The sequence below is a fragment of the Bradysia coprophila genome, unplaced genomic scaffold (assembly GCF_014529535.1).
Source record: "Bradysia coprophila strain Holo2 unplaced genomic scaffold, BU_Bcop_v1 contig_297, whole genome shotgun sequence".
Taxonomy (NCBI): Eukaryota; Metazoa; Arthropoda; class Insecta; order Diptera; family Sciaridae; genus Bradysia; species Bradysia coprophila.
Window position 1 is genome coordinate 1,600,731 of NW_023503555.1, and position 127,734 is coordinate 1,728,464.

Sequence of the window (127,734 nt, forward strand, 5' to 3'; positions counted from 1 at the left end):
TTATTTCTCAGGAATCGCACACAGTAAGGTTTTTCCTCCACTTCTCGAAGTCAGGTCAAATTCAGTTGCAAAATTAATTCAATGGGAAGCTAGACAACAAATCGAAGGTGGATTTGTAACCGAAATTATTGGTTCTCCTTTGCGCTAAAACAGTCTGAAAGATTGGTTTTTGATCTATCTAATTGAAAGAAAAACATTCATATAGGTGAAAGTGGCCACCACGAAGCGGTGAATGTATTTCTTACTAAGTTTTTAAACACACGATGAATGATCAAATTTGATGAAATCAGCTGCCTCTTCCGCGATCATAATCGTTGCAGCATTGGTGTTTGCGTTAACAATTTTCGGTAAAATACTAGCATCTGCCACTCTCAAACCTTTTTAACGCCTTTCACATTCAATCGCGAATCAACCACGGTAAATCTGTTTGTATCCGGTCCCATTTTAGCTGTTCTAACGGAATGGTGTAGCGTCGTCGACATATGTACTCACATAGCAATCGTAGTACGATTCCGTTCCAAACACTCCACAATCTGGTAAATTCAGTTGCAGTTCTTGTCGGCTCCGCTATCCAAAGCTATCTGACGGATGTTTATTTCCAGTAGTTTTAACCAGTCGTCCCGTGGTATTTTTCATTAAATATAGCTTCGCTTGTGTTCCGTGACTTTTCGAAATATTCTGGCACATCTTTCCATCCCCATGTCGGATTTCCCATAGCCAACCAATCGTCATAGTCACAGCTTTTGCCTCGAATATAGGCTATTCCATTTATCGCACCAGAGTCTCCCAGCATTTTTCCTCATGGTAAAAATGTCCCATTCTTGATGCTCCTACTACTTGATCGGTTTGACTTCTCAAACCATCAGCAAATGCTGGAATCTAGTGTGATGTTAATTGAACATTTATGCTGAAAATACCCTTCATCATTCTACATTAACATTCTACGTTAACTTTGGCATATTTCAGTTTTTTAGTACTTCTAGAGACTCTACTAACAACCTAGAGCCAATTGCAAGTTTTGGCTGAGCTACCAGCCTAGCGTGACTTCTAAACTTACAGCTAAACAACTATAGACATCCTCATAGACATCTGTTATCTCGATATCAGTAATTATTTTTGGGAAAACATTATTCCATACTTTCCAAATTTTCTGAGGTTTTCCCACATTTACCCTAATTTTCTCAATTTTTTCCGTGGACATTGTGGAAAAATGTCAAAAAATTTAGGAAAATACGGAAAAGGCTTTTCCAAAAATACTAGAGCGTTGAACCTTATGTCTACATAAGTCCCATCAACTGATGAAAGTTATTTTGTGTAACATTCTTTCATTCCTTTCATGCTTGATTTGTTTGCTAAAACTACCTTTGATTCAATTGAGGGATCTCCACCAGTTTCTAATAGAAGGACTCTCCGATTTCGTTCTTCACTTAGCCCGACTAGCAACAACGGATCCAGAACTTACGGCTCCTACAACTATGAAGTCATATTGTTCTAGACCTGGAGTGTAAATTGAAACCATTTTATAAATATTAATCGAATTGGTCATGTCATTAATACAGATTGTCTCAAAGAAAACAATTGACCGACCGTAGTTTTATCTTTATTTATTCTGCAACGCTCCATTGCCCACAGCAAAGTTGAAATATATATATATATATATTGTGATAACATGTGAAAATTATAAACCCGAAGTTGACAACACATGCGTAGGTACAAGTTAGAAACCAGATTTTATAGGGAAGAAATAAAAGCGATAAATCTAAAATAAGAATTGATCACTTGAAAATAAAAATGATTGCAGGAAAATTAGAATGTGATCACAACCAGTTTTTCAAATATAACACTACGAAATAAGATTCTATCAACCTAAAATAAGAAGTGATCACAAGTAGTACCTACCACCCGCTAAATCAAATGTGATCACTAAAAGTAAAGAATTTGATCACTAAAAGTCCGAACGAATACACATAAAAAGCGTTTTAACACGCCGAGCGATCCGGCCCATTGCCCCGGAGCGAAGCGGAGGGCCGCAATGCGAGCCGGGCGCCGGAACGGTGTTGGTAACTTAGGAGTTAATTTTTTTTCTCTCGCATCGTCTAATAATTAGTCTGTGTAATTCATTGCACATAAAAAGCGTTTTAACACGCCGAGCGATCCGGCCCATTGCCCCGTAGCGAAGCGGAGGGCCGCAATGCGAGCCGGGCGCCGGAACGGTGTTGGTAACTTAGGTGTTAATTTTTTTTTCTCTTGCATCGTCTAATAATCAAACAGAATAATAGATAGCATATCCTTATTTCTTGCAATCAAATTTTTTATTTTGCACGATCATTTCTTTATTTTTTGTAATCAAATTCGTATAATTGTAGATCATTTCTTATTTCGAGACGATCATATGTTAGTGGTAAAATTGCATATATTTAGTGATCAAATTCTTATTTTTTGGTGATCAAATTCTATTTTTATTGCTATCATAAAAAAATTGTGATCATTTCTCTTTTTCTAGTGATCATTTCCTATTTTCTTGTGATCATTTCTTATTAAATAGCTATCACTTTAATTACATGCCGATTTTATATACAGAAGTGGAATCCTCATTTTTATACTTTTGCGCACTAGTGCGATAAAGTCCCTTGCAAATCCTTCATCGCACTAGTAAGATAGAATATGTCCATAAACATTGCACAGAAAGTTGCCATTTCGTGCGGGAAAATATTCATTTATGAATCGTGTCGTATCGTGTGAGAACGAATTTGAATGAATTTTTCCATGACTATGCGAGTGAAGAAATTTAATATGGTGAATGTGAAGTTTAAATTTTTTCATGTGAATTGATGTGCTTTGTCTATTTCAGTTGTACAGTGCACAAAACGTTGGTACGAAAAATACTATGTTTTTACCGTTTTCAATTTCGTTTGGACCATAATCTTTGGGCCACATTTTCAATGGTGAGATATTGCAGTGAGCCGCAAATATCGTTGGCAGGACCAAAACTTCGGGATGCACACTGTGATGCAACCACCATTTTTCTTAGAGCTGTATAGTAAGCGTCGAAAGTTACTGATCTTGTTGAATTCTTTGTAGATTATCACAAAAGGACTTGCAGCAAACCTAAACCTAATGTCATTATCATATTTCGTCATTGAAACCAGTTAATAAATAAAAGAGTGCTCTTAGAGAAATGGTCGCATCGGTCATTTTAGATTCAAATTTCATTCTGACCCATTTTATTGATACCTTCTTGATATTATGTTCAATAATTGAAACCACTTCTACTATTCTAATAAATCCACCTTTTTGAAACATCCAGTGATTAGAGCAATGAGATCCAAATAGCTCACATATTGAAAGGAACGCTGATGTAAAAGACCTCGTATCAAACCCAACAGAATATTTTAAACAAAAGAAGTAAAAGATTTAACTCGCATAACGCGATACATGTGCTGTTTCTACAAGTTTTATAGTATTTTACATGACAAGGGATAAAAAGTTGAAAAGTAGAGTTTTCGTGTGAATTGTGTTGATCCGAGGCGAAGTCGAGGTCAACAACTACACGAAAACGAGACTTTTCAACTTTTATCCCGAGTTTTGTAATGGATTTTACATGCTTTTGAAACCTAAACCAATTTTCTTGTTTTCCCTAGTGATGTAATTCGCCACTTTCGACTCTAGGGAAAACAAAAGTATGTAATAGTATTTTACTATGCTGGTGCATGTAATAAGGCTATTACATGTATAGGCAATAACCTTTACATCACTCGCATAGTAAAACGTCGTACTACACACGGAAAATAAAGTGATATCTCGTATCACGATGAGTAAAAGTACCTCGGGCTGCCGCCCTCGGATACTTTTTCTCATCTGGATACGAGATATCACTTTACTTCCCTTGCATAGTAATGTACTATTACATGACTAGGGATAAAAAGATGAAAGGTAGAGTTTTCGTGTGAATTTTGTTGATCCGAGGCGAAGCCGAGGTCAATAAACACACGAAAACGAGACTTTTCACTTTTATCCCGAGTTATGTAATGGATTTTACATGCTGAGGGCGTCGAAAGACGTGCTTCAAACATGAAAAGTACGGTTTTCGACGCATGTAGCATGTAAAAGGAATTTAAACTTTATTTGTAGTATACTCTCGTCGAGACATGTAAATGAAATGATGCAAGCTGCTTAGCTCAGCTGAAGATAATACCGACGAAAAATTATTGATCTGCCTATTTGATACATTATGATTGTCAAATTTTTCCTACAGTGAGATCAGGAAAGCTACACTTTTTCACTACAATTTCAACATTGTGCTTACTAATGTGGATTTATTGATTTAAACACTTCAATTTGTCGTACATTTCATTATAGATGCTTCCGAACCATCGACCAGTCCCATCGATTGGACCAGTGTCATCGATTGGACCAGTGTCATCGATTGGACCAGTGCCATCGATTGGAACAGTGACATCGATCGTACCAGTGCCAGTGATTGAACCAGTGCCAGTGATTGGACCAATTCAAAGAGACTTTTACAGTCAACACCGCCCTCTACTAAGATTCTACTTCGTACTTTTTGTGATAATTTTTACGCTGTTGGTTAAACACAATATCCGGTGTGTCGTTCATTTCCTTCTTTGTGCTTCCTTCTTTGTGGAAAAGTTAAATCAAAGGCTCATTTCTTATTTTTAAATTTTCTTTATTTAAGTCATTCCCTTAATACAATTTACCAACACAACATCAAGATAAGTTCTACCAAAGAAAAAAACAGTTTCGACATTTTACAAAAATACGCCCCGCAATTCATACATTATTGTTCCAAAGGTGGGCATGTCTTTTGAATTTTATTTTGATTTCTCAATAAAATTTGGTCTATTGGTGAGTCTAATGAGTAATAAAAGTCTCGATGTTCGAAAAGAAAAAATATAATTAGAAAATACAAGGACTAAATAAGTGAGTCCTCCATCAGGCTAACGTCTCAAACAATTTATTATTTTAGACTCATCTTTTCGATTAAAAACTTTTTAACTTGCAATTGATAATATTTGTCTTTATTTGTTTATTTAACAATTTTTCGTCTATTTGTTTGTAAATATTTTGTTGTACTGTTCTCAATGTGTGTCTTTTATTGTTCCGTGTTTTGGCTCATTTTAAATTAAATTTAATCCTTCAATTTTGGGCAAAAACATTTTTGGAATGATATGAATAAGGTACGCTCAAAGCAAATATTAAAAATAAATTCAAGGACGCGTCTCGTTTATCAATTTTCTCGTTGACGATAGAAAAGAAAAAAATTAACTCAGAGAATTGCAAGCAATAGAAAAGGCGAAAGAGCCTCCTTCTGATCGAACAAATAGAAAACTATCACGAAAGGAGCACGTAGATGTCACATTTGTAATGAAAATTTATTGCGCAAAACAGAGCTTTTTGATATGCAGATTGATCTAGAGATTAAGAGAAGTATCCGTCGGAAATCGATATTGGTTTCTAGTGTTCCGGTGGCGACCGGTTGCACATCAAGTTAAAGCACAATATTAGATGTGCTTAAATCAACGACTATAACATAACGGTTCTCGTTAACGGCTCGGATACAACAATAATTTGCACTTATGTTATTCTACGTTTATACGACCACTGCTGTAATCTTCTATTCGAGTTCTGAAAACCAAAACCGGAAATTTTAGAAACTTGAAAATTTGTAAGGACCTCTCCACAAAATTATGAAATCAAGTTCCTACTCTGTATGCATTGTACTGTTGATTTGCCTGCTGTCAACGCACGTTCCACGATTAAATTTATGCCAAATGTTACGGTCATCTACCGACCTTTTTCGTAGAAATTTATGAAAGGTTTTTGTACAACCGAGAAAAGAATGAAAAGTTGTCGCTGTTATATACTTTGCACATAGTTAATTGTCCAAATCTTGAAGTCATAGTACAGTACCTGAACCTGACTTGACCTAAATTAGCTTTCAGTAATTCGGTAGTTAAGTTGAACTAGGAAACCGGTTCTGGCAGGACGGACATTTTCGGGAGCAGAACCAGTTCCGGGACATGACATACTACCAGCAGATTTGGACTGGCCATACTACGAATGCAATTTTGATTTGCATTTTTGCATGAAAGTTTTTAATTTTTGGACTTTTTGCTACACGAGCCAGTTCGGCCCTGACTACCAGGAACAATTTTCAAGTCAACTTTTTCCAAAATTTTTTGCATTTTTCCACATTTTCTTGATTTTTTTCAATAAAAATATTTGGGAAAATTAAGAAAAATTAGGGGAAAATTTGGAAAACTTGAGAAAGTATGGGAGAACGTCTTTCCAAAAATAGTACCTGCTTACTACACAACAAAAACGACCAATCCCTTCCCTTAGATGTTGAGTTATTTCCCCTGAAAAATTGTTTGTTGATTCTTTTTAAGCAATTAGCGCAAAAACATTATAGATCTCTAAGTGATAAATTACAAAATATATTAAAAAAATTTATTTTCATTTTTCGTTCCATTTTCTTTAGAAAAAAAGCTTAACATTAAATCAGTGCAAAAAACATTGTTTAATCAAAACTATCCATCGAGTTATACATTGATTTGATGTGATGTGTTTACGTTAATTAATGAATCATTGTTTCGGTTTAACTAATTTGTGATTTTTATTTTATCAAATGAAACTCATTCGGAAATTGAACATCAATCTGGTTTTAATATCAAATTAATCGACTGATTTTTTTACCAGCGCGATCATGTTTCTCTTCTCTTTTTTTATCTGTATCCATATAACTCAAACATTTCGATTAAACGCTCGTTCGTTAAAAGTATTTCTTTTTTTATAAATCTAATTCGGCTTATGAATATAAATCATTGTTTTTTTTAGATATTTTCAATTGTTTACAAAAATACCTTTTTGGTTTTTCTTTTCTTTTTTCATTTTCCTTCTCAATTTTTCCTTTTATTGCTGTGTGATGGCGATGCTTAAACGGTTTCGTAGTTACGTCTGAACGCTCTATACAGACAGCATGCGTAACAAACGCCAATCAGCTGAAATGGAAAATTGCATTTTAAAATATAAAGACAAAATGTTCGTATCGCGTTTGATGGAAACATTCGAACAATATGCTTCAGAGACAAGAGCGAAAAGATGGGATTCTACGTTAATAGTTTTTGAGTATATCGTGGACATTGGCAGTTCCCAGTCTGCCCAGATTTTGATCGATTCTACCAATGTAGAGAAAAAAATCAAGTTTTCGAGTTGTAGATTTTCGGGTGTAAATTCAACTTATTCTGAGGGATTCTTTTGAAAAACAGCCTACCGAAATTGGACGCATTGGAATTTATTATATGTGCCTAGAAAGGACTTCGGCCCTAAAAGCCAAAACCACTTTCTAAAAAATTTGTCGAAGCTTGTGTGGCTGGTGAAAGGCGACAAAAACCGAAAACTTGCATTTTCTTTACCAAAATTTCTCCAGTTACACGAGCCGTACAGTGTGGGGTGTCATTAGGAAGGTAATTACATGTACTATTGAGCCGAATAGGGACTTATTGGTTTTAAAATTTATCCACATTGAAATATGTGCAGTTAAAGTTTTCAACCGAAAACACGGGCCTGACTTTACTCCTCATTTTTTAAATACTGCTATTCATTGAGTGTTCAGCCCGTGTGCACATACAGTTAACTCAAATATTTTCAAAAGAATCAGGCTGCACAAGCTTATAGGTGACAAAAAAAATCTTTGCGGATAAGTGAACTTTTGTACTCGACTCATCTACGAATTTATAGTTGAAAATCACTATAGGGTACCTATAGTAAGCAGCCTGCAATTCGCGTGTGGAAATTTTGTTTTCTTCCCGGTATTCGTTTCAAATTTCCCGGTATCTAAAATCGTAAATTTGATTTTTCGCCACATATTTTTCCCGATTTTTTCGATTTACCGGTAACTAAAGAATTTTTCTGAAAACTTCCCGGTATCCAGGATACCGAGGATAGCGAGAATTTCCACACGCGTGCAATTGTCTTTTTATTAAAATAAGAAACTCGGCAATTTAATGCCGGTATATTCAGCCAAGTGGCACCTAATACGAGTTGTACTTGGTCTACTTATGTCTACTAGGTTCACGGGCTGGACGCTCTGTGAATAGCAGCATTTAAAAAATGAGGAATAGCATGAATAGTGTCAGGCCCGTGACTAGGTTTCAGCTGACTCTCGATCAAATGTTTCGGTTTTTGAAAAAGTCAGTGTTGTCCGGGTTGAATTTTTAAGGACAAATGTTCTTAGTTGATCACATAGGTACTTGAATAAAGTTTCAGAAATAAGCGTAGTCCTCGATGCATATTTTTACTAATTTTTAACATAGTTTCGACTTCCTTGTTGGTGGCCCTTTAATCCGAGTATAAGTTCGTACTCTCAAATAGCGAGTAAAAATTTTCGTTTTATCTTTAAGAAGAAGTGGAAAACGATTTCAGTTAGTTCAGAGTTCGAATCTATTCAGACTTTCATCACTTTGCTTGATTCTTATGTTGTTACTTACCAGCACAAGCTTAAACTTATTGCCTCAGAGCTAACGTAAATAATAAACTGACACCCACAAGGGAAGCCCACTATATTTTCAGAATTTTTGAGCCCCCTTCGCCCCCAACCTCATTTTTCCAATACTTATAACATTTTCACATTTTCGCTGCTATGGACGAAACAGAACTTGCGTAAAAACCTTTATTTGCTATCAAACAAGGGGTCTCGATAATCCTTAGAATATATCAACATTTGTGAGAATCTCTTGAGCGAGTCTTTCAAATTCCCTATCAATCTAGAGAATCCTGAGTATAAAGTGTTGGGGGTACTGAGAAAATTATAAAAAATGGTTTTTAATCAATTACCTGAATCAATGCAATTCCAATACCAACTCCAGCAAGTATCAGCGATTTTGATTCCAAGAATTGCAACAATTTTGGCATACATCCATCCTGAAGGGCATTTTGTTGAGTGCAAACATTAGAATTTGGAGGGAACTTCGTACAGCAAGAGTTCGGCAACGAATTATTTTGGAAAATTGGCTGATAGTCCGCTGGACCTTTGATACCGCAGCAGTGCATCTAAAATGTAAATGTTAGCAGTAAAGTAGCCGCCAACTGCAACTCAAATATCGATCGACAATTATACCTCCTTCTGGACCAAATCCCATGCTTCCTCGTTTTTGCTGTACTCAGCCATTGTCTTGTTGAATCCGGTCTCCAGAATGCCCTCCAATTGGTCGTGTTTGACATAGCCAGCAATGCCAATACCCAATTCACACAAAAAGATGACCACCAAGAGAATGCAGAACTGAAACAAAATTGAAGATAATTGAATATTCCGTCTGTGCAACAGGTCAACAGTATCGCTGTTGATGATAAACCAACATGTTTACTGCAACGTTGACCTCGTTAATTGAAATTATTTTGTAATTAAATTTCATACTCACAGTCAACACCATGCATGAGTTTTCCTTCAATGCTCCGCAGCAACCAAGGAATGAAATTATGAATATGATAGCACCGACAACAATCAGCAGTATCGGTGCCGACCAGAAACTAGCCCCTGATGGTAAACGTGAAATTGTTAATATGTCAAACAGAGATTGAGGAATAAGAACCGTCGACTTACCAACAAACGTGGAGTAGTGATGATACGCCGATTGAATGATGGCGCCAACGCATAGAATCGCTAAGCCAGTCAACTGAAATTTGCAAGCGAAATTTAGACATTATTATTGAATAGGTAAAGGGAATCGGTTGTTCTGCAATCATAATTTGGATGGAATGAAATTCAGATTCAAACAATCCATTTATTAATCATTTGTTATCAAAAGCAACGACTAGAATAATCGATGATCTACGAATCATCTTCTCTTATATACAGAAAATTGAATGGTTTAACAAATGAAGTAATAGATTTAGTGTTATTTCATAATTTTACCGCTATACGCTTGCCGTTTCGAAAAGGTTAAACATTGGCAGATGGTTGTTGCACTGTCCATGGTAGAGGCTAAAGAATCGGGCATTCAATATTTAAATGGGAGACTGAAATTTACAGTTGTGAATTTGCTGAAATCGATTGTCGTTTCGGTGTATATTGAATCAAAATTAGACTTCCTGAATGATTGAGCACTTTCTAAAGTCATTAACTTCTAATGTGCTCATCAAAATATAATTAACTGAAATACAAACAGTCACTTTCGCAAAAATCGATAAATTAAATGAGCATACCAGGTATGCAGGGGTTTTTCGGAGGTATCAAATGTATTTATATTGTTCAAACAATGTTCAGGTAAGGGATTTCAAAAATACTTCGATCAAGAATACGCTTCCGATAGGTACAACTAAGGTCATTGCTCATCACATCTGATTCACTTACTAAGATCTGTTTTCAAACATCACAGTCAATTTAAAACGAAGTGTGGATAGAGCTTGGTAACCGTATTACCACTTTACACACCGAAGAAATTGTTGACGATCATTGGAAAGACTTTCATATCTGAGCCAATACAGGGAAATAAAACTGTAAAACAGTTACTGGGTTGATGTGTCGTCGCGCATAAAACAATATGACAAAACTTTCATTTTAAATGGAAAATGAAAGAGTACACGTACATATATCAATTTATCGGCGGTTTGACCTCTGACCTATATAGAGAGCAATCGATAGCGTTTGTTAATGGAACGAAACACGAACGGGATAAGTGGAATTATTTTTGTTTCATTAGTGGGGCCTTTTATTCGTGATAAAAACGGTAACGATTTATTTGTCAAGCTTAATATAAATCTAATTCGAATTGGGAAGGACCTGGCCATACACTAGGAGGGAAATGATTCGGAAACTCGTTACTAGAGTGTAACAAACCAGAAAAGTTTCTTGCGAGATGAGTCGAGAGCCTACATGTAAATCAGTCACTCATAAAAACGGTTGATATGACAATCGCATTGTCCAACCAGTTCTGGTTGTAAACGGATCAGTTGTTTCAACGCTCCGAAACTTAATAACTTCGCTAATTTTGGTGCCGCAATCTGTCTTGTACAGGGAGCGAAATTAGAAGGAGTCAAATATCGGTGTCTCCTAACAATGACTTTGCCGGTAAGCCATGCGAAAGATCTACACAAAACTTCACTTAACTCGATTTAATCAGCTCTGATTGTTTACAAATCTGCACTTCACAATCGCCTGAAATCTGTCTTCGGTTGGGATTTGAGCTCAATCGAGTAGCGGACGAGCTAACCACTATTCCACTGATTTGGAACCATTGCCATATATTGGACTCTCTAAGACAACGGACGTGGAAATAATGAGTCGAAATTTACCGGTAACCAAAAACTTAAAACTGACGCCCCTTTGCTCTGTTCGGCCAAAATTCGATTCCCTAAGTTACTAGGATCCCTCTATATTTCCATACCCGTAAGACGATTAATATTTGCTGTAACTTTTGGTCTGAAGCGTAAGCGTTGTTAATAAGTTAATAAGCCCTAGTGCAGATACCCGAGTGTACATTGTAGAGAAACCAAATGATGACGTTGATGTCACACGAATCTCGACACGAAAAAAGAAATTTAAAAATTTATTGAAAGGTCTGTGGTGCTTAACAATTATACGCCACCATTTCCCGACATATGCACTAGATATACTCATGACCTTCCGCATGCCCAGACATGAAAGTACCACAACAAAAACTTGTCATCTTAAGCATAGATTTGAAATCGTGGTATTATGAGGAATTTAAAGGCTAAAATCATCCTTTTACTTGAGCCAGAAATAGCAGAAATAGCTCAAGCGATTCATTCAACGTCGAAAGTTTTCCACTTATCAAATTTATATAACCAGTGCAACGCCCACTTTCTGTTTATTTTCGTACGATTTTCCCATCAATTTTTAATTTCAAATGAGGGAAATATTTAGATCAACCCTTTGCAATAGAATTTTTATTGATTTTTTGGTATTTTATCAAAGTTTCACACTGCAATCGGACATCAATTCGTATGTTCACAGGAAATACGGTACAAAAAGAGAAATAAAAGGGAAAAAAAACTTACCGCAAACAGTAGATTGAATACAAATACGAGATATTTGACACACGATACACCACAGGCCCCCATATTTGTTCAGTGTCTGGCTACCTTACAGTTGAAATGTATTTTAATATGGTTGCTCAATTTTCTGAGAATAGCACGTATTCAACAGTATAGACGAATGTACTTGTTGGTAATTCCTGTAAGTGGAAAAAAATAAAAACATTTTTTAGGAACGCGCAACAGCAATTCTAATTAGTGGGGAGACAGATGTGAAATACAATTGTCATTATTGTGTTGAGTATCTATAGATTGCGATGTATAGACAGACAGATTTACAACGATGAACCATTAATTATTAAGCTTGGCATGCGATGCACAAGCGACAATTATCCATTTCTTTTTTGGATTTATAGCACCTATTTCAGGTATAAAGCACACTTTATACCGGTAGTATTATGTACGTGGCCAGAACGATAAATCAAAATGTTTGTAATTATAAATTTAATGGTTTGCTATATGGATTGGCGTATAAGGTTATGGTTTGTTGTTCGAACATGATCGATAAAGTGGACAAATAACCAACTTTAGTGAGGAAGTTATGAAAGGAATATTTCGCCGATTCAATTTTTCATTCTTAACTTTCCCGTCATTCTGTTATCACATTTCGCTTCCGTTATTATAAGTGATATCGCGAATACTTCCGATGACATTACTGATTTTCGGGGTCGATTTCTACGTGAATTCGTAATTAAATTCTAGGAATTCGCATCATTCATTTATCCGTCATGAAAATAGTCACAGAATGGATTGGAACAAGGTTGAATGGATCAAAGGAGAATCAAATTTTCATATACAGTAAGCGTCAGTAAAATTTAGACATAAATTTGCTTCAGCTGTTTGTCAGATGATACACAAACAGATAACTGCTCTGCTCTGCTCGAGCTAGTGAAGCATTTTTGCTGGTATGAGCGAACCAGCTGAAGAAAATTAATGTCTAAATTTCAATGACGTTGCCTGTGGTTAGAATTTTGTGTGGAGCGAGCCGATCAGTAACTAATGCACTGTGACTGTGTTTAGTTATTAATGAAAAGATGGAGGAGCTGATCCCATGGATTCCGAACTTTTCTGTATTGAAATTGATTTTCCGAAAATTTCCGCAAATTAGAGTTGGAGGCATTGAAATATCAGCATGAATTTGTTTCAATTGTAAAAGAAAGTATAAACAGTTTTGATTATATCTGTGGATCAACTGGCAAACAGCTGGAAACAAATTCATGCTGAAATTTCACTGTCTCTCACCGTACAGAAAACCCACACTGAATTGAGCAAAATATTTTTCAGCACCACATTCCTCTCAGACATAATGATCGAAATGGTTCTTTTTGGGAATTTTAATTCAGAAAATTACGAAAACTTCTAAAAAAAGGTCAGATAATTCCTTACAAAAAATTCAGAACTTTTTCGGAAATTTTTCGGAGTTTTTCGAAGTTTTTCGAAATTCTCAGAAATGAAAATCTCAAAAATAGGACCCGATTCGACGCTCCCAAATATACCTCTCGTAGATATTTTTCTAAAATTATCGTAGTCTCGTAGTTCATTAAAGAGTTTGAAGTTATCTTTCGAGGAATCCATTTAGTGAATTTCAATAAATTTTCGGTAAAATTGAGTTAATTCGGGAAATTGATTTCTCAAATAATTGACTTTTCAGGAATTAATGAAGAATTCAAATGGTTCCCAAACTGAATTCACGATATCACTGTCAATTAGAGGTATGTCTCTACTATCAATATTGGAAGAGTAGTAACTACGCTCGATAAGCTCTATGATCTAATAACACTCTGATGACTTAGGATCCTCATTAATACATCAACCCTCCATTTTCACATTATTGAGACGTACTTTTAGTTGAAATCGAAGACAAACACGGCAAAAAAAACGGAATAAACCATACGAAGTTATGTAACGGTCTCTTTAACCATTTTCCTCAAACGAACTGACTTCTCACACGGTACAAAACAAGAATGTTAGCCATTTTTTCCCATCTGATTACTTGTTTTCACTCACAACAACACTTTAACCTCACAGTTAACACTATCATTGCGGCTACAAGAAATCTGGTTCGTTTCCATACATAAAACCTCTGATCGAATGTTGTTAACGCGTCAATCAGTTATGCAATTTTTTTGTGTTGTGCATCAATTAAATGCAATACAGCTACAGTGCCAATAAATCAAAAACGACTTATTATCGTTTTTTGATTAAAAGTTATAGCAAAAAGTCATATGATCCCATATACTATACCGGTTGTTCTCAGTTCAAAATCCCAATTTTTCATATAGAATGTATCAACGGACCATGAGTCTCACAATCACAGAGCAATTTAATTGTGAGTCAATTAAATTGTAATGCTAGGTGGATTCTATAGAGCGCAAACGTAATTCAAAAAAAATTGTAATCGTTATGTTTTTGTGTCCACATTGGATATAAAGTCATCATCGTATGCGTAAACAAGGTAAACAATTTTTTTCCCTTTATTTTTGAACTCAACGAAAATCAGTTCCATAACTAACGTTGTTAGTTTAACAACGTCGTATTCTTATGGAATTAACCTAAAAACACTGAGAGTGCCATTATAATGTCATTCATTGTATAACCAATTCTAGTTTTGGTCTAGGTATACTTTACTTAGTACCAGTTTTATCATTAACAACAAAGAAAATTTCATTTTAATGTTTTTCGTACTGGGTGTGGCGTACGTATGCACAATGACGGTTTTTTTTTATTATCTGCCTAGTTACACGATATACACACACACACGGTGTGTTTGTCAACATTTTGATATACATAAAATTCTGAACGATGAAAAAGAAATTTTTAATTTCCATAAATACCAGCTATCCTAATGTTCGGTTCATAGAAAACGACCGTTTCAAATCGAATCGATGTCGTTTTCAAATTTACCCATTTCGTTAATTGGAGCATATGGTTCGTCTGAATATATAAGTGTTTTAGAAGAGCCCACAAGTTTGCGCCGATTAACGTTGATGTGTAGACGAGAGGTTATTAAATTAAAAATTAAATGCTGAACAGCGTGTGGCTGTGTGTCTTTCCAGCAGAGAGATAAACAAGAAATTAATTTTTATTAAAGGCTAATGGTCTCATTAAATTAAAATTGTCACAATCACATTTTGATGCGAGATTTCGAGGGGATAGTGTGACCTAGAGGTGTGCACCGCCGATTTTACGCCGGCGCGCCGCCGATTTTTTGCTATATTTTCGGCGCGCCGCCGCCGAAAAATAATAGCTTACGCCGCCGCCGCCGCCGATTGTATTTTCGTCGCGCCGAAATTTTACACGTTTAGTGCTTTCAGCCATTTTAATGGGCGGCAATATAAACTTAAATTGAAAAATCTATACAAAAGTGTGTGCCTGATTAGCAAATGTTTATCACTCTTAATTTATAAGTCAGGTTTCTATATGCGTAGAAATGAGTTTTTGGTTAAAAAAATGTTGTTGTAACTTTGGGTTTTCTTCTTACCTGCACTGTACGACGGTGATTTTGTTTCTGATGCTACGATAGGGTTATCTTCGAAGTAGCTTTCTATAACATATCCTATTTCCATCAGTAGATGGCAAGTGTTTTATGCAAATTTTTAAATACTAGTCCAAAGAAAAAGTTTGCTGCTGTCTTGGGAAGGGTATCGATGGATACAACTGGGGATCACCATCGATACCCGAGGTCGAAACAGCATTTGTATTATCTGTATCCTCACTTAACGTGAACCCTTGGGTACGTTACTCGATTTTCTGTGCAATGGAATTAAGCGCGGCAGACGGCAGACGACGTTTCTCTTATTGTCTGTTGATGCAGATAAGAGGAAGAAGAAAGAGAACAAAATTCAGTGAATCAGTCAAAACTGTGTGATACTACTGTAATTGTAAAGTGGCAAACTTAAGACCTTATATGGAAAATGGCGCAAATCACATGTTTCAGGAATTTATAAAGTGGAAAATCTTTCCGGTTTCAAGTTTTTTCGTCAAAAGACGAGACACGGATATCTTTATTTTCAATTTTTAGCTGCTTTATGTAAAAAATTTGGGAAAAAATCATTTTGGCGTAGTCCATACACTTATTACGCTTATTACTTATAAATTTAAGTTTATCTGAATCTCTTATTTGCGAAAACCTTCTACTACGATCTCACTCCTACATCGAAGATGGACACATTTCTCGCTCCTCGTTCCCTAACTAAATTAAATTAACACCAACAACAAAACAAACACAAATAACAGCCTGATTACAACAGAAAAATGAGAGCAAATAAGAAAAAACGAGAGTAAACAATAAAAACAAACAGAGCTACTTCAGCTCTTCCCTCCAAATTTCACGTTAAGTGATTCAAGAGAAAAATCGCTGTTTCGACCTCAGGTGTTAATAGCGGTCCCAGGCCAGCGTGGTCTGGCCATCGTCAGTTGCTCTAAGAACACCCTTCACAAGACAACAGCAGCAAACGTTTGACTTGAACTGGTATTTTAAAGTTTGCATGAAAACGTTTTGCCATCTACTGATGGGAAAGGACATTTCAGTGAAAAGCTACTTCGAATAAACCCATCGTAGCATCAGATAACAGAAGTGCGTTGACTAAAGGCAACAGGAACGGGTATTGCATAAATCGAAAGATAATAGTAGTGAGTTTGCGTAAATGACATACATTATAGTTGGAAATAAGAAACCTGCAGAACATCTAGTATGAAGATGTGACTTAAAATTTCCAACTGATAAGTTAACTTATATGTCATTTACGCAAACTCACTAATCATTCTTGGATTCATTAAATTAGATGTTTTTAAAATAATAGGTCAGTTATTGTACATTCAAAATATAAAAGGTGAGATACGTCTCAGTTGATTCCCCTTGTATAAGTGGTTGATACTTCAGATCGCAAGACAGTAAGAATTCAGTGTTTTTGCATTATTTTCGAAAATTTAGATTTTTTTGTAAATTTATCGGCGCGCCGATCGGCGCACCGCCGCCGACTGTAAATTTCTCCCGGCGCGCCGCCGCCGATTCCTTACCAGTCGGCGCACCGCCGCCGACTATTTTAGGATCGGCGCACACCTCTAGTGTGACCTTTTGATTTATTGTAAAAAGAATGTTTTTCAATTTGGTTTGATGATATAAAATTTCTTTAACAGTTAATAGGTTGTGAGTACATTAATATTCAGATTGTAGTAACGACAGGGCCGCAGCCAGACAAGATTAACAGGGCGACCTTTGGAAATAATTTTTTCAATTACAGGGCGGACTTAGGCCGCTTGAATCCATTAGTAAGTGCAGCCTTGAGTATCTGTTCACAATAAATAAATCAAAATTGAAACCAAAAACTCAAACGAGTCAGAAAAACTCTTTGACCTGCTTCAGAAACATGTTCCATTCTCAAGGTTGTATAAAATCGAATGAGTAACTTAGATGAAATAATTGCTATTGAGATTACAGCAACGGTTCTTGCAGAACCTTCATATCATGTTTCAGAGGTGCGTCAGAAAATTCTTTTTCACAACACAGTAGAGAAAATAGTCAGCCTCAGCCTCGCCTCAGCTGAAACCTCTAAGGGATTTGCTTTTGTTGTGAAAACGTGGACCGACCTCGGGAAAAAGTAGGAAATTTCATTTTCTAGGATGACTTGTGACCCTCGCTGCGCTCTGTTCACAAACACCATTCTCGAAATGAAATTTAAAACTTTTTTATCTCCCTCTGTGAACAAATAACTATTTCAGAATGGAACGCAGACGACAAAATTTCAACATCAATATCTTTTGGTTACAACGTTTCAGGTGAAACAAAAACGGGTATGACAGTCGTGACAGCTATTGTAATTTTATGATAGAAGTGGTAAAGGACTGTCCAGCGAGTATGTAAAGGCGTCGTAGGGACTGTTCACAAATGACGTCACACTTTTAGGATGTAGACGGTGTTCGAGAAAACGTGACAGTTCTTACAAATTAGGGAAAATTTTGCCCTCTGTAACAGAGTGTTTCGTCATTTGTGAACAGCCCCTTAAAAAGCGGCTTATTTGGTTTAAAACAGAAACGAAATTAATTTTACAAATTTCACCCAACAAAACCAGACGCATAATAAGCGATCATCTTAGCCTGAAAATCATAATTCGTTATCGGAATTATCCGCTGGTATTGCTCATACATTAAATGCCAATAGGCGGCCTGATAAGATAAGAAGTTTTTACGAAAATAAATTCGTTCAGTGATTCACGTTCCGACTTTCAAATGCGTAGTACAATGGTGAAATTGATTTATTTATGAATTATGGGAACATAAAGAGGCGTTAGTGTTGTGGCAATTGGATTGTTGTAGCGACCCAAACTTTTTTGATATTCTTGTTAAGGATGCGTATGGGAACCTACGTTTATGGCGTCCTACTCCTATACTTTATATATCCAGTGCCATATAGTAGCAAAACTCACTCTAAACAAAACAAAACAAGGAAAGAAAACTACTCGTAATATTACACAATTGTTTCCTTTTCATATCGACTATTGCGTGACTAATGAACCCACTACGTAGCACACACAATTTTATGAATTTTTCTATTATAGTAAAATGGTGAACGCCAACCCTCCCGCAATGGAATGGACATAAAAAAAATCAATAGTTCGTTTGACGAAATAATTTCATTGTTTCCCCGTAATATGTAAACAACCTACCGGAATAAAACTTAACATGGAACGTAAGTTTGTGATGGATTCAAATAGGAAATGAACAGAGTTTAGTTTTCTCTATTCGGTGTGTAGAGAGAGAGAGAGAAGGCGAATAAAAAACGCAAACACCAAAAACCAACAGGAAAATATCGACAAGTTATCAAACTAAAATATTCAACAAGTCCCAATAATAATGTAGGGTAAATACACTCCTTATGCCCCGTTGTTTATAAATAAAATGGAACATTTTATGTACGCGAATAGCGAAAAAAAAACGTAAATGTAAATTAGAGGATTCGAATGAAAACTAGGATATGGGGTTGCACTGCACAGCCCTTGCGGCTATGTATTATGTATGGAAAAGAGGTTAGACAATAATTCATATTTTATTGGAACTTCAACCGATGGAGTCGATTTGTTTCACATCGTTTTGTGTTGTAATTATGGTTCACTTTTCGTAGAGCCAATTTAAAAGGCGCCAATTTTTCTATGTGAATGGAGACGATGGAAACTCTGACTGAATTTTTTTTTTGCTTCAAATGCAAAATTAATTTCCAATTCTGTTGAATTCGATACAAACAATTGTAAATGCTATTAGCATAAGCTGACTGACTAGACTATACTATCAAGAGGTGTAACACTCGGTGTAATATTTTCTGTATATGAATAGGTTATTGGATGTTTCTGTACGGAATAGCTTGTCAATTATTCATAGTTCGGTAGAATAAATTAAAATCGAAATATTGATTGTCGGTGGATGGACTAATAAATCATTTTCAGAGTAATTGCTATTTTAATATCATCCCTGTCATACACACAAGAAGGATAATACTATTGTCAGAACTAGGGTGCAATAATGCAACTATTTCAATCAAAAGTTTCGTATGTTCATGCCATCATTATAAATACAGGGCTAATTTTAGCAGTTTTTTGGAGGTACAGGGAGACTGGTTTTTTAACCTTATAAAAACTGCTAATCATCTGCTATCCACTACGGTGACAAGAATAGATCTCTGTGGTTTGCGAAACTAATAACAGTGACGGTAAAGCTCAGTATATTACTATGACGATTTTGTGTGCAATCATAGGTAACCTCCAAAAAAGCGGATTATTATTTAAAATCCTGCAAATGCAGCAACAAATTCTAGACATTTTTTTTTAGCGAAGTAATTCAATGCTTCCATCTTCCTTGACTTCAAATGTTCCTGGTTACTAAAACTGTTTAACTAAATTTTCCGTTAGCAGTTTCTATGTAACTGTTTTCTTAAACAAATATTTCAAAAACTACCACTCTTTGCGAAATTAGTCGTGTTTAGTTTGCACACAAGGTCTGGCATGCGATCACACTGTCAGTGGTCAAAATTGTGATCTACAACAATGAGCTCTAGTAATAGATCTATTCTAATAGTAAAAGTTGTGTTGAAAAAATGTTGAAGCAATAGATTTTGTCACTAAACGTTAGAGGGTACTGTACACAAATGTAGTAACAGATTCTGATGATTTTGTTGAATTGATATCGCCCAAAACCACTTACAGTGGAGGTGTGACGCAAGTCCTGTTATCCACATACAAAAGAACTGATATCGGTGTAGGTGACGCTTACAGATTCTACACGCAAAAACATATGCGTCACAAATGGCAGCTGATGAGGAAAGTACGCGAAAGTTTTATCAACTGGTATGGACGCCCAGATTACGAATAAAATAAGTGGGGGTAGTAGGAGCGAAGGAGGAAAAGTCAAAAAAGTTGTAAATATATGTTCGTCAGTCCTACGAGAAAAAAAAATTGTCAAATTTTTCAGTGTGAACAGACTTGCGTCACGGCATTTCACTAACGTAGGGCCATGATATTGAAATAATAGATTTTGTCACTAAACGTTAGAAGGTACTGTACACAAATGAAGTAACAGATTCCGATGATTTTGTTGAATTGAAATGTTGAAGTAATAGGTTGTGTTACCCACGCTATAAAGTACTTTATACAAATAAAGTAACAGATTCTAATGACTTTGTTATGATACCTTGTCTGTTTCTAAACGGTTAAGGAAGATGATTGCATAGCGAACCTCTGATCTCGACATTTAATTGCATTATCACTAGGCACTGATAATGTCCACTTGACCTCAATATTCAACTGAACACTTTGTGTTTCTGATAATGTCTATACATTGGTTGGTATTAACTAGAAATTTCCATCCACAATTAACCTACATCAATGCCAATGTTGCGAAAATGCTCGAACCGATCCGAATGTAATTTGAAATCAAATTGATTTTCAGGTAAATTTTTCTTCCTCTAAACGATGAAAACGTTTTGTAGAACATACGTTCGCAATTGGTGAGGTTTCAATTGATTAACAGAAACACTTCAGCAATATTTTGTATTGAAATTGATATTGTTGTATGCAGCCCAGTTATACTCGGTTGCGACTTGAGAAAACAACAACAACCCAAACGAATTTTCCGTATTGATCACAAAGAATTTATTGAATTCGATACGGTTTGGTGAACTGTTCCAGAGTTGTTTTTCGTTGTAACAGAATAGCGTCGTGTATACAATACACACGTATACACGGTCGACGTATTAATAAAATTGTTTTTCCTAGATCTACATATTACGGTTGGCTATACGTATAACGATGGTGTCTTGTTTTAATACTTTTGAAAAGATTTCTAAGCAAACAATTGTATAAAAAGCATGACGGGGTGTCGTTTTCATGTTGTTATTTTTTCCACCGTTGCTAACATTAAGCAGACTGACAATAACAACAAAATTTGTACGCTCGTTTGGGACAGATTTTCACTCCGTAATATAGAAGGAAATTGGTACATAAAAGAAAAGGAATAAAGTGACCATTCGGTTTTAACGGTGCGTTCGTTGATATAATTAGCTTAATAATTGACTCAATTACCATGGGGCTAGGATATACATTTCTGACAATGTCTTCACTTAAAACCACAAGCGGATGCTATCAATGAAACGCGATACATCTAATTGCTTCTCTAATTTTAAAACTAGTGATAGTAGAGTGGTATAGTTGATCGGTAAAACAAATAATGGAATCGAAACATCTCATGTGGATGTCGTTCACCTTCATTTCATTCTTGCAGCGTCATTACGTCAATAGTGCAGTTTTGCTCCACAACTAAATCTACTAGTTGGTCACAACCAACACACATCTCATATACCATTTCAATGTAGAACAAATACACTGTGCAGCAGTGCCTATTTTCGATAAAATATTTTCTTGAAATTTATAGATTTCGGGAAAGAAATTCAAGAAAATATTTTCTTAAAAAAGGCTCTGCGCTGCAGCCTTTGATTGTTTATTACTCGAAGTGAGCACACAGACTGAGCAGAAAACTGCGCAAATTTATGAATTCTACGCTGCAAAAAGCGCTTTACAGACAACGCTTAATAGATTAAAAATAAAAACAAAAAGTGGAACGGCAAACAAGTGTTAAAAGGCGACGAAGGTTGAAGTATTACCTCGCACAAAGGCAATGTGCAAGACTTGACACGTTTCTTTCGTGTGGCTGTTATTTCAGCGACAGGTCATTGCGTGACGAAAACTTTACCGAAAACCAGAACGTTTTTGTAATATCTTCGAAATTGAATGTAACTTTTGGTGAAGCGTGTGGACAAAATGGATGGACAACTTTTTTTTACTAGGTCAAGGCTTTGCATAACTTTAGGAGTATCCACACCTAAATAACCACTCGAAGTAATGAATCTTTGAGCGAGGTTGCTGAACGTAAAATGAAACAGTTTTGTGAAGTTTGTATGTTCATGTTCAAGTTTTATCTAAGACACGATGAAGTTTCAATGGTAGTAGCTCAATTGGAGTTTCTCAATTGGTGTGTGCTGAATTCTCTTTCCACATTTTCATTTTTTTTTTGTTTCCGGAATAATCTGGAGAACTCTATAGCTCGGAACATAGTCAAACCCGACCTGAACCTGAAATCATCTTACCTCAACAATTCAGGTCAGTTTTTTTTTCAAGTGACCTAAACTTGCCCTGACCAGAATAAATTTTGCAATTTTTTACAGTGCAAAATGTAAACCTTTTTCCTAAAAAAATCCAGAGAAATGATAAAAGATCACGCTGCGCCGGTGAGTCGGCAACAACGCCATCTGTTATCATTTCCCTGAAAAAATCAGAAACTGACAAACTGTCAGATCAGGTCACGTCAGGTAATTTTATTTCAAGTAGAATCAGGTTTCAGGTCGAATCTTAGAGATAGCATTTCAGGTTCAGATCAATCAGGTTTTAGGTTTTAAGTTTTTCAGGCCAAGTTGACCTGATCTGTTCCGAGTCTTATATGAGAAGTTTTCATTGAGAACAGTCAGTGTAATTTCAGAGAACTTTTTTAATTTTCGGTTTTGATAAGAATGCGTTTGACCTACTTATATGCCAAAACAATTATTATTTGAGTGTAAACAGGCCAGAGCAATTCGCACAGTATAATAAACGCTACTATTCACAATGGAAACTCTTACCAATTTAAACAACATCATAATACACTACACACAAACAGTCAATCGCGATAAAGTACAAAATCAAATTATTGACGATGATGTTGAGTTTTAAGCCTTTTCACGAAAGAACTTTCAGTAGTTCGATTGTATACGAAACGACTGAATGACAACATCATTTGAATGTTCACCTAAGTATCGTTTCCGAAAATTTTACCAGTCTCATCATCAACCACTTCCATTTAATATTTGCAAATTGATGAGTTGACATGGATAATCAAGGTAATGTTACTCATTCTTAAATTGCTCTTATGCTTCGGGAGCTATGGCGTATTATGACGTGGCACACGATGAAAATGGAAAACGGAAACTTTCAGATGTTTCACATTCATCAAAACTTATAATTTCACAGTCCTCCTCATTCTAAGGCTTCGCAAATATTTCAATCTTTGACAGAGATATTCCACATCAATAATTTGTACAAAATGAATTTTAACAGTCACGCCCGAAGAGAATTGATTTCAGACGACCAACTTCTTCTTCACAACATTTTTTGTGTTTTCTAATCAGCATTAATTAGACATACAGTGACTATGTACATATATATCTCTGCACACTTCTTACTCAAACACAGCATTTCATTTAGTTCTCCTGTTGACTCGGATAACTTTACATTGTTCAACCTTCACATCACAGTAACTAATCTCACTTTGCTTCTCATGCCATGATGATCCCATGATCATCATAATATAAATGATTGTAGTAGGCCGGCATATAAACACAAAATGCATTATGCAATTACCAGAGATGCAATTATTAACTTTTCCAGTCATGCTAACAGAAAAAAAAAGTCTTCAGAAGAGTGCATTTAAAGAGAACATTCGATCAACGAGTCACACATTTCTGTTGCAGTTTTGCATTTCGTTTTTATAAATACTGAAACTTGTTACACAAACCGCATTTATACTATTCAGATAAGTTGCTGTTTTGCGAGATGATTATGAGGATTTATAAGCCACTGAAAATCGAATATTATTCATTCGGTTGGTTGGGTTTTTATGTCTAACTACGATTTTATATTATACGCAAAAGACCTTGGGTAGTACAAAGCAATTTCGTATCGTCGTTACTTTTGTAATCCCATTTGTCAAGACGGTTGTTATGAGAAGAATAAAAAACATTTTCATGAATAAAACCGCACTTAGTGAGGTCATAAAAGTGGATTTTTATAAACAAAACCAAGATTACAGAAGCGTAGACAAAAACCTAATTAATATTCTCTGCCCGAGACAATTCGTTTCTTTGTGCGAGCAGGATTTTAGATCCACCAAAAAAATAGACAAATCGCTTGTGAGAAGAGACACAAAAAATTTTTATATCAAAAAAAAAATAATAGAAAAATTCTTTGATGCAACATTCTGTATACGTGACATTCGGATGCTATTGCACTTTTGGATGTCTGAGAATAAGGCAGACATATATATTAAATCTAACTGTAATTTCGGATTGAAACACTCACCTGACACAAATCGATCGTTACGCTACGAATATCCAATATTCACTTTGACCGGTCGATAAAAATTTGAATTGACTTTCCAAAAATTGGTTTTTATTACAATCGGTTTTTGATAGAAAAATAACTTCCAACAATCATAAACTCACAACTCAAACACGAACGAACGACTGAACGAAATGCACTCAAATGATCCAACAAACAAAAGAATAATAATTCATCGTAGAGAATATATGGTAGGAAAGTTGTCATCGGAGAGAGTAAATTTCACGCTCTTTAGGTTGTGTTGTTGTTTAGTTGGTGTACCGCCGGGTTAGAATTGGGTCATATTGCGTTTGTTTTCTTAAATGTAATAAGGGAGTGACACTCATATGCACTTTTAATGTACAGGGCGCCGATTCCCATGAATTTGAGAATTCGTAACTTGAAAGTTATCGCCTTAACAGGTACGAATCGTATCGACTACTCCTAACATTAAGGTCACAACTGTCAAGTTACGAATTCTTAGATTCACGAGAATCGACGCCCAGATTGTAATCTCGAGATGGTCGTTTGAGAGGTCTGTTCCAAGGTTATCTCAGCTGTCAAAACGCCATCCATAGAAACATAGTCAATAAATAATTGATGACGAAATGCTTACAAGAGCGTTGAGGTTAACGCAGTGGCTTTGTACCAAGCAGGCTCTTTACTTTAAATCTGTTCTGGTGCTTGGTTTGGAGTGCGTTGGCTCATTGGATGCTCTCGTTTGTTTTCGGCTTGCCAAGAATCGTTTTTACAGTACGATTGAACAGACTTATTGAATAGTCGCAGATTTCAAATAATTTGTTGCCAGACTTCACACCTTATGCAAAGCCATGTGCCAGACCATTAAATCAACAACTGGTGTCTGAGTCGTCCTTGGTTCAAGTTTTATACAAATAATTGGAAGGAAAAAGCGATCTAGATCCGAATCAAAACATTTGACTTATCATACGTACGGATCTCACCGATTTCTTGGATGTGGGCGCCCTTTTTTAAAATATTCAAATGCAAAGAGAGAAAAATTCAAAGTAGTGTGTAGCTCCATCTACGATAAAACACTGGTACTACACAGAAACTGTGTTGCCGATTGTTGTGAATATTATGTGAAGTGTCATGTTTTTGTTCGCTCTGTATATTTATGACGTCTTGAGATTTTGCAAAAATTTTGTTGTGTGTAAATGCACTTTCGTTCTATTTATAAATAACTATTAACCGCTTATTAATTGGCGTCTAAAATATATCAACAAGTGTTCCACAATTGCCCAGTGAAAAATCGCAAAAATAAGCAGACAATTTGTGTGCTGAAAATCCGTATCTTGGCCGCAATGGATGATTTGGGTGAGTTTCGAGTCTTCTTTTTATTATCTTGTCTTATTTTTCTTATAAACTGAAATTCGCAATAAAACCGATGATTTCATTTCAATAAAATGTCTCAATATGTCGCGTATATGTATTCTGTGCGATTGTGTCTCAATGGAGATAATCTGTGACTTTTGATGCTTTTTGATAGGTATGCTGGCTGTTTTGTGTCGCATCTTTTATGGATGATATTACTTAGGTCCATATTTTGTGATTTCTTCTGACGATTCAGCATTTATTTTACAGAAAAAAAAAATTGAGTAGAATGTCGGTTGAGTCACGAACAAATTAGTAATGAAATGAAAATCAAAAAGAAGGTTAAAAACAACCTAAATCCACGAAACGTGTTTTCGTGCTCGATGACTGTATGAATTTCAAGAGGCGAATGGTTCCATACGTTTGCTGGATTTGTAAAAAATGGTTCAATAAAAGTTGTTTTATTCAACGGTTACCGTTGGGTTTACCTTTTTCAGAAGGCAAGCAATAAGCATGTCATTAACATCAGTTAACAAATCTATTACTTGATTTGATCTAAATATTTTCGACGAACTGAAATAAAATCTTTTACTTCATTTGTTTCAGACAGTTCGTTTGCTATATAAGTCGATGTTTACTTGAGCTCATGGTTTAATTTCAGTCGTCGTTGTCGATAAAAAATATTTTCTCCCAGAAAATTATTGAAACTTATAGAACGTACTTAGTTCTGTATTACAAATTTTTTTGCCTAACCTTAATTCTGACCATTCTCACTGCGTCGAGTATGAGAAATCAAATCTCTGAAATTTTAAAACTGGAGTTAGATCATTCAGAACTTATTTTAAAATGATGTCAAACTCAGATCCCGACGAGAATAAAGATCAGTAATTAGGCCATATTGAGTTTGAAATTGGTTGAAATAATCAAGCCATCCGACCTAAGGTCACCTTATAATTAGAATTTCTTATAAATCACACTCGTAAAATTTTCGTCAGCCAATTTTCTAAGATTTCTTTTTAATTTCTGAATCTGCCTCTTATAGCGAGACTTTAAGCCTATTTTAGACATTAAATTCCATAAAATTCTTCCAAACTCCTTGAAAATTCCAAAATATTCTTGACAACACTAAAATAGGCTAGGCCTCTAAAGCTGTTCTTAGAGTCATAAACTTTGTAGTAGTGTGGTCGATAACGTAATGAACGCCAAAAAATTCCTCATAGTCCTTCCCCTCCCCACCCCTTCAAAGTTTAAATGCAGAGGTGTCTTTGTCGAATTATTGACAGGGCTGTGTGAAACGGAGAGATACGTGTGATAGCTCATTTTAAAAGTAATTTTTTGGTGCAGTTAGATTTTCCGAATTTTCCAAATTTTATTTATTTTAAATGCGACAAAAAAGACTGCTCACAATTATGGCGCAGCCGGTAAAACATCGATCTTTTCTCAAAAATTAAAAACTACAGTAAATTTTCCAAATCGTTTAAGACTTTTCCGACTACCGGTACCCAACAACCTCCAATCACTCGTTTGCCGGAACTCACTCGGTAAACGTTCCTTAACAGAATTTGCGTTATCGACTACACTATAGCAATGTATGCCAACAATGTGCATCTTAACAGACATTAGCGTGCGAAAGTGTAGACCGGCGCGTCTGTTTAACATCTAATTTATCAAATAATGCTACCGTGTGCGTCATAGAAATTCCTGAATCCGATTCTGCTGAAAAACCAATCAGGGCTCATGGCTTATTGCTGTTGTCGAAAATAATTTACTAACCGGTTGTAAATGGGTGCGAAGGTGCGGAGCACACACGAACTCGAACATAATTTCCGCTTTTGGCTTCAATTGTAAAACGTCGACCTCGACGTCGGCTATTTTTGGGAGGTCGGTTACTTCGAAGCAATTTAGTTCTCTTCGAAGGAGATTTATTTAGCTTTTGAATTACATTCCTATTCTACTTTAACATCAACGAAAATTTCTGTAACCTTTCACCTTTAACAGACAAGCGCTTTCACCTTTAACAGACAAGTACCTGTCACAGCCGCCTGAAATAGGTTACTCATAAAAAATCTTTAATTTAAACCAAAACTGCATAGAGCCTGTAGGCAAAGTTTATCACCTGAAATTTGTGATTTTAAAATTAAAAACCAAAACCCAGACACAACTGTTCAAGTATACCCACCGAAGTAAATACATCCAGATCTAAATCAAACCAATTGCCGACCAAAATGCCGTGCCTCTTCTTCACCAATTCCATGAAAATTATTACAATTTTCCGATACTCCATCGATTGTACATTCCAGCCGGATGAGTATGCACTGATGCTAAGTGCTTCATGTCTCAGAATAATTTCATTACCGAAATAGCATGGCAGAGACATTTGTGCAACCATACAAAAGCCAAACAGCACCATGTACGAGTACAGTGCAAATGATTCGCGTGGTGATGTCTAGAAACAAAGAGTATTTGATTGGGACTGGTTGTTACCGGAAAATATTGATTTGTATGCTACTGTTGTTAGCTGATAGGCAGTGAAACAAATGACTATGCCACTTAAGCCGATCTGAATCAGAAATCCATAGGTGAAGTACTGTTGTAGTTGGTTCATGTACCTAAATTGGTAAAGGATTTTAGTAATGCGTAATGTTGCAATGACGGTGGTATGGCTCAGCTCGTAAAAATCCGGTATAGCAATGTTAAACTTAAGTCTAGACAAGATAGGTGTACAGTTCCAACCTATCAGTTGATTTTTGACTTACTTCCACGTTCGCTGGTAACTCTCTATACACCGAACCAATGATGAAATGTGACGCTTATTGGCTTTACCGTCCATGGCCAAATTCAGCTGACCTTGCATAGTAAACTCTGAGAGTTTCTTCAGGCGTCGACCCACTATCTGAAGCTTAAGGCTGCCGATGTGCATCATATATGCAGAAAACAGGTCCATGGTAACATTTAAGTTACTCTGCAGGAACATGCCAATGCTTTGATAGAAATAAATGCCAGCGTACAAAGTGTTACTGGATTTATAATCGAATGGATACCACGCCAGATATGGTAACTTAAAATCACCGGCTAAAAATGCTCCCACATAATTAGAGGGACCGGCTATGTTAGCTGTGATTAGTAAAAATTGCACCAATCTGGTGTAAAACGTAAGATTTTGCTGAACCACTGCGACCTCTTCGTCATTTTCCAATTCAAATTCTTCGCCGAAATACAACAGACTTTGGATGTTTCCCAGAAAGTATTTGAAATTCAAAATTTTCCCGAATAATGTCATCAGAGTTAGCGTCATGCACAGATTATTTGTAGCCTCGACAACATTCTCGATGTGAAATATTTCAATCAGCATGGACATTTGATACAGGAACATGATAAATATGAGGATTATGTTACTGTAAATACCGTACAATACGGATAGCCATTTATATGGGACATTTCTCGGCCAGAAACCGGCACAAGTGAGAACGAATTTTAGGATTTTCACACCACCCGATGTTCCGACTGTCTTTTTAATCATATTTTTCAAAGGTATGATTTTCACCGTTTGTTTCAATTGGGAGCCTTGCTATGAACTAACATTTCCTATAGGGATGCATGTACTTATATAGGAACTGATTTCACTTGAATTTATCTTTAAAAAAAATAGTTTCATTGTGGGGAAGGGTAAACGATTAGGAATTTCAGGTTTTTAGCGTTCGTTGATTCATTCGGATCAAGCTACGACCTTTCTTATTGTGAACGTTAGGTCACTGCTTTTTCGAAAGGATTTTTTTTTAGGAATTTGCACTGTACAATTACTGTTCAATCAATGATCGTGAATCATGCACCATTGCTCTTTGTCAAAAAATATTCGTCTGAAACGAAACTAGTCGGTAAAGGTAACTTGTATTTTGGTTTGGATGGTGTCAAACTTTTGCGTTCGAACTTTTTTTTTGCTTCATCAACTTTTAAATGTCTCACATCCCATTGATTTATTATGTACGCCTAGCAGTCCCTAACACACCTTTTGTTGTAAACGAAAATAATTATAGATTGAGTTAAACTTTCGAAAACAGAAAAAAGTGTGAACAAGCGACTCTAAGCAATTATACATTTTCCTATATTCACATCCAGATTTATATATTGGTACGTATTATACAGTATGTTCGTAATTTTGAGAGTATACCCGCCTCATTGTTCCGTCATAAATTTTAGATTATTTTGTATAGACACGCGAGGACCGACAACCGATAAGTTTAATTTTGCTATGACATTAAATTGGGTCTAAGGTTGTACATCAAATATGTTCTTACTTCTTTGCTAGTTCTTCGTAGCAGTAGTTCATAACTTTAAAAGGCAACACCCTTAAATGACTATACAATAGTTCAGCTCCTGTTCATGTTATAAAATCGAAAAACGTAGAAAATCTTTCAATCCGAAGAATGGCCAGAAAACCTTCGAAAGTTAAAGTTTTTATTTGCAACTATTCTTTCATTCCAAAAAATCCTCTGAACATCGTTTGTTCAGTTGACGTTGACGACAGTGAAGTCTAGGCGTTAGCTGGTCCACTCATACAAACAAAACTGTTCGCACATCTTTATACGGGTTTCCAGCTGGTCCACGCATACAAACAAAATTTTCACACTTCTTTATACGGGTGAAACAGTTCTGTTTTGTATGCGTGGACCAGATGGAAAACAGCTGAAGTAAATTCATGTCTCAATTTCACTGAATTCAACTGTATTGTGCCATTAGAAAATCTATTGTCAGTCAAAATCAAGGACCATTTTTCTTACATTTTTACGGAAAAATTTCATAAAATCAAACTTCAGGTAAAACCTGAAACGCGACCTGGATCCACCTGAGTACTAAATTTTTTTTTTTTTTTTATTTGACTTTGTTATACAATTAAATTACATAAATAGAAGAATTTTTGAAATTATCACAAGAATACGTTAGCATCACTATTATCACAGAAGGTATTACGGATGCTCACTGCATTGCCCCTCTGGATGGCAATTGAAATCCGTTGGAGCAAAAAATCCAGACTTCGCGGATCGCCGGTTTTGCGTTTCATAAGTTTTCCCAAATTTGACAAAAACAATTCAGTTTCCGGTCCGATAGACCCAAACGATTCGAATGCCACGGGCGTGAAATGGTAACGACGCTTCAAGTCAATGTAATGGTTGTGTTTGTCGCGTTCTGCATGATCAGCTGCAGCCCCACTTTTGTTGGATGTAAGATTGATGTACGATGGAGCTACAGTGTCAACCACTGTGACGTCCCACATTAACGATCTTCCGTGGCTCCAGGGGTAGCTGGTCAAACCGTCTGGACGTTTACCGTCTCGGCGAGATAGACCTTGTGGTTCCCGAGTGTTCGGAAATCCGGCAGATGCAACAGCCATCGATATGATATTGTTTATTTCGGTGTGTCTGGCGTATTTACCAATCATTTTAATGCATGATAGCCCATGGTGACCATTTGAATTGACTATATACCCACAAACACAAACGTGTGGTTCACAAATCTTGCTGCCCAAACGAAGTGCCACTGCGATTCTCGCGGCGTCGTTGTCCAACAGAAGGCCCAATTGATGAGAAGGAACAGCTTGCAGCCACTTTGATGATGTTTTTGTTGATGACGCAAGAAGTCCAGCTCGATCAATTTGGTCACTGAATGACATCAACTCATTGAAAATGCGTTTCACTCGCAACAAATCCCAGGACGATTGACACCTTTTTTGATCTGATTTTGAAGGTACTGAATTACTTTCAGATTTCAGGTCAGTGAAAAATTAGTTAAATAAGATTCCGGTAACCTCATGCTAACATCGAGCTTACCAGATTCCGATTCTTACAAAATAATTGTTATACGTCCATCGACAAATTGTCTCATTCATTTTCTTAAGTCACCAACAATTTTTCCTGCCAATATATTTCTCATCGTTACTTTCATCAATATCACTTACGATGTTAACTTATTCTTGTTAATTTTCTCTTGAAAGAAATCACATTCAGCCAACAGTGTAGCTGTTTATGTTGGTTTAAATGTTGAAGTACTAGATTATGATTCAGTGATCATCTGAAACTGTTTTGTCCTAACTTATATTCTGCCCCACTAAATTATATTCAAAGTATTCGTAATCTCCGGACTCCTATCCGAAGGCCCAATTAGGATCAACGAACCATTTTTCAGTTAATATTTTTTCGGACCTGATTACAATCTTATCTCAAAATACAAATATTTATAAACTAATAACCAGTCACATCAACACATTATAATTACACGCTTAGCTTGGATAATAATAATCTCACCGTTTCTTGCCAACAAGACGACATTCAAAGCCATAAAAAATAGTCGCATCTATCAACCGATCGTATCACTGAACAAACATCATTCAAACATGTCGTCTGTGTATTTATAGAAACTCAAACAAATTTGTTTAAATTCACACAAACAATAGTCGCTGTGGAGTACACAACACCGAGGAATCGAGGACCGAGGTACGACATACATGCATAAAACATTTGAAAACACAGAAAAAAATACATCGAAAAATGATGATTCTGTTCAACGAAGTTACACATAAATTTGCATACGAGTTTTTCGTTCACAAATTGATAATCTACTGCGAAGTCATTCAAACAAAACGAAAAATTTAATCGAATAGATCACATAAATCATCGCCGTTCGTTTAAAATGCATGTAGGTGAAGCTGTTTATATGTTGCTAAAATACACTCGATGTAAATAACATTTGTGAAAGAAAACATTGATATCAAAAATGTGAAGAGTTGATCGTGCGTAATATATATATTTGTAAGTAGTAACAGTCAACCATATGTTGTGTTCAGCAATAAAACTTGGTGGTTTATACATACGATCAATAGTGCCTAGACCTTGAAGACTTTTTTCGGTATTGGGTCAAAGACAAATTACAGTTGTTGTCTGATCCATGTACTAATTATATTGAGAGAGAGGTTTGTTTTGGGTGTGCGAGATACATAATGAGAGATCGGTTATGCATAATACAGTGCAATTGACTTGCGTATATGTTTTGAACGATGCGAATTTTTTTCGCACGGGCTCAGCGATCAATGACTCGCTTGACCTCATCGAAAAATTATTTAACAAATTATGCGACCATATTTGGCGTAAAAGTTTTTGTTTTGTTTTATCGAAAGCATTGAATTTGATTTTATGTTTTGCAAGGCATCGCAATTCATTGACAAACGGTAATAATATAGCAATCGATGTAACCATAATAGCGAAAGCTCAATATAAAATTGAAAGGTAGAAAAACGACGAATTAAATTATATTTGAATGTTAAGTGGCGTGAATGACAAATTTTGCTATGTTACGAACGAAATTTCATTCATAAATTAGAACACTCCCTCCCATTGATACAACTACGCGCAAAATCAATAAAAACAATTTTCAATCGAACATATCTGTGCAAAGGCGTCAAATTGAGTGCAATCATAGTGCATTAATAATGCATTTTAATTAAACTTAGACACTCAAAGGAAATTAGTTAACTGGGACGTAAATGAAATGCCATTCTAACGGCAATGCACTGCGTCAACAATTTATCACTAGACTCTATTAATGTTCGTAAAGTGCAGGCGCTTGAAATGACTTCCATGTTTTTGTTTCAACTAATAGATGAGTCTTCATAGTTGGGGCTATAACATAACGATACTGTGTCATTGCATAACGACGTTTTAAGTCATAAAATTTAATTTTAAAACCTAAATTACCAGGCCTTTGATTTATGAAATCCATTTTAATGAAGCTAATGATTAACAGTCGGTAGTAATTTATGGTTTGAGTGTCACCGATTCTAACGTGGGTGGAGAATGTAGTATCAGACGACAGAGATTTCAGATGAATGATTGAGCTATGGTCTTTTAAAAAAAAAAAATGTTTGAAGTCCAATGAACAGGGCCTAGCGTTGTTTGGCGTCAAGGGCAATTTTAAAATAGGCGAAACAAATGTTCATATTGGATGCTGGGGGCAAGATGTTCGTTAAGAATTAAGGGAGCCAGATTTACAAGTCTAAGGTGACTCAAAAACATTAATAATATGGCACTTCCAGAGTCACTACCAGAGTTTGTTGTCTATTAAGAGTTCAGAGTTCATTTAAACTTCAGAGTTCACTTAGAGTGTAAACTCCACTTACAGTGGGAAGTCCTTCTAGAGTTTGAAGAAGTCCTTCATCGAGGAAGAGAATCCACCTTAAATGGTTCGATGTTGGAACCTCTGTCGTGGTTATCATTCCTTACTTTCAACAATGATTTGCTGTTTCTTGGATGTTGTTATCCCTTGCCAAATCAAAGGCGTAACAACATTCTATGTCTCTGAAGTCTAGTTTACCTATAATGTTGGAAATGTAATCTTGAAATTTTAATTATCGCCGGATGTAATAAAACAAATCATTTCCATTAAATCCACACCTTTTCCACCGATGCTAACAAGCTCATGCACAACTTAGTCAAAATGAACAATACGTTGCGTGTGGACTCTTTTTTTAACAGTTTTAAAGTACTCGAAGCCTTTTCGTGCCTTCAATTTAATGTAACCGCAATAACGGTATGTACGGGAAATACCACGTTGTTGTATAGTTTTAAATCAGCGCCGTTTCACTACCCCCAGAAATTTAAACTGAAAAGTCAGTGCATCCATTCACGTAAACAGTGTGTAGCAGCGCACAGTTTTAATCTATTTTCCGTTTTATGACATAAAACATTTGAACCAGTGGGTTTTGCTAGACGAGACGGTGGTGTTGATTTGCGTGGCATTACGTTATACCATATAAACGAAACACACAACTAAAACCGTTTTTTTTTCTATACAATAAACTCAGTTATCTATTTAGATATTCACATACACGAGTTCATTCTTTCGGTGTTCAGTAAAATATGAGGTGTCGATGTGCGATGTCGTGTTAAATGTTTGCTTTGAATAATTCGAAAAAATTACTGGTGTTTATATCGGTGAATGTCGTGCAGTGCTTTGTGTTATTTTGTGTTCGATGATTTTGTAAATAAATAATTTTTCATGAAAGTACATTCTCAGCGACGTGAAGTGTGCCCAAGTGCCCATGCATACTATCTTAAGAGTCTATCGAATAATTAAGTTTTAATCATTGAATGGGATAGTTGACGATCGTTTCTTATCGCATAATTAAGAGTATTTAGAAGTTTAAAATTGATTGGTGGTACTGGTGCGTGTATGTTTCGTTATCAAAATTTGATATTAAAATGTAAACAACATTTTTATGGTCAAAACAAACCGTATTCTCTCGAAGCTTTGAGATACTATTATCGAGAATGAACCGAATGAACGCCAATTTTTCGAGTACTTGAATTTTCTTCGTACAAATCGCTGTTCGTTATAGAAAACATGAATGTACCTACCACTTTTACGTTGTTCAATGTTCGTGAGGCATCTTCACTTACCTCTAACACACACTTGCATCGTTTGAACTTGAACTCGAAACACCTTGAAGAAGATGAAACGATTGCTGCAAATTGAAAGCTAGAAGAAAAATTCAACTTTCTTCCTACACATATGGTCTTTTGATATTTACAGATAAAATGGAATACCGAAACGCTAATCCAATGCCAATGCGTACAGCACTAATAATAGAAAATTCACTCATTTTTGTGATATTTTTTTCCTCTTCATTCTCGTCTATGACTTTCTGACTAAATCAATAAAATAATTGGATGATGAGATGATTGAATCGTGTAGGTTTTTTGCAGCCAATATCAGTTTTCAATTATGGATTGGATATTGGTTTAGTGTCTCAACGAAGATGCTCACGTTTTTATGGATAATCAAATCAGAACGTTTTGTTATTTTCAACGAAATTAAATTTATAGCCGCACGTCTTTACAGTTTGTCTGGGCGTTGAGATTCATAACAAGTGACGAAATTTAGAAACGTGAAACAACGAAACAAACTACCGAAACGAATCTTGAGGTGGGCTTTAGGGATTTTGTTATTTTGACAGGAACATGAATGAATGGGTTCACTAGGCAGCACAAGTTTTGTACACAAATGGTGGCATAGTGCGTTGGATAGGTTTGGGTGTTTCAAGTCGGAAACACACATCCATTGGTCCCAATAACTTCACAAAAAAAAGTAATAGAAACGGGACACCACAACACAGTAAATATCTAGGGTGTAATGAACTCAAATATGTACTCCAAAGGTCTTCAACGATAGGTAGGTTAGTACAATATCGAAGGACGACAAAATTACTCATAAATGACTATCTTCGATATTGTTCTACCAATGGTTAGTGTAGTGGTTATTTGAACTCACGGTAGCCTAGATATCTGCTGCACCAACAACTATCCCGTTCCAATTACTTACTTTTTTAAATTTATTTCGTAGGGGGGCTGCAGGGGGACCACAGACGTACGTCATTTACGTATTTCGTACACCGAAACCTATCCAACGCACTATGCCACCTTTTGTGTACATTGCAAAAGTTTCAAAATGTTCTATATGCACCTGAAGGTTGCGAATCCTTCATAGCTTTAAAGACTGAGTGTGTAACGTCACCCCAACAAAAATGTCTATTTTCTTTAGAAGGGTCGTTATATAACACCTTGAACGCCTAACGTAATTTTCTCTGACAACTTCCGACTTTAAAGCCTTGAAACGTCTAACGAAAGTTCATAGTGGAGTGATAAGCGAAAAATTATTTTTACAGTAAGCGGATGTGATATATTATCAATATGCTATTTACGTTGTATATAAGATGTGTAAACAGTTTAATGCATAGCTGAACATCTTTTCGCCATATTCGAACATTTTTCCATTAGCTGTTGTTTCCATGTCCTTTAACAAACATGGCACCATTTTTTGCCCGATGACGACATCACACATATTGACTTTTCCTTCTTTAAACAAATACCTCCGTTTTATCGTTTGGGCATCGTTATCACTTGGTGTATATTTGTTTCTATGATGTGTGACGTCATAAACTTAATGGAAAGCTTTCTTAATTGGGATGGCGAATGGATGACGCGAAAACATTTTCATTTTATCAAAGGGCGTCGAAATGATTTTGCTATTTTTGTTATGTATCCAATTATAGACGCAAAAGTTCAAATTTGCAATGATGAAATTTTATTTTGTTTGAATGCTAAAAATAGGAGAAAGAAAAAAGTCTTTGATGAATTTATGGCAGTTTATATTAGTGGGGTGAGAGGTTACGTGAATATGTTGTGGGTAATCCTTGAGCTTGTAAAAAGATGCTGTATAATGGAAAGAAAGCTGCACCCACTAGTTATGTATTTGGTTCATCCAAAAACGATATTTTATTTTTCTAACGATTTCAAGACTGCATTTTAAGAAAAATTGAATGCATCAGTATTGTAACCCTTTTTAATGGCAATTTTCCAGAGAATAGTTCCTGATATAAACTGTATGCGTATCGCGAAATGTTGAGGAAAATCTGTTACTTCTTTCGTTTAAGTTACATCGACTTCTTGTTAAAAAATCTTTTACTTCATTTGTTTCAATAACTAATATATAATAAAGACTAGACATACCTCATGGTTTCTTTCACCGTCGTTGTCGATAGCATATGATCACCCATTTACCTTTAAAAAGTGCTTGTTATGGCAGCTCCGGATACTCTTCTACATATATACATTCTTTGCTATCAGGCCTTAGCCATCACAAAATTATTATCGTATTTATGACAGAGTTTTGGGAAGATGTTTTAGTGTTATTGGATTTAAGACAGCAGAAAAGTACAATTTTTAACTTGGCTCATGGTAGCAACTTTCGACAAAAAATAGTTAAGCTCACTGTATTCTTGTATTATTCGAACACTAATCCAGAAGTGAATGGCCTCAATACAAGCAACAGACACTGTACGACCGATTCAAATTTTTGGTCAATTTTCGCGGGATGTTCCTATTAAATCCGGGTGGTTTCGTCAGTTTAAATGAAAAGTGAGGTACCGGTCTTTTTCGTTGATAAACAAATGAGCCATACATCTTCTTCTTCTTTTTCAGCTGGATCCGTTGCCACTTGTTGCCAATTTGCGCCTGCAATTCGCTATTATTCCATCCTTTTGGTGATCTACCTCTTCGTCTTGTTTTAGGTGGTCTCCAGTTCATGATTTTTTTGGTCCAACGTTCGTCCGTCCTTCTTGCAATATGTCCCGGCCAGCTCCACTTTATGATGCTATTCTTTCCATGACATCAACGACTTTTGTTTGTTGTCGAATCCATTGATTTGTCATTCTATCTCTGAGCGTAATTCCAAGCATACTCCGTTCCATGGCTCTTTGTGCCACTTTTAGTTTATTTTCGGAAGCTTTTGTTAACGCTAACGTTTCCGCTCCATATGACGTTTCAGACTATTGTTCATTTTGCTTTTGAAAATTAGCCTGAGTTTTCCGAACGCTGCCCATGCAAGACCAATTCTACGTTTTATTTCTGCAGTTTGGTTGTCCAGACCCAACTTCAATTTGTGACCTACGTACACCTAACTGTCGACTCGTTCAATGACATTATCACCAATTTTAATTTCTCTGTCATCGTCAATGTTTGTCATGATTTTCGTTTTCGACAAATTCATCTTGAGACCGACTTTGTTTGACTCCTGATTCAACTATTGTAACATAATTTGCGCCTGATCTAGATCAGCTGCCATCAGGGAGATGTCATCTGCGAAACGGAGACTACTCAGGTATTCTCCATTTATGTTGATAGTTGATACCCATTTCCAGTCTAATTTCTAAAAAATACTCTCCAGAATCGATGTGAAAAACTTAGGTGATATGGTGTCACCCTGTCGTACACCTCTACCAATTCTGAATTTGTCCGTGCCTTTATGGAGTTTTATACACGACGTAGCGTTGTTATAGACTAGACGTATCGAATTGTGTTGGAGTACCTTGTGTCTACTCTGCACTCGTTTAATGAGTCCAACATCGACCATATTTCCACTGAATCAAAAGCTTTTACGAAGTCTATGAATATCAAGCTCACAGCAATCTTGTATATATTGCATTTCTCAATTAGCGTTCTCGTAACATGTTAGTGGTCGTTTGTGCTGAATCCTGATCGAAATGCAGCTTGTTCAATAGATTGATACATGATAGGTCCGTGCCATACATCATTTTGACCTAATTTAAGACTTTTCATTTAATCACTATGATCTTGGTACATTTTGACTTGGTCGCTATGATTCGTTAGTAGGACCTTTTACTTAAATAGAAATACAACTTAAACACGAAATCTTTTTCTATTTCCATGACATTTTCTTTATTTATGAAGATTTCAAATTTTAATGACTTTATGCACTTAAATACAAAACGTTTCTTTTCCCTAAGCATCGTTAACTTCATCTCGCTCAATGTATTCGAATAAAAAACGATTTTCACGAGGCTTTCACTCATTTCGTAGAACAAAAAACGTTCTTTTTTCGAAATTTAAATCTGTCATCTCCGTGTGTTATTAATGTGAAAACTAATTTCTATATCATTAACCTTTGGAACAGGCCGTGTGTGTGTTTGAGTATTTATAAATTCAATAGGCTAAGGAATAGATCGAATGCGTTTAAAAATGCGAAGACTTTTCGTTTCCGCCATCCGAATTGAGTTTGACAATTGAATTTAGTAAATAAATTGGTTAATTAGTGTAAGACAGTGGGATGGCAAAGCATTTAATACACGATCGCATTGTCTTAACCGTCAATTCCAACAACAATTTTTTAAAAGATTAATAAAGAAAAATATTAATTGAAATCGGAGGCTTTTAGAACGTAATTCAAATATTTTAAGCCGCATAAGAGTCAGCCTTCTGAACAATAGGAGTTCATCATAAACAGGTCACTGTAAAGTCGTGAATACATTTTTTTTTCTGTACGTAAACCATTCATAGAATGTGGTTTTTCGTATGCTGTTGCGTGTTTCTGTTTTACTTACTTTTTCAGTATATCGTGAATCGTTTTAGTGGTTTAGTCATTCCAAAACAACACTGTTGTGTTGATGTTGTACACCGTGGTCCGCGGTTCTTTTAATAGTGAATTTAATTGTAGCGATTGCTTGTTTTGTTTATTGGTTTTATTGTTTCCAAGTGCATTAGAGAAATATGTTCTAATTGACACGCTTGCTGTTACAAAATGCAACTGCAATCCAAATAAATCAATTACAGAATATTGTGTTGCATATGTTGGATGTTGTCGAGGTTGAAGTTAATGGATGGTGATAAAAGTTTTATTGAAAATTAAATGGGTCAAATGGATTGTTTGTTTCGGATGGGACGTCGTTTATAATAATAATAACAACGAAGAAGAACTCAAGAGTGAAAAACAAATTAATTTTGCCAAAGTCAAAGTAATTATAAATTCACAGCACAGTTTTCCAAGATCATTTAAAATCCCATTTCATCAGAAAACCGAAATTTTTTGCATTCCATACACTGATCAGTGTCGCAAAGGAAAGACACAGATCTCGCATATTTTTCATCGTCTTTCTTTTAATGATGCGGAAACTGCTTTTCTCATAACGGTAGACATTTCTATATTTATTTATCTAATCGTTTTTTTTTTCACTTTTCACAATGATATTTTTATGCTTTTTAATTTCTATAAATAACCTACACACACATTAAGGCAGTTGTCATCGATCAATCTTAGTTTTTGATAATTTTCTTTTCACTATTTGCTTTCCACGACTTTTCGAACCAGTTTTTTTTTCTTCTTCTTGTGTCTGTTTCGCACATTTCACATATTAATTTGCATTCTCTCACCGTTCCTTTGATATGAAACGAAAATTGTTTTCCTGTGTCGTCATTTCATTGCATAACATTAAGCCGCGTCTAATTAGATGTGACCCATGGAAATAATTGCATTAATTTACAACTAAACTGCTGGTGCTCAGAAACTTCAGTCGTGTAAACATTGCTGTCCCAATAAGCATTCGGTGTTTAAATTACACAGCCAAAGAGAATTTGATGTTTTGAAAACGGCAAGACCGGTTCGGTATAATGACCGAATCTGTTACTTCTTTTGTTCAAATTAATGGTTGGTTAAAAAAACTTTTACTTCATTTGGTTTAACATTCATTTTACTATAAAAAAAACCACATGAACCCCAGATCATCGCTTATTGTTTTCGTTGCTCTCGCTAACAAATGACTTCGAATGGTTTAATAGTTTTTCTAATTTGTTGATAAGTTCGAAAAGACCTATATTTCATATTAAAAAAACAGGAAAAACTGTTCGGGGTATAGCTTGAATGCCCATAGGGTCAGTCCGCACCTGTTATTGACCAGAATGATATTTGAATATTTTGATTGTCTTACACAATCTGTTAGGCTAACTAAGTAGTAACCTGAGCTGACAAGAGAAATTTTGAAACTTTAACACTCTATTTGAGTAAGCGGTTCAAAAGCGCAAAGCAGTAGCTGTTAGTTAAGAAATTATCACAATCATTCACTGGTCTTACAACCCTATTATACAACATGTTCTTAAACCAAAATTGTCCACTGGGTTTGAGACGGGACATAAATAACGGTAAAATTTTGAATTTTCCAATTGAATTTTTAGTTCAACAAACTGTTTATGCAACGCTTTTGCAACTGAAATGATGCGTAATTTTCCTGAAATGTCTGCATTTTGAAAAACTTGTTAATTTAAAATAATTTATTTTCCTTCTTTCACATTTGCACAATTCATTTAGTTGAGTGACTGGATGTCGTTAATTATGACATACGGAAAAATTCCTTTCTTTTTAATTAACTCAACGGGAGATTGAGATTAGACAAACGTCATTAATCTGCTCCATCAGCTGAATATCACCGAAAATAACTCGTATTGTCACTCATAATGTTTATTTATATAACTTTATGTTAAATGTGTGTGTAAGTCTCAAACAAGAAGCTCATGAATGATAATATTTACGAAAGTCGAAATTAAATAATATTAGCAACGGCTTTTACTGTACACAACAAATGTGTGGGCGTTATATTAGGCCGGATCAGTACATTTACCGGCGTTGCACAAAAATATGAAGATTGTAAATTGCGGCTGTTCTTAAAAATCTGCTGTTTTGAATACACAAGTTTGTAAAATATGCAAGAGGATTTTCCGAAATGCAACATACATAATCATGGTTGTGTTTGTAACTGTTCACTTTCGACCCGATGTATCACGATCATGAAGGGAAAAGCTTCTGAAGCTCATCAAATCGAAAATAAGTCGAGTGGTAGTGGCATTACGAACAAGCTTAACAATCACCTACACAGAATAGATCGAACGTTTTTGAGGTCTAGAACCTGAGGAATTGTTTGGCACCTTGTTGATTTACCATCCCTGGATGGAAGATGTTTACATTGCGATCGTCCGATGTAAAGAGCCTTTACCTGGCCTTAACGACCTCTTTCTGAAAACTGGAATATTTTAGTGACAGAAGAAGGAGGAAAGGGTGATCCGGGTTTTTGCTTTCACATTGGAAATCCTCCCTTAATTCGAATCTAATCTAATCTAACTGTGAATCGATCGCTAATTTTATATTCTACAAAAACTGTGGCTGTATCTGAATCTGTAATAAGATTTATATTAGGTTTGATGGATTCAGAGCCTTAAATCTTGAATATATCCAAAGATCAGTAAGGTTTATCTTCGTTTTCTTCAATGTTTCACGAACAAACGACAAACTACTGATATTTTCAATCATATGAATGCCAACATTAAATCTATTACTTCTTTTGTTTAACTCAATTAGGTTGAAGTTTTTGGTTTGTCATATCGCTTAGTGTTTGATGTCTTCTACTTCATTAGTTTTATCATTCATTTTACTATAAAATAGACCAGGAGCTGGAGGTTTGCATTTATTTTCTCGTCGTTGTCGATAACAGATATTTTACTGTCTCTCTCTCTCTCACTGTTAAATCTGGAATTTTCTGAAACAGATATACGAAACGAAGCTCTACTAATATATATCAATCACCTCATTCCCAGTCCATATATCTCAAAGCGCTTACAGGTGTCACAAATAGTAGTAAATCTCAACATTGAACTAGTTAATTTAAAAATGTGTGTCTACCGCCAATCTAAAATTATCAATTTTATTGAATCAGAAAACATATAAACGAAGAAGTTATCACACCGAAATTTATGTGCGATCCAGAAAATATCTTTTTTGCAAATAAACAAACAACCACCGAAAAAACGAAAAAAACGACTATTTCCATCAGTGATTGAACAAGAAACCCATATGTGCTATAAATAGTGGATACAAGAGGAACAAGAGCAACAAAAAAAAAAAAACAAATCTGAAATAAAACATAATATGACTAACCGAAAAACATTTGAAAAATTATGATTTGTGTTCCACAGTTGAAATTTTTCGTATAATTTACACATACAATCGGACTGGACACAGTGTTTTCTTGTTATTTCGAGAATGACGAAATGATTAATTGAGTTCTAACTGAGAAAAACGTTCGCTAAAAATATTCTAATAATTAAAAAAAAAATGGATCGGTCAATGTACGGGAAAGTGGAGACTGGTGCAAGACAGCCCTATAGATGCACCATAAGGGAGAAGGGTATTTTGCCAGGATGTAAGTAAATTGAGTTATATTTTTAAGAGATTCATAGGTACCTTGTTTGATAATTATTTACAAAAGTGAAGATTCTTTGAATTTGTTGTTTGGTTCTGAACAAACTTTATTCAAAATTTCAATCTTCCAGCGATTTTGTCGAACTAAAAATAAAGTCCACGCAGTGCGAAGTGAAGTGATATTAAATTAAGATTCATTCGCCGGAAAGGACTCATAACACTGTTCTTATTATCGAATCTGTTGCTCACTTTGATCAAAATGTCTTTTAAAAATTAATGCATAATCTATTACTTCATTTGATTAAACAAACATGAATATTTAAAGCCAGAGATTACCGCTTATTTTTGTCGTCGCTTTCGTTAACATATGACATAGCTCAGATGACCAAGTTTTAATTAGCATAAACAACCATAAAAGTCAAGACTGAAAAAAATGTGAGAATATCTGAGACAAAACCAAATTTCAATCAATTTTGTCAATTTTCAATTCAGTCCAATAATTGACACTTAATCATATCAATACACAAGTTCATTCCGTTAAGATCTTTTTAAATTAACCAACCAAGCAATTCACATCGAAAAGAACTATAACGGGTTGGAGTCACTGCTAAAACTACTGTGAAATAACGAAAAAATAAGCAAAGACAATCAAAGACAATCGAAACTGAATTTTAAATATTTTCGGATTAATATAGTGAGCGCTGTATGCTAAGTACTCTCACCATATCATCACCATATCATCACCAAATTAATTTTAGTGCAATGAGTTCTTATAATTGACCTAATTAGTGTACACAATGACGCAGAATTGTATGTAGATTCTCATATAATACACGAAAGCCTGGAGACGTTTTCTTCGTTTGTTTTTTTGTTACTAGACGATCGTTACAAATTATTATGGCACAACTCGGCGCTATCAAGATCTTCGTTTTTCATTTTATGTGCCATGTGCAATGATATATGGTGATTTGTGTGTAGGTGTTAAAAAGTTGTTTATAATCATGCACTTTGGTTTTAGTTTCTTTCGTGATAAAATTAACTTCTTCTTATTTTTCCGTACATTATACCGAGTGTTGTTGTTATAGTCGAAACAGCATTTAGGTCGAACGTTAGTATTATACATTTGCGAAGTGTTTTGTTTTTCGTCGATTGTATAATTGGTGGAAAATTTCTAGTCGGAAGTAAGCCCACGCTGGTGTGATTCTTTAGATCGTAACTCACTGAATGTTGTCCTGAGGTAGCGTTCCTATACATAGACCCCGAATGGACATCGGAGTCGTCTAAGTTCCATTAGTTTCGTTAACTCTAAGTGCTTTATGGCTTTAAGAAGAACGTATGGGTAGAGTAGCGCGAGTAGCGGCACAAGTCTCCCGACATGTACCAGTAGTCGGACTTCTTTTTAATAATCGACTGGTGGGACATCTGGTGTTGTTTCATTTACAAAAAATTTTGTCAATAAAATAGCACTACTGTTACATGTCCAGAGACCGGGACGTCAGCCATACTGAGACAGGAAGACTCTCGTGACAAGAGTAATTCTAGTACCACAGTTGGACAAGAGGCGAAGACCGAATTTATGAAATTCTTTGTATTTGGTTGAAGAAAGGATGGAAAAACGGGCAGCAATGCAGCATTGAAATTCTTCAAGACATTGTGATCGATTGATAAATCACATCATTACCTGCAAATGAATAGTTAAATGCAGAAACGGAACGTGTCACACTAGTGAATTATAAGAAAATGGCATTTGATTGATTTAGCTCCCTTTTCAATTGGCTGACTACAGAAACAGGAAACTTGGAACAGAAAGCATCGTAGGCTTGAGCTGGATGGATGGAATTTCATTTTTTGTATAAATCGCTTATGACATGTCCCGTTTCTGCATTTAACACTTTCAATATAAATATTGGTTTGTGATCAAGAAATAGTGTCTCATCTGCCAGCTAGGGGTAAAAGATCATTCAATTAGGTAACCATAAATAACTTTCTGCATCCATATGTTCTTCACCGGGTCGAGTCGAGACACGATAGAAAAGAGAGGCTAAAACGTTTGAAAGCATTCAAGTCATTGTCCTCTCCATACTCTCAATGTTTAAAAAACTTTCGATCTTTACCAGCAAAACCATCATGTGCAGCAGTAAACTACGAAAGAAAAAAAAAACAAAATTCTTTGAGTCTATCATGCGAGTTCATACTAATAAATTGTGTACATTTTTTTCTCTCTCCGAAGTCAGCTTGTATGTACTGATTCAGCATTTTTATTGCGTTTCTCCACTTCGTACAACCTACCAGCTACACATATAGTATTGAGAGCTGAGATTTCTTTATATGAAACTCATTTAAAGAAAACGAAAAAAAGGCAACAAAATTTTCAATTTTTAATTCAAAGTACTTTTGATCATACACCACACGAGTTGTGTTGTGAATATATTTTAATTAAACGAATTACCTCAGCTTGATAGAAATCGGTGTGTTAAAGTTTAGTTGAATGTACATTGTACAATTCATATCCAGTTAAATAGCGAAGAAGAACATTGCGTGACAACACTCATTGTATATTGTTTGTGTCAGCGCGAAGAAGTGTTAAGTTAACCTTGTAAAGCTTTGGATTTGTTTATCATTGAGAGTGTACAAACATTCGCTGAATGACTATGTCAGGTAAATGGATGACTTTTTTCATTGTTAAATTGCATGCGTACTATCAACATTAACACTAAAGTGATGACTATCACTGCCTAAATCTACACAACAATCTCAACCAAAATGTAAATGAAATCAATTCTCACCGAATTTCGTTGGTTTTCTTTAATCTAATTCGGGAAACATGGTAACGTTAATCATTACGTCACTTGTTGTACGGATAATACTCGGTACAATAACCAGATGTTTTTCGAACATCAAGAATAACTGACCTGCATATGAATGTGAGAGAATTTGTTACACATTCAAGTTTCATTTTCATACATATATTCACTTGAATGAGTCCTTGAAATGTTTTAAGATTTTATTTTTTTCATTTCATAAAGCAAACGCGAACGTTTTCATTTTTGCGTGCAAACTCATGTTACTCAATACAATGTGTTGTCAATAGATCTTTGTTATGTTCCGTGTAATGGTAATTGATCCACCTAAGCTTCCTACAATTTTTTTTAAATTTACTCAATTGTTTTCCTTAGACAATTTTTTTTTTATTACAAAATTTATAATGAAACCGCATAACACAGACATGGAATGTTTTATCACACCTTCATATAGCTAAAATTATAATAATTTTTATTAATTTGAGCTGCCACACATTTGTTAGTTGTTAGGAGAGTCGTCGATTACTTGACCGATCAATGAATACCTTGTGTGCTATATTTGAATTCGATTCTGTAACTTAATAACGAATTGATCATTCTCATCAAATTATTTTATATTTCTTATCGATGCAATTTATCGATTTGATGATTCGTTTTTTATAAATAACATGGACTGCCCAGGTTTGAGATTCTCAAGGAGTCGTTTTAAATCAGGAGCACGCTTTTAAGTGATGCTAATTGTTTACTCAGAATGAACAATTTTATCGGTTAAAAATCCTAATAAACCAAAAAAATGATCTACGGACGGATAGATCATCTGCTATCGACAGCGCCGACAGAATAAGCAAATTTCTCATGTCCCATTCGTTTTTATGAAGAAAAGCGTATGGGAAAACCGAGACCAAAACTAATGAAGTAATAGATTTTTAATCAGTCGATCTTTTTAAAATGCTTCGATCGAAAGAAGTAATAGACTCACTATTCACACAAGTAATTATGCTTGCTGAATAGCAATATATCATTTATAACTAGCAGTAGCTCTATTCACTTCAGCCGATCACTGAAACGTTGATTGAAATCATTTAGTCGTTAGTACAATTTGCATTTATCGATTAGGAGAACCGCACGAATAACAGAAATGAAACAAACTCTACAATGTTAACAGTATATAAATGACGGTTCTTCTACTTCTACTTCTACTTCTTATCAATATTATAAAGTTTAGTAGGACTTTTGACCACTATTTCGATCCGAGTGAAAATTCAATACGTTTTCCGAGGTTCTGCGTTAATGTCATTTCAAAACTACCATTTATCATCAGACCATGGCGACAGTGGTACTTGAGACAGTGCTCGAATGAACACTATACAAATTCGCAAACAAAAAAGTCTAGCGAATCGTAACCGAAATGAAATTTCAATTCATCCAATACCTTCCAGACTCGGGGTGTGTTTGTGGTGAGTCATTGTTTGTGTTCTTTTGTTTCACTCGCTATAAGAGCTCAGACGGAAAGTCCTAGAGACTTGAAACTTGGCATACCAACTGCAAAGGAAAAGTTGGGGAAAAACGCGCAAAACTATTCATTTTCATGCGTTGTTTGACACGTGAGTTTGTTGCCTATTTGGGTTGTGAATGCATTCTTTTCATATTCATCACAGGCTAATCAATGGAAAACGCAGCATAATTGTCTATCCCTTTAACGCAAAATTGATCCTGAGTTTTCGACCTAAACGGTGAAACATTTTTGTAACCCAATAAGTTTCTAAAGATTGATTCCAAAATCTTTTACTTCGCTTCCTTTAACATGTGTATTGCCTGTACATTAGGCGAAGCTGGTCGTTTATTTAACATTAACACCTAAGTCTTAAAATCAGAAATTCACAATGTATCTCAACGTAAAACACTTAACTGAATGCCAAATGTCAACCATTCCCCCACGACAATAGTATCATCTAATTGCTTCATCAAACCATAAATACTTGTCACTGGCCAGGCCATACTTTACAAATGGTAAAACAAATGAGCAATCCAACAAAAACTGACCGTAAATTATAATGTTTCGGTGCAAATAAACATTTTATTTATAGTCAATCCATTCATGCTGTAGTGTGTATCGTTATCTCTGTCTCGAAATTAATCATTTCATTTCATTTGTTCACTGAAATCGCGATCACTGATGCTGTGCTGATATAGCTGCTGAACACAGTGCGAAGTGTAAAGTAGTAAGAGTTTAATTTAGGGTTTAGTCTGGCGGTTTCGTTGGAGGAGAAACCGAGATGGGAATTTGTATTCATGTATAGAGGTTCTTATTTTGTATGATGTTTGGATGATTCGGTTTCCGGGAAATGAGACTGATTTCCCGGGATGACTTGATAAGTGATTTATCAGCTAATACATATCAGTTGCCAACGGGCTGAGTCTTATTTATTTTTCATGTTATTGCTTTTCCATAAAAGTTCACACTTAAGTGAGGTTCGGTCGTCGTTGCAAACAGTTGGGAAGCTCTAATCAATTCTCTGCGAAAACTCATGACATTGTCACAAGAAAACATTTCTTCACAAAAACATTCGACGCCAAACGTCGCCGTACTACAGCGGAAAAATCATCGTATATATGACATTCTGGTAGAAAATCTCAATGTTGTGATGTTTTGAGTCGATTCTATGTTTAGTTTTTATTTCGACGACTTACTAGTGTAATCGCTCAAATTTGACTTGACTGTTTTCGTGTTGTTTGTTACACTGTTTCAAAGTGTTAAATTGAAAATTATTGGTGCCATAAAATTAATATCAATCATAAATTATATAGTCTGGGTGCGCGTATACACAACATGATCTTAAATGATATTTGTAGTGACAGATTTACATAATTATTTTCGACAATTTTCTTCGGTGTAGTTTAGCATTAGTGTGCGAAAGAGTGAGAACAAGGGCTGTGTTGTGACGATCGATTGATATATTTTGTTGATCCCGAAAATTACAACTTTTCTTACAGAACTGTATTTTCGATCCAAAAAATTTTCAATTTCGATTTTTGTGTGGTTCGTTTTTCTATTTCGAATTTAATAATTTTTGTTTATTTTTGGGTTCAATGAGTAAATTTGTGTACGAAAATAAATTTCACATACGCGAAACTAATAGACAAACGAGTTATATTTAACAGAAAACTTTGTTTAAAAAAAAAAACGATTTCAATGTCATCTCGACAGTAGCGCTTTTTTCGTCTTTGTTTCCTCTACCGAGGTTTCCTATTATTCCAATTTTTTTTTTCGCTACATAAGACATTCGTAATTATACGTTCTCGGTGTTTTAATTTGTCACAACGATTTCAGAATTTAAATTCGTTCTTCAAGCCAGCCCATTACGTTGTAATTAAACGTCTAGACGGAGAGTTAAAAATGTATTCAACTGATATGAAAGATTCACACAGTAATTGCTTGACTTGAGAGTTTGCAATCGTTATAATAACTACGTATCCCTTCAATTGTCGATTAAAGAATTTCTTTTTGTCAATTTTTTTACAAATTAATTTCGATTCAAACGAAACGTTCTTAATATTCCACATTGCCAACATATAGAATTAGCATTTTATCTTATACCACACCTAATTGTCTAGCCGTTTAATCGTCAACGTACTCATTAAAATTTACAAAACGAATGTCTTCTTAATGTGAGCCATCGACATTACTGAAACTGTTAAACTAAATCGAATTTGGTGATATTTTTGTCAAAACAACCATATCAAGCGCCACGAACACATATCACGATCGTCGCGAACGTCCTACGCACATTACGTCACTCGAACGTAATGTTGACGTGTGTGGGTTATAATCTCAATAATTAGTTTTGGAATAGGTTTAAGAAGAGAACGAAAACAAAATCTCATTTATTGATTTCCTTGTCGTGTTTAGTAAACTACATCGTTTGATGCTTCAATTATTGAATTAATTGAACTGAACGACGGACTTAAACGAGAAAAACATTTTAATTGCAAAAGGTGATTTAAGTGAACCCTTTCGCTGACTTTTCGGAACTTTTAATTGCTAAAAAAATAATCAAAAATGACTACTACTGCGGTGTCAACACCTGCACCAGATCCATCAAATGTATGGCAATATGAAGAGTATATAAGTAAGTCGTTATTAGGCATTTTGGAGTATTTTTGTACCATTTCATAACTTAATTAACTTCACAATAAATATGAAATATGTCTGCGCGCACCATGTAATTAAATATGAAATGGACTGAAATTCCGTTTGATTGTTTCAAATGTGAATATTCTATGAATGTTGTTACAGTAAAATCTCACATTTCGTATTGGCAGCGAGCCAATGTTTAACCATCATTATAATTCAAAATGTTTTTTAATCAAAAGATTGATGTATCGTTAGCGGGAAAAGTGTCGGCTGAAAAAAAATCAAGATTCTAAAATGTTGAAATGGGCCTTTATTGTAACGGCATCTAAATTTTATACGAACCTCACCTGTTGCTACACCTATTTTATGTTTATTTAGTCCTTGGAACCAATCATTACAAAATTTTATTTGAATGTTCGATCACGGTCGAAAACCGTACTTTTCATGTTTCAGCACTACGTTAGACGCTACCAGCATACAAAATCCATTACATGACTCGGGATCTTTCATCTTTTCCTAGACTTCCCTAGGCATGTACATTTCTATTAACAAGTGTCTGTGCTACAAGGACCTATCTCATGCGAAAGGTCACCATTACATAGCAATTTGCCCTTTGGATCCATTTCATGTGAACCATTTTCGATTTTTTTTTCTTCATTTTTCTATGTGGAAATCAACTGTTGCATGGGCATGAGGTAGTAAATCAGAATACATTTAATGCTGATACTCACTCGTATAGTTTTGAGCAACTTTCTTCGGCAACTGATTTTCGACAAATGTAGCTGTGTACCTCGATTTCAGGTCGGACATGCAGACCAAGATAGTTACCGAAGCTTTTTGCTCAAAAACACATGAAACAATTGATGAGTATGTCATATTGCCAATCTAGCACTCTATACAACATAAAGGCGTTCGAAGTAATTATCATTTTGTCTGAACCCGTGGCTTTGGCGCTAGAGCTCTCGACGCATAATCGAAAGGTCCCGTGTTCAAATCCGCGGATGGGCAAGATGATTTTTCCTTCATTCGCTTCTATGTAACACTTACTCGTAGATATTCAAATAGTCCGTTGCGAATTCGTAACGTTAAAAATATCAAATGTCCTATTTTGTGTCATATTTTATAGTATGACATTGAGTATACATAAAAACCTTGATACCTCATGTAACGAATTACTTTCGCAGCATCCAATGTAACGTACTATTAATTGATGCTATCAGATTTACTTAACATTACAACAAGCCTTCGCATTTTATTAAAGGCTGTCTATGTCTACTGACAATTCAGGCTCGGAACTTTAACTTTAGAAAACCGAACGATTTGAGTCGGTGCGATTGATTATTGTCTGCATTACCCCTGTCGACGCTTCAGTTACCTGACACCAACTACCGGGTAAATGAACTAATTTTACATGACCTGAATTCAGGGCCTTGTTTATGGAATCAATATACCGAACATTCCCTAAAACTCCATAAAATTCCGCATTCTGGTCCCGTTCAATCTCATAAAATACCATCCATCCGTAATCAGTTCATTTCAATGTTAAAAAGGCCACTAAAAAAGCCTTTTGAAGTAGTTGCTAAGGAAGTTGCAAGAACCATTTTCTTTTTACAAATTTCTCAACTACTTTTGCAGCTACTTCAGGCGTAGTAGTTGAAGTAGTTGCAAAAGTTGTTGCTGAAAACATTTTCCTTTTACGAATTTTGCAACTCATTTTGCAACTACTTCAGGCGGGTCACTAAAAAGCCCTTAAAAGCAACGAAGGGATTTCGAAGTATCGCCCTTATAGGGAAATGGACAAAGAGTCATAAAAAAAGTTACCAAAATTTTACCAAAAATCTAACTTCAAAAAAAATCGCTTACTTCACTTGATCAAACTCTTTTAGTGTGTGATACAAAATCTTTTGCTTCATTAGTTTTAACTTACGTTTCGTTATGTAAAAGAACACTAGCCGGGAGTTGCTCACTAAATTTTTGACGACAGTATCGACAACAGATGACTATAGCCAGACTATAGCCAGATGATGTTTTCTTCCATTGATTTCTTCTATTGATTGAAGTATTGTTATGGATTTGATACCAAATCTTCTACTTCAATAGTCTTAACATAGATTTTGTTAAATAAAACAACGTTTTAACTAGAGCTCATTATTTTTGTTATTGTCGATAACAGATGATAAGCCGTTTCTAATAGACTATGTGGTTGTACCACCGTTATTCATGAATCCGTGAATTTAATAGTCGATTTGTAACAAAATTAGCATTGAATTTCAGAATTCCTTGTTAACCGACTTTGTTGTGAATGATATGCCAATAAATCTGAACATACAATGACCACTCATTTTAACCACAAACAACATTGTATCGAGAGAAAAAAAAGTAATTGTCGGGTGTATAGTGTTCCCAAACGCAGACTATTGCATTAAATCATAACGTCACTTCGCGCACAATATACGATGTCAATGTATTATACCTTTTAAACTGATAACAAATTCTCAGAACTCTTTGGAAAAAAGAAACACGTCAGTACTGTACTTACACATGCAGAGAATCCGTGAAATTAATATCTCAGAAAAAAGAACTATGTGTACAATATGATTCACCGTGTCTTTGCGAATTTAAATCAAATTTCATTAGTAATTCCCTTCCAGTTCCAGTGTAACATTATCAGCGTTTACGGCTTAAGACATATAAATGTGTGTAATATGTGGAGAAATAAAGTTAAATTTATGAGTGCGGTTTCCATAACAATGTGTAGCATTTTGAACATTTATTATTTCATATAAGACTTCGATTGTAGTGGTTGTACTCTTAGCCGCTTCTCTGACAAAATAAATAATTAAAAAGAATTCCGATTCCACAGAAATTTACATAATTTTTAATCGATTTCAGTTGGAATTTTAACTTTGTTGGAATTGGTTTGTGATAGTTTTTTTTTGGTCGAGTCTGTTGATCAATTTTTAAGTGATGTTCGGTGATAATATTTGACTGAGTTAATTGCACTTAGAATCGGAAAAATTAATCGTTTTTAACGGAGAAAGTTAAAGTTGTTTCGTATTGTATAGATAACACACAATAAATAACCGGAAATAATGTCAACAAATCAAATTGATGAAGGAAATAGTTATGAGAATGTTGCCAATGAAATTCAAAACTATTTGGGTATGTTTTTCTCAGTTATAGAGCGTAGAGCGCGTGATAATCCATTTCCATGTATCTACACAAAATTCAAAGTGTGCGACTGTTTATCTATCATATTAAATTGACTTATCAGGCGCTCGCCTTGAGATAAGATATTGTTTGTTGTTTACGTTACGCATACACACCGTTTCCATGATGTTATACTGAGACTGGGTCTTCGAATTGTTTGTTTGCACATCTTTGTCTGTTCATCTAAGATTTAGTGGACAAATTCATTTTTTTGTAAAAATATTTTTGCTGTGTTGGATGTCCTGTCCACAATGGCACACAAAGAACAAAGTGCTAATTGAAGAAAAGAAATTTCCAGATAACTTTAGTAACTGGATCCAGTGCAACAAAGACTTGATTCATATCACAATCCACAAAGAATGAATTAAACTGGGTCTTTGTGAATATCAACATCGTTCAATGATTCAGATATTGATTTCAACCATCTGTGCACAGCACGGAAAATTCTATGAAATTTTCTATTACTTTAAGCGTAATAATTGTCGGGAACTGAAACTTTTCTGCGATTTTAAGTAAAGTATTTGTCAAAGCCCCAGTTATTATAATCGTTCGATCCAAGGCTCAGGAACAGGTTAAATTCAGGTCATGCAAAAATGAACTCAATCTGCTACCGTAGTGAACGTATTCAAGGGGAGTTCTCCAATGAGGAAGACTTCGGGTTGGCCTGACTGACAGATTCAATCTGAAGCTGACCTGCTTAGTGACTTAAGTTTGAATACGTACGTAGTCCTGCTGCATCACCAATATTTTAAACTGAAATCCTCCGACGACGACTACAAATAATATTAATTTCCTTCGTCTTATTTTAGACAAGTTATCAGACCAGTGAGGTAACTTTGCATAAACTTAGTTCGTTCGTCTTACTTATTTTATTTCAGCAGCATTTTGCAATAACCATGTTTAAAGACATTTTTTAAATGGTAGAAACTTGGTTATTACAAAAAATTTAACACTTTGAAGGTTACTGTGACTTGTCGACTTTAGGCACCCTGGAAATCAGAAAAGGAGTCGAGGAATACCTCCAAAAAAAATTTCTAAAAATCAAAAAAAACATTTTTTAAATTTTATTTGGAGGTAACCATCGACTCCTTTCCTACTTTCCAGGGTGTCTAAAGTTCCAGCGTTTCTGCAATGTGTTAACAGCCATCGGTAACCCACGCAATTTTTGGCTGACTCCAACAGCATTTCGTTATCTCTGACGATCCTCGCCAATCCAAGTACAGATCGCCAGTTCCCGTAGGTCCTTTCCTTGATCGTCCTCTGGGTCTTGTACCATCGAACTTGCTAATAAAAACTTTCTTTGTCACTCTGTCATGGTTTGTCCTAATCTCCACATATCGCCCACTGGTCCACAGATTTCATTTTTCTTTACAAAACACCACTTGATTTGCTATTAAAGTCCAGCTTTCGCAGAGAAAGTTCAATGCTCCTGACCAAAGTTTTGTATATCCGATACTTCGTGGTTGTGTTTAGTAGATTGCTCCTGAAGAGGTAGTTCAATACATAAAAGCACCTACACTCGCTTCCACCATTCGAGTCTTAAGTTTCTTATCCAGATCCGGTTCGTCCGTCGTATAGAGAGACTTAATTTAACCCAATATGGTCATTTTCTTTGCCAAATCAATCAAAACATCAAATTCAGTTGGTATTAAAAGGCACCGATTGGTAACGAGGTTGGTTGTACCAGTGTACCACCAAGCAATGCTATAAACTTCTTGGTAGTTTTCAACATTAATATCAACGTGTTACCATTCCTGATAGATAAGCAATTCAAAGAAGAAGTGGTACATTTCAGCGAAACATTCAGTCTGTTTAACATTTTGAATTTACCATTGCCTGGAAACTAAAACACATTATGAAATTTTCAAACTGGCATGAGTCATGCAATTTATTTATTGCTGTATACAGCAATCGATTTCCATTGAAATTATTGCACTTCCGACCGCAATACGGATGTTGATGGTGTTGTGTACGTTTTTAGGTTTATTTCCAAACCGATTATGCGATTCGATTCGTCCAATATTTTCACGTTGCACCGAATTTATTCAGAGTAAATAAATGGAGTTTAGCTCATAAATAAATTGTAACGACTGTCCTCTCAGTCAGTATTTCATTTTTGGATTTCGTTTATAAATCAAAGGTTTTTTTCGCTCATTTCACGAAAAGTTTATTTAATTTTCATTTGTGCCACAAAACAACAAAAACAACAGCAGAGAAAACCATCAATCATGCAATGTGTATATTAACGTGGAATTTATTTTTGTTTTAGATGCACTGTTGGCAGACCTCCAAAATGGTGTACCTGGTCACCAGAATAATTCAATTCATAACGGCACATCATCAGTTCCAGGTTATGGTTCACTAAGAACGAAACAACAATCTCCACAGTCGGTAAGTTGAATCGGCCGACGATCGTTGAAATACATGAGTTACGAAATGTAACGCATTTTTGTGGGAGACGAAATCTCTCATCGCAGACGGTTGAAACTGATTCCCAGTTGGGTGTGAAGTAATTCGTTTCGGTTGAACTTTCTTTTTCGAAAAATGATGAAGAGGATCCGCACTATCTTCGACTAATTTCTCATTCACCGTTCCTTTGAGAATATCGTTTGGTTTTATGTAAACTTTGTAAACACACACAAAAAAAACCTCTTCAATCTACACAAAATACACCGGTGTGCACTCGCCACCATCATATTGGCATGCGTCCAAGTCAAATATTGAATAAATCATTACAATGTTGAATGATACCATCGGCTATGTTTTGATATCAAACAGACACTGGAAATGGCAACAAAAACAAAAATTATTTTAAAATGTTGACATCATTATCCTTATCGTAAATCGAGATTGTTGGTGCTGATGTTGGTATTGTAAATATTTAATAAATGCCAGACTTCGATGACTGATGGAACGAGTGCAGTTTAGATTGACAGTTGCCTAAAGAATGTTGAGTGCAAGATGATCAGTTGTTTCAAAAGGTGAAAATACTGCAGTGGATGAAGCCTCGTCCATTGTAAGAAATTGTAATTCTGATTGTCAGCACATTAATGTGTGAGTCGATCTTAGCACAATTTAAAAAGTACAGCGAGCATACGCAAAGTAAACAAAACATTCATTGAATAAATTAGGCTCAGAACAGGTTTTAAAGTCGGTTCCAGGGACTTTCCATTACATATGTCGCTCATACAGCACAGGACGTGTTTGCCGATAAATCAGTCATCAGTTTGACCTCACGTTTGATCGAACCTGAAGTTGACATGTTTAGATATGTAATCTTTACCATGCTCCTTACTGAAGCACCGGCTGCACAGAAGGTCGCTAATTCCGAATGCAAACCATCATGTCCTAAATGTGACCTGTTCCCAGCAATAGTTTTCGGATTCATCAATTTTGATTTTGTCATTCAACCTTTTGTAAACGACGGACGTATGTCGGTCATTATCATTGAATCTGTCAGTTCTTTTCGTTGAAGTGTTGTCTAGGGTTTGATACGAAATCTTTTACTTCATATGTTTTAATATTCTGTCTGCTATTATAAGACAGTTCAAGCCATCATCGCTTATTAAGGTCGTCATTGTTGATGACAGATGATTAATGAAAATTCAAACTTTTGACATTTTAGTCTCATTCAACATTTTATTGTTCATTTTAGCCATCGTATCAAACGCAAAAAGTGGTCACGGAGACTCGTTCATCGCCTGTTTACAATAACGGCGGACCATACCATCAAGGATCACTATCACGTGGCAACACTCCGCATAATTCACTTCCCAGGTCTAGTACGCCGCAACAGAATCCGGGTAATCTATCGGAATTGGATACGCTACTGCAAGACTTGAGCAGTGCCCGCTACGGATCGAATCTTGAACGTAATGCAAATGGATCGGTCAGTCCATCACCAAATGTACTTAGTGATTCAATTAAACGGCCATCGGTGGATAGCTTACTGGATGAATTGAGTAATGCACACAATAGTGGACCAATTTATGCTGTTCCGAATGGGTGCGTATGACATTGATCGTTGATTGTTTACCATGCTAATTATTTTGTTGTGCTTTTTAGAGCTCCTTCTCAGAGTGTGAAAGGACCAGCTGGCGGTAAACATGTCACAATTACAGTTAGGGAAACGAAGACAGAACGACTTACTCCCGTGAACACTCCTAGTCCCCAAGGTAGGTCAAATTGGGAATCGTAAATGTAGATTTTCTTCACAGTCAAAATTTTGTTTCGCTCATTTCAGCCAATGTCGAAAGACAAATCGTTCAAACACAACAGTCGGGAGCACCGTTTGCTTCATCTGCCACAAAGGAATTGGACGATTTGATGGCATCGTTATCCGACTTTAAGGTATGTCGATTGTAGATTAAGTATGGTGTTGATTGACCGGTGTAGGTCGAATGCAAATTGAATTTGTGGGTGATTGGGCGATTAACAAAATGCTTTAAGTGATGATTGCTTTGAACAGGTATTTGATACCTGGTTTAAGGTGCTGTCAACGATGTCCGTAATGGGTTCATTGCGTTGAAGTTGCTGTACAGTAGACCTTGCCATGTTGTGATTATAAATTAAGCACACAATGTCTGATAAAGCTTGTTGGTTTGCCGAAAAAATATTTACCGTGTCATACCGTTTCGTCTCGGTATAATCATTCTACTACATCTTTTGTTTAAACTATTGTGCTCATAGCTTTTACTCGCTTAAGTATATACTCTGCGACATAAGAGAGGACTAGAATTAGGAGAAGACTAACTTGCTCAGCATATTTTTACGGCGTCGTTGTCTTTACCTTTTGCGGATTGAGTTGGAAAAGGTTTAAGACAATTCATCATTATAGAGTCTAGCGCTATATCTAATCGAGAAGACCAATTTTCCAAACTTGTCGAGAACTTTTCTAACCACAAGATCCAACAAAGTCAATAAAGTTAATTCTATTAAACGTTCGAAAACTTGGAGTGAGAACGATAATTAACTTGAAGAATTGTGAGAATTGTCCACGAAGTTTAACAATAATTTCTGAAGAAAAGATTGATATTCTGATGGTCTGTGGACATAGTTCCTCACTTTAACACGACCACGAATCGCAGTTTGCAGCAAAATCTCTGTCATTTCCTCTCGACCACATAATAGTTCTCAGTTTTAGAAGTGTCATTGGTCCCAGAAATTTAACGCTCGGAACAAGTCAAGTTGTCCTGAAACCTGATATTCAGATTATATGAATCTGGCTAGAACCTAGAACAAAAGTCAGGTTAGATTTCAGGCATACCAGTGATTTTTACGGTTATACCGGAAATCTGAATCCTCATGTCAATCAAGACTCAAAGATCAGAAACATGAGACCTGACATTCAGATTATCTTATTGGAATTATCTCTAAACAGTTGCAACTTCCTCCAGTATTTTGCGCCATTTCGTTTTGTTGTAGATGTTACATCTTAAATGTTTAAGAAACAAAGTGACGCAGCACCATCTTCAAATTTTCCTATTTTCCATTTTCACGCACAAAATTTGCATACAAAATCTGGAATCTATGAACTGGGATGGTGCTTGCCGATGTTATTAGTTTGTTTTAACATCTTAAAAACATCAAAGATAAGGAAAAAAAAACTCCGAGGATTGTAGAAGTGCTTAATGAGGTGCTCGAACTATATTTCAGAAAGACGAGAGGCAATATCTAAACTTTCATTTGATAACCATCCTCGTATTCAAGTCCTCGTAATAATATGTTTGGTAGTTAATTGAACTTCAGTATAACGTTTCTTTCTATCGTGTAACGCCTACTCCAGGAAATTTCTGAAATCTCTGAACTGAACCAAAATTTTGAAAATGAAAATGCAATTGTTTGTCATAACATGGCCTTATATGGTTTGACGAATGACAGAAAATTTTATGTGCTTTTGAGCCAAATAGGGTCTTATGCGGTTTGGATGCATCTACGATGAAATAGACCTTGAAATATTTAAGTGCCCCCCATATTTCATCGTAGATGCATCCAAACCTTATGGGGAAAAAGCACCCAAAAGCACGACCATGTACGTTTTGTGTACCTCGATAAATTTCTGTAAGAATAGTGTAACCTTTCGGTTGAAAACTTTAACTGCACATATTTCAATGTGGATGAATTCTAAAACCAATAAGTCCCTATTCGGCTCAATAGTACATGTGATTACCTTTCTAATGACACCCCACACGACCCTGTACAGCGCGTGTAACTGGAGAAATTTTTGTAAGAAAAAGGCAAATTTTCGGTTTTTGATCATATCGTACTAGCCACACAAGCTTCGAAGAATTTTTTTGAAAGTGGTTTTGGCTTCTAGGGCCGAAGTCCTTTCTAGTTACATATACAAAATTCCACTAGAAAATGTGTCCGATTTCGGTAGGCTGTTTTTCAAAAGAAAGCCCGTACAGAGCCCGTACTAGCGCTCAAAAACATAAAACAAAAATTGAACAAACATTTTTAGTTTAAGACAATATGGCCTGCCTCATACGCACTCAGACTAGCGTCCATAATCTATGAATTATCGTTAAAGGTTTTGAGTTAACGACTCGGACCTTTATGGAAAGTTTAATAGGTTTTAATGACTTAGATGTACCTAGTGGATTGCCATTTTGCGTGATTTCTTATAATATCGGAATTACTTCGCTATTTCTCGGATATGGATGATTTTTGCGATTTCGCTTGATTCTCGGTGCTTTTTGTGGTTGTTAGTGATGTTCATTACTCGAGATTTTCGAGAACCCATATTTTCATGCTATTACGTGATTTTTACGATTTTCTTTATTTTTGTCATTTCCGTGATTCTCAGAATTCTCTAAATGACTATAATGTGCATTTCTCTCTAGTTTTTTTGAGACCCAAGAAAGTGTTTTGAACTAAAGAAATTTTTGAAGTTGAATTTCTACTAGCGGTGCAACGCACGTCGGCACGTCTCAAAACTTGTATGTAGCATGTTTCTCTGTGGTGATCATGCTTTTACTTACGTTGAATTAGTTAACCAATGACTATCACATTCAATGTATAGAGTTCAACGTCACAGTGATTCTTCTTAAAATGTTATGAGCGTATGAAGGGGAATAAGGTGAAATATCCGGAAGTATACGGAGACAACTTACTTATAATAGCTCTGACAATAAAACTTTATGGTTTTCAATGCATTGTAACAGTGAACACTGTTTCTCCCTTTCAAATAAAGTTGTGATTGTGCTTCTAATCTAAGACTTATCTCGGTCTATGGATAAAAATGATGACATATAAGGTGGAACCAATGTACAGTCTAAGTATAACAGGGTATGCGTATGTGCGTTACTGTTCCTTTTCCTTTTTAACACACTGTGAAGTGTATTTACTATTAGACAAACTAAACTAAACTGACTGCAATGAGAGAATCTCAATAGTTGAGCTGCCTTTTATTTAAATTTTTGCTACTTACCTTTTCACCACAAACTTGCTCAAGTGACTCGACTCCATGACTAATTTGCAATTGACTCTCAATCTTGATTTTGAAAATAGTGACCAAATATCCCCCTTGATAAGAATCGTGTCTATTGTTGCAAATTCCACAGATTTCATTTTTATCTTTATAACCGCCACCAAATGTAAACAGCAGCCGTTCCACTCGTTTATTAAGTAAATTTTGATTCTTTGAAATCGAATAACTTTGTATATGTTCAAAATGGTTAAAGATGAATGGGTTCCACTGTATGCAGTTAAAATTCATGCTGGCTTTTCGCTGAACAAAACAAATCGTGAATTTTGCACACAACAAAATATCAATTCGTCTATTATTGGTTACATGGAAAATATGATTCTATTTTCAGATCAAGAAAACATTTTTCTTTTTCTAAATTTTAAACTGAAAACCCATTAATTTGCTGTTGGTGCTATGAAAAATGTATATTTTTGCTTCACTTTTACTTCACAGCGAAAAAGAGAAATGAGAAAAATATTACGCGCCCGATTTTTCCCATCACAGACACACCGAATATTATTGGATCGGATTGGATACATCATACAGATAAATCGTTTTTTTCTTCTTGTGTGCCTTTCCTACCGAAATAATAAATTATTTTCGTACAGTCGGAATTATATCTCTGACATTGAACCATTTTTAACGATCAATTAAACCATTTAATTACTTCATTTTCGATATTCTCTTCGGCGATAGTTTAATGGCGAAATTGTTTGGTTTCTTTCGACTGTCTCTGACGACAAGGAAACATGGTTTCATCCAACGTTTGTCGTCATTTCACTTATCTGTTCGAAAGTTGTGAATGAACGAATTGAGGTGATCGAATAGTTTGAGTAATTTTGAAGTTCGTAGCCCTCATCTCCTCACTTAACCCAGACCCGTACGAAGTACTACGGAATATTGGACTTCATGAGCCGTTTGTAACAACTGTTACATCAATTTGTAGCGGGAGTTTGCCCATGCCAAACGCCAAGACATTATTAAATCCACATAAGAAAATTGAAAATTGAAAGGGTTGATAACAATGCAAATCAAGGTCAATCAGACTCAATTTCACATTTTGGATAACAAACTGAATTTGATTTCAATGGGTACGAAAGTGAATGTTAGTTGCATGATTGTGGATCGGTGTCTATTCCTTTATATTATGAATATCGTATTTTGAGAGGCGAAAACTCAAAGACATGTTCACAGCTTTGGCATCAAACAATGTCTTTACTGTCTTTACTGTACGCATGCAACGAGAAAGCACTGATGACCACTTAAAAAAAATAGCATTAACAACCACTATCCCTTTCACTAGATAATTGACATCATGGTTTTAGATTGTCAATTTTGTGACAAGAAACCACTTTTTCAATTTTGTGGTAATTACAGTCTGTGACTTTGAAATAAGTGACGCATTTTGTTTCAGATGTTTTTTAGTTGATTCAATCATACAATAGAAATTGCTTAGACGTGGATGCAATAGTTATACGCATGGTAGTGGCTTAAAGACGTAAAACCACTTCTGTTTGTAAGAGTGGATCAGCCGAAACAGCTGAAACGAACTGTGTCACTTATTTCAAAGTCGGTGACTGTAGCTGTATCTCACAAAGTTTGATTGATTTACTTCGGACAGGCCTCTGTAAATGCGCTCTGCGCACTGTAACTTTGATACATTTTGTGGAATGAATGGGATTAAATTCGTCTACAAAACGACGGGAGTTGTAATTGTATCCAATTTATCGAAAGCAAAGGGTCACCAGGCTCATCGAAAACTAAATAATTTTCAATAGAAATCGAAAATACAAAATGTACAAACTAACATTGACTGCAATCTGTCTTAACATAAACATCCTAATTAATCGTTTGCGAGTTAATTCCGATTCAGATAAATAAATTGTTAGATCACGGTTGCACAGCCCCGACGATCATTTATTTCTCCTATTCATAATAAATGTTTTTCATTTCAATTATACATCAATCGATGTTTAAAGCAATAAAATTTTAACGCATAAACTTCCGCAGATTATCCTCTAAATTCGTTCGACAGAACCTTTAAAATTTTGTTTTTTGTGATTATTTTCGAAAAACTAAAATTGTAAAAATCAAAAATAGATTTTACTTAAATCGTTAAAATCTCCATCAAATTTCATAACATTAAGTATCTACACAACATCTATAGTGTCACGTCGGTCAGCTCAGTGGGTACAGATAAGAAAATAGACATAGATCCACATGCCAATTACATACTAATTGCTAATTGCGCGGGAGAATACGTTACGAAACCATAGTTTTGTGTTTTCTATGTTGCATGGATGAAGACAAAATAGACAAAATAAACAGTACACTTGTTGTGCTGTTGAGGCGGTATGCGTAATGCGTAATTTCTTTTGCTCAAATTGTCGTTATGTCGTTTGATGATGGTTTTATGAATCACGGAAAATTATGTCTAATTTACTCCTTTTCTCGATTGAAATGCTTCTGGTTTCACAAGCCCGAACCGAATCTGATGAAATCTGTTTACACAGGCATATGTGAAATTACACAATCAGTCACAAACGGAAAACGTATCACGGCATTCCCTAAATCTGCATCTCTTGTTCAAATGTTTCTTGTTTTACAATCTTCACTACACGCAGACTTGTCCGGCACGTTGTGTCAATTCGCTCGCTTTACGTTTTTAAAATTTTTTCTTTGTCTCATGTGGAGTATGATAAACTATAGAACTCATTTTCTTTCTGGAAAATTGCATTTCCGGCTGGGAAAGCCGGTTGATATAAGAAATTCGAAATTCGAATATCTACCAAACGAAAAAGCATTTTTCAAAATTCCGAGCGAGCCGACTTTTTCTGACACAGCGTGCGTGTCATGCTACATTAGCTAATTAGGATCAGAGCTCATTGTATATTTTCGATGTCATCATCGATAGTAGATAACCGGCCGTTTTTTGACCTACCATTAGGACAGCTGAATCTATTACTTCATTTGATCTAAGTATTTTCGATTCAGACTCAAATGAGATCTTTTACTTCATTTGTTTTAAGGTGATTCGCTCTATAAGACGACATTAACTAGACGTAATCGTTTATTTTTGTGGTGGTTGCCGATGACAAATTATGATGAGTCGTCTGTAGATCCTTCAGTGTGAGGATGGAACCGAAGTTCTTAACTAGTTTCTGTCAGCAATCACATATGACGATTAAATGAAACGGTGATCTTTCGCTTAATCTTTCGCTTCATGTGAACCTTTGAAAAAGATATATTACGTTAGTCCACGCTTTCTCATTGGATAAGACACGTGAAAGTCTCATGTGCTAAATAAACTTTTAACAACAAACATTAAGTACATTGATTGTATCCTTACTTTTAGGAATGTGATGAAGAATCGTCGAACATCGATTACATGTAACAAATCGATAAAATAATTCCTTTGACTGTAACAAAACGAACAAAATATAAGGCTCAACTCGATGATCAAAACAACATTTCAACTCACGATAAACTAGCTTGAATTCTTTTTAGATCACACCTTTTCTAATGCGATACTTCAAAATGTACCATTTGTCTCTAGTTTAAGCTCATTGCACGATAAATTTAACTGCGGATGACGATAATTGCGACCAAATTAAATCACAGACCGACACAAAGTGAATCATCCATCCATATTGATTCACGGAAACGCTGCAGCATGATCAGTGTTGTCGTTCTTTACATTCAGGGCAAATTGATGAAAGTTGTTTTAACCCTGATTCAAGTCAGGTTTTGGGAATAATGATGAAGAGACTGTTCGAATTAGCGCTTTAAATCGCTGGGTGATTTCGTTGAACCACTAACTATATTCCCTTTGTTATAAAACCAAGGGTACACACAAATGCTAATCAAACAGATGTAAAATTTCGGTACTCCACACCTTTCCCGATGTTGTTAAATCATTTCAAATTAGCGAAGGTTCATGTTGTCGTCGATGTTTGATGTTAAGTTTCATTGTCTCTTTGAACTGATCCAGGTCCAGAAAGATTCCATTGATATAATTGTTTAAAAACTGAAGGAGACATCTTATCAGTTTGAATTGTTCTACGAACAATCACACGACCCCAGCGAAAGCCTAAAATATTTTCCTTTCTATTTTCGGAGGACTATTACGACTTTCAACTCAGTGTCCGCCAATCTGGGATGCACTGGCACCGGTTCCAATTATGAATTTTATTTCACGGTTGAACAGGATGACGATTAAATCCATAAAACAAAGTTGATAAAATTCGAAAACATTACCGTGCGGCAATTATTAAAGAAATTTAATTTCATTAAATTGGCAATCGAAAATTTTGGCACCGAAATATTGTTTCTGTTACGCGAATTCGGTTATTAATACGATAATTTGTTAAATTTTGAATGTGATCTCTTTAATAAGCCGAACATCCACATCATATTGAGTTAAATTCTCATTTATCATTTGGGTAAACGGCGCATATTTTGCTTCAGATTTGTAACAAATGTTTCGATGCTAATGGACATTGTGTCTATTTTTCTTCTTCTTTTCGGTCAGGCGCTTCAATCATATCCGAATAATATTGTGCAATGGATGTAATTAGAAGCACGTTCGAATCTACGTAACAATTTGCACGTAAATTCAGAAATAAATTTTTACGAATCCCAACATTAAGTCAGGCAATGATATTGCTCGTCGTTTAAATTTATTAATTTTTTAGAGAAATATTTTTGTGTGCTCTTGAATCTTGGCCACATGTTCTAAAATTGACGATTTGTTTATATTTTCTATCCCCAATTTTCAAACTGGGTATAAACACAGCCGCTTTCATTTTTGCTTGTACGTTTGTCATTTTCAATGTCCGATTTAATAAGATGTAGGTTAGTAGTGTGTCGTGTGTATCATGCACCACTTTGTTCGTAAAATATTAATATTCAAAACAATCATTTGGCCATGGGTAAATGCTTGCATTGAAACGAATTGATAGAAATGGAAAATGAATTTGTCTTAACGACATTGCCACAACTCATAACCGCTATATCCTCTAAATTGATTCCACATGAGGGCTTTATAAAGATGTTTAGATCAAGAGAAATTTTATTTAATGCTGACCAGTTCTTCACATTACTGCAAATTCCCTCGGAAACTTTGATAACCCATATAACCGATCTGCGTTTCGTGGGAATAGGTAATCTAATTTATAGTGGCAACAGGGGTTACGAGGTGGAAAAGGATATAAAACTCAGGCGCAATCATAAATAGGATTCAGGGTAAAGTGTGTGAGAATTCGGAAATGTCTTCTTTGTTGTAACATTCAAAAATTAGTAAAAACCCCGGGTGGCTTGAGAAATAATCATCAAAAATGGACTTGTGTCAATTACCGCAAAGCATGTGTTCAGTTCAATTTATAACGATATCAAATCTATTACTTCTTTTGATTAAAGTGTTTTTCAGAAATTCTTACGAAATCTTTTACTTCAATAGTTGTAACATACATTTTGCTATAGAAGACCAAATTATCCAGAACCCATCTTTCATTTTTTCGTCGCTTTGATAGCAGATGTCCGATCTTTTTCGTGGATTATAAGAATAAAGAATTAGAATAAATGACCAGCAGTTTTATCACTATCTTTATATAAAGTGGTCACAAGCACTGAACTAAATCGCGATGTGAGTTGATTACTAGAACCAAGTCAACTGTGTCAAGTTCAGTCACTTTCGCTACTTTCTAATCAAAACATTTCGGTCGTTCATCATCAAAATTCAAAGTTTTTGTTTTGTTTCGTTTAAATTTGTCGCTTTCAAAATGAGTCGGATGAGTTTCAGATCGGATTCGCAAATATCAAAGACCTTAAGTAAGAAAATTTGAATTACTTTCCTTTTCTGGAATTGAATTCCCCTTTGTTTTGACAACAGTCGCAAAATCAGCTCTCCGGCGGTATGTGGTTAATCAATTTTCCGATTTTGATGGTACGGTTTCTGTGGCGTGCAGAGATTTTGAAAAACTTAGAACATTAAATCCAGATCGGTTCGAATCTCGGGAAGAAAATTTCGGCACAAAGTACGATTCGTATCAAATATTGAAGGATGAAAGTTTGACCTTACTCCATCGTTCGCTTAAAAAGTCTTCAAGCACGAAAATAAAAAAGCTTGAACATCGGTTCATGGACATTTTTGCAAAAGCTGGACGTTTAGTCTATGCTCTGGTTGTATTGGCGAGAAATCCTGAACTGTAAAAAGTGAAGATAAGGTGCGTCCGGCTGTAATACCAACAAAATTGCAGTAAATTTTCATTAAATTGTTTTAAATTCATGAAATAAGGAAAAATGTCCTCTACTTATACAAAGCCGTTGGAAAATTATTAGAATCTACTTCAGAAATCGATGTTAAATGCACGAAAAAAAATCTATTTAAAAGGACAGCTAATTCTTCCAGCGTCTGTCTCAATAACCATTTAATATTCATTTGTTTCACTCAGAGTCCATCTATTTCCGATACTTCTACGAAAATAAAATGGAAAGACATCTTCGCAGCGTGTTTTTTCTCTCTCGAAACAATAACAAAGTTATGGCTTCATTAAATGAATCAAAGAATCAAAACCGACAAAATTAAATTAAAAAAAAAAAATCACAAAATGAGTTAGTCTACAATTCCCAGAAAAAGAAAATAAAAAAAGAAAAAAGTTTGTTTTGACATAACCTCCGCAATGTCGGTCTCTTAATTTCAGCGGAATGGTTAATGAATTTTTTTCTGTATAGTTTTCGATGTTCATAACATTCTTTATGGACTGTTTAGTGTGCTTTGTTTGTAAAACAAACGAAGAAGATTTATTACCCCAAAATAGCAACATTCAAGTCATACTTAAAAATGATCACTGATCGTATCGGATCAGAATATGTCGCAAGAAATCGATAAAGCTTTTAAGTGCGTTTATTATTCTAGCAGAATGGTGATTTATGTAACTATGAATGAAAAGTTTAATCGTATAACTTGTGTGTCTTTGATTATCTATCATTGTCTACACATGAATCTGATTGTTTTGGAAAATAGTTTTGGATTCGAGGATTGAAAAATGACTCCACTGGAACGTGGATCCGATTTCGTAGGACGGTTTTCCACTTTTATCTCATGTTTTGCAAAGGATTTTATTGCCTACCCCATGCGAAAGTTGACCATTACATAGCAGTCGAATATTTTCAGTTAATTTTACGTAGATTCCTTTTTGACATTCCAATGGGACAGTCAATAAGCAGAATACATTGAATGCCGCTACGTAATTCATTCGGAAATTATTTTTTTTTTTTGTGAAACCAGCTCACTCGTGTGTTTTACGGGTAACTTGTGACTGTTTTACAGATGTTGCTGGGCTCCGATATACACTTGTCGATAAGGCAGTTACAGATGTTGATCGAAAAACGCAATTATTAGTTTGATTTTATTACAATGCCGCTACCTCCAGTAATGAACTACTTTTGCAGCACCCCATGGAAATGATTTTATTTTCACGGGACATCACAAATAATAGTCGAAACAAGGACGTAATCTATTATTACATGCTGAACTGGCTTTGACACATATAGTCTGCAAAAATGTTTCAAGTGATTTTCTTTGAGTGTATTCCATCTCCTTCCGTTTCCATCTGATCAAATTTATTTGACAAAATAATCTTAAATGTCTTCAACAGCTGAACCTTATACAATCATCGAAACGTAATGGTTAAATCTATTACTTTTTCCGTTGACAATTTTGTTAGATAAAATCTTCGGCTTCATTAGTTCAAACATGGGTTTTCTTGATATATAAGACAATAATGTAGTTGGAATTGATTGTTTTTTTTACAACGCCGATGTTGTTAACGGATGATTATCCGGGTTTGGTAGCGTGGTACAATCGTTGCCACACCACACCTCTAAATTTAATTGCTTTCATAATAAAACTTTCTTCGTCCCTGAGTCTGAATTTTCTTTATTTTCTGAAAATTGTGAATAATTTACTGCGACGCATCGTGAAAGCAATTATTTACAGTGATGAGATGTATGCTTTTTACTTCTTTTAAGAATACTAAATGCTCTCAAAACAAAACCTAAACAACAGAAAAAAGAAGCGAAAATTGATTTCGAAGCTTCAGCTTTTTTTTGCAAACCAATTTCTTTTGCGTAGGTGACTTCACACAAAGTGTAAATAGAAACAGACTAAAAAAACTCTGGTGTAAAATGAAAACAACACACAAAATGCTCTTGCACACGGCCAATATAATATTTTCGCTGAAAACAAAATAAATAAAAATTTCTTGTTCCACACAAACGTGTATATCATGGACGCATGTTGTTTTGGATGTTCTTCGTGCATTAGTGTGAATAGATGATCATGGTCGCGTGTCCTTTATTGGCTCTCAAAAGCACCACTATATACCATACCGGTGTCAAAGTGAAGATCATCACCGTTTTAATTTCTATCAATCAAGCACGATGATGATTTACATGTTTTTCCTTGTGGCTGTTTTCTAGAGCAAAACATTTTTTTTTTCGTTGATTCGTTTCCAAGCCAATTCCATCAAAATGAAAAAGATTTTGTTATTATACCCGATTGATGGACGTAGGTATTTTAGTTTGTAGCACACGGCAGTGATGATCGATCTATGAAATTTTTTAAAAGGATTTTCAAGCTTTTGAGGTCTTGTGAAAGTATTTGCAACTTTATTTGGTTATAAGTTTGGTGAAAACTCTTCACATACTTGATTGATTGACTACAAAAGACAATTGTTCATTAAAATTCATTAAGAGCTGCATGAAGCAGCATCGAAACATTAATCCATGTAGCCTCGACCATGAAAATCAATCATTGACAAGTAGCACCTTCATGGATTTCATGAAGAGCAAGCAGATCTATTTTTAATTCATTGAAAGTTGTTCGAAAAACAACGAAAGATGTGGTTGAATCTATTACTTCTTTTTTTTAATATTCTTAGTGTTGGATACAAAATCTTCTACTTCATTTGTCATATGTTACGTTTTTGTTATATAAAAGACATCAGTCGAGGCTCACCATTTTCTTCGTTCTCGTTGCGGTAACGGATGAATAGGTGCGTCTAAAAAGTTGTTCATGTACCCAGTTGCAGTCTGTTGATAAATTAGATTAAAACAAAGAGACAGCTATTCACCAATAAATGTTGTTATTTGTTTGCCGATGGGAGAAGACAGAGATTGATTCCAACAAGAGTAAAGCTTTGCCGCCAGAGAGAAGCTAGCGAGTCGCTCGAGTTGGAATTTCCGGCTTTTCGCCAAGGTGAACACAATGGTTTTCACAACGAAGGCGAGAAAATAGTCATTTCTATTTTCTTCACCGGACATCCTCGCGGACATCAACAAAATACTATTTTGTCCACGCATTCAGAATGGAGAAAATAAGGTTGATTGCACCGCACACACGAACAATAATTTCACTCTAGAAGTGAAAACTTATATTTTACTCATTTACAACCGTGCGGGTATCTCCAACTTTCAATTCACATTTTCTTCATCTTTTCTAATAAATTATTTTCGTGTATGATTCTAACGTTGATGCTTAATGAGTGTTTTGGTTAACCAACACACTATCATTGAAATGAATGAAAACTCTCTAATAAAAGCGCTGGCATTACGAGAGAGTGTTGGTAAAATTTTCTTTTAGACAAGACGAGACCAGATTTTTCGTAAATTTGTTCAGTTTGAAATTGGTGGTAACACGGTTAGCATCTATCCTAAATTTTACTTAAAAATAAATTGACGAGAAAAGAGAATTCAGTTCAACGATCAATTAATCGAAGCGATAAATTGAACGTTTATCCAAAGCTCCAGTAATTGTTGTCGATTTTCGTCTGCACAGACTGACCCACTTTCCGATTATTTTTGTATTTTCCATGCCGAAATTGTGATCGCTTCAATAAAATTTTATTTTTAAATTTTTTCACAATTTAGCACAAACTAATTCGTTAAGACTTACGTCCGACCGATGATCCATCTGTCGTCGTTTGTCTTAATATAAGAAATAATCAAAAAAGATTTTCTATCTCGCCGATACATTAAATTTTTCGGGAAAATCTAAATTTTACGTTCGGTGTGTCCACTTGATAGTTTATGTACGGTTCATTCGGACGTATTACACGTGTTGTGTATTATTATTCTTGGTCGATTTTTCAATATTTTTCACACCATTCAAACTACACACCGTTTGGAAATAACTCATAGAACGACGAGGCGACACACAGCTAGCAAGAACGTGTGCAAAAATATTTATTTTTTTGGCAAACCAAATTTTTTTCTAATTTCAATTTTTTTTTCCTTCATTCGATTCTCTTTCCGAAAATATTTGAAATACACCCGACCGACGACCAGCTACACAAACTTTTTTGTTTTGTTGCAGATTAACTCCAGCTCTCATCAGCACCAGACGGTTACGGAATACGCGAAGCCAACGAAAGGTATTTCGTTCAGTCATTCAGAGACGACAACAACTCAAACAGTACAACGTGATCAGTTGGATTCTATGCTAGGTTCGACAGTCAGAACCTGTGTTTTGTGCTCATTATTTTATCATCAAATCGATATTTCGTTTAGGAAACCTACAAGCCGATATGAGTCGCCAAGGAGTAACTACTAGCCAGAAGGGATGCTGTAACGCCTGCGATAAGCCAATTGTTGGTCAGTGGACTATAATCAAACAGCGATGGGGGATTTTGTTGATTAACCGGAAATTATTTTTCGAATTTTTCTATTGAAAACAGGTCAAGTGATCACAGCTCTTGGCAAGACCTGGCATCCGGAGCATTTCACTTGCAACCATTGCAACCAGGAATTGGGCACAAGAAATTTCTTCGAACGTGACGGTCATCCATACTGCGAACCGGATTACCACAATTTGTTCAGTCCACGATGTGCTTATTGCAATGGTGCCATCTTAGATGTAAAGTCAACCGTCCGCCTCAATGTTCACAGTCCGTCAAATTCAAAATTATTTTTCGTTTCGATCAACAGAAATGTGTAACTGCCTTGGAGAAAACCTGGCACACGGAACATTTCTTCTGCGCCCAGTGCGGTCAACCGTTCGGCGAAGACGGTTTTCATGAACGCGATGGCAAACCATATTGTCGGAACGACTATTTCGATATGTTTGCACCAAAGTGTAATGGCTGCAATCGGGCTATTATGGAAAATTATATTTCTGCATTGAATTCACAATGGCATCCGGATTGTTTTGTGTGCAGGGTGAGTTGATCTTTCGATTAAAACTTATTTTGTTTTCGTTTCAAATATTCAATTTTGGTGTGTGAACAATTTGATCAATTAAATTTGGTATGTAGGATTGCAAGCAACCGGTGCGGGGTAAGTCTTTCTACGCATTAGAAGGAAAACCCGTCTGTCCCACCTGTGTTGGCGTTGACGAAGAGGAGTAAAAAAAATTGTTCGATGCAGAGATGTGTGCAGAGTGTTCAAATCGTTTTCTTGAACACCGATGTGCACAAAAAAGCAATGCAACAAAATCTTATGTATGATGAATGCGCGTCTTCCCCCTACCCCCAATGTTCCATTTTCTTTTTTTTTCTTTTTCAGGAATATGTAACGACTACTCTTATGACACTTTTATTTTGACTAATTTTTGAAGAAAAGATATTTAAATGAAGAAAAGAACAAAACATTTTCTTGAAGCAGGGACAATCTATCGACTATTTAAGTTGTGAAAGGGATAAAAATCATGTTTTGATATTAAGGTTTTTAGGAAATTAACTATTTGTAAATAAAATGTAAAAATAAAAAAAAGGAAAAAAAAAAACAAAAAAAAAGAACAAAAACAAAAAACACAAAAAAAACCAACAAACAAAAAAAAACCAACAAACACAAGACAACTTCGAGAGTTAGATGATAGGCGCCTTAGCCGCATATCACCTATTTTCTTGTGTTGGTGACTCATACTCTCGTCACCTTGACCGTCACACAGTGATCTTATTCACGTCGTCACATAGTCTAACAAAACGCATCAGATGTTTTCGATGACGTCACTCAGATCCACGTGCAGCGCATTAACGGATCTTGTAGTACGTAGCGTACACCCAAAAAAATGACTCACAATTTTAATGAGAACATTGACACACTCTCATCTCTCATACGTACCATATGTGTGTATTGATAACCTCTGGATTTTGTAATTATGTGACCCCACACACACGGTGTATGAGAGATTTGTTTTGGTTTAAATTTGGTGAATCGAATTTTCGTTTCTTTTTTTTTTGTTGCTTTGAAATCGTTCAAGCCAGACTGGTGTGTGCGTTTTTTTAGTTAAATTCGCTTCCAGTTGTTTTTTTCGCGCTTTTCGAAACGAATTTTCTTTCGTTATTTTTAGAATTATTGGTAGGAAAACATGTTAAGTGATGTTATTCAAAGATAGAACATTAAAACGTATTTTTGGAATGGTAGTTCAAGGATGAGAATAAAAAAAAAACTTCTTCGGTAAATCGGAATAGTAGTTGCCGTTTTGGAGGAGTGAGTTATTGATTCATATGAATAGTTAAAGGAAGGAAGTGGACGTGCAACATTATTGAATTATAAGAAAAATGATATTTCATTTATTTAGATCCGTTTTCATCGTCAAAAACATAAAACATTCCAAACGGAACTGATTGAATGAAATTCGATTTTTCTTATAATTCGCTAGTGTGGTATGTTGCGTTACTGCATTTAACTATTCATATGTTGATCTTTCTTTGACATCTTTGACAGTAGCTCGCGGACTCGTTTCTAAAATTTTCATCGATTATTAGCAAGTTTATTCGTCGAGTCGAGAAGTTCAACTCACGTAAGGTGTAAAATCAGAAAACATTCCGCAGAATTTTCCAGAATTCGCTTGACTGAAAAAGTTCGGGAAATATCAGTAATTTCTGTCGGCTACTTTCAAATAAGTTATGCCTTTCGTTTCAGCTGTTTTTCAGGTGTTCCACTAATACAAGCAAAAGTGATAGTAATTACTACACGTGGAACACGTTTGTTTGTTTGAATGGATCAGCTGAAAAAACACGTGAAACAAAATGCGTCATTTTTTCAAAGTTGCCGACTGTAATCTATTTTCCGAAAATAGGCGCCGGTGTTTAGTTAATAATAGTTTCCAGACTACGTGAGACGACAATCTCCTTATTTTCTCTCATGTATAGGCCATGAGAAAATTGATTTTTGTTGACGATTGGTCAAATGACATTTCTGTAGTGTAGAAAATAGAACGTTTCTCACTTGAACTGTCACTTTTGTGTTGTGTAGAAAAACTGTTAATTACATCTCGCAGATATGAAAAATTCTGTGTTGGCTTTGTTCGTTCTGGCCACAAACAGTTGGAATTTTCATTTCGAGTAACACCCGAAAAACACATTTTTCACAGCGCAGGCAAGACAATAGTCACTTTCACAAAACAGGCGGGAAAATAGTCATTTTCTCACCTTATCTAAAACATCTGGGTCCTTCGCTACGCTTTGGCCACAAAGAAAACCATCGAAATGAAATTTCCAACTTTTCTTGGCTAGGTTAACAAATAACTAATCTACAATGAAGGCTTTCGAAGTTTCAGCAGAGGCGAGAAAATAAATATTTTCTAGTCGACATTGTATTTGTTGATTTCTAAAAAAAACTACTTCACAACAGAAATCTCTGCTAAGCAAGTTGCTGCTTATTAGGATATAACAGGACACTGGGACACCTTGTCACTACCGAAGCATAGTAGTAGTTCAATATTTTCAGAACTGGAACAGCAGCTGCATGTACTGTATCTTGGATATTTTTTCTCTTTAACTTAAATATTCCACTCATTCCTGACCTAAAACAGAAGACACAAAAGCACCACACATCTGTTCATGTTCTGCTGTTTATAATTTATGACTTTCGGTAGCGTATTAATTCTGGACATCGCAACGGTGATATCATTAACATTAAATAATAGATTCAGGGTCACCGATGATTATGGAACATTGATGGGATTTGCTTCGAATAAATTTTAAATAATTTATTTTCGGAATGGCGATTTGAATGGACGGGTCCATTTATTATTCGGTAAATATGCTGTTGATTAATTGACTCCATCGCGGCTTGAGTAAACTTTTCACGAAATGTGTCCGCTTCAACCAGCAAATAATATCGTCTTGTGAAAATGAAGTCAGTGAGGATTCCCTTATACACGAAAAAGTCCTTTTGTCTTTTAAAGCATATGACAGCCCTCAGTGTAGTGCGTAGTCTGGAGTATCGATTAAAAATGTTTTAGAAGTTTCCTTATAAAAACTACAAAATTTACATTCGAGTTGAACATCCACTAAAATTTGGTTTTCTATTTACTTTCAGGATTGCCGTCAACCCTTCCAAGGTGGATCATTCTTTGACCACGAAGGTATGTATATACAATGTACTATTAACAGCTAAACGTCTATGTCTTCTGTTACCGACTTCGAGTTTAAATTCAATTCGTAGAAAGCTGAGGGAAAAAGGACATGAAACTTGATCAGATCACTGTTCGTAACTTTCGGTTTCAATTTTCAATTTAAGTTCTGAGAAAATCATGAACGACTCGGATAGCTTACGTAACTTTCATAGTCTTTGTAAAATCTAAATTTGTAAAGATAAAAAGGACCGTTCACAAATTAAGTAACGCAAGAAGGGGCAGGGGCTTTCGTGACAGTCCATCCTTCTTATTTTTTCATATTGTTATACATTTTGTGTGACAGGGGAGCGGGTATTCAAAAGGACGATGTGAACGTTATGTAATTTATGAACGGCCCCAAAGTACTCGTCTTCGATCGATTGAATATCCTGACTTCCGATGATCCCAAAAATATATTTCAGCAACGTTCAGTAAACGGAACCCGCTTTAACAACAACATTTCTTCTCTTTCAGGCCTGCCATATTGCGAAACGCATTACCACGCGAAACGTGGCTCCCTGTGTGCTGGCTGCTCGAAACCCATAACTGGACGATGTATAACAGCCATGTTTAGGAAATTCCATCCGGAACATTTCGTGTGCGCCTTCTGTCTTAAAGCATTGAACAAAGGCACGTTCAAGGAACAAAACGACAAGCCATACTGCCATGGATGTTTCGACAAACTGTTCGGATAGATGTTGCAGCTTTATAATGAAACAGTGTGAGAGTGGAGGGAAATGGAATTAATTAAGTGAAGGAAGGAAAAAAAACCGGTCGAAATATTTTACGGATCTAACCATCGTTTCTAAACACAAAATAACATTTTCGCTTAAAGATGAGAGAAGGAAAAAAATAAAAACAAAAGAAAATCAAACCGGAATCGAAGTCAATTCTACAAGTACGTAACCTTTCACAAACGGCCTGATATCTGTTATCGACAACCATTGTCAACAATAAAGCAATGACCTTCGGTCTTACATAGTCAAATGAATGTTTAAACAAATGAAGTAAAAGATTTTGTATCCAAAACAGTATACGAAAGTTTCAATGATTTTGCCGTTTCTGAAAGGTTCGTACACAATGCACACATCTAAACTAGTGGATACAGTCGTAAGAAAGCAATGCGATCCAGTGGTTTTAGTCTTTGTTAATCAATCACGAAATCTTATTAAAAATTTAGTTAGTGCGCTGGAGTGCTATTTAAAGACGGAGGAGGTGGAGGAGGAGGTACTGAAATTGATTTTGAGAGGAAAACATTTTTCGGTAGACTTGGCGTTAGATTAATTACCCGTTGCCCGAAAATCAGATCATCCCAGTCCACCTACACTTCGTTATTTTAACTTCACTCGGAATGTAGCTGATAAGTGAGAAAAATATGGAATTCAGCTTTGGATGTTGCAAGCAAAAATGGAAATACTATAAGAAAATGACAATCGGTTTTTACAAGTATAACGCCAGTCAATTTGTTTATCTTAAATGTGGTGCATCGTAATATATTGGCCATGGATAAGATGCACACGGAAAACGCAATTATGTTTCTAGTTTATCCAATTCAGTTCATCCGGCTTGATAAAACAGTTTCGGTTTTCTGTCGGAAGAGATCTTTTATTTGTCAGTTTTGTGCCAATTCTATGTTAAATTTTTATTGTTTAAATGTTTAAATGTTGAAACTAAACGGGAAATTATTTTTCTTTTGTTTTTTTTTTTTTAAATAGCTAAAAGCAGCAATTAATGTAAACGTAATTGTTTGTGACAAATTTTTTTTTTAATAAAAATTTTTAATTACTTGGATAACAATCTAAGTTTTGGTCTTTTATTCTGACTCAAAAACATGATCCGTCCCCACTCGTTGGATATTTCATTTTCCTTGGGTGACATTCAAAATCAAAAGGACACGGTGCGGTTGAACGAACTTTGACTGAGTTGTGGATGAACTTTCGAAATGTTACATCAATTATGAACGATATAGTGTCGATCCATTTGATTAATCAACAAGGATAAAGACTCGCCAATGCATTTTATATGGCAACTGAACGTAATGCGCCAACCTCGGCGCCAACGGCACCGATGAAAACATCAACAAAATCGAAAATAGTCACTTGAATCCGGGCGCTACTACCAAAATCCTATTTCGTCGGAAGATTTGCTAAGCGATTTCAGACATCGCGGAGGAAGAATCACCTACACCAGTTTTATTCAAAGAACCGATAGAATCGTCAGACCAATCGAAATATACCGTTTTGGAGCCGTAGCTAAACTATCTTTTCGTAACCGGGAAAAGGGACCGGTTCGGGCTTCGAAAGCAGTGGAAATCAAATAAGAAGTTAGCCATTCGAAGGTAGGGGATATTCCAGATCCAGGACGATCCAGCCGAAAGTAAATCGACGAGTGAGGCGTGTTGGTTGGGTGTGTTGATTGGCTACGTTGACTGACTGTGTTGATTAACAATGTTGATTGACTATGGCATAGTCACTATGCTGACTGACTAGAATTATATTATAATTCTCATAATTATTGTTAGAATTATATAGCTAGTCCAACCAAGACTGATCGCCACGTGGCATATAAATGCAAGCTTATCGAGTAGCAGCCAGGGCTGTTTCGGTGGAAGAGACCACTGCGAGTCTTTCATGGAAAAGACAGTTCTACAAACTAGTGGAACTTTGAAGCTTCTAAAACACTTGTTCCGTCAAGTAATGTATGGAGTGTATAAGGAGAGCGAAAACCAGGCAAGATTAACTTGTCACTATTTCAAATATGCCAACAAAAGAAATTCGATACGTACGTCGCTGTGTTTTAAGCCAGTCAGCTATCACAGATTAATGAATGAAATAAAATCGAGAGTAAAGCTCAGTTAAAATGTGAATGTGATTTCTCCCAGAGACCAGTTAAATTCAGACAATTAAAAGTATTCTTCTTAAACACTCTATAAGGGAAATGCTTCTGGAAAACTAAGTTAAGTGTAATAGAGTTTTCTCCCAATCCCTGTAATATGTTTAGTAAATTTCGTCATATGAAATTGCTGTCATGAGGCTTTTATGTGAGCCCACTTCACTATTATTAGCTCTGTAGTAACGAAAGTGAAATTCTTTCACATGAAAATAATCTGTAGAGAATGAAGTACTGTGAAGAAAATGTGGCGCCTCACATGCCAACCCGCCCGGTAAATAGGAAATCATTCTTTTTTTTTTCAACCCTGAGTTTAAAATTGCGCTTTCAAACAAGGAACACAATGATTTAAATTCTCCGCGAAAAGTTTGATGCATTGAACACATTATTAAGCAGTCGAAATGTCTCTGCATGCATGCATGCAGTCAACACATCTTTCGAATGTCAAGACCGTCAAGTAGTGGAGAGAGTAAAACTTTCGCGGTAAAAGCGCATTGCAAGTTCACAACAGAACAACTAATCAAGCTCACAGTAAAATAAAAGAATTAAAATAAAATTAATTCAACCTCAGGTTCGAAAACACCCTAGAGAATGGGAGTTTATTATTACATTGTCAACAGGACGTTGAAACAACGTATCAAAAATCACTACGGTAAATGGGGCGAATTCGATTTCAACGACGTGGTGGAATATCTGTGCTCACATCAGGAAGGCTGGTCCGATGATCACTACATTTGGGCTGTTGGTGATGACCACAGTAATGCCGTCAAATATTTTCCGAGCGAAGGTCTAACAGATGATGAAATGAATGAGGCGATGAACGAGTATGCGGAAGTGTAAACATGAAATTAATGGTTGACATTCTATTCCTGAAGATCCTAACAACAACGCCAGAATAATTATATTTTTGTATCATTGAAAATTCATAATAAAATTGCTGGAATAGATGACGCAAGTTTTCTACTTTCTACTTACAAAAAATGTCTTCGCAAGCTTTAACAAAAAAAAGCGTCACATACCCTTCCGTATAATGCTGATGTATACTTTATCACTATCGATTGTGACATCGTTTACTCTATGAACCGCGACCAATGCTACTCTGGTTATATCCTTTTCATTCAACATTTTACAATCGACAAGGTTTACACCAAGTAAGTTAAGTGATTGTGCTACAACCTCGGCAGCAGTATTAAAAATAATGTCGCGATGATGGTCAATTTGTCAATAAGAAGATCACAGATGTTCCAACTGTTCTAATTTTATAATAATTTCCAATTTATTATGAATTTTCAATGATACAAAAATATAATTATTCTGGCGTTGTTGTTAGGATCTTCAGGAATAGACGGTCAACCATTTCAAGTTTACATCAGCATACTTCAGCATACTTGTCCATTGCCTCTTTCATTTCATCATCTGACAGACTCTCGCGTGGAAAATATTTGACGGCATTGCTGTAGTCATCACCAACAGCCCAAATGTCGTGATCATTGGACCAGCCTTCCTGATGAGAGCACAGATATTCCACCACATCGTCGAAATCGAATACGCCCCATTTACTGTAGTGTTTTTTGATTCGTTGTTTCAAAGTCCGATTGACAATGTAATAATAAACTCCCATTTTCGAAGGTGTTTTCGAACCAAATGTGAACTCAGGTTGGAATTTTATTTTAATTCTTTGATTTTACTTCGAGTTTGATTAGTTCTAGTTATGTTTACTTGTGAACTTGCACGAACTTGTGAACGAAAGTTTTACTCTCTCTACGTCTTGACCAAGGTAAATATAGTGAGGAGGTAATGTCATATATAACCGAATCAGATGTTCGGAAAGCAAAAAAGGGAATAGAAAGTCGGGCCATCTGTTGTGAGATAGCGAGAATATTTTCGTGGAATACAAGTAAATCGTCAGGGGCGGATTAAGGTTTTCAGCGCCACTGCCAAACGCAATTTAAGCGCTAATTTTTCTGTATGAATTTCATATAACAAGGTGGTACTAATGAAAATTGCTGCTTGTTCAAGACGTGCATTCCGGAGACTATTGAAATGAATGATAGTGTTACGATAGAAGTGAAAGAAATTTAATTGCGAGCGCAGCGAGCAAGAAAATTTTCAAAAATAAGGTATCACTACACAAACTCTGATACCATAAAAAAATGATTTTTTGATTATTGGCATAGCACTGACTGGTGTGAGTTAAAAGTTACAATTTTTAGTTTATGAAGATCACATCACAATTCGTAGTTTTTACGCTAATTCAATGGTCGAGCTTTTTCTTTTTCGAGGCATCAGATTTCCTTTTTTAACCTGATTTACGCTCTTGTGTGTAAAAGGCAAATGAACATCAGCTCAGCAATCCATTCTGAACTAGTTCGAGTGATCGAAGAGGCGCTGTTTCCTCGTTTTTTGACACTTTCCATGATGTGAAGAACTATAGTTCTAAATGTTTCATTTTAAACTTCCCCATTCATGTTTCCTCGCAAAATAATTCCTTTTTGTAAATGTTTGGACTGAATACTATGACATACGAATTGAATTTTTCACAATTAACCCGTGGACTCCTGTACTCGTCAAAATAAAAATTTTAAAAACTACGTGCGTACTGTGCTTTACGTGATTAGGCATCCGCAAACTCTCTATAGGTTTGTGACAGATTACGAGCGCCGCAGGCAATTTTTTTTTAAATTTCAGTTTGAAACTAAAAAACAATTTCTCTTCAGACAATAATTTTCCATTCTGTCTGTGGCTGAGCTCAGTGCCAAATGTTTCCAGCGCCATGGGCACGGTACCGAATTTCCCATAGGGTAATCCGCCACTGTAAATCGTAGTCAACCATTTTAAAAAAAGAAGCCAGTGGCATCGACCTTATGTGCTAGGCCGCGCGTCTGAATGGCATTACCTCCTCACTATATTTACCTTGGTCTTGACATTCATTTTCGAAAAATGTGTTGACTGCATGGTGCATACAGAGGGCAGGCACATTACTGCATAATAATGTTTCAATTTCATAAAACATTTAAATTGTGTTTTTTTTTTTTGACGCGACGAATCGCCTTCCTTCGAAATCGGGCACAAAAGTTTGGTTGTTAGTGAAATAACATCAAGTGTATGGAGAAAATATGAGAATAGCCCTTCGTCCGTACAAAAAGAAAAAGCCTTGTAAAAAGTCGACCTATTGCCTGTTTCTGGGTACAAGCTATTTTATCGTAAAACATTCTACAAAAGCTTTATCGGATCACTTAGCTGAGGAGCAAATTCATGTAATATTTTTGAAAGTTGTCATCCCACTTATCCACTTATCAAATACGCAACTTGAAACCTCGGAATTTTTGGAAAATTCAGTAAATTTTCGACAAATTTCTGTAGTCCTCCGTAAATTTCAGTAAATTCGGTAAATGAATTTACGAATAACTAGCTTTGAATTAAAGATGTTCAATTTTTTGGAGTCGTTCTCTTCTCTTCAAGGATGTATAAACACGACTATTGAAAACGAAGTTAAATCAATGATAATTTCATTTTTCTTATAACTCGCTATAATTGGAAATATCTCCTTTCTGCATTCAGATATACATATATACTGTTGTTGGGGAGGTAAATATTAAATTTCTACTTGTCATAGTATTCACAGGATCAACGTTATACAGATTTGATTCCTTTTCCTTTTCCCGCCACATGTACATAACCAGCCGTTGAAAAACCGAAAACAAGCACTTTTCTTATGAAAATTTCTCAATGTACATGAAGTGTCATTTAAAAGGTAATTGCATATACTTTTGGGGGGTAAAGAGGGTCTTATCGACTTTAAAATTCATTCACACTGAAGCAGTTGAAGAATGGGTAAAATTTGACTATTTCGGTGAACTTCTAGCGGTTCCTCAACATCTTTACATTTGAGTGTCTGTTCTTTTCCTTTTATTGTCAAAACGTCACCTTCCATACCAACCACGGCAGAGTAAAATAAACCAGGCAAAAGCGGTTCATTTTCGAAACGTCAAATAAGGGACCTAATACACAGGATGAAAATGAACACAAATGAACACTGACATAAATTGAAAAAATTTATTCGCAAAATATCAAGGGCTACAAGATTATTCAGGTCCCTAGTCAAACAAGCGCTCCTGCCTGGTTAACTTTACTCTGTCGTGATACCAACACAATAACCCCAAACGATGGCCAGGAAGCAAATTTTACACCTTTTTCTGTTTCTATGAAATTACTTTCCGCACCCAGGGGTTGATAGTCACAACAATATTTTATATGGAAAATAAGAACTTCATTTTTTGAATTACAATTTAGTTAATAAAAATGCCCAGCTGATTAACAACGAAGATGCAATCGTTGAGAGGATGCCAGCCGATCTGAGGGACGATATTTTAGAAAATTTGTTTTTCATTTTAATAAATGTAAATTTAACTCACACTCCTGGCGCAGGTGTCGTCCCCCCATGTGGTATTTCAGTTCGAGTGTACTGCTGAGTAATCCATTGAATGTGATGTCGTACCTAATGAACACACAGCGTATAGATAACCAGTCAGCGATTAAACAGATATCAAACTTACTTGAGTATAAATTCCTGGTGAATTGGGCGAACCACAATCTTCACCCGATGTTGCGATGCCAGTGAAAGCACCGTTGCAATAGATACCGCCACCTATTGTTGTGTTGCAAATTCCCGAAGTAGCCGCAACGGTACCTGCAAAACAAACCTCACTCAAATTTTCCTTTAAAAAAAATTGAAAATAGGGAAAATTACCTGCACAAAACATGCTTTCCGAAACACGACCACTATGGACCGTTTCAACATTGCATTGAGTGTCTCTGTTTAAAATTGGTTGCAATAGTTCTTGTAGCGGTGTAACACCTTGATATTTCAAGCATAGGAAAATCACGATCATCATTACACACCACGGCTAACTAGCAATTAATTGACAATTAATGAATTACCTGCTACAGGGTTATTAAAACCAACAACAACGCAATTGGTCTGGTCGGCAATAATTCGTTCATTAAACACTGCTGGAGCAACATTCGGCGACGGAAGCGCATCGAATTGGATAGGATTAGTGGTCTGAATGGTTGAGCAAAAATGGCTTAGCAATTGACGAGACATGGAAACAACCAAAAGAGAAACTTACTCTCAAAACAGCGACGTCATTTTCGAATGTCCATGGATTGAATTCGGGGTGCGGAAAAACTGCAATGATTGGAGTGACGAATCCTCCTTCTCCGATCGCTATTGAACCAACACGAACGGCAAAGACAGCAGGGAAAAGAAGGTGATTATCACTTGGATTCAGTACATTACGGCACGATGTGACGACATGATTGACGTGAACGACTGTACCTCCACGTGGTTGATTGTTAACAAGAACTAATGCCTGCAAAAGTAAGAGATTTTGTGAGAAACTATTAAAGTTTGCGTTGTCAAACTCGGTCGCGCCTTAAATGTTGGTTACAATTTCGTTGCTTATGTTGTACACCCGTCAAAGATAGTAGATTGTATTTTATGTATGATATCGTATCTGAAGTTGCAACCCGGTCGCTAGCAGTTACATCTGAAAACTCTGTGAACCACACACATGACAAGCGAAACATAAAAACGTTTCTAAGATTTTTTCTGCCGTTTGTGGTTATTTGTATAGCAAGGAACTAGGAACAAATAGTCAACATACGTCGGGTGAGTATAGCTTTACTTCTGACACATATGCGTCTAACGTCGTTACGTATCCGACGTATTATATAGACATACGAGGAACAAGAATAGTTGCGAGCAGCACTTAAGATGTATAAATTTGATACGTTAGCAGAAGCAGTTGTAAAGCTATACATACACGACGTATGTTGACGATTTTTTTATCAGCGTGGATTTTGTAGATTCGAGGCAAATCAGATGTCAATAATCACAAATGGCACACAGCTTTACACAAGATCTACAAAACAATAGATACTTTTTACAGCCCCAGGGTTGTAAAATATATGAAATTTCATTTTACCCTACAGTGCAGTATGTGTCAATATATTATTGGAAGCCTTCTGGGGTATACCTAGGTAACGTAATTAAAAAAAATCTTCCGAGACATTAACGACTAGGAATAACACCCTCTTCAGTTCTAAATCGTTTTAAAAATTTAATGTAAATGTGAAACTGGATTAAGACTGAACAAGCTCACATGTGACGGATGTGTTCCAACAGGTACGGCGGTTCCGCCCAGTAACGAGTGCACACTGTTTACCAGAAACACTGCAAATGTAATGTAAAAACACAGAATTTTTTTGTCACTAGAGCCACCACTTTTCAAATTTAAAATTTTTCTTACACGTGCAATACAGCAGTATACAAACGGTATACTTCATGGTTCGAATGTTCTGAAGACGTAAACGAGTTGAAACTGAAATATGCAACTTATAACGCGAAAGTGTGACAATGGAGTAATGACTACCGTTTCGGTACACAATTTGACTTTATCATTTTGGGCCGTCTTTCTTCTGGTACCTACGATAATTTCAATGATAATAGTTATTTATGACATCGAGTGCGAAGTACTTTATTAGGCTCTAGATGTGTAAATATGACGCGAGGCCGCAGGCGCAGGCGGTGTGTCATAATACACACCATGAGCCTAATAAAGTATTTTAATGTGTAGGCATCCTGTACGTTGTATTTACATTGTCTGCGATGAGAATGTAAATGAAACTTACATGTTAGACTTTTCGATGATTTACAAGCTATGCGCGATCATTTACATGCACTGGTAGGAAATTTTTCGATGATTTTGTTTATGTTTTCACTTCTCACAAACCACGATATAAATTGGAATTTACACTGGCAAAACTATTTTTTGGTACACGTGCCATCGATACAATTAAGAAAACACTAAAATCACCACTGAATTTACAATTTGAAACAACAAAATCAAAAAAAATCACTGAAACTGAGAATGACAACAATAAAGAAGTCAAATAAGTAAAATGAAAATGAAATTTTAGTGCAAAATGTTTAGAAGTGGAAAGGTTCCGAAATGCTGCTTTTATGCAAAATTGTTTCGTAGTTTTCATCTTAGACAATGTAAATACAACGCACAGGATGCCTACACATTAAAGAACAGTACAGAAGAGCCTATGTGAATGAGTAATACATGTGTGCGAAATTAGGCGGTTCGCCTTCGGCTCACACGCCACAAACATCGCACACATGTATTACTCATTTACATAGGCTCTGCTGTAATCTACTATTGCATCGAGTTGCATACAACGTTTTATGCCACAGAGGCATCTATAGTTTGCAAATTTCGTATATTATGATGCTGAGTGGCATAAATATTTATTTGATGTCACCATCGCTTAACGCCGTACAATCTGCTGGAAGGATTATGGGTTTGGATTTGGAATGACACTGATAACGATATCAAGAATACAATTGTTGTTGTTATGCGTCAGTTAGGTCAGGATTCATAAGAAATTGGTGGAAAATGCGATGGTAATTACGAAATAGAACAACAATGCGAATAGAAGGGGGGTCACTCAAAAATGATTTTAGTGAAATGATCTAGAAACTTTTAGGCCGTTGCTAATTGCCCATGCGCCCGCAAATGACTGTTTTTACGAGATAAACATTTATATATTGTTAGTGAATTTGCTAAAAAAATGTGAAAATAGCGTAGAAAAATATAAATGAAAGAGTAAAGGAATCAAGGAAAAGTGAACAACTTTTATTTCTAAACTTCAGGCCTACGGTAGCCTATCAAATTATTATCAAATTTTGTTGTTATTATAATACCCTCTCTAGCAAACAAACTTCGTTTTGATGCTGTCAAAATACCACCTCATTCCTTTGTTTGTAGATAATCATAAACTGCTGACTAATTTTAAATTTTACTATTTTAGTGTACTGTTTTGGCCAATGTTTCCTCCTGTTACATTTTGTAAAGTGAATCATTTCACACTTTCAGTTTATTGTATTACAATTTCTAAAAGATATCGTTCTCTTCGTAAGTTACATAGTGCAAAAAGGAGTACGAGCTTCCTCGTCGAATTTTGTAAAAGACAGCATGATCTCCATGTGTCATATTACGTAATAGGGAGCATAAGCTCAATGTGTAACATTTTGTAAAAGGAAGCATTAGCTCCTTGCGTCACATTTTGTAAAAAGGAACATAAGCTCATCTAGTACCAAATTCTCTAAAAGGTGGAATGCGTTATATTTTGTAAAAGGAGTATAGACTAAACAGCCTCGATGAAGCGGGTAACAGTGGCAGAGACGGAAATTTGCGACATGAGAAAATGCGACAAAGTGGTTCTGTCGTAAAATTTGGAATTTTTTTAGCGCAACATTTTTGAATGTGAAGTTTTTAGAATTGGATTTAATTGATTGAATGCCAAAAATAATCAAAATATTCCTAAGTAAAGCTCACTACAGCTCAAACCTTGTCTGAAAGGATAGAATCTAATTTAAATCAGGTTGGTTAGACTCCTGCTCCATGTGTCACATTTTGTATTATACTTTGTAAGTGAAAGAAAATCAAATAAATTGTTTTTTTTTTGTTACGAAAACAATTATCACCGATAATTTTCTTAAGGCCTTTTTTAGCGAATTCGAATCCACGTCTAAATCGTTTAAAGAGCCTTTAAACATGAATAGGGAAAAATAACTATTTAAAAATGAAAATAGGGATTTGCGCGGGCGAATAGTCTATAACATGGTATTCGCCCGCGCGGGCAAATAGTCACTACTTTTACTTCTAAATATTGTTTCGTTGCTTTGTTGAGTAAAATACCTTGCTGTGGTATAATTTGTTTATCCACTCGTAGACCTTCCTCCTTGGACACACAATTAAAGAAGATTTACCGATGAGTGAAAACATTCTCATTGTTGATCTTTCTGGGCTCGTGTATGATTTGTAACTCTTCGATTCGTATTTTCTATTGGTCCAAATGCAATTAGGTTTATTGGCGAAATTTTCTGAAAAAATTTACCGAAAAATTTGCGGCAAATTTTTCACTAAAACGTATTTTATTTGGGCCAGGTTGATATAATGGCTCACGAAAATAACTCCACCCAAAAGATATTACTAAGCTGATGACAATTATATTAGCAATAGTGCGCTAATTTATATGCTCTGACCGAAGTCGGTAAATGCAAAATATCTAACTCCGTGCGCTGGGAGGATTTGAGGAATTTGATTTTAAAAACATTCTAGAATGTGTGTCCGATGTCGGCAAGGCCATTTTCCAAAGTATCCATCTCACTCATTTTTGTCTATATGTTGATGTTTCCATTTTCAGCTATTTTTAAGTAGCGTGAACTATGTCCATGAACAGGCATGGACTGGCTATATGGTTAATCGGGTAATGGCCGAAGAGTTTTTAGATTTTTTTTTTTGTATGAGCCAAGGGATTTTCAAAGACTTTCGCCCCGAATGGCCTTTAGAGAGCCAGTCTGAATAAAACAAATTTTTGATTTTTTTTACTTCACCGTCACATGAATGATGAATTTATTTCAAATAAAAATTCTTAAAACGGACATTCAATATGAGATTATCATCAATGTGTTGCTCTAAACAACACCGTTATTATAGAGAAAAACAAACAAAAAATTCATTCGGAAAATTCGTAACATTAAATAGAATATTTTCCAGTAAAACATTTAGTAAAAATACACAACTGAATTGGTACCGACTATGTGTGTCCAGACTACCAATTGCGCCAAATATATACGCTACAAAAACGACGACAACGATATTACAATCGGGAAATTTGGACATTTTCTCTTAAGATTAAAGTTTTTTTGATTGATTCCAATTAGAAATTTGAGTGTTGTGGAGGCATCGGGATGACTATAGTTCTAATGAATTAGGGGACACAACAGCCAACGACTTTAAATCTCTTCAAAAATGATTATTTTCCGTTAAACTCTCCTTATTTCTACATCCAACACACACTGTCTGGCAGACCACTCCAAATTCTCTCTCTCCCTCTCTTTCTATCTATCTCTATCCCTTTCTTTACAGTTTCGATTTCGGTGGAATGACCACATCCTGCCACCAGCTGGCGCGCTCCAGTGCTCCTGGATTTGTCATAAATTCGTGCTGTAGATTTTGGTACAACTAAACGAAACGAATGGGGACAATTAGGGGGGAAACGAATGAATGGAAAATTTTCAAATTCAGCCTACCAATCCGTCCGATTTTCCCAATACTGAATTCAGTGCAAAGTCTGGTGGTGCCAATGCATCTACAATCGATACCGATACGTCCTTGATGTCACTGCAACATTGAAGCAAATTATTTCGAATAGTGTCCACGAACGATGCACCGGTGGCAAAGTTTCCCTGAAAAGAAAAAAAAACAGTTCAGTTAACGACATGGGCCTCTATTGGAGCTACAAGTTCCCCGACAACAAACTGGTAAAGTTCAATGATTTGCCCTGGTGGACTGGTGGACCAGTTAAAATTGTTAAACACTCACCTGGTAGAACGTTGTCATATGCTTATCTATGCACCAGTATCCGTAAATGAGGAAGATGGTATGCAAGTACGGCTTCAAATCCGGAGTAACATCACTCTTCGTCAAACGTTTTCTGAAAACCAAGCTCAACATTAACGGACAACCGTCAAAGACACCAATTTCAACGACTCACTGGAAGCTTTTCAATGCATAATACTCGGCGTATGCACGCGTCAAATCTCTTGCTTTGTATACTTGCACATTGTTTCGGGCAGCGAACCGATGAATGCCTTGCTCTACCTTTTCGGCCATTGTCTTTGAAATGTTCTGTAGCAACCAGCACATTAGCCATTCATAGCAGCAGATTATAACTAAAACGAAATAAGCTCGGTCAACAGGTCCATGGATCGGCGGTTGTATTGACTTACATTCGAAACTATTCACGTCGCACTTCGTCAATATGTTCTCGAAATTGAAGCCAGTAATTTCGTTGCGATTTTTAATGAAATTGGCCGTTCCAGCTGGACTTTCAACGCCGTTTTCCCATTGTCGAATCAACCAATTGGATGCCTGTTGTCCCAACACATTATTGTCTCCTTCGTATGTTACGCATGCGTCGTGATTGTTCCGCAATTCACCCAAATTAGCCGCCTTCAAATATCCGTGACCGCCACACGCTTCTCTTTAGATTCGAAATAGTGGAAATTAGGAAATCGAATCGGACGACCTTGTTGTCAAAAGAATTACCTGGCTTCTTGAATAGCATCTCGGGCAGTCCAAGTCAATAGTGGCTTCGACGAAGAGACTAGGGCATGGATCTCAGACACTTTTTGAGTCTGTACGGATACTGTGGTTAGCAAAGAGGGAACATTTAGGATAATAAGAGTCTTACCAGCAACTGAAAGCCGTTGGAATCCGCCTGAGATTTCTCAACCGTTTCTAAGTACATATCAGTTAAGGCGAACACGGAGACTCGGAACACACAAGCAGCAGCAAGATATGGAAATATTCTCCATTGCTAAAACATAGTGTAACGGCTGTTATGACCTCATCATTCATCGGAGAATCAAATTTCTCATTTTAACTTACGTGCAACTGATACTCGATAATTGGTACCTCCGGTCCACTTCTATCCGGACCGAACTGTTTACGTAATGCTGCGTACCGAATCGAAATAACTGCGGCATGTGACAGTGTTCCCACACTTTCTTGCATAATCCCTAACCGACCAGCCGAGAATGACTCCAATGCTGCACCCAACATTTTACCTGCAAGCAATTTGATTCTTAAAACGGGATCCACGCAACGATCGTACAATTTGACTTCACTTACCCGGTTCGGTGAATGCGCTCTCGTATTCTCCTCCGGGCGTAACATCACCAGTTCGATTCAATAAATTTTCCCGTGGAATGCGATAGTGATTGAACATGACGAAACCGTTGTCAATGCCATTCAAGCCGATTTTTTCGCCAATATCGCCAACCAGAACACCGGGATATGGTTGCAGTGTGCGAGGATCTCTGATCGGCACAAGGAAACCGTGGAGTCCGTGATTTGTTCCGTCAGCAGTGTACAGTATCGCGAATAGTAGAGCGAGTGTACAGGTTTTGCCTGTGCGATAAGAACCGAGTTTTTCATATGAAATCCTTGAATCTCTCGAGGACAAAAATCAATTACCTAAATTGCCAATCCAACACTTGGCTGCCTCGAAATCGGGTGTGTTGATAATAAATTCCTGTGTCTTTGGATCAAAAGTGGCAGTGGTTCGAATTAGTTTCGTATTTGAGCCATGAGACACTTCGGTTATGGCCAAGCAAGTGATAATCTACCGGAAAAAAATAAATTAAAAAAGTTTTAAAAAGAAATGGAATTTTTTTTTGGAATCTATCGGCAGTCAAGTAAAGCACAATCGTCAAATATCGTTTAAGATGCGAGGGAACCACAATTGAGAGCATCTAGACTCACCTCTCTATTCCATGCAGCTTTGTAATATTCCAAATGCCGTTCCGATCCCATAGCATTCAGAGCATTGTTGAACAGCCCGATGCCTAATGCTATTTTGACCGAAAAGCTCGGACAAATTGAGTGCAGTGCCTCGTTGATGCTCATCAGATATTTGGTCTGCATTGGAAAGTTCAAATTATTTCATTTCCTTGGACGACGAAATGTCAAACCAATCCCACCTTATGTTTGTAACTTAAGTCATAGATCTCTGGTGGAACTAAATTAAAATCAGTCATTCGGTTCATTTGCATTGCGGCTCGTCGTTTCTGCTCGTCCGCCGATAAGGTACATCTCGGCTTTGCAAATAGTGGATCGGCTTCGAGGGTGTTCCATGTTTTGTACTGTTGAAAATTTTACCGGTGAGAGTTTCGGTGAAATAAATGGACTGTAACGAACACAAACCTTAATTTTCAACGAATTTGAATCTTCAAAGATCAGCCGAAGTTTTTTCCAATCAAATTTGGCTCGACTTCGGTAGCTGTCTAATGGTCCTTTCGGCAGATCGGGAATGAATGATGTGTCGACGGTTGAAGACATTGTTTCTGTGAAAGGATAAAAATGAATTTGTTATCTCATTAGTCATTTCAAGTTTGGTGCGGATGTCATTATAGTTATTTGTTTACCGAGAGAAATTTCAACAAAATTTGGAAATTGGATTTTCTCGGGTGACTTATCAACTTTTCTTCCTTAGTTGAACAAATAACCAGTTCATATGTGCGAGGTGTGATCACGCGACGCGTTTTAATTAATGAAACAAAATCATCAATTGTTACAACATTTTACCTCCCCTATCAAAACATGAGGTGAGAAAATAGACTCTTTCTGTCTCAAACTGTCATCAGACAAAACGTCACTTTCTCAAGGCCTTTTTAGTGAAGACATGATTTTCTCTATTCGTCTAATGACTCTTCGGTGGAGAAGATGTCTAATTTCTCAGCCTTTTCTCTCCTGTGGGAAGAAATAGTAGATTTCATCCTGTTTGAAACTTTTTATTTTGCCAAGTGTGGTGTTTGCACTTCAATCCGAGGGTGAGGACGTGAGAAAATAAAATGTTTCTTTCGCGAACTGTCATTTTGTTTTTGCTTTCGAAAATGTTTTAAACGAAGTGATGTTTTTGTTCCGTAAAGAAATAGTTATTGTCGAAGATGTCACCGAGAAAATGTAGATAAACACAATGTTTTTCAAAGCAAAGGCTTTCGAAGTTTCAAGGGATAGGCAAAATAACTATTATCTCGCCCGCATCTTAAAAAATGGTTAACTCATGAATAACGTTGTGATCACCTAGGGGAAAATTAGAAAATTCCATTGTAATCGACCGGTGGTACAATACTTTTTTTTACCTGGAAGCCAGACTAATTCCAGGATTGGCGTTATCAAACAATCATTCAATATTCCGTTCAATATTCCAGGTAAAATAAAGTTTTGTCCAACCGGTCGATTATAATGTTTGTACCTTCGGAATATTGAGTGTGTTTTCCAGGTAAAATAACGTTTTGTACCTTTACGGCTCTCGCTTCGCTCTGGACATAAACTTTGTTCTTGTTTAAATTTCCAATTTTTTCCTAAGTACACAAATGTCTTCATGGCAAGACCAATCTACAAAGTATGAATTCATTATGAATTGCGGACGATTTGTAACAATTAAATATTTAGACGAAAATATGTTGAGACATTTGATTAACATTTGACACGCTGTGCCACCTTATATTAGTATCGTTTGCTGAAATGAATGTTCGGCGAAATACGATACGTTATTCTAGAACAACTTTTTCGTCAATTGACTCTACTGCATAATATGCACTGATAAATAGGAAATTCGCTTGTTGATTTATTTCGTTTCATTAAAACTTATTTCTGATAGACACGATATAGGTCATGCATTTTACATGGGTTTTTTTACGCTATTGATGTAATCTCAATTGGACTGCTCTCGGAAATCAAGCTATAGTACTCTCTACTAGCATTTCCAATTATCAACTCGATTTAATCATCGATTTTCCCGAATTCGATCCTATCAAATTTTTAATTTAGCTTTCAACCTCTGAACAGGTCGGAAATTCCACAATGTGCTGGAAACACACCTAAAAACGTGACCTTAAATGATTCAGATTGAGTCAGGGGCATCGATATTATTTAGGGTAGATAAGCAAACACAAAGAACGTTTGTGCGGAAAGACTGCATGAAAGTATGTGTAACGTAGCTTGAGTGGACGTTGTAAGAAAGCGCGCGGATTAAAGTCATATATATTTGAAAATCCTAACGTCCCTTTCCTTCTTGAATGTACTCTTTAATATCGCTTCGCTTTATTTTGTGTTGTGATTGAAATTTTGTGTCATTGTGTCTGTGATATATTTCCGAATTTTCGTTCCTCTCGTGTGCCAATCTACCCTATATTATATCGATGGTCAGGGGTTAGAAGTAACAAAAATCATCAAAATTAATCCCACGGGCCTGACACTATTCACGCTACTTTTCATTTTTTAAATGCTGCTATTCATAGAGTGTCCAGCCCGTGATTAATCCAGACAATAACAGAATTGATAAATAACAATTGCTGCGATATGAAATCATCATAAATCAATGTCTTCGATGTCACCAGAACTACTGTCAACGTCGGTTAAATTTAGACATAACATTGCTTCAGCTGTTGTACTCATAACTCATACAAACAAAAGTGCTTATACGTCGTACTACGGATGAGAAATAGCTGATACAAATTCATGTCTAAATTTCGCTGACGTTCACTGTAGGTATTTCTCATTCTAGCTGAAGTTAACTGAGAATCACTTTGCTTAGTTATTTGAACATCATACGCTAATAATAGAAAGTCAATGAACAGCACAGCTTTGGCAGGCTATATACGGATTTAATTGCCGCTTTATAAATAATAAATAGACCAAGTCAAGTCCAAAAATAGATTGAACTCAATTAATTGCATGTCTTGTCATATTTGAACGATAATAAATGAAACGATCACATCATTCAAACTGACATAATCGTGATAAATTGAAGATCATCAGGTATATGAGTGGTAAACGATAAGCGGTACTAAACAACTGAAACAAAGTGACATCATTCTGTGTTCAGAATTTGTCAATAGATTCAACAAACATTAACCGAAAACAAACACCAGGTCAAAACACCATACAATGTGAGTGTTCAATCGATTTTTAATTACATTCATGTTTTGGAGTTTTGGTTTTTATGAAATTACCGGGCGATATCCGTTTTTCTCAATAGCTACTAGTTAGTGGTCATTGAAAATAGATTAGTTCACGGTAAACTCGAATCGATCAGAACAGAAAATTTCGATCGATACCTTCCTAGAATCCTATATATAACAACTCAAACGTGGCAAAGGTATTCTGTCGAATGAAAATTAATTTTTTCTCTTCAACAAAAGTTTTTGTTTCTCTTCAAAAAAAAAAAATTGTTTCAAAACCTCTATACAGACGGATATTAGTATTCATAGTGTTTGACTGATTTGGTAAAGTTATGCCATTCGATACACATGGTAACATGTAGGTATTTTTCAGCTATATACAGTATTCTGTGCAAGTACGATACATTACTCATCGCTTCAGTTCAATTCAATTGATCAACGTAACTGATTGATATAATTGTGTTCGCGTTATCAAATACATATTCGAAAAATGCAGCCGTCGAATGAAAAATGTAAATTTTATTGGAACAATTAATATAAGTGCACCGAAAGGCACAAATATAATGCACGAATGCAAACACTCGAAACACACTTGTCACAGGAAGTATAACGGCCACATTTCGATGGAATCAATAAATTTGAATTGAATGTTTAACATTTCACCTTCACAGTCATTTTTATTTGTGGATATGATTGGTATTCGATCTATTGTGATAAAGGCGTCCCCGGTTGATTAGCGAAACGTGCGAATGTGCAAATATTTTTGTTCAAGATCACACATTGATTGATACAACGTTTTTCAGAATTTTTTTGCGGTTTAGTATCGGTTATCTGAGCGCTGCTTAAACCGGTAAAACTTGAATTAGCAACGTGTCGGAAGATTTTAAAGTCTTTTATCGACATCTAAACATAGAAGATTGATTGGAAGATTTTAGTGAAGGTTTATTCTTTGGTAGTATTCGGTGTCAGTGATTATGTAGCTCTTGGAAGCAATTCAATTCGTTTTAGTTCAATCAAAAGGGAAATAACGCAATAGAATGTTGGGACAAGATCGAAAATAGGTCGAAACAGATGTGACAGCTGTTTTTCCCCCACGAAACAATAGCATCAATTTATAACAACAAAGATGACAGTTCTGGGTAAAAATGTTCATTTTCTTCCCTCTTGTGTTTACATGGACGAAATTACAAATTTCTGTCCCTCGAACGGTTACTTTTGTTTTGGTGTAACAAATTGATTCATGGAGAAAATAGGAAATTTTAACTTGATAGATTAACGGCCCTCGCTCCCCGCAAAACTTTGTTCTTGTTGGAATTTTCTATTTGCTTCTCTCGGCAAACAAACAACAGTTTTTGGAGAACTGTTCATGGATTTCCATCCATATAAGCGCGTTAAAAAAAAATCCATCGAAAATCCGACCTGAACCCAACTGAGACCGGACCCGAATGAAAATTTTGAAATCGAAAAATCTGATAAAAGGGCTCGAAACGGGCAGGACTTTTAAAACGTTCGGGTAACCTGCTTTTCTCTAATTGGGATCTTTAAACCTATATTTCCATACCATTCCAATCATATTTGGTACTCAAAGTTCAGATGTTCTTTCTTCTTGAATGTTATTAAGATCAAACAGCTGAGAAACACTATCGAAAATATTTACAATAAAAACCTCACTTACCACAAGACTCCACTGAGAAGTCATTCGTTTTTAGCCAAACGGTACAGAGAGTGTTAATTGGCCGACCTCTAATTTATGTACGCGGACCAGAATTAATTCAAATTCAACTTGACTAAGGTCTACACAGTGAAGATGTAAATCAATGAAAACATTTATTTGAATTAGCAGTCTTATAAGTTCGACTAGTGTAGAAAAGTGTGAGGAGTACGACTGCCGTTAATCAACTAATTAGACATTGAGTTAAAGATGAACTTAAATAAATAAATCGACATCTGACATGTTGTGTGGATATAGAGACCGTATATTTAACTAATGATCACAGAACAGATGATTTTTACACTCCTCCTTCTCATGCTCACCGAAAATGTTTTTCAACAAAAAGCCAATTATGAAGTGCACGAAACGAAATGTGTGTCTACCTGTCTATAACAACGTTCACACTGTCCTTACCTGTACCCTTTCTTATCTTACGTATGTAAATGACATAAAATAGAAGGTCAATTACCTGGGGCGAAAGTTATTTCAGCCGAAATTTCCCAAAAATCTGAGTGCAAGGCATGTTTTACTGGGGTGTAGAATTTGGAACAGTCGGCTATTTACGAGTTGCTGTTCATGGTATTATTTATTCTAGTTCGTTATAACGCATAACCGTCATTACACAATTGTGGTCAGCAGTCTCAACTGTTCGAAAACTGTGCTAACTGTTCGAACTGGAAGACTCAACAGTGTATTTGTAGATTTACTCACCTACACGCTTGTGTGGGTTAATTAACCGGCAAATACACAATTGATTTAAACAATAACATAATGCCAGCTGGTAAAAGACCAGCTGTTACAAATTCTGCACTCCACTGAAATTTACCCAGTGCAACGCATTTTTCTTCTATGTCAAATTTATTTGTCTTACTAATTCCACCAAAATGAATTTAACCGCAGAACCAGAATCGAATTTTTGCGGAAATTACCTCCCGACGGAGATCCAAAAAAAAATTATCAAATTCCGAACCCACCGCCAATTCACAACAGACCGAAAAATTCTTTCATCAACAAGTTGGTTTATCAATGGAAAAATGATACACCGGGGAGAGGTGATAATGCTCTCAAGTGAGAGAAGATAGCGAAAGAGAGCGTTCTACAGTTTCCCAGTCCACATTCATTTCTTATCACCAAATAAAATGTAAAACAATACGATACGATAATTGTAGGTACTTCCACTCTTCCACATGAAAAAATGGTCCCATTAAATCACTGAAAAATTTCTGGGGTTTTCAGACTGTGTAAATTGCTCAATTAACTTCAGATTAGATAAGATTGTTATACGGAAAAGCGGAACGTGCATCCACACTGCGTGATTGTGGATACCCACATTAATCGTGTTTCTTATCATACGATGCATATTGGTCATGATGTAAATAAAATGTTAAGTAATTTTCGTGGACGAGTTTATCGTTCATCGTGTGTATATGAAACATTCTTTTTGTCATGCGAGATATCAATATAATAAGAATGTATCTCTATATAAGCAATGACGACATACAACACCGACATGAATGTGGAACTCACCCAAACAAAAATATTGATGACTCGTGACGGAAAAATGAAGACACAAAAAATGTAATTTTTCTGGTCGTATTCACTGTACTCGTTCTTTCGAAGCAGAAATGAAATTTGTACAAAACATCAAAATATGGAACTGTATTTACACAATCGCGTACACTTTGAACAAAATTCAGATACAGCACTTTCGGCGTCACGTTCCAATGGAAAACGAATTGAAATTACAAATGCCGGTTATTTCAAGGTTTTACTTCTTTTTTTGCTACATAAACACTCACAGAACGAAAAAAAAAATATTGCAGGGTAGAGAAGCCGAAACAATATCCAATCAGCAGCACACATTCACCGCCCGAGTAATGAAAACTGAATTGATGAATGGTATAAGTGACAAAATATACCGAAAAAACGCGTGAGGAAAACTTAAATTGAGAGAATTTTTACTCGATAAACTCTCTCTCCGAACACCACATGGCCTTATCGTATATGCACGTACAAAAAGGTACAAAACGAGCCGTCATAACAGTCGGAGCGTTTGGTGCGACTGAGCCCCGTACGAACCCGTACATCTATTGCGCACGTGACCCTAGTTCGTCCATCGCCCTACTCTTACCGTAAGTCTACTGCGCCCGTAAACGTCGGTAAAGTAAAATTCTTATGAAATTTGTACGTCTCAAAAATTGCGCATAGCGCAATTACGAAGCCCCGTACGATGCTCCTTTCAAACGTAACACAAATTTCAAATTCACGCCGTAAGTGTGCTTAAAATTTGAATTTTAAGTGAACGATTCGATGAAAAAGTGAACCGAAAAATACATTTCAACGCTTCATTGTATGAAAATGACGCTACGTTAGAAAAACCTCCGCACTTTCCATTTTGAATTTGGACCGCACTTACGGCGTGAATTGACCTAAAACTTCCTCAGTCCTATATTAACCTATATTTACCTATAAATAAACAATTTACTGATAAATATGCTAGTATATAGCTCAAAATAACTATCTATACCGTTATATAGCTCAATATAGCTATATATATAGATATCCATATTTGGGATCCTAGAAACACCCCACACACGTAACCACTCACTTCCCACTAATCAGTGACTTTGAAAGTATCATTTTCACCGATTTACATTGATTTTACAAAAATCCAAAATGGCGGCCGACGGCCATTTTGTTAGGAGGTGGAAAGTAGTACGGCTGCTTTACATTCGTTAGTACCTTTCAAACAAAAAAAATCATGAAATTCGGTCAAAGTTTACTCGAGATATTAATAAAAACACCACCTTCACTGTACGGCCGAGTAGCCGGATATGAGCTCACTCCAAGGGACATAGCTCACGCTCCGGTCAACCTAATTTCATAAACTTTTTTTCCTGATTGGTACGGTCAATACCTATCTAATAAAGCAAAATCCTTCAAAATCCGTTCAAATTTGGCCAACCTAATCGGATCAAAAACGGCTTGCCGCCCTGTACCTAGTTTACACCAAAAGGGGTCTAACTCAAGAGTCGGTCATCTTTGGAAAACGTTAAAGCACTTATGGGGCCCATGTTCGCATAGGATCGACCCAAAATCGCCCATCTTCGAACTTAGCCTCACAATTTCAACTACCTTTCAGGGGAAAAAAATTGAAATAGGATTTGATTTACTCAAGATATCGACGTGACAGACGGACAGACAAAATTTTTATTGCGGATTCGTCATCCGCCCTTACCGCCTGCTTCGAATTCCATCAATTACACACGGCACCGTAATCCCATAAGCCCCTTCGTACTTCGTACGGGGCTAAAAATATCGATACTACCCAACCGATATTATGTAGTTTAATGATAGTTTGAGGATTTTTATCGTTTAGGTGGTTGCGTTCTTATGGGCGGAATATTTTTCGGACATCGCGAAAACCCAATTATACAAACCACGTTTGCACCGGCACCTGCTAATTCTGAAAACTCTCAATTATTCCAACAAGACCGATCATAGAGTATAACTCTATGTGACTGATAATCAGTTTGATATAACTTTAACGTAACCATTCGTTTTATACTGATAACAAGAAAAAATCTACTCATCACCTTTTGGGTGAGTCATCTTTCGAACCAGGCAGTCTGAAAAATGATTGCAATTTCTGACGTCACGGCCAATAGCGGCCAAGTGGAATTGTACAGCGTCTAGTCTGAGAGTCGTCCGATAAGAAATGTCCGTTATCTTAAACAAAAGTAGCTGTTAATTCAACCGAGTGATAAATACTGCTTTTTCAGACAATAGATTCGTAGATTTTCACTCAAGACCACAGGCCGAGTATATGACGGTTTTTTTCATTTCAACTAATAGATAACGTCAGATTTTTTTAACGCAAAGTTCCACACACTAACGTTAAATCCGTACGGTAATGGCAAATGCCGACGATAAAGGCAACATTATAGAGTTAGTCGACGCCATGTTGCTTGTAACTTTAACATCTGTGAGGCCACTAAAAAATCAGGCACTTTTTCATCTCAAATCGCTGTTTGAAATTGAAAAATTAATTTATTGCCATAATTCGAATCGTGTGCCTTAGATAACGTTGTAAGTAACTGGGTGATAGATGATTTCTAAGCCACATGAAGTGAACTTTCACACTCGTCTTGTGGACTCGAGTGATCTCGCGAGTGACAATTTACACATTTAGCATGGTGTGCCTGAAATGAAATTAATTGAAAATGTTTGCTCATCAGATTTCTCACCGGCTTTCCTGCATTATAAATAACAACTTTCTTTCGAACTGTAGGGGATGGGTGCTTTTGAAAATATTGACGAAATGAAACAATATGTTCGACCGATTCATCTTCAACACTTGAAAGCAATCATAACTTAATGTCCGCAATTATTACGAAAATGAATGCGTTTACAAAACCTATGTATGCTCCGGACAGAACCTGTTCTATACTTTCATTGGTTTTCTAGTGAATTTTCACACATTTTTGCAGGGTACCATCATCTCTCGACGGCACAGTCGCGTCTCCCTACTGTTCGAACAAAAGTTTTGTTCTTTCGACCCAAAAACGTTAAAATATCCGGTTGAGATACAAACGATATTTTCCAGTTATCTGTCAAATTGATCAAATTTGAACAAAAAATATAGAACCTGATCCAAATTTTATTGTTTTGATTCCAAAGTGTGCGTAAATGAAACTGCGTTGAAGTTTGTCGAACATTTTTTCCAGTTTCAAATTCGTGCTTTAAACTTGACAGATGCGTTGAAAAATTCTTCTTCACAATGCTGGCGAGAAAATAGTCATTATCTCCCCTCCGCTGAAACTGCGAAAGCCTATCGTTTTTTTTTCAGTTTTAAACTTAGTTTAAAAAAAAAACAATGTTGGGGATGTTCCCACCCGAGTAAAAATAAAAGTCTCAAAGGCTCGAAAAGAGACATCTCACGTCTCACAATACAAAGGATTCGAGACCGTGAGACATCTCTTTTCGAACTTTTGAGACTTTTAATTTTACTCGGGCATTCAGTTACCATATTTACCGAATTTTATGAAATTGTAGGCGATTACACCAGAGAAAGTATGGTGATAGACTCAAATTCACCAGTTACATAGTTTGTGGGATAAGCTAAAAGGTGTGCAATACCTTCATAGTTACTCAGTTTATAAAACCGAAACTGATCATTCAGTTTTTGAAATCTCGGCGCTTCTTTCACAACTCCAAGTACGCATCGTACTGTCACGTCACTTGACAGTTCTCTCGCTCCACCTACCTTCAGTAATCTTACATCAAAAATATTGACGTTTCCCAATCAGTCACCCTACAACATTGAAGTTACATTTACGTGTAGTTACAGAATCGGAACATTTAAAACGGGGAAAAAGATGTGAAGTTCTGTGAAATTGCTAAGTTAAATGTTAAAATGAGTGTGAATAAAACTATCGATTACACCCAATACCAGAAAGTTCCAAGTGATTCACAATTCGAATTGAATTCCAACAAATTTATGTCGTCAAATGTAAGTCGCATTGTTTTTTGTTTCTGTTTTTTTTCTCACTTCGTTGATAATGTATTTTCTTCGTATACATGATTAATGCTTATTGGTATCAATCAAACATTTAGCCACATAGTGTGTTGTTTTATCGAAGACATTCGATTTGTTTGTATTGTCCATTCAAATGTTTTCCTTGACCTACAACGATCTTGATGGTTAATTTGATGATTCTATTTTTTTTTTCTGGTGTCATCGCCTCCATGTCTTTCGGCTCACTTGTTGGTTTATTTTCAATGAAATTTTTTTTTGTCTAAAAACTTTTTTCGGAAGCAATTTGCCAGTGTCTTCATGACAAAGACTAGATGAGTACGTGATCGTCACAACATTGAATGAAATGTGGACATTCTCGTTGCACGGATAGATTTTGGGTTTTATTCAACAATTTACATGTAACGGCGAAACTTAACGTTTTTGAAAAATCAATAAATTTGTCGGTCAATGTATTTTAATCGTTCTCTACGAAACGTATACATCATATACATTATAGCTCGACGAAAACCTCTTATACCGGCATTGAATGTTTTTTGCTTTTTCATGTGAAAAAAAAAATCTTTCGTGTGTTGTGTGTATTGGCAGTTATTCCGTATGAATTTCAAACTGACGATATACTAAATAAATCACCATCAAAAATTGACTCGGGTATGCACCACAGAATCTAATAATCGCTTTCGTTCGCATAGCAAAATTCATTTACTCGTATTTTATTTCTTATCAATCAATCATCCGCTGTTGGTTGTATTCCATTGGTATGTGTATTCGCTTGCGATTACGCGTTTGTCTAATGTATTTAGTTGGTACATTTATAAACATGGATACATTCTAACAATTGGTTTATGATATTTAATGTTTGATATTCAAATTAGTCTCGTCTGACAATTGAATGTACAGGTAATCATCTACGTGAATTGTGTTTGCTAAACTTATCTGGCAGGGTTCTAAAGAATGTAATCTCAAACTTCCTAAATTTAACACCTCCAATAAGCACTCAATTATGTGCTCACAGAGATGTTCAATCAATGTTTAGTCGTATGAGTCTTGACAAGAGTGAATGAATCATTTCTTGTAAAGGTGAGTCGGCATATCAAAAAAATGTCCAGCCTATGCCCAATTAAAAAAAAAAATGTCCAAGACCATTAATCCTAGTCCAAAACAGTTTCCCATTAACTTGAGAATTACTGCGCTACGCCACCTACTAAATCAAATATGAATGAGAGAGAATTTTGTTAAATTTCGATGAAATTTTTTTCTTTTAAAGTTCTCTATTAATTACTCCGCTCCGCTCTCTAGCTTTTATAAATTTTATCAATTACAGTATACCTGTCAAACCTCAATTCATTTCAATTTATCTTTTCAATTAGTGCAATCACCAATCACTCGTCTTTCAAACTCATTCAATTCGATTTCGACTTTTGTCTTATCAACCACTTCATTTCCGTCCTTTTAGCATTCCAACATATCACAGTTATCATTCACATTGTTAGTCCTTCGTACCACAATTCTATTAGATCAACGAGCACCTGATCTGTTTCCTTTAACACTTCTTGCTTAAAACGCGGCAACGGCAACGTGGAATTGACGACCATCGCTGCATAAAAGTTTTGCATCATTCAATGGTGAATTCCATCCATATTCACTTCTCGAATACTTAAATCGTCGTTTTCGTGAATTCACGATCAATTGATCTATACGTTCTGATATAATCTGGTGAATCCATTAACTGTATCTTAAGTTGACCCCGAGTAGAAGCGTCCAGATGTTCAGACCCGTCACGACTTCCGATCCGAATGAGGTTAGTGATGAATTGAACAAAAGTGGAACTAAAAGAGTGGTACTATTGTAGTGCTGGTCTAGACTTGTTCGTGTGAAAATTGGTATATGGTATTTTCTGAGCACTGTATCGGTATCACTGTCACCACGGCCTCATGAGAAATGGTATTTTTGAATTGCATGTTAATGCAAAGCGTCGAGAGAACCAGTGGTTGAATGTCTCCCAAAAGTGCTCACCTTTAATCTCTTATGCGATTTTTTTGGATTCTTTTATTTTTCAAATTAGTTCACAGATTTAGTTCCAGAGTATACTTTCAATCAATTCATTCAAACCAAAAAATACTCCCTTTAGCAAACAAACTCTCAGCTCTCTGTGTCGAATTCACTCCTTATTTCTTTGTATTCTACGAACACTAGAAGTGAAGTACAATGAAGAAGTGACTGACTACGCTGTAATTTAGATGTAAATTCCAAAGGCTAACTTGACACTTTCACCACCTTAAAAAAAAGTAGTTTGTATGCTAGAGAGGGTATTGATTCATTTCATACAATGTTAATATTGTGCGGCACAATTTGTCTCACATTTCGAAAATTAAAACATGTCTGTTGCCATAATTCTAATTGGTTTCAAATAGTTTACCATAACAGCTGTTCATTGTTTAGATTATTAACGAAATGACATCCGACATACAATTTGGTCTTCCGAAATTTGTGAATCGGTACTAAGCTGAAAGCTTTTTGGTTTGAACCGATACGAAGATTTCAATTTTCACATAGAACAAGATGAAGGACTTATCAATCGTCAGAATAGATAGGTTTTATTCTTAGGGTGATCGAGAGTATGATAGAGCTGCTGTAGAAGTTTATTAATAGAAAACATGTTTGTCTCGAACGACCCAGATTTAGTTGACTTTACAAGAACCGAGAAATGAATCAGCAAAAGTTCAGCAGAACCAATTTATCCAATTTAGAGCGGAAGGAAGTAATGAATCTAATTGTATCAGTGGATTGCATACCATTTGTTGACTGTATTTGAAAATTATGCATTATTAATAATCGACATATATTTATTGAATTTACTACTCATTATGCTTATAAGCTTAGCCTTTTAGAAGCGCCAAGTTTACCAAAACAGAATTATTAAATCTATTACTTCACATGTAGAGTACATCTTTGTGTTTGAAAATCTATTTCTTCAATGCAGTTTTCATATATTTCGCTATTTAACAGAACACTAGCCAGAGATCATCTCTTATTGTTGTCGTTATTGTCGATAGCAGATGATGTATCTATAAAGTTATTGTAACGTCTTGCACTATATTTTTAATTATTCAATTTGTGTTACATATTTCATTTGTTCACAATTCATAATCAGAAAAGAGACTTCCTCTAAGATAAACAAAAATGTTGCAAATTGTATTCGTTCGAAAACCTGACATTGTATCAACTTGAGATCGTCATCAACATAAAATGTACCAATCGATCGATAATAGTTTTTTATTTGACAAATAAATACTGCGCCTTGTGAGGCTCCTTGCTTTAGAGCTGGTGTGCTAAAAGTGCATGTTAAGAACAATCTTAGATTCAATCATACATGGTTTCCCTAAACGAACTTATCCCACAGTTAGGATATAATTAAGTTTGGATATGTGATTCTTGACAAAAACCAATACAGTCCAGTCTGACCACTTAGTGCAGGCAATGCCTAAATTAAATGTGGACTTTCTGCTTTGGACTGCTGGGACAGTCTGAGATTATTAGAAATTTTCTTGAAAACAATTCAAATAACTCAAACGGGTGAGAAAGAAATTACTTTCACTACATTGTGTCGTACAAGTGTAGAGACAGCAATTTCACTTTTTTGCATTCATTGCGGATAAATTAAAACTAAAGCTTTCATCAATCGCTGTTGTTTTATCAATTATTTATTTGCTGACCGAAAATTCAAAATACATTTTGCGAGGGGCCGTTTATTGAGAACGGGTGAACTCTACGACAACAACATAAAATTTCAAATCCCGTCGTTTCTGTTTGCAAGTTAAACATTTGTGTTTGTAGCCTGTTAGGATACGTAAGAAAATACTTGATCGTACTTTCTGAACAAACCCTTGCTACGATCAGCCAAATTGATTATAAAAGGAGTTCATTTGCGATCGATACCTTCAATTTCGTGTCATTTGAACAGCATCCAAGATCATAATCATCATGAATCGAGGAAAGTACGATAATAATTATAAGCTTGAAGATTGGAGCGCAACAGAACGCCGTGTACCGGGCATGTCCCAATTTGTGCCTGTCGGAGAATATCTGGATAAAGTAAAAGCCGCAGTTGATAATTTTGCGTCGACGACCACAAGTTCACGAGGCTCGCCAAGAATGGGGCGGTCTGGTTCGAAACGAACGATTCCACCGTGTGATTTGTGTGAAAGAAGTAATCAGAAAAAGTGAAAGAAAGAAAGGAAATTTTACGTAACGATGAGCTACTGTGAAAAGATATTTCGCTGGAAATCTATGCCATGATTGCATCTAAATAATTCAATAAAATCAAGTCGAGCGACACTATTCTTTGCTTAATAAACGTTAAATCTTTAAAACTCCAGTGCCATTAATATGCAATAAGTGACTACAAACTAAAAATACTCACAACGATTTGCTGTGCCAATGCTTTCAATTATTTCAAAATATAGAAGCAAAACTCTTACCGCTTGATGGATAATTTTCTATTAAATTCATCGTGTGAAATAAGAATAAATTCAAAAGCTTCGTTGCATCATTGCCAACCGACTTAAACAAATATGAGCAAAAAATTGCATTTCCAACAAATTTGTCAGTTGGTATGCTATTCCGAATAAAGTTTCAAATTCGACGAACGCAAAAGCACTCAATAAAACCCAACCATCTGGTAATTGTTTTCGCATCAAATATTGCAACTGTAACAACATATCCTCAGAGACTGCTTCATAACCATCCATAAAATGGTCCAAATTGAAATGTGATTTTGAACCGGCTGCGCTAAATTGCTGTACTTTTATACTATTTGCAAAATAAAAATCGCTTAAGGGAAATACATTTTTTGTACGTGACTCACATATGGACGTTATGGTAAATGGGCGATGACTTAACCACCAACAATAACCAAAAATGATTGTTAACAACACATCGTCCCATATATTCAAATCACAAGACTATCGTTTTGTGTGGAATTTCATCTCCGACTGTACGTTCTAAATCACTCGTTGAATGATTGTACAGTTATTGTCAACCAAATTTGTGTCTTAGCTATTTTCAGCTGTTTTAACAGCTGGTATACTCATACCATCAAACTAGCAGTGCGTATTTAATGGTTTTACAACCACAAGTCATTCTTTAAATCGCTTTTGTTTACAATGAAGTTCATTTTTGTGCAAATGTATAAATATGTATATCGTGTTGTCCTCTCCATTTTGTTAACATTTGCATAAAAATGATCCATCCGATCCTTGGCTCCATTAAAAAAAAAAACGATTTAAAGAATGGTTCTATGATTCTCTTGTATCTAATTTTTCATCAGCTGTACCATCTGGTACGTACTTGTAGTTGGTTGATATTAAATGTAATAGCTAGGTGGAGCCGTCAATTTTCACATAGAACTTGTAACGTTAGGCAGAAAGGGTCATATTTGAGTGGTTAAATTTATGTAATTAGGAGAGTAGAAACTGATTTTTTTGGCAGGAAAGAGTTGAATTGTCCAAATCATCGAATTTCGAATTCAACGTGGCATAGGGTTGATTTTAATCAGTCAATTTCGTCGACATTGTTCCTAGTCAAAAGTAATTATCGATAAACGTAATACTTGAGTTCAATTCCAGATTTAATAAACAGATAGAGTCATGTTTCGCATTGACTGTACAGAAGATTTATGAACTCTACAAACGAATTACGTCCAAAGCAATTTTTTTAAATTCATTTTCTCATAATTTCCAGTCTTATGTAATAGCAAAATTTTAATGAAACCAATAAAATTAATGAAATTAATTATTCGACCACCAACACTAATTTATTATACGTATGTGCTGCTTCATACATACATATATGTACAGGCACCGAAAAAATATCCAACGCTTTTATGTCTACGTATCTTACTGTTAATATGTATAATCAATTCGTCACCCGAACAGATTCTATTGTGTCGTTCGAAAGACAATGTAAGTTTTCTGATGGAATTTTTCAATTCAGAAAATGTTGAGGTCAATTCTATGCCAGTATGTTACAATGTAGAACATGGGAAAGACTAGGAATTTTCGTGGATTTAGGTTGTTCGTTTAAATTATATAATTCAACAGCCAGTGCTCATTTGTCGGCGTCCAAAGCGGGCCCGATACTGAGAATTTTGAAAAGTCGCTTTGTCTTTGATTCCTTCATTTAAAACGACTTAAGCAATTGGTGATTAAACCGGGACAGTAGTAGTCAAAGGTTCCACTTATTACAACTTGTACTATTTTCATGCAATCAGTCCACCCTGCCATCGACTGCTTGATACGGCTCTGTCAAAAGAGCAAGAAGTTACAAGAGATTTATTGGCGAAAGATTCCTCCTGTGGAGATAAGCTCTTTCCTGCGGTTATAGTTCACTGAAAATGATTTAGTAAAATCTTGGTGTACGTTAATCGATGGATGTTTAGTTAAGATGATGTTCATGCATAACAGTACAACATGATCACTTTTCAGTTGTTTCTTGTTCTTTATTCTTATTGGCCAGTCAAGATACCTAGTTACAGCCTTTATTTCCATTTTTAGCAGCTTCTGTAACTCTGTATACCTGCAGTCATCGAGATAATCACCGATACCAACATTTAAAACCTTTAAAACTGAACAGAAAACTCGCTTGGGTATTTTTTCCCCAGTCAACCTTTATTACTTTTTCGTTTTTAAAACATGGAAATGGCTTATCACAATTTGATATACTGATACTGTTCAATTTCAATTGTGTTCTATGCTAAACTGCAAACCACAACAAACAACATTAAAATGTTAAAATACGAATGTAATAATTGCTTTCTCGATTGTATAAACCACAATTACCTTAGTTCAGTATTATTCGGTCTGTTCTATTGAAGTGATATGGGGAAAAAAGTATTGGGAAAATTGTGAAAAGTTTTTTTTTTTTTTTTGTAATATCAGACCGTTGGATTTCGATCGATTTGTCGGAGTCAATTAAAAACAAACGAAAGAGGAAAATAAATGAAAATGGGCACTAATGAAAGTAAAGTTGACGAGAAGCCCACACAAACAGTGGTAAATGTTGTACTTGTTGAATAATTAATTGCATTTACATCGACGTCCTTGACCAGTCAGTCGCCTGGAGACCAGACATTGTTGTATTACTTTCTTGTTGATTAGGTGATGATCGATTTTGGTTTCTGTCGGTCAGGAAAGTTGGACAGATACACTCAGAGCTTACGAAAGAGCAGAATTTTCACCGAAAAGTTAGTGATTTCTTTTAAGTTATCGGCCTGAGTCATACAATAAGAAAGTTATTCGCGGAGCAAACAAACATTATATAAAGATGAAGGTAACATAGAGCATTGTCGTTAAATTTATCGCACCCACAAATCGTATATATGATGTCTTTCGTATACCTGGGATAGTAGCCAGTGAATATGTCTTTCATTTGGTGGAAATTATCTACAAACTTTGCAATTGAAAACTAGTTCACCTTACAGTTTTGTAGATAATGTCAGTGTAATTAATTCTAACCCTCAATTAAAGTTGTAGAAAGCGTTAAACTCAGAATAAAATATGTGAGTGACAATGACAACACTTTTTTCGAAAATTTATTTCAAGTTCGTTCTTTATCAATCGGTTTTTATATTCCTTTGTTAGCGTAAATTCGGTTGATAAGTAGGTGCAGGTGGATATTATGTCCTTGACGATCCGATTCCTTTCCTTTGTTCTGGGTGTTGATGGAATGTACAAGTAATAATATGCTGACGATTTTTTCAATTTGGATTTTCTTCTTGATCCACATCATCCAATGGATATATCACAAAAATCAATACTGACATCATTCGTCAGTATAAGTATCAAAATTGACGTACATTTCAACGTCAATTTAATATCATTACATCTATTACTTCTCCTGATTAAAATATTTTCAAAAGACATTCAAATTCAAATCTTTCACTTCACTTGTTTTAACAAAAATATTTTGTTATATAAGATATATCTGTCTTCGTCGATAACATATGACTGTTACAAAGGTCAATAGTCTTCCGATGAATCGTTGTTTAGTCATTAAGAGCGCTCACCCCTTGTCAATTTTCTAGCCTTCATTTGTGCGCAAAAATATTCGTTTTTTGATGATTTCTCTGAACCAAAATCTTTTTTTGAAAAAGTAAAGCCATTAAAGCATGCCAAAATGTGTTACTTTTAAGAGAAAAATTGGTTTGTGGATGGTAACTTATTCCACTTGGAGAAACCTTTGCAAATGTGTAAATTTATGTGTTTTGCAAAGGTTTCTCCAAGTGGGCTAAGTTATCGACCACAAACCATTTTTTCCCGTGAAAGTAACACATTTTTGCATGCTTTTAACCCTATAAATTCATTTCTATTTAAAAAATTTATTTGGGATGCAAAATCTTGTGAAAGATGCCTACAAGATGCAGCAAAGATGCAAGGGATGCAAGCTGGGATAACAGGTACCCCAGTCGAACTCATCGGGTGGTTTTACTTTTTCAAAAAAAGATTTTGATTCAGAGAAATCATCAAAAAACGAATATTTTTGCGCACAAATGTAGGCTAGAAAATTGCGAAAGGGTAAGCGCTCTTAAAGCCCTTCTGAAATATTAGGGAACGTCGGATTTTTTAACGATAAATCTAAATCCAAACAAAAACACAAATGGAAAGGGTGAGTTTGTAGGGTCCATGGGCAAAGGAAACAATAAAACTAATTCAAACAATTGGGCGCAAGTTAAATCAACAAACAGGTGATAACAGATCGAGACATTCTTTCATACAGAGACTGTCTCTTGATATTCAAAGAGGAAATTATGAATCCATTTCCGGCTCACTTCCAAAATCAGAAATTTTATAAGAAATATTTTATATATAATCAATACAAACGATTGTAGCATATACATTTCAAATTGTTGAATATAAACTTGGAAAGAAAGAAAAATAATTAAATTTTGAATGTTAGGAGTTTGGCATTAGACGAAGCAATAAGACTTGATGTGAGAACTTTTTTTGCTGGGCTTTACTGCACTCCTGAGATCATGTGGTACATGCTGGCATTTAAAACCCATGCAGTCAAAATTTCATTAGAGAACGTCAGAAGTTTCGAGCAGAAAAAGAATGTCTAACAGAAACGGAAACAAACGATTTTTCATTGGCAAAGCCACATTGTCACAAAGAAAATTTTTTTGTGTTTTCGTTTGCGTTGGACATTCCGTTTCTGTTCGAACAATCTGACGTTCCATATTATTTTACAGTCGACCCATCAACCTTACCCTTTTCGTTTGTGTTTTTGTTTAGATTTATCATTCGAAAAACCTGCATCGGAACGAAAACATTCTAACTTACAACTCCATAAAAGAGTTTAACAGAGACGAAAGAAATTTATTACAATATTTCAGATGAAGGCACGACCCCAATATAATTAACAAATCTTTTGACAAAATCTTCTACTTCATTAATTTTAAACGGCATCTCACTTTGTAAGACGACGTTAGCTCCAAGTCGTGTTTGAAGATTGAAGGTCTGCGTCTTGGGAATTTTACAGTTAGAGACAGTGAAATTTCAGCATGAATTTGCTTCAGCTGTTTTGCAGCTGATCCACACATATAATAAAAACTGTTTGTACAGGTACAGTTTAGATTGATAGGTTGATCAGCTGGAATTATGTCAAAATTATTCAGAATTTTTCCGAATTTTCAGAAATAACATTCCTAATAATAAGCTCTGATGCTAGGTTCTTTGGCAACGTCGAAAATATTTTCGTCTTTCTTTAGTGACACTTTCAACGGTTAAAAAGAAAAGAATAATTGAGTCCAGCCTTCAGGTTGTCACATGTTATATGAATCAAATTTAAATAGCAACATTAAGTCTACGAAATGCAAAATCACTGCCGTATTTCTTACATTTTGTTTGCTTATTCAGTTGCTATAAATGAATGAATGAATAAAGCATGCTATTATATTAATGTAGAAATTGCTACTTTCCCAGTGTTCCAATGTTTCCATACGAAATGCAAACGATACACTGCTCATATAATAAGCCGATAGAAGCTTTGAAAGATATCATTTTACGCTTTGTTGACGGATTTAAAGCGAAGCAACTTAAGCAAATAACAATGTTCGGTTATCGATTAGGTAAATAGATAATAACATAATTTGGAAGCCAATTTGTATTCGTCTATTGGAAGTACACGTTGGATTAGTCGGGGCTATTGTTACGTTTAATTATGTTGTATTAAAGTCATGTTAGAATGAACTGATGACCTTTTAAGAGTTATAACGCGAAAACTTCATGTGATTAGAGCAAGGGAGTTCCGATTCAAATGAGCGATAGCGTCGGAAAGCATTCAAAAGTGAAGGCAAATAAGAGGGTCCCGAAAGCATTTTTTCCGCAACCAGTTGATACACTCCATCCGTAGGTCTTTCCAGGGTCGACATTAAAACAACATTGCAATAATTTAATAGTATTTCACATGACCAGAGACGAATGATGAAAAGTAGAGTTTTCGTGTGAATTTTGTTGGTCCGAGGTCAATAAACACACAGAAACGAGACTTTTCATTGTTAACCCGAGTTTATAATTATTTCTTGAGATATTGCCGAAAAACTGTTTTCGCGACCCTCTGACCTGCCTTCACTTTTGAACGCTTTACCTCGAAAGTAAAAAAACAATCGAAAAAATGAAAGTTACGTATTCTCTAGCATTGAAAGACAAATCAAACGAGCTAATTATTTAAATCGGATACCCCTTGTTTCCGGATCGCATTGGGAGCTTCTAATGTTTGTGTCAGTCGATAGTTCCCCGAGGCGGTTGACCTCTCTCAAATAACAGCGGATCAACAAACTCATTTTCCGCAATTACAGTAATGATTCGTAGGCAAAAATTTTTATAATTCTTGGTAAAAAGTTGTTTTGCAGTCATAATGTAACGGAAATTGTCGCCAGAATTCATTGTTTGATGCCATAAAAGTTCGACTAATGCTAATTTAAATACAACTCAACACCCGCGGCTCCAATAAAATCTAACCAACCGACGTTATACCTACAATGTTGTCTATATGTTAAGTTACCATCAAGTCATAAAGATTCCGAATTTTCCAAATTCCGGCTTTTAAGCATAAATCAACATCAATGAAGAAAAATGAGCGACAACAAACAAAAGTTGATTTTTTTTCTTAAACAAATATTTTTGCCTCTACCGGCGCTACATTCTTGCCATAACATCAAACAATATTTTGCTTGCGTGTGAGGGATCATCGCCATTTAATGTGATAATAATTTCATCGTCATCGATTTTCATTGAATTAGGCGGGCAGCATTGTATCGTATATAATATACGCTACGCATGTGCCTTAATAACCTGTTGCTGCTGAATGAATTCAATATAGAAAACATTGTTGTCTATTAAAAATGTGAAACGTTTAAAAAGTCGACTGATTAAAGCTGACGCGATTACCTACATTCGATCGTATGTTTGCTTATGTGCACGTAATAGTGGGGCTGGTATGAGTTAATACAGGTTAAAAATGTAATGCACGACATGTGCGCTTATCTTTATTACGTAGATATGGAAAGTTGGCAAATGTAGGCCGAGAACCTGTGTGCATATCAGACCTTCGTGAGGCTACGGTGGAAGGCCCACGATTTGATTCGTGAAGGAACCTAACTAGCGTAGATATATAGGCCGAAGGTGCCAAATGAAAAACGTTGTTTAGTGAAGAGTCTGTCGTGCCACACAAATGGAAAATTTGACTTGTCTGGCAAGACAAACACATCAATAAAAAATCCAATCGTCATTTGGGACCGCAACCAATACCTTCATTTTGTCTCTGATTCGGATTATATACGACATGATATACACTAGGCCTACCCTCGTTAACACCCTCCTAGTTTTAGACCAAATGTTTTCAAATCTGGCAGAGCAATCTCTTTAATTCCGACTTGCTGCTGCCTGAGACCCTTGCCAATCTGCAACGTTAGAAGTGTTGGCACTAAGAGTGGATTTACTTATATTGCCAATGTAAACGCACGGACACTCTGCATGCTCATAATTAATTTGTTGCATTGTGAGGACCGACATGCACACCGGGCTCTCGGTCTAATGTCTTAAAAGATAACAGCTCCATCGTTCAGTTTACGGTCGCAACCAATAAAATTAGTGCTAAGAAAATGAACCGTAAATCAAATAAATTCGATTCCCGATACTATTCTCGATTGAATAAAATAATTATCGAAAAAAATCGCGTTAGTTCTCTACAATCGTTCCATTAACGTTTTTTTGGTGCTAAATTTCCGTTTTCATTTATCAATTCGCAGGCAGAGGAAAGTACATATGATGCAGAAATGTTGCCCTCTACTTTGGAATCGTCAGTGTATGCTGCCAATGAAGTAGCAGCTCGTTTACGCGTCGACACACGTACCGGTCTAACATGGTCCGAGGCAAACTATCGAACAAAAATCGTTGGCCATAATGAGCTGAATGTGAAAGAGGACGATCCGACATGGAAGAAATACGCACAACAGTTTCAAAACCCCTTGATATTGTTGCTGCTAGGTGAGATTGATTGAAATGTTTTGCTACGGATTAACGTGCTGATCAAATTGAACCGTTTGTATTCCCAGGCTCTGCCGTGGTTAGTATATTTATGAAGCAATACGACGATGCAGTTAGCATCACAATTGCCATCATCATCGTTGTGACAGTGGCATTTATCCAAGAGTATCGTTCGGAGAAGAGCTTGGAGGAACTGAAGAAGCTCGTTCCACCGGAATGTCGATGCTTGCGCGAAGGACGAATCGAATCATTTTTGGCTCGTGAATTGGTACCCGGTGACATCGTTCACTTGAATGTCGGCGATCGTGTTCCGGCTGATTGTCGCCTGTACGAAACGATTGATTTGTCAATTGATGAGTCGAGTTTTACTGGCGAAACTGAACCGGCTAAGAAAACAGCAGACATCGTGTTCAATACCGGCAACAGTAAGGATCACACGAAAATGAAAAACATTGCGTTTATGGGAACGTTGGTGCGTTGTGGCAATGGCAAGGGGATCGTTGTCAGCACCGGTGAACGCAGCGAATTCGGTGAAGTTTTCAAAATGATGCAAGCCGAAGAGGCACCAAAAACCCCGCTACAAAAATCGATGGACATACTCGGAGCCCAGCTGAGCTTTTACTCGTTTTGCATCATCGGAATTATTATGTTCCTGGGGTGGATTCAGTCGAGAGCGCTTGTCGAAATGTTTACAATCGGTGTTAGTTTGGCGGTTGCAGCTATTCCAGAAGGATTACCAATTGTTGTGACCGTTACGTTAGCCTTAGGTGTGATGAGAATGGCAAAGCGTAATTGTATTGTTAAAAAGTTGCCCACGGTCGAGACTTTGGGATGTGTGAATGTGATTTGTAGCGATAAAACTGGAACAATAACTAAGAATGAGATGACAGTGACTGTGATAATAACATCCGATGGCTACATGGCTGATGTAAGTGATCATTGTGTTTCAAAGAGTTGTGGCCAATTGACTTGACCAATTTGTTTTACAATTGTAGGTTAGTGGAGCCGGCTACAATGACCAAGGTGAAATTTACATTCGCGATTGTAATAGTCAAGACATGGCCAAACAAAGCATTCAGAATTTGTTGGAAATTGGCGCCGTTTGCAACAATGCAATCATCCAGGACGAAGCTTTGTTGGGCCAACCGACTGAGGGTGCACTATTAGCTGCTGCAATGAAATGTGGACTGTATGCTGCAGCCGACCAGTATATCCGCTTGCAAGAGTACCCGTTCAGTTCGGAGCAAAAGATCATGGCGGTAAAGGTTGTGTCGAAGTACAGTAACAATAAGGAGGAAATGTTCTATGTGAAGGGTGCACTCGAAATGCTCTTGCCGCAATGTACCAAATACATGTACGGCGGACAGATCTGTAATTTATCCAAACAGAATGAGGCTGACTTTTTGACCGAATCCTACGAGATTGCTCGTAAAGGTAAGAACGAAACGATGGTTAGCATCGGGTGATTTTTCATATATTCCCTTTACTTGAGCAGGCATGAGAGTTTTGGCATTGGCTAAGGGAAAATCTCTTCAGGATCTGGTGTACATGGGAATAGTCGGTATAACTGATCCGCCGCGACCGTTGGTTCGTGAATCAATTGAAATTCTGCGACAGAGCGGAGTTCGCGTTAAAATGGTAACCGGAGATTCTCAAGAGACTGCTGTTGCTGTGGGTATGTATAGCATTTTACTGATGCTCGTAGAAGCATCTATGATTTATGACACAATTTCGCTCCGGATAATATTCAAAAATGTCTGAAGAAGTCAATGAAGACAAATGTTTGTCATAAATCTGTTGAAAATGATAATAACTCGACTTGTGATTTGCTCGCCACCTGTGAGGGATCATTCACTTAAGTCTATCACACCGATACACTGAACAATTTTTGCTGTGTTTTTAGCGACAAGCTTGAGTGAAAGAAAAAGGGTCAAATCATGTCTGCAACTTATAATTTGAGTTAAATATTAAATTTTTGAAAGAAATCTTTTGATAATTAACAAGAAAATTGTATTGGGATCCCTTACCAGAACATTCTTTCACACTCTTCCCAATAACAAACTTTTAAGAAACAACTGAAAACTCATGCAACCTAAACCATTGGTTCATTCAATAAGAACTTCAATCCGTTTGACCAAGAAAGAAACATGACTACATTTCAACATTTTAAAATCGACTTTATTTTCCTCAAAATACCGTCAACCAAAACTTCTCTAACATTTTTATCTTCCAACTTGAACTGACTTTGAAACCGTCAATCCTTTGCTTAGTGTGTTGAGAAGACTTAGTGCCGAAATTCCTGTACCATGTGTGCTTCCACTCGGAGATCCGTAGACTGGCTGTGGTGCTGCGACGACGGCGGCTGGTGCAATTTTAGCTACTGGTACTGGAAAAGGTAGCGGTAGAGGAAGTGGTAACGGAAGTGGTAGCGGCAATGGTAGAGGTAGCGGTAAAGGTAACGGCAGCGGAATAGCTTTCAATATTGGTACAGGAAGAGGTAGAGGTAGAGGTTTCACTATTGGTACTGGCACTAAGGCAGGCTTGACGATTGGGACGAAGATGACAGCTCTAGCTGTAGCCGCAACCAGCAAAATGGTGAAAATTTTCTGTAAAGGAAAAATTGAATTGATTAGCTTTGATGATTGAAAAGGATTCACTTTTGACTGAGCACAAATTTTTACTTACAAAACTCATGTTTGATAATTCGATTTATTTGATTTGTTTAAGTGAACTTATTGAGATATCACAAGCGAATGAATACTTTGATTGATGCCACTTACCCTATATATACGATTGACCAAACACACAATCGAATTCATATCAATATCAGAAGTAACTCGTTTCCATGTAAAACACATAATAAGCCGGAGGGCATTTCGGAGCGGAAGAGTATTTTGAGGTGGAATACACCAACTTACATATAACCAATGCAGTATAGGGTCAGTGGGTATATTGTTTCCGTATATTGGAATTACTCGGAAGAAATTTCGTTATTTTTGTAAGGGTTACGTAAGTTCAGAAAATGCAGTAGTTCACTGCACACTGTTCATGAGCTCGCTGTGAATTGTATTAATTTGAAGAACTAACTTTTTAAGGTTGTTAGGATCAGGGACTATTTTTGGAAAAACGTTTTCCCATATTTTCCAAAGTTTTCCTAGATTTTCCGATTTTTTTCTTAATTTTCTCAAATTTTCTATTTTAAAAAATCTGTGAAAATATGGAAAAATGCGTGCAAATTTGAGAAAATCTAGGAACATATAAGGACAAGTTTTCCCAAAGTTAGTACCCACTTAAAACTGAACTAAGTTGAAGTGAACTGAGCTGAAGTAGTCAAGCATTTACCTCTTAAACAGTAGATTAGTTTTTGTTTGTAAATGTTTACGTTAAGCTCTTTCTCTGTTGCTAAGTCCTTATAACACTCTTTCTGTCGAAAAATGTGGAGTCAATACTATCGACGTCGACCGAGAAGTCGAACAACATCCATAAAAGTTAGCCCCATGACCCTCAAAATTTATGTTTTCTTTTCCTTTCCATTGCAGCGAATCTGATCGGACTTGACACCGTTCATCATCAGGTATTATCCGGACCCGAATTGGATCAAATGAACGAAGTTCAATTGGAAAAGGTCATCAACAATGTGAGCATATTCTGTCGCGTTACACCCAAACATAAGGTTACCATCGTCAAGGTAGTGAATCTGACTGAAGCGACGAATTCAATTTTCTAACACAATTTCACCATTTAGGCTCTTCAACGAACTGGTAATATTGTGGGTATGACTGGCGACGGTGTTAACGATGGTGTGGCGTTGAAACGAGCCGATATTGGAATTGCAATGGGTAAAAACGGAACAGATGTCTGCAAGGAAGCGGCTGACATGATTTTGGTTAATGACGACTTTCACACAATAATGTAAGTTTCTCTGACTCAATTGGCGTTCTGGTGACAAATCTAACCATTTTACTCTCTAGCTCGGCAATCGAAGAGGGTAAATCGATTTTCTACAACATTCGGAATTTTGTGCGATTTCAATTGAGTACATCGATAGCGGCACTATCATTGATTGGTACTGAGTTTATTGTGGTCGCAGTTGACAGAATTTACTAAAATATTGTTTCTTCTTAGCTCTCAGTACTCTGATGGGCATACCAAATCCGTTAAACGCCATGCAAATTCTGTGGATAAATATCATCATGGACGGTCCACCAGCTCAATCGCTTGGTGTTGAAGCCGTCGACCAAGATGTGCTGAAACAGAAACCCCGCAACGTTAAGCAACCAATGATAACGCGAGCAGTCATCATCAACGTACTCCTATCGGCGAGTATCATAATCCTGGGCACACTGTGGGTATTCCAACGGGAAATGGCTGACGGATCGCTGGGCAAAACGAAACGTGACACCACAATGACATTCACCTGTTTCGTATTCTTTGACATGTTCAACGCATTGAGCTGTCGATCGCAGACGAAATCGATTTTCAAAATCGGTTTTTTCACCAATAAAATGTTCCTGCTGGCTGTTGCATTTTCGGTAATCGGTCAGTTGTTGGTCATATATTTTCCGCCGTTGCAAATGGTTTTTCAAACGGAAGCATTGACGGGAATGGATTTGCTATTTTTGGTGTCGCTCACGTCAACAGTATTCATCGTTTCCGAACTGAAGAAGTGGTTCGAACGAACCATAGAGCAGCGAATGCATAAAACTAAATCCGAACTGGACTTTGTATGACACACAGCGAAGGTAAAACGTGCACGTAAGGATCATTAAGCGTTTTGTTCTTTTGTCAATTTCTTTACATTTTTTTCTTTTAAATTTTAATTTTGATTAATTTTTTTACTCTGCAATTGCTTGTTTGTCCGAATGTACAATAGCGGACGAAGAAAAGTTGTTTGTACGAATATTTTTGTTTTGTTTTTTGATTATTTTTTTTTTATAAATTTAAGGCACTAGTTACTTCAGAAACAATTAGGCAACTCGCTTTAATTTTACTTACACATACTACTGAATTGAACATGATTTTTTGTGGCTGTTTGACGATGTTTTACTATCGAATAAATTGAAACTGAAATGTAAACGATTCGTGAAGTGTCGATGGGTAGCGGATAAGTTTTCTAGTTGTCGTCCACTCTATATTTTATAATCCATTCAAAGTACTGAGTTTGAAGGGATATGCCTTGATTTCTGGTCGGTTGCATGTGACTTTATGACAAAACTCAGTAAAAACATCTTAATCAGAATCTTTGTGTGAATCTCAAAATGAGACAAGTCGTGTCAAATTGTGATTTTTATTTTCTTGATTGTAGAGCATAGGTTACGCCTTCGACGATTGGAGGCCGGTTTCGTTTTAACTTATTTTTAACTTATACTAAGCTATGTCATAGCTGTTATGATTTGACGTCACAGTCAACAGTCGTCTGTAAGTTCTTTGCATCACAAAAGAGTAACTGAAGTCCTCGGCAATTGGCATCAACTTCTGTAAAAAAGGTTTATCAAACTAATATCCGTCGAAACTTTGATAAATCCAGAGATATCACTGGTTGTTCCAGCAATGCTGCTGCAGATATCATACCGATTATTCTAAATTTTAATAGTCCGTAACACCACGCGGATCAGTGACACCAAGTTAATCCTTGACACCACGTGCATCCGTCACATCATGTGCATCCGTGACACCACGTGCATCCGTGACACCATGTGCAAATTAGTACCTTAAAGTCACGGTTTAATAGAACCTTTTACCACTTAGTACGGAAACGTTATCGGTACTTTTGTTTTTGAGCTAACGTATCTCCGTCAGCTGACATTGTGCAACAATGAAATCGACATCGTTCTGCTGGTAACATTTTCCCAAGATCCACTTCAATGTTATGAGTTAGCACCTCTTTTTTTTAGAGTTACACTCAGCATGGTGTCGCTGTTTAAAATTGTTGCAAACGCAAACATAAGATTTATTCCTAACAAATCGTCAAAGAACCATAAAAAATACTTATTGAACATCTACACCGTATTGACCGATGCATATTGTTTTTGTTCGCTTTATTTTTGCTGAACTAATAGGAAACAATTTTAGTGTTTTGTTGGTTTTGTTTAAAATAAAAATCGTTCAACATAAAACATTTTTATACAAGAAACAATAAATTCTGTGCCTAAGTGATATTTGCTATTGGGGTAAAAAAATATTTTTATCGTATTGACCAAGGAAAGAAAATAATTTTTTAGTTTTTCTTAATTGCTACAGAAAAAGAAAATAGAAAAATTTCGTTTTCAGTGTTTTGTTTTAGGTTTCAAATTAAGATGACTTTTCGTTAACTTAAAAAAATTTGATGTAGTAAGACCATAAATTATTATCAAGATATTTATGCATAATGCGTATGTGTTTTAAGCAAGTATATTTAAACAGCAACATAACAATTGAATGTCGTAAACATAAAGATAGCATTATCCAACCCCCTCTAGAAAGGAGAGGGGAAAACAAAAATCCTCTGTAATTTACATAATGTATTGCGCTATTTTCTGTTAATTAATTATTTTTTAAATTTGTACAATGAAAATGTTTGTGAGGTGTGAAGAAAACAACAATTGTGATATAATTTTAAGTTGACCTTTTTAGTAAATTCTTTCGAATTTTGTTTTGTTTTTAATTTTATTTTTCTTTTAGCAATTTATTTCATTTTTTCGTACAGTCCATTAATGTCACGTTTTGCCAAGAGAGAAAAAAGAAGCGGAAATTTTGCGTTAATGAATGGGAGCGATTGGTTTTTTTTGTGTGAATTCAATTTCGACACATTTCTAGAATAAATTGGTCTGCATAGACCTTTGTCTGATTACCATTTCATGTGGTAAAGAATGGAGAATGGACTATTGAAAAAAGAATCTACAAAGCGTCCGTTTCGCTTATATGAATTGTTCTCACTTTAGAAAGGCTGAGTAAATGTCCGGAAAACAAGAAGTTGAAGAAAATATTTTCTCAATCAGATTTATCGTTTCATCGTTTATTATATTTAGTGTTGTCGATAGCAGATGACTATAGAAGTTTCTATTAATTTAAGCGAACTGAAGCGGTAGCTAAAATAAATTTTTACCGGCCCCAGCTGCACGAAAAAAGCAAACGGCCTTTTGGCTCCAATGGATCTCCCACTATGGCCACTCCGGGCCGGAATATGAGTTTACAAACATCTAATAGAAATGTTGTCGAAATTGAATGCAGTGTATCAATCGGTCGACGTTTCAAATTTGTGATTATGGTTGAACGGTGCTAGAATAATTAACCAGAATCAACCATGACCAATTAAAAAAAAATGAAGATTTAAACCCGACAATTAGTATAATGGTTGAACATTCCTAATACTTGAAATTCAAAAATGTGTCCCGATCAAAACAAAAGAAATATTTTGCTTGTTGTGTTCAGGAATCGGGAACACTATAATGCACATTTTTTATTATAATGCATAGCAAAGCGATTGTATTAATCACCACAAAAAAAAGAAGTAAAATATTCAAATTTACCAATAGAAATGGATGAGTGAAAGATTTAAAACGTTTTATTTATAAAAACCAAAATGAATTTAAATAATCACTAGCATAGGGAGTGCAATAATAAGAATTAATTTAAAAACAAAAAAACTTTTTAAAAATTAAAATGAATTTCAAAAATTTATATATCAAAAGAACTTAACAATAAACTTAAATGAAACAATAAAACTAGAAGAAAATGTGAACAATAGAAACGGTTACTAGCGTCGAGTGTAGCATAAAATTAAAAGTCTTTTCCAGTGAAAATTTCAATTCGAAATATTTATAGAATGGAAAACGGAAGATGGCCTAAAATCTTTGTATTGCAAAAATAATGTTCCTTCGTAGTAGACAACCCTTTCAAGCGGAGCTCTAAATTCAAAAATATTGTTTTGAGCTCGTTCATTGTAGGACGACTTTCAGTCTAAGGCTCTGAACAGAACAAAGACGCGAAAGTGGATGTTAAATCCAAGATGGAAATGGCATGGCTGCTAGTCGAATAAGTGGTCTTCCGCACCTGCTACCTTAAAAGCTATCTGTGAGACTAAAACTGTGAGCAGGTCTACTTCATGGTGAACCAAAAGTTTGCGAGCTTGTCGTTTTAGCTTCACATACGCAGAAAGAATGAACACCGACTAACAACCATGTCATTTACGCGCCGTTTTGCAAGACAATTGATTTTTTTTCCTATACCAGGGATGGACCTGTTCTGAGTCTTAGTCCTGACATATAAAAGAAATTCTGTTCTTATGTGGATTATGGTCGATGATACAGTTCAATGCGACTTATTATATTCAAATCACATGCAATGGAAGCGAGTCGTCTTATCATGTACACTACTCGTTAGCATTGCAGAGAGTAATGACTAAAGTCCATCAAGGTTACTACAATAAATGGGAACCAATTGACAATTGAAGTAGACAGTAACGTTATCAAAGGAAAAGTTGATTTTTCTTTAGAAATATAAGGAACATGGCTATGATGATCATCCTATACTCATTTGTAAGCAAGTCATGCGTCACATAATAGTTCAATAAGATTTTTCTTTAAAAAATTTAAAATATTCCATAAAATAAAACACCAAATCGCACAACCATTCATTCTCTTACGCACTCACTAAAAAATTAGATTTATAAAACAAACAAAAATTTTAGGAATGATTAAGAAACCAATTTTGAGCTGAATCATTCAGCTGTTTTTAGTGTACAAACACGCGTGTTTTCGTGATAATACAACGTGTGTTACACCAAATCACGGTATTGTAACGTGACAAACATTATTGTCGTTTTTGCCTTTTAAAATATCAATAAAAATGTAAGTTGTGCAGCACAACTTATGCTTAGTGCTTTCTTATTTTACTCCTTATTCCTTCAGATGGAGATCGGGATCAATAACTGATTTCAACTGATTAATCGTAGTATGAACCAGGAATTTCTCCAACGTAAAGTTGGTCGAGTAGTAGGCTTGACTTTAAACAATGTTGATAAAACAGGACTACAAGACATAACAAGCTTTGAAGAAACTTTCGATCACCTCATACGTATCAAACTTGATTCAAATTAGAATCTAACGTTTGCAACCTAATGCTCAAAGATTCTGGAAGAAGCACAAAAATTCACAAAAAAATTTGTGTCAACCCGAGAGCCAAATCAATGGAAATTTAAGGACATTTTTGCAGTGACTATTTTTACATATTTGCTAAATTTTCCAGAAATTTCCAAAAAAATCATTTTTCCGAAAACATTTTTGGGAAAATTAAGAAAAAATTAGGAAAAACCTCGAAAAATATAGGAAAATTCATAAAATATTGGAAAATTTTTTCTCAAAAGTAGTCAATGCATTTCAATTTGGATTGATTTCTGAGATCGATTTTTCTTTCCCGACCACGAATTACACTACGGAATGAAGTTAAAATTTTGATTTAATTTAAATCTTCAAATTTTATTCATATCATCAACCAGTTGCACAATCTCATATCATTGAACAAACAAATATTTTTCTTTCTGTATTTAATGCTTGCCATTTTGAAAAACGCTAGTCTTTTTGCTATAAACATTTACGTCATATTTAATAAATAATAAAAAGTGAAAAAAATATGCGAAAAATGCAATGAATTAACGTTAAACGTGAAAATTTATTGAACAAAAAAAAATTACTAATTTCGACTAACACATTTGTTTGCCACATCTTCTCCACTTTTTTCACCCAACACATCATTCTTCATTTTTTTAAATCAATATTTGCGGATATTAATTCAGCAAAGGAAAAACTTTTTTAGACCACAAACTTTAGATTCCCCTATCAATCATTCACATATCACCTGCATCATAATACATACACCCCGCAACCACTCAAAACATCATTGATCATTGCTAAAGAATATAAAATTATAAAATAAAAAAAAACTTAAACTTAAACAATATTTATCACAAAATTCGAAAGTGAAAAAAAAAAACAGAATTTCTATTTCTACAATTTCTACAATTAAAACTTTAAAAAAAAAAATGAAAAAAGTAGTGGAAAATATATTTTGATTTAAGAATTGAATGTTTTTTTAAGGTGTAGTGTAATGAAACTTAAAAATAAATTTAATTAAAGTTTTACGTTTTAAGGAGACAAGTCCCAAAGGAAAAGTGAGATCTTTTTTCTTTTGGGAAAAACTACTACTACTATTATTGCATCAATAAATCGATCAAAAATAAACTAAAAATATTCTTTTCATTTCAACTACATTGTGGAGTAGTGGGAGTCGTGACTGGTTTGAAACTGCCACCCACTGGTAAAAAAAATCAATTTTTCGGCTGAAGCGAAACAGACCTCACCGCATTTTGAGTCCATCATAAGGTTACGGATTTTATTGACGTTAATATTTGAGCATAATAGTAAGCCACAAAAAATGTTTTAAAATACTATTACATGACTGGGATAAAACGATGACAAGTTTTCGTGTGAATTTTGTTGATCCGAGACGAAGCCGAGGTCAATAAACACACGATAACGAGACTTTTCATTTTTATCCCTAGTTATTCCCTTGACTGAAAGTCATGGGTCTTACGGATGATAAACACTCTAAAATGTTTGTCACACAATGTTCACTACTATGATTGAAAATACTTGAACTTTTTTTTAATTGACGGGTAATTAAATTCCTGAGGTTGGTTTCGAAGATGGGTTATAACGGACCGGTGATCTCTGAGATATTCCTAAAAGAATTTTTGTCTTGTCGCTTGATAACACGATAACTCGAGTAATTTTCAATGGATTTCCAAAAACTTTTTTTTGTTCGACGGGGAATTACATTCCTGAGGTTAAGTTCGGAGATGGGTTATGAAGGACGGGTGATCTCTGATATATTCTTAAAAGAATTTTTGTCTTGTCGCTTGATAACACGATAACTTGAGTAATATTCAATGGATTTCAAAAACTATTTTTTGTTCGACGGGGAATTACATTCCTGAGGTTAAGTTCGAAGATGGGCTATAAAGGACGGGTGATCTCTGAGATATTCCCAAAAGAATTTTTGTCTTGTCGCTTGATAACACGATAACTTGAGTAATTTTCAATGGATTTCCAAAAAAAAAACAGATTATCTGTCTAAATAATAGTCTCCCTATCATACGGAGTAATTTTCGACTTTCCAAGAAAATGTTGTTTGATAAGTACTGAAATAACTCGGGCTAATTTCGTTAATGGAAAATACTGAAGTAATAATCTGTTATTTATTCCGAAAAGACTTTTATGTGTCATTTATTGTTGTCTATGCTAGAAAAAAATCAACGAGTGTGAACTCACACGAGTTGCATACTTTTTTCATGATCAAAAGAGGCCGAGTTTCAGTAGATTTAATTGCTAAAAAAATTCTCATAATTTAGAAAATTTAAACGAACGTGAAAATTGAACAAGTGTGGACTTTGCGGCCAGAGCGAAGCGAGGGCCGTAATCCACACGAGTTTCATTTTTGTTCAAAACATAATCAAGAAATCTTTTCACCACCGTTTATAGCAGACAACGGGACTTTCTGAAAAATTTTTTGGAATATAATAGAACGAATGCGCAATTTATAAGAAAATAAGAATTTAAGATTTCGTAACTTGACAGTTGTCATCTTAAAAGTTACGAATCGTATGGACAGAGTGCAGATTTTCGTATTTTCGTAACTTTAAAGAATTCGTAACTTGACAGTTCTTGTAGGATTTTATACACGCAACCGTCAAGTTACGAATATTTATTCAGTCAGTCAATGGACCTGACCCACCCATAAGGTGGGGCCTAGTGTAATGGATTTTACATGCAGAGAGCGTCGAAAGTAGTGCTTGATACATAAAAAGTATGGTATTCGACGCATGTAAAATACAATTTTTATGTGTTATACTTCCTTCCTTACGTTGTAAAGTTACAACATTGTTAAGAGTTTTATGCAAATTACGGCAGTTAAGTAAGTAAGTCATGGTAGCACGAGTTGGGGTGACACAATTGTATCAAAAAATTAATTGTTGGAGAAACTGGATGGGTATAACACATATCGACTCGAACAGGCTCTGGTCTTGCTAGTATTTCTGAGACCATTTCCATTTAACTTTGAACCAATAATGAAAATATTTCATTCAGTGGGAACATTTAGATAAATAAGAATCGATGAATGGATGTTTTCCATGGAAACGACAAGAAAGAAGTCGATACAATGAACGAAAACAATTCAATCAAAATAAAAGGACAAAGGATGGATGAAGAAGGATAAGAAAGAGATTTTATTTTGACTTAAGAATTTGTTGTAAGAAGTATTTGCAGAGTCAAGTCCCACCAAAACGAAATCATTTTTTGAACATTGACTTTAACAAACAAATTTTGCACGCAACACTACAGAAGATCACTAAGCACCAAATTTGTTCAATAAGAATCTAAATTCTTGTCTCAACACTTGCACACTACACAATAACACAGCATCAAATCCACGTCCAAAAAAAAACTATCTTTTCCAATGAGAAAACAATAACCAACGAAATAGAAAGTTCCTTTTTAATTTTAATTTAATTCAAAAGCGCGTTAATCATCCAAACATTCACCAGTAACGTATGACGGCACTCAATGTTCGTATACTATTCATGAAACTTAAACGAATTATTATCAGCGTCGACTTAACGGATGATTTTGTTTATCGAGCGACACGCAATGTAACAAAGTTAAATTAGCTGCAATAAGCTCTTAATTACTCGTGTCTAATATTGTAATCAGACAATTTCCAGACAATACAAGGTGATAACGTTGAGCGAGTGAAAACAGACGACAAGTGTTTCAAAGATTGTAAAGTTTTCTATTTCTTTTTATTAAAATTAGTGCTACGGTTTGGATTGGAAATAAATAAATGGAAATAAAGCTACAGAACTACAGCTGAAGCCACAACAATGATCATTTTGCCAAATATTACTATTTGTGTATTGCTATGCGGAAAGATGCTAAAGTATTTTTAACTCCCGCATCGTCGTGACATTACTGATTAATTTAAAAAAAGAACTTACTGTAAGACAACAAACGCTGAACAGCGCATGTACTAAGTATTTATATACCCGGTGAGTTACTTATGTGCTTAAGTTGATTTGGTTGAACAATTGAACATTCATAATAACAACTGTTTAGTGAATTCAAACGTGACTAAAATCTTAGATTCGAAAGAAGTTTCATAGGTTTATATGGATGATTAAGTTTTAGAAAATTGAGTCAACCATTCAAGTTAATTGATGTTTTTGATGCTGCTAGACTTCTATGGTTTAGCACCTGAGATAGGTGTACATATCCTCATTGATTGTCCTCTTTACACCAGGCATCTCTGGATGGAAGACGCCTTATCGATTTCCTGCTGAAAACTGGAAAATTCCGGTAACAGTAGAAGGAGTAAAGGTTGGGAGTAGGAAACAAAGGATCTTTGATCTGGGCTTCTGCTTTCATTTATTGGAAATCCTATCCAAACTCTGATCTGTTATCTATCTAGATTTTATGAAAGTGTATGAAATGACGAAGCATCCAAGTCAACTGACGAAAATAGCCAAGATGATACCAAAAATAGAATTTAAGTATAAATTATGAAAAATACACACGAGCTTATATCGTCACTTCACGTTCGAGCGTGTGTCAGGCGGATCAATGAACAGTAAAAATGTAAACAGATAATGCTATTGTGCTGAACAAAATGTTTATTTACTTAATTTATCTCAAGTAATTAATGTGGTTCATCATAAAGGCAGTAAGTGTTTCGTAG

General features: G+C 35.7%; 8 protein-coding genes and 2 long non-coding RNA genes across 21 annotated transcripts in view; 4 read left to right on the plus strand and 6 right to left on the minus strand.

Annotated features, from left to right (window-relative positions):
* Positions 1–851: 851 nt before the first annotated feature.
* LOC119078796 lies at positions 852–2,977 on the minus strand. Its single transcript, XR_005088055.1, has 3 exons — positions 2,898–2,977; positions 1,363–1,497; positions 852–879 (listed from the first exon to the last, which is right to left on the minus strand). It is a non-coding gene; the product is annotated as an uncharacterized LOC119078796 (long non-coding RNA).
* Positions 2,978–6,893: 3,916 nt separating this feature from the next.
* On the minus strand, positions 6,894–24,912 carry LOC119078778 (CD63 antigen-like). Of its 2 annotated transcripts, XM_037186488.1 has the most exons (7): positions 24,729–24,912; positions 12,040–12,215; positions 9,623–9,695; positions 9,441–9,556; positions 9,140–9,301; positions 8,857–9,072; positions 6,894–7,022 (listed from the first exon to the last, which is right to left on the minus strand). In XM_037186488.1, exons 2-7 carry the CDS (start codon positions 12,100–12,102, stop codon positions 6,957–6,959), a joined length of 696 nt encoding a protein of 231 aa, XP_037042383.1. In that variant the 5' UTR covers positions 12,103–12,215; positions 24,729–24,912; the 3' UTR covers positions 6,894–6,956. The 2 variants fall into 2 exon arrangements, with proteins under 2 accessions (XP_037042383.1, XP_037042384.1); XM_037186489.1 differs by lacking the exon at positions 24,729–24,912 and having other exon boundaries at positions 12,040–12,222.
* Positions 24,913–25,830: 918 nt separating this feature from the next.
* On the plus strand, positions 25,831–76,834 carry LOC119078738 (leupaxin). 10 transcript variants are annotated; one of them, XM_037186425.1, is made up of 12 exons: positions 34,982–35,105; positions 43,439–43,665; positions 56,080–56,201; positions 57,466–57,815; positions 57,876–57,985; positions 58,054–58,160; positions 71,654–71,783; positions 71,848–71,931; positions 72,015–72,193; positions 72,265–72,495; positions 75,604–75,649; positions 76,154–76,834. In XM_037186425.1, the coding sequence occupies exons 2-12, from the start codon at positions 43,578–43,580 to the stop codon at positions 76,372–76,374; spliced, it is 1,668 nt and encodes a 555-aa protein (XP_037042320.1). In that variant the 5' UTR covers positions 34,982–35,105; positions 43,439–43,577; the 3' UTR covers positions 76,375–76,834. The 10 variants fall into 10 exon arrangements, 9 of the variants coding, with proteins under 9 accessions (XP_037042325.1, XP_037042320.1, XP_037042319.1 ...); XM_037186424.1 differs by having other exon boundaries at positions 34,982–35,059; positions 43,332–43,665; XM_037186427.1 differs by lacking the exons at positions 34,982–35,105; positions 43,439–43,665 and adding exons at positions 49,049–49,089; positions 50,376–50,595.
* Positions 27,940–29,780, minus strand: LOC119078752 (odorant receptor 94b-like). The gene is made up of 4 exons (XM_037186453.1): positions 28,835–29,780; positions 28,588–28,687; positions 28,258–28,524; positions 27,940–28,194 (listed from the first exon to the last, which is right to left on the minus strand). Exons 1-4 carry the CDS (start codon positions 29,596–29,598, stop codon positions 28,153–28,155), a joined length of 1,173 nt encoding a protein of 390 aa, XP_037042348.1. The 5' UTR covers positions 29,599–29,780; the 3' UTR covers positions 27,940–28,152.
* LOC119078798 lies at positions 66,920–67,564 on the plus strand. Its single transcript, XR_005088056.1, has 2 exons — positions 66,920–67,107; positions 67,169–67,564. It is a non-coding gene; the product is annotated as an uncharacterized LOC119078798 (long non-coding RNA).
* Positions 76,835–82,826: 5,992 nt separating the features above from the next.
* LOC119078768 (anionic trypsin-1-like) lies at positions 82,827–84,982 on the minus strand. The gene is made up of 8 exons (XM_037186475.1): positions 84,883–84,982; positions 84,736–84,806; positions 83,701–83,943; positions 83,510–83,633; positions 83,319–83,426; positions 83,125–83,258; positions 82,984–83,066; positions 82,827–82,923 (listed from the first exon to the last, which is right to left on the minus strand). The coding sequence occupies exons 1-8, from the start codon at positions 84,917–84,919 to the stop codon at positions 82,851–82,853; spliced, it is 873 nt and encodes a 290-aa protein (XP_037042370.1). The 5' UTR covers positions 84,920–84,982; the 3' UTR covers positions 82,827–82,850.
* A 3,178-nt stretch (positions 84,983–88,160) lies between these two features.
* On the minus strand, positions 88,161–97,867 carry LOC119078730 (peroxisomal acyl-coenzyme A oxidase 3). Its single transcript, XM_037186413.1, has 14 exons — positions 97,414–97,867; positions 91,414–91,553; positions 91,191–91,352; positions 90,973–91,128; positions 90,685–90,832; positions 90,340–90,618; positions 90,097–90,275; positions 89,900–90,025; positions 89,755–89,843; positions 89,436–89,689; positions 89,201–89,378; positions 89,029–89,140; positions 88,737–88,892; positions 88,161–88,668 (listed from the first exon to the last, which is right to left on the minus strand). The coding sequence occupies exons 2-14, from the start codon at positions 91,546–91,548 to the stop codon at positions 88,567–88,569; spliced, it is 2,076 nt and encodes a 691-aa protein (XP_037042308.1). The 5' UTR covers positions 91,549–91,553; positions 97,414–97,867; the 3' UTR covers positions 88,161–88,566.
* Positions 97,868–101,182: 3,315 nt separating this feature from the next.
* LOC119078728 (calcium-transporting ATPase type 2C member 1) lies at positions 101,183–121,275 on the plus strand. Of its 2 annotated transcripts, none has more exons than XM_037186410.1 (9): positions 101,183–101,398; positions 113,730–113,967; positions 114,036–114,895; positions 114,963–115,401; positions 115,463–115,642; positions 117,507–117,655; positions 117,713–117,879; positions 117,939–118,033; positions 118,093–121,275. In XM_037186410.1, the coding sequence occupies exons 1-9, from the start codon at positions 101,303–101,305 to the stop codon at positions 118,695–118,697; spliced, it is 2,829 nt and encodes a 942-aa protein (XP_037042305.1). In that variant the 5' UTR covers positions 101,183–101,302; the 3' UTR covers positions 118,698–121,275. The 2 variants fall into 2 exon arrangements, with proteins under 2 accessions (XP_037042305.1, XP_037042306.1); XM_037186411.1 differs by lacking the exon at positions 101,183–101,398 and adding an exon at positions 108,308–108,474 and having other exon boundaries at positions 118,093–118,955.
* Positions 116,102–116,739, minus strand: LOC119078788 (tetra-peptide repeat homeobox protein 1-like). Its single transcript, XM_037186499.1, has 2 exons — positions 116,653–116,739; positions 116,102–116,573 (listed from the first exon to the last, which is right to left on the minus strand). The coding sequence occupies exons 1-2, from the start codon at positions 116,659–116,661 to the stop codon at positions 116,190–116,192; spliced, it is 393 nt and encodes a 130-aa protein (XP_037042394.1). The 5' UTR covers positions 116,662–116,739; the 3' UTR covers positions 116,102–116,189.
* Positions 121,276–126,654: 5,379 nt separating the features above from the next.
* LOC119078743 (facilitated trehalose transporter Tret1-like) overlaps positions 126,655–127,734 on the plus strand; it is an 8,770-nt gene continuing 7,690 nt past the window's right edge. Inside the window, exons 1-2 of the mRNA XM_037186439.1 lie at positions 126,655–126,734; positions 126,816–127,048. The gene's annotated coding sequence lies outside the window, so the exon portion shown is untranslated. The remainder of the gene's footprint in view (positions 126,735–126,815; positions 127,049–127,734) is intronic.

Bases quoted from the DNA above. Each gene is read 5' to 3' on its own strand.
- LOC119078730 (XM_037186413.1), bottom strand. From the start codon at position 91,548: ATGTCTTCAACCGTCGACACATCATTCATTCCCGATCTGCCGAAAGGA. The intron at 90,833-90,972 runs GTGAGTCTAGAT...TTTTTCCGGTAG, and splicing joins AAGCTGCATGGAATAGAGAG to ATTATCACTTGCTTGGCCAT. The intron at 88,669-88,736 runs GTAGGCTGAATT...CGTTTCGTTTAG, and splicing joins TGGGAAAATCGGACGGATTG to TTGTACCAAAATCTACAGCA.
- LOC119078738 (XM_037186425.1), top strand. From the start codon at position 43,578: ATGGATCGGTCAATGTACGGGAAAGTGGAGACTGGTGCAAGACAGCCC. The intron at 72,194-72,264 runs GTAAAGTCAACC...TTCGATCAACAG, and splicing joins GCAATGGTGCCATCTTAGAT to AAATGTGTAACTGCCTTGGA. The intron at 72,496-75,603 runs GTGAGTTGATCT...ATTTACTTTCAG, and splicing joins CGGATTGTTTTGTGTGCAGG to GATTGCCGTCAACCCTTCCA.
- LOC119078778 (XM_037186488.1), bottom strand. From the start codon at position 12,102: ATGGGGGCCTGTGGTGTATCGTGTGTCAAATATCTCGTATTTGTATTC. The intron at 9,073-9,139 runs GTATAATTGTCG...TTTACATTTTAG, and splicing joins GGGATTTGGTCCAGAAGGAG to ATGCACTGCTGCGGTATCAA. The intron at 7,023-8,856 runs GTAATTGATTAA...TTTCCATTTCAG, and splicing joins TTGGAATTGCATTGATTCAG to CTGATTGGCGTTTGTTACGC.
- LOC119078768 (XM_037186475.1), bottom strand. From the start codon at position 84,919: ATGAAGTATACCGTTTGTATACTGCTGTATTGCACGT. The intron at 84,807-84,882 runs GTAAGAAAAATT...TTACATTTGCAG, and splicing joins TATACTGCTGTATTGCACGT to TGTTTCTGGTAAACAGTGTG. The intron at 82,924-82,983 runs GTGAGTTAAATT...ATCGTCCCTCAG, and splicing joins ACGACACCTGCGCCAGGAGT to ATCGGCTGGCATCCTCTCAA.
- LOC119078752 (XM_037186453.1), bottom strand. From the start codon at position 29,598: ATGATTAAAAAGACAGTCGGAACATCGGGTGGTGTGAAAATCCTAAAA. The intron at 28,688-28,834 runs GTAAGTCAAAAA...TTACCAATTTAG, and splicing joins AGTTACCAGCGAACGTGGAA to GTACATGAACCAACTACAAC. The intron at 28,525-28,587 runs GTAGCATACAAA...CTTTGTTTCTAG, and splicing joins CTGCCTATCAGCTAACAACA to ACATCACCACGCGAATCATT.
- LOC119078728 (XM_037186410.1), top strand. From the start codon at position 101,303: ATGAGTGTGAATAAAACTATCGATTACACCCAATACCAGAAAGTTCCA. The intron at 115,402-115,462 runs GTAAGAACGAAA...TTACTTGAGCAG, and splicing joins CTACGAGATTGCTCGTAAAG to GCATGAGAGTTTTGGCATTG. The intron at 117,656-117,712 runs GTAGTGAATCTG...TTCACCATTTAG, and splicing joins ATAAGGTTACCATCGTCAAG to GCTCTTCAACGAACTGGTAA.